The sequence below is a fragment of the Crinia signifera genome, chromosome 1 (genome assembly GCF_055691185.1).
Source record: "Crinia signifera chromosome 1, ASM5569118v1, whole genome shotgun sequence".
NCBI lineage: Eukaryota > Metazoa > Chordata > Amphibia > Anura > Myobatrachidae > Crinia > Crinia signifera.
In genome coordinates, this window is record NC_139217.1 from 299,234,862 (window position 1) to 299,356,757 (window position 121,896).

At 43.5% G+C, this 121,896-nt stretch overlaps 1 protein-coding gene and 1 long non-coding RNA gene across 7 annotated transcripts; both read left to right on the forward strand.

Annotated features, from left to right (window-relative positions):
• The first annotated feature begins 27,060 nt into the window (after positions 1 to 27,060).
• Positions 27,061 to 38,096, forward strand: LOC146028794 (uncharacterized). The gene is made up of 3 exons (XR_014455269.1): positions 27,061 to 27,525; positions 28,985 to 29,197; positions 38,005 to 38,096. It is a non-coding gene; the product is annotated as an uncharacterized LOC146028794 (long non-coding RNA).
• Positions 38,097 to 55,542: 17,446 nt separating this feature from the next.
• Positions 55,543 to 121,605, forward strand: LOC146077226 (histone-arginine methyltransferase CARM1-like). Of its 6 annotated transcripts, XR_014474482.1 has the most exons (14): positions 55,544 to 55,954; positions 86,045 to 86,170; positions 86,940 to 87,046; positions 93,478 to 93,582; positions 100,132 to 100,242; positions 102,410 to 102,587; positions 103,945 to 104,035; positions 106,248 to 106,329; positions 113,354 to 113,439; positions 115,486 to 115,575; positions 115,661 to 115,798; positions 116,587 to 116,612; positions 119,206 to 119,295; positions 120,282 to 121,605. XR_014474482.1 is itself a non-coding variant. In XM_083186019.1 (13 exons), exons 1-13 carry the CDS (start codon positions 55,765 to 55,767, stop codon positions 120,289 to 120,291), a joined length of 1,404 nt encoding a protein of 467 aa, XP_083042145.1. In that variant the 5' UTR covers positions 55,546 to 55,764; the 3' UTR covers positions 120,292 to 121,605. The 6 variants fall into 6 exon arrangements, 2 of the variants coding, with proteins under 2 accessions (XP_083042146.1, XP_083042145.1); XR_014474487.1 differs by lacking the exon at positions 120,282 to 121,605 and having other exon boundaries at positions 55,543 to 55,954; positions 115,520 to 115,575; positions 119,206 to 119,291; XM_083186019.1 differs by lacking the exon at positions 116,587 to 116,612 and having other exon boundaries at positions 55,546 to 55,954.
• Positions 121,606 to 121,896: the final 291 nt, after the last annotated feature.

Here is a 121,896-nt window from a genome sequence, read left to right on the forward strand (position 1 = left end):
TGAGAGCTGATCAGTGACGTACATCACTGATCAGCATTTTTGGCACAGGGTTGATCTAATTTTTTTTTTTTTTGGATCAAATTCCTGTTGCCTTTGACTCATCAGCAGTTTTTTTTTATTTATTTTTTTTGGAGGGTGCTGTGGGGTCTATTTTTTTAATTTTTTTTACACCCACGGTGATTTTGTGGGTGTCCTGTGGCCGCTGAGCGCTGATCAGTGACGTACATCACTGATCAGCATTTTTGGCACAGGGTTGATCTAATTTTTTTTTTTTGGATCAAATTCCTGTTGCCTTTGACTCATCAGCAGTTTTTTTGGTACTTGTTTCCTATCTGGGCGCCCGTCGTGGTGATCGCGGGTACATTTATGTCTGGCCGCGACGCGACCGACACGATGCCCCCGATTTCCCATTGAAACCCATGTTAAACATGGAAATCGCGTCGGTCGCGTCGCGGCCGGCCATAAATGTACCCGCGATGCCCACGACGCGATGCACCCGATTTCCCATAGGAATCAATGTTAAATGGCCCGACCGACGCGATTTTACTGTTAAATGCCTCAATGGACCCGATGTGGCCATAGGAATCAATGTTAAATGGGCTACAGAGCCCAAATAGGCACTATTAACCCTTAAATGTCCCCCCAAATTTTTAACGCCACCCCACGATCCACGCCAACCCGAAGCGTGGTGAGCGCAGCGAGCCCGCGAGGGGCGGCGGTACGCGTCCTCCGACCTTTTCATGCCCTACTATCCACTAGGGCGTGGAGTGAGAATAGAATAGTGTGGCGAGCGCAGCGAGCCACCGAGCCCGAAGCGTGGCGAGGGGACGCGGATACCTTCACAGGTAAACGCGTCCCTTCGCGGGCTTCCCAGGTGTTTGCGTCGCCATGGACACCTGGGAAGCCCGCGAGGGGACGCGTATAACTGTGAAGGTATCCGCGTCCCCTCGCGGGGCTCGCTGCGCTCGCCACGCTTCGGGCTCGGTGGCTCGCTGCGCTCGCCACACTATTCTATTCTCACTCCACGCCCTAGTGGATAGTAGGGCATGAAAAGGTCGGAGGACGCGTACCGCCGCCCCTCGCGGGCTCGCTGCGCTCGCCACGCTTCGGGTTCACGTTGATGGCGGGGTGGCGTCAACTACTTTTGGGGGGACATTTTTATGTTCAGGGGTGTTTTTGCCCCATTTCCCATTGTTCCCTATGATAATTTGGGGAAATTGATCCATTTAACATTGTTTCCTATGGTAAATCGCGGTCATCGCGGGTAAATTGAGGCATTTAACATTGTTCTCTATGGGAAAATCGCGGGCATCGCGTCTGGCACATCGCACCCGATTTTTTATCGCCCGCGATGGCCCCGATTTTACCCCCGATGCCCGCGATTAAAATCGTGGGCGCCCAGATAGGAAACAAGTACCGTTTTTTTTTTATTTTATTTTTTTTGGAGGGTGCTGTGGGGTCTATTTTTTTAATTTTTTTTACACCCACGGTGATTTTGTGGGTGTCCTGTGGCCGCTGAGCGCTGATCAGTGACGGACGTTACTGACCAACATCTGTGCTCAATTTTTGGCGCAGGAGCTTTTTTTTTTCTTTTAACTTACACGTGTTAAAGCACTACATACACACTATACACACATACACACATATGCCCTTTATTGCCTCTGACACTGACACAGCCAGTGAAGAAAGCGATGAATTTGCATTCGTCTTAAGCTCCTCTTCCTCCTCTAGTGATGAGGGACCCCCTCAAAGACGCCCCCTTAGAGCAGCTGAGACCCCCCCCCCCAATGATTGATCTCGTATGGACCCCACCACCAGACAATTTTGAGCCCCAGGTTCCTGAGTTTTTGGCCAACCCAGGAATCCAATTTGATACTACAGGCCTCAAAGAAATTGACTTTTTCAAAGTCTTTTTCTCTGATGATTTTATAAATTTAATGGTGGACCAAAGTAATTTATATGCCCAGCAGTTTATTGCCCAAAACCCCACGTCATCATTTGCTAGGTGGACCCCTGTAGATGCAGTAGAGATGATGACATTTTGGGGTCTGGTGTTACATATGGGCATAGTTAAAAAGCCAGAAATTAGACAATATTGGAGTACAGATGTTCTGTACAGCACCCCACTTCATCGTATGGCCATGACCCGGACTCGTTTTGAGACGATCCTTAAATTTTTGCATTACGATAATGCACAGTGCCCACCCAGAGATGATCCCACCTTTGACCGGCTATTCAAAGTCAGGCCGGTCATTGATCATTTCAGCGCCAAATTTGCTGAGATGTACATCCCCGAAAAATTCATTTGTGTAGACGAGTCACTTATACATTTTAAAGGAAGGGTTAAATTCCGCCAGTACCTTCCCAATAAGAGGGCAAGGTATGGCATAAAAATGTATAAGCTGTGCGAAAGTACCTCAGGGTACACCCACAGGTTTAGGGTATATGAAGGGAAGGACACAAGAATTGAACCGCCAGAATGCCCCCCCTCCCTCGTAGGTGTTAGTGGAAAGATTGTCTGGGATTTAGTGCACCCCTTCCTGGATAAGGGTTATCACCTCTATGTGGATAACTTTTACACCAGCATCCCCCTGTTTAGGGCCCTTGGTTCAAGAGGTACAGCAGCTTGCGGTACTGTGCGCAAGAACCAAAGAGGCCTCCCAAAAACGCACGTTGCCCAATTACTGAGAAAGGGTAAAAGCAGGGCACAATCCACCGAAAATATGTTGTTGGTCAAATATAAGGACAAGAGGGATGTCCTTATACTGACAACAATTCACGGAGACAGTACCACCTCCGTCCCTGTACGAGGTACCAGTACCCACACCTCAAAATCTATTTGTATCCTAGATTACAATAAGTACATGGGCGGAGTGGATCTTTCAGATCAGGTACTGAAGCCGTACAGTGCCCTGCGGAAAACAAAAATATGGTATAAGAAGCTGGCCGTGTATATCATCCAGATGGCACTGTATAACGCTTACGTACTATTCCGTTCTACCAGCCAGACGGGGACATTTATGCACTTTCAAGAGGAAGTCATAAAGGGCTTGATATTTGGGAACCAGCAGGCAGAGGGCCCCAGTACTTCTAGTACTGGCCCCAGTACTTCTAGTACTGTCCCCCATATTGTATCAGGGCAGCATTTTCCTAACGAAATCCCCTCCATTGGAAAAAAGGGCAGGACACAAAAAAGGTGCAAAGTTTGCTATAAAAAGGGAATAAGAAAGCAAACTATTTTCCACTGTGAAACTTGCCCCGACAAACCCGGCCTATGTATGAAGGAGTGTTTTAAAATATACCACACATCTATGGATTATTAGGTTCATCATTTCACCGTGCTTCGGGGGTCTTGCTAATGCGACATAGCACCCACCATTCATTCCACCAGAATGTGTGCTGCAAAATCCAAATATCACTCCTTCCCTTCTGAGTCCTGCCATGCACCCAAATGGTATTTTTTGGTCACATATGAGGCATTGCCATACTCTGGAGAAATTGCGGCACAGATTTTGGGGTGCTTTGTCTCCTTCATTCCTTGTGAAAATGAAAAATTTTGAGCCAGAACTGCATTTTTGTGTAAAAAAATGTAATTTTTCATTTTCACAGCCCAGTTGTACCAAAATTGGTGAAACCCCTGGGGGTTTGAAATGTACACTATACCCCTAGATGAATTCCCTGAGGGGTGTAGTTTGCAAAATGGGGTCACTTGTGGGGGGGTTCCACTGTATTGGTGCTTCGGGGGTCTTGCTAATGCGACATAGCACCCACAATTCATTCCACCAGAATCTGTGCTGCAAAATCCAAATATCACTCCTTCCCTTCTGAGTCCTGCCATTTTTTGGTCACGTATGAGGCATTGCCGTACTCGGGAGAAATTGCGGCACAGATTTTGGGGTGCTTTGTCTCCTTCATTCCTTGTGAAAATGAAAAATTTTGAGCCAGAACTGCATTTTTGTGTAAAAAAATGTAATTTTTCATTTTCACAGCCCAGTTGTACCAAAATTGGTGAAACCCCTGGGGGTTTGAAATGTACACTATACCCCTAGATGAATTCCCTGAGGGGTGTAGTTTGCAAAATGGGGTCACTTGTGGGGGGGTTCCACTGTATTGGTGCTTCGGGGGTCTTGCTAATGCGACATAGCACCCACCATTCATTCCACCAGAATCTGTGCTGCAAAATCCAAATATCACTCCTTCCCTTCTGAGTCCTGCCATGCACCCAAATGGTATTTTTTGGTCACATATGAGGCATTGCCGTACTCGGGAGAAATTGCGGCACAGATTTTGGGGTGCTTTGTCTCCATTCCTTGTGAAAATGAAAAATTTTGAGCCAGAACTGCATTTTTGTGTAAAAAAATTTAATTTTTCATTTTCACAGCCCAGTTGTACCAAAATTGGTGAAACCCCTGGGGGTTTGAAATGTATACTATACCCCTAGATGAATTCCCTGAGGGGTGTAGTTTGCAAAATGGGGTCACTTGTGGGAGGGGTTCCACTGTATTGGTGCTTCGGTGGTCTTGCTAATGCGACATAGCACCCACCATTCATTCCACCAGAATCTGTGCTGCAAAATCCAAATATCACTCCTTCCCTTCTGAGTCCTGCCATTTTTTGGTCACATATGAGGCATTGCCGTACTCGGGAGAAATTGCGGCACAGATTTTGGGGTGCTTTGTCTCCTTCATTCCTTGTGAAAATGAAAAATTTTGAGCCAGAACTGCATTTTTGTGTAAAAAAATGTAATTTTTCATTTTCACAGCCCAGTTGTACCAAAATTGGTGAAACCCCTGGGGGTTTGAAATGTACACTATACCCCTAGATGAATTCCCTGAGGGGTGTAGTTTGCAAAATGGGGTCACTTGTGGGGGGGTTCCACTGTATTGGTGCTTCGGGGATCTTGCTAATGCGACATAGCACCCACCATTCATTCCACCAGAATCTGTGCTGCAAAATCCAAATATCACTCCTTCCCTTCTGAGTCCTGCCATGCACCCAAATGGTATTTTTTGGTCACATATGAGGCATTGCCGTACTCGGGAGAAATTGCGGCACAGATTTTGGGGTGCTTTGTCTCCTTCATTCCTTGTGAAAATGAAAAATTTTGAGCCAGAACTGCATTTTTGTGTAAAAAAATGTAATTTTTCATTTTCACAGCCCAGTTGTACCAAAATTGGTGAAACCCCTGGGGGTTTGAAATGTACACTATACCCCTAGATGAATTCCCTGAGGGGTGTAGTTTGCAAAATGGGGTCACTTGTGGGGGGGGTTCCTAACTTTTAGCATCTTATGGTGCCTAGATACCTACATGGTGCCTAAAAAATAATCTCATAAAAAGGAGGCTCCAAAATCAAGTAGGTGCTCCTTCTATTATGAAGCCTGTGGTTTGGTCAACGTGCACACTAGGGCCACATATAGGATATTTATGAAAACAAAAGAATTGGGGGAATCAATTTTTAGTCACATTTCTCTAGTAAAATCTACTGTGTTCCTTAGAAAAATGTATTAAAATTGAAAATCTGCAAAAAAAATGAAATTTTGAAATTTCATCTACACTTTGTTTTAATTCCTGTGAAACACCTAAAGGGTTAACAAACTTCCAAAATGCTGTTTTGAATACTGTGAGGGGTGCAGTTTTTGAAATGGCATCATTTATGGGGGTGTCTCACATACAAGTCCCTCAAAGTCACATCAGAACTGAACTGGTCCCTAAAAAAATCAGTGTTTGAAATTTTCTTGAAAATTTGAGAATTTGCTATTCATATTTTAAGCCTCCTAGTGTCCAAAAAAATTAAAAGGAGGTTGAAATAATGATGGCAACATAAAGTAGACATATGGTCTTTGTTAGTTATTAACTATTTTGAGTGGTATGATTATTTGTCTCACAAGCAGAAAATTTAACATTTTGCAAATTGCTAAATTTTCAATTTTTTTTACGACATTTTGGTATTTTTCACAAAAAACACAGACTGTAACGACCAAAATTTACCACTAACTTGAAGTACAATGTGTCACGAGAAAACAATCTCAAAATCACTGGGATAAGTAAAAGCAAAAAAAAGTTATCCCCACATAAAGTGATACATGTCAGATTTGAAAAAAAGGGCTCTGTCAGGAAGGCAAAAACAGGCTGCGGCGGTAAGGGGTTAAACTGGATGATCCTGACAGAAGTCTGGTGAGTGCTGTTTTCCCATTTGGGAGTAAGTCTGTATATGTGTGTGTATATATATATATATATATATATATATATATATAAAATCATAGCTGCCTACCCTCCTGCATTCTGCAGGAGACTCCCTGAAATAGCAGCAAAATCCCTCTCTCCCTTATTAGCCTAACAATCTCCCTCAATTAACCTAGCCCACAATACACTGTTACATTTTTTGGGGAAAAATAAAGGAGAGTCTGCCAGCGCATGGGGATCTGGCTGTTACCGCCGGTGTGTGATAGGCACTCACTAGGCTTGCCAGGGATGCCGGGGACAGAGCTGCAGATCGTGGGGACAGTATGGTGACTATGCAGGGCTGCCGTGGGGACACTACCCTGACTACGCTTGGCAGCAGTTGCTACGCCTACACTGACAACATAGCTTAGGCTACGCTGAAAACAGCGTAGCCTGCCGCCGTGAAACTACACAAGTACTCTAAGTGGGACATTAAGGAGTGGATTACAGTTATTCAGATGAGTAAGGGTATAGATTAGGGGTTTTGAGGCTTCTGGGGTAATAAAAGATGAAACCAAAAAATAATAATAAGATAAACGGGAAATGGGGTAGCTTTTATATTGTGGATCTCAGGGATTGTTGAGTTTTCATAAGATACCCCAAAATGACATTTCTTGCTCGCATATGACTGTTGTCCTGTGTCCCGTATTTAAATCAGCCAATTTGGTTATTAGTGTCAAAAGCTGGTCCCTGCCTAGTGGCTAGTACAACAATTAGATGTCATCCTAGTAGCTTATGTAGAAAGCACATTGCAGCTGGCAATAGCAGTTTGCTTGCTGATATACTGGGAAAAATAAATCTGTCACAGATTTTTGATTAGTTTTACCATTAGCGGTGGAGATCTCATATTACCAGGTTTCATCTCTGGTAATCTTTACTGTCCCTTTGTGCACATTGCATACATCATGGATATTGACCTTTTACTATGTCAACAATTGTGTGTCCCACCATTAGTATGTCCAAATATGTGTGGAACCCTGTTTATTGAAGGCCCACAATTTTTTTTACTAGTGCTTGGTTGCAGCCATCAGTTACTAAGGTATATACTGTACTTTATAAAATATAATATCAATATTTTCACACAATAGACTTTGCAGTGAAATTGCACAAAAACCGGTGCAGCATATTGTCACAATAACATAAAAAATTATGAAAAAGTCTTTAGAATAAACTTTTGTCTTTATACTACCATAATAAAGACAAATGCTGGCTAAACCAACTTTCATCCAACCAGTTGGTTGGTTGGTTGGACTGAAAATCTGGTACTGGATTTGAGCAAATGAGAATTTACATTTGCTCACAAATCCAGAAAAATGGACAAATAGATTGAGTCAAATTGTTTAAATCAAACATTCAACAGATGTGGTCGCTATGTTAACACTTTGAAACTCAACATACATTAGGTTGACTATTAAAGGTCAACAGGGCTTAGTTCAACACGTGAAATAGGTCAACATGGCTAAGGTCGGAAGGTCGACACAAGCATTAAGTCAACAATGGGAAGGTCAACAGTCAAAAGGTTGCGTGAGTTTTTCATGGGATTTTTGGGCAACTTCAGAATCAGAATCTACTTTATTGGCCAGGTATACTCACCTATACTAGGATTTTTTTGCAGTACAGAGCATCGCCAAACAAGAACACGGAGGAGGAAATACATAACATACATTACATACTGTATATTACACATAAATTACATTTGTGTGTGTGTTTGACTCAACATATTAGACATGTTGCATATTAGTTATATTATACATTGTTCGTTGGTGAACAGCTATTGGAGAGAAACTTTTAGTGGTTCTAGTCAACTTTGTAGGTATGGACCTGTAGCATCTGCCTGATGGAAGAGTTTTGAATAGGTTGTGACCAGGGTGCAGCATATCTGTCATGATTTTTCCTGCATGCTTCTTGACCCTGGACAAGTAAAGTTCCTGGACAGGGGGTGGTCAGCCACAATGATCTTTTCTGCCATCCTCACCACCATTTGCAGCCTTCATCTGTCATTTTAATTGGCCCCTCCATACCAGATTGTGATCGAGGAGCATTGGATAGGTTATATGATGGCAGTGTAAAAGATGAGCAGCAGCTCCTGCCGAATGTTGAATTTCCTGAGTTGCCTTAGGATGAAAATCCGCTGCTGAGCCTTCTTTACAATGGTGCATATGTTGGGCTCCCATTTAAGGTCTAGGGAAATTTTTATTCCTAGGAATTTTAAAGAGTTGACCCATGACACCAAACTCAGTTATTGTAAGTGGATGTACAGCATTTGGTTTCCTTCTGTAGTCCACCAGGATCTCAACCATCTTGACGGGGATAAGGACAAGGTTGTTCCTTCCGTAGCACTCTTTTAGCGGGTCCACTTTGCATCTGTATGGAAACTCATCTTCGTCCTTGATTAGACCGATGACGGTAGTTCCGTCTGAGAATTTTATGATTGTTACTGATTGCTCAGCCAAAATGCAGACGTTCTTGTATAGGGCGAAGAGCAGGGGGGGCATCCTTTGAAGCACCCGTACTGATCATGCTCACGGTAGACAAGAATGCTCTGGCTTTCACCGCCTCTTTTCTTGCTGTCAGGAAATCAATGATCCAGGAGCATGTTGATTCTGGGACTCCTAAGGAGAGAAGTTTGGGCTGCAGGATACAGGGAACAATTGTGTTGAATGCTTAGCTGAAGTCTACGAATGACGGAGCTTTCTGAGCTGACTGCTGAACTACTGTAAGGCTTGTTGTTATTATAGGTAAGGACTGTTTTGGTTGGCACACACCTGTCCTCACAGAAGGTGATGTAGGATTTCAGTCAGTTCAACTATGTCAATGGCAGAAGCCTCAAAGACACTCCAGTCCATGCAGTCGAAACAGGCCTGGAGGTTCAGTTTTACCTAGCTTGTCCAGCTTTTGACAGACCTGACCACAGGCTTAGCTGTCCTCAGCTTCTGGATGTATGTTGGAAGATGGTTGACTATTCAATGGTCAGAAAGTCCCAGGACTGTGCTGTGGATAGACCGGTAAGTAGACTTGAGAGTGGTGCAGCACTGGTTTAAAGTTCACCCCTCCCTGGTGTGGCATTTGACTTGCTGCTTGTACTTCCGAAGCTCCTGGCTCAGGTTGGCACTGTTGAAGTCTCTCAGTACTAAAAGCAATGAGCAACTATTTACTGAAGTGCAGGTTTTTAGAAGTCGAGATGTCCATAGCAACCAATCAAATTCTTGCTGTTATTTTTTAGAAGGAGCTAGATAATATATAATTAAAATCTGATTGGTTGCTATGGGCATTATCTACACTTCTTAAAACTTGTAATTTAGTTAAAAAACCTTAGTAGTAAAGGTAAAAGCCTTGCAGGCAATTTTATAAAATGGAAATTAAAAAAAGAAAACCCTACCAGATTTAAAGTAACATTTAATATTTAAATGTGGTCTTTTAAATACAACATAGTGCAAAAAAAAAAAAACAGTTTAAAGCTTTTATAATATTAATGCAGTAAGTTTCATTTCTCTGGTCATTAGCTGGTGGCTATGATTAGTGTCTGTTTCCAAGGTAGCATCAAAGTATGCTTAAGACTTTGACTCATTTCAAACACCTCAGTCTTCAAGTCTTTATTGAAGTTGTGCAATGGTACAAAGAACAAAAACATAACAATAAGATGTTTGTTAAACGTGTATTTCAACTCAAATTGTATTATTTGTTTATTTTTGTTGTGAGATCCTCAGCAAATTAAGGATGCCACAGTGATCACGACATATGCCATGCAACAAAGTGAAGTCAATCATTATTTATGGAATCTTCAGCTATCTGAACATCTAAAGGCCCCCATACATTAATCCAAGGTATCATATGCAGACTTGCATGTGATACCTCGGCAATTGCCCACCGGCACCTGGATTGCATACAGTCCTTTAGCATACAATTTATCGTATGCAACCCCCAGCAAGTGCCGCTGGATCGGACAAATGTTAAGTGCAGCACTAGCAATCTCCGGAACCGACCTGATGCGCCCATGACTGCACATAGGATCGGAATCGGAGGTAAGGCACCTATGATTTGGACACTTTTCACCCGGTTTCTCGGGCCGATCCATCAGAATCCGGGGAAAAGAACCTTTGCTACAAGACACTTTGCCCATCAAGTGTAGATTTAATTCATATTTACCTATTGGATTTTTGTGTTCCTATTCAGAGACAGTACTCACAATTGTTTTAATTGATGGAAGGTGAATTATGCTCTGTGGTTGTTGTGCAATTTGTGAGCCTACCAAGCCTGCATCAGTGTGTAGAAACAGAGTACACAAAGGTTACTATACCATTTCAACCATAGTGCTTAAAGACCATCAGTAGGCAGCTACTTTAGTGTAACATGCATATAAGAGGTTTTCTTTATTTGAACATCAACAGTCATTTATTTTAACCCCTTCAGTGGCAATCCTGAGAATTTTCCGGGCTGTGCCTCAGTGCCCAGTCTGGCAAGCCCGGAAAATTCTCGGGATTGCCACTGTTTACAGCCGGGCAGCACTGCTGAGTTCAATCACTGCCTGGCTCCCTCCCCTCTGCGGCGCCGCCTCCTCCCTCCTCCTTCCCCCCTCCCCTCCGGGTTTCTTATTGAAGTCCCCATTCTAATCAAGTTGTGCCCCCAAAAACAGAGAGTACTTTTCTCTTCTCCCTTTTGCAAACGTGAGTTCTAAGGTAATTGTTATCCTGCTAAACCACACCCCTTATAAATAGACCATGCCCCTTATAGTAAGCCACACCCCTTTTGTGGCACTTACAATTTGTGTACAAATTGTCTAGAAACAGCCCTGTCAGCTTAACCATCTTGACAGATTATTGCACAAACAAGCATAACAATAATGCCCTTAACTTTATTAACACACGGGTGCAGGCATTGCCACATACAAATATACAGTAGGTTAACACTGCAGCTTTAAAAGTGTAATATTTAGCTCCAATCCAGAGACTACCAAGCAGTGGTGTCAGATAACTTTGTGTCCTGTCCAGACAAGTCCAGTCCTGTATAGTTACACATACACACACTTAAAAATGACCCCTTGAGAAAGGGGTCTTACCTGCAGAGAAATACACAGCCAGATATCAATAAGGCACAGTGATAATGTGTCTGCAGATGCACACTAATATTCTGCAAGCAGTGCAGGGTTAATGGGAACCATACTTCCCAACCGTGTAATGCCATTGGTCGGGACACTCAGAGCACCCAAAAATGGACTTAATCTCTTAATCTCTGCAGAAGGGGGTGTGGCCTTATGAGATTCCACAGCTGCAGGCCACACCCCAATTTCCCATCACTATAGGAGCATGGCCAGCACTGTGTAAGCAATAGGGAAGGGAGGAGCAGCCACACCCACCTTAATTAGCAATGTATACCCTTGGTATATCTCCTCAGAGATTAGAGATATATAAATATTATATAAACTCTCTCCCACCCCTCTAGCCAACACAGTAACTTTCAAGTCCTGTTGTACTGTAGCTGGGTCCAGGGTGTCAGCACTGCTAGAGACAGTGCTATCAGCAGAAGCAGCAACAGCAGCAGCAGCATTGTTTTATGTATATTGGCCACTGCATGTTATCTTTCTGTATACAGAGAGCACAGGGGCTGACTTAAGCAGGGGACCTTTTGGGCACTGCAGGATTTAAATCCATGATGACGTAGTGTGTTACTAATGGTAACCTTTGTGACTGTGGTCCCAGCTCTCTTGAGGTCATTGACCAGGTCCCCACGTGTAGTTCTGGGCTGATTCCTCACCGTTCTTAAGATCATTGATACCCCACGAGGTGAGATCTTGCATAGAGCCCCAGGTCGAGGGATATTGTCAGTGATCTTGTATTTCTTCAATGTTTTAATAATTGCGCCAACAGTTGATCGCTTCTCACCAAGATGCTTGCATATTGTTGAGTAGCTCATCCCAGCCTTGTGCAGCTCTGCAATTTTTTTCCTGGTGTCCTTAGATAGCTCTCTGGTCTTGGCCATGGTGGAGAGGTTACAGTCTGACTGACAAATAAATTGTTTAAAAATCATAAAATGCGATTTCCTGCTTTTCCCCTCACATTCTTATTCTCATAGTTGAAGTGTACCTATGATGGAAATTACAGACCTCTCATCTTTTTATGCATGTATGCATGGATGCACGCCATACAATATCCATGCATCACATATCGCCACCGCTGGGTGGCTAATGCTTCACTAATCTACTGAAGTGGCGGATTGATATACCGATGGAACCGCGCCATTCGCCAAGAGTGAGGGATGAGGCACACAAGCGTCTTATACTGTACGTGCTGTGTAGTAAATACAGTACGTACAGGTATATAGTTTAGAGCAGGGGTTCTCAAACTTTTTTCTCTGGGACCCCGTCAGACAATAACAATAATTACAGGACCCCAGCAAGTTACCACAGAATGGCCGCCACATGTGTGGTCAGTGAATTGAAATACCCGCTATTGTGACAGGGAGGCAGTGGGTAATGAGGGGATGGAAAAAGGGGATGGAAGGGGGAAGCAGAGGATGTTTACTTAATGAGTTATCCCCCGTTCCCCCTTCCACAGACACATTAATCTGATGGTCAGCAACATGAAGACGTGACCCCATTCTGAAGTGGTTGGGACCCACTTTGGGGTCAGGACCCACAGTTTGAGAACCGCTGGTTTAGAGAATAGTCAGATACTGTATAATAATACAAGATACTGTATAATAATGTTTATCATCAGTTCTTCACATAAAACTGCAAACTGTAGGCAATTAAGACAATATGTTTTTTTCAAAATTTTAGTAACAAAATTAAAGATTTTTCAGTTTATAAATGAAGATTGTTACCAGTAATTGGAAAATATGAGGATAACAAATGGATAAATGTAAAAGCTAATGTGCCAAAAGCCATTAAAAATATTTATCTTAATAAAATTATTTAAGTTTTTCCTTACAATTTATCCCCTGCAAAAATTAATTTATTCATATGTGATAAGTATTTTATTCCAGTTGTCACTGCACAGTTTATGATGGGTAGGCAGAAACCATAAATAACATGCACAATTATAGTATTCTCCAGCATTTTGCTAATAAAGTTACTGGAAAATTCATGCAAACTCTGAATGTTTGGAAGCACCTACAGTATGTGTCAGCATTACACCAGAAACAACTAAAGCATCCCTAAAAAATCCATTCAAAATACCAGTTGCCTCGGCTCTCATTAGATGAATGCACTCATCAGTCTGACAACACAGAATCCTACTGGATAATTTGGCATATTGAGGACACCAGCAATATAAGGTGCCAATTTGACAGACATGATAGTTAATTTTACTCTGTACAGCTATTTCAGCACTGTATCTGTGTGTGTGTGTTTTTTTATCCATACCTAAAACGGCTACAGACATTGATTAACCCGTAGTTTCTTTTTATTTTGTCTTTATTGTTTCTCTAAAATTGTGTTGATTTCTTATGTTATTCCCTGTTGTTAAATATCAATGTAAAGCTTTAGGGGGAGATGTACTAAGCCTTGAAAAGTGATAAAATGGAGAGTGATAAACCACTAACCAATCAGCTCCTACTGTATTTTTCATTTATCTAGTGGTAGTTTATCACTCTCCATTTTATCACATTTCAAGATTAGTACATTTGGTCCTTTGTTTGAATTTAACGTTAAAAGAACTCAATCTTCAAAGTTTAGAATAAGTCATTGAATATTGTTTGTAGAAAGAGCCTCATATTTCCCATGTTGCACTCTAGCTTTACAGAAAAACACATGAAAGAGCCTAATATTTTTAGCTGAAATTACATCTGCTTCAATTTGCTGTTGACCTCAAGTTTAACATAGAAAACTGAATTTGCAGATCAGACATAAAATCATCAAGAATAAATCAGACAAGCATTAGTCAGGTGAGAGTCTTTAAGCTCCAGGGAACTCTTTTTCAAAGATGACCTAAATTGAAACAGCCACTGGAGGCGCACTGTAATTTCCAGTATACAGATGAATTTCTACAGACATATAGTATAACAATCTCAAGGGTAGATGCAGTGGCATAAGTTCGTCCCAGTTGCCCGGAGGCAAGATAAATGTTGGTGCCCCCCCCCCCCCCACACACACACTGCTCCTTACATACAGTAAATATATGTATTTATATTATGTTTAAAAATAAAGAAACTGTGACTTCTATGGTCCTGCTGGGAGGGGGAGTCAGCCACAGAAGTGATATCAATGGCTTTCAATTAACTGATTCAAACTTGCAGGAGAGGAGAGGTGCCCCCTTGGGAGCAGGAGCCCGGCGGCAGATGACTCCATTGCCTCCCAGAGTTCTGCCTCTGGGTAGATGTATGAAACAGTGATAAGGGAGAAGTGAGCCAGAGGAGAAGTGGCCAATGGCAACCAATCAGCACTAAAGTAACATCTATAATTTGCATAGTATAAAATTATACAGAGCAGCTGATTGGTTGCCATGGGCCACTTCTCCTCTGTCTCACTTTTCCTCCCTTATCACTGCTTCATACATTTACCCTTCAGTTATTTACCACCCTGAAATGACTTAGTTATAGTTTATATAAAACAGCATTGCATAGATATACAGTAACTTACAGATATTATTTATACAAACAACTACTGGTGTGTTTCTGTAGAATGCAAGGTATTGTACTGACACAGAACACCCTCATACATTTGTATTATACTTTATTATACATATATTATATAAAACCACACAGTTGACAGGCAATATATTGTATAACTAGTAGTGCCTACCCGTGGAGTAGTACCCGCTGGGTGATTATTCATTTTACTCAATGATGCAATATGCTTATTACAGTAATTTTATTTAAAAACAAAAGATGGTACTTTCTCATCTTTGCGGCCACCGCTATGCTAATTAAGTTAGCTGCTACTTAACCGCTATGTAAGGATTTTCAGTGAGGGAACCATGCAACCACCCTGGGTCCAAGCGGTGACGTATATTCCTGACGAGCAGTATCCACTCCCCACCCACCATGGCGTGCCAGGCTGTGCGGCAAAGGACGACTGATGGAGGGCTATGTGTAACTGCTATACAACACTGCTGGCAAGCTTTTAATTTTATGCCTATATGTATGTAAGGTTTTTTTTAATTACATAAAGTTATTTGATCTATAGCTCATTGTGTGCTTCTTCTCTAACTTTCTTGCATGTACTTTGGTAAAGCCGTGGGAACGGCTTCAGAGAAAAAGCTGCACCATATCTGGATTTACTGTGAACTCTTTATATGGACTGAGCGCGGCTAGAATCTTTATATATATATATATATATATATATATATATATTCTTCGTATAGCTGGCACTCTCATATCATTGTAGTCAAAATAGCTGGGGTGCCATTCCATAGAGGGCCGAATGGTAGGTCCAATAGTCATATGCAGATTGTGTTGGAGACACTCACCAGTCTTATAGCAGAGTCACATATAGATTTAATCAGGCAGCATGGCAATCACAAAGGGTCCCTTTGTGATTGCCATGCTGCCTGATTAAATCTATATGTGACTCTGCTATAAGACTAGTGAGTGTCTCCAACACAATCTGCATATATATATATATATAAATTCACGTTAAACCGGCACTCCCTGCTTAAATCTGTTTCTTGCGTCCGGTGCCCTTCCTCCACTTTCTGGTGGATATATACCTCGGTAATTGCCGGCACTCTGGGATGACTTGTGGTCAAGAAAGACAGCTGAAATGCTAGAGTGTAAACTTTATTATTGGTATTAAAGACCAACGTTTCGGGGACTAGCACTTTGTCAAGGTACAAGTGAAAAACTGTTTCTGCTAGTCCCCGAAAGTTGGTCTTTAATACACGTTTTTGAAAAAACCCAGTGACTCCAATTCTCCTTTATAGTCTGCAAGATCTTGTATAACTATGGCTTAAAGACGTTGGTCTTTAATATACATTTTAGAAAAACCCAGTGAGTGCCGCTGTTTGTCTGCTAGCTAAGCAGTGTTCCTGTGTGTGTATGTATGTATATATATATATATATATATATATATATATATATACAGAGACAGTTAGGGCGGCACTCGCTGGATTTCAGAATGAAGAATTACTCCTGGACACAGGCAGTTCAGTTCAACGTTTCAATCTTTAAACAGATTTTTTTCAAGAACAACAATACAAACTTACTCACCAACTTTTAAAGACAAGTGATGCTGGAAAGATGCCATAGCGTGCGTTGTTCCTCCCCCAGCGTTCAATCAGGCTGTCACGCTATGCGGAATGACGTAATACCGCCGCTCAGAGTGGTCAAATTGATCTCACTCCGTTAGGCTGCGCGTGCTACTGCGCATGTGCAAGCCTCTGCAGTTGTGTCATCGGCAACCTACAACAGTCAGGAAATCTCCGGTACTGATGTGTGCGCAACTGTGCGCTCGGGGACATATAAAGTCTCCCTTCCATGCCTACCAATCGGAACTGACACCAATGCACCTAAATATAGCAAGCAGGCAGCCTGAGGTCCCTTGCTGGAGGATTACAAAAGCACTATATAAAAAAGTGATAAATAAAGTGAAAAAATAGTGACATGTAAACATGGTCGACACTGTGTCGACACCTGACACCATATACGAAAAAAATACAAAAAATGGTTTAAAAACACATGTGATCCTGTGGAAGGATCCAAAATGGGTGACAGAGCCCTGTCAACCAAACACGACTATGGCTAATGACATATATAATTAAATAGGACATGTATCTGGCACAAATGACTTATGAAGAAGCAGGCTAATAGGTATAAAGATGACAAATAACAAACAATGAAAAAACAACAAGGTAGCTAGCAACAGAAAGGGCAAAATATGCATGGGCTGTACAGGCTGTGTAGAAAAATTGCATGCTGTGCACTCACGTCACCATGATAAATAAAGCAACAAGGCAGCCTATGGTAAAGAGCCTATATGGCATAATAATCTCCCTGACTGTTGATGGCATCAAGTGCCTGGAAAAATGAGGGGGGAAAAGGGCATCACTGGAAACAGGCAAAGGAGATTGACTCATTGAGACCCAACGGGGCCACCGAGTTCAGTTTATGAATCCAGAAAGTCTCTAATTGTAATAAGATCTTCTCTCTGTCTCCCCCTCTTTTGGACTTCGGTACGTGGTCAATTAATCTGTATTTTAGGGTGGCCAGTGAATGTTTGGCCTCGACAAAATGTCGGGCCACTGGTTGGTCTATTTCTTTTCCACTCAACGCTAATCTAATGGCGGAGCGGTGCTGACCTGCTCTTTCCCTAAACATACAGATGGTCTTCCCCACGTAAATGAGGCTGCAGGGACAAGTGATCATGTAGATCACAAAACGGGAGGTGCACCCCAACACATGCTTTATGGGGAATTTTTTGCCAGATCTCGGATGTGTGAAGAAATGGCCAGTGTCTAGATGACTACACGTTGCACATCCAGTACAACGGTAGCATCCAGGCTTCCTACTCAAGAAATTGGTTGGGGCTGTAGACCGACCCGATACATCGTTGTGCACCAACCAATTTTTTAGATTTTTCCCTCTTTTGTGGCCTATCATGAGTTTTGATGACTTCAGTGATTTTATGCCTGAGTCCGTATTGATTAAGGGCCAATATTTTTTGGCTACTTTTTTGACAGTATTACTCATGGTACTGTATTCATTTACAAAAATCATGGTCTTGGACATGTCCTCAGTTTTCTTGCGGACTTGTTTAATTTCTTCTCTAGGTTTTTGAAACACTTTTTGCTTAGCTTTCTCAAGAGTCTTGGGACAATATCCTCTTGACAAAAATTTATCAGACATACTTTCCACCTCCTTTAGTGCCTCAGTGTCTACGTTGGTGATCCGTCTCGCCCTAAGAAACTGCGAGTACGGGAGACCTTGAATGAGGGAAACAGGGTGGTGGCTACTGGCATGCAGTGCCACATTACAGTCAGTGGGCTTATGAAAGATTTTGGTAAAGAATTTATTTTCGTGCCATCTGATGTTAACATCAAGATAGTCAATGCTTTCATGACTGCACTGGTAAGTGAATTTAATATCGGAATGCATCTGATTAATTTCTGCCATGACTGCGTGGAATTTTGCGGCATCACCATCCCATAGGACAATGATGTCGTCTATATATCTGTAAAAGAAGCGAGTATGTTGTGAAAAAGCATCATTATTCAAGAACAGATTTTTTTCAATATCGAACATAAAAATGTTCGCCACAGATGGAGCCACGTGAGATCCCATTGCGCACCCCCGCAGCTGTCTGTAGAATGAGTTGTCAAAAAGGAAATAATTCCTGGTAAGCGTTTTCTCCAACAATTCTACAAACAGCTGAACGGGGGGGCCCTGGTACTCACTTTGTGTGGAAATAAATCTTTGTACACTCTCAATTCCTGCTGTTTGGGGAATACTGGTGTACAAAGATACCACATCTATAGTACACAGTAATAATTTCTCAGGAAGTCCAGAGAGAGAGAACAGTTTTTCGAGAAGCATATTTGAATCTTTCAGAAAAGTTTCTTGCTTCTGTATCAGCGGTTGGACGTAGAAATCAAGATACTTTGAGATGGGACTATACAAGGAGTCCCTGGCCGAGATGATGGGTCGGCCAGGGGGAGCGACCAGGGACTTGTGTATCTTGGGAAGTGTGTATAACAAAGGGACTTTTGGAAAGTCACATAATAGGTTATTTTGGACAGATTCAGAGATCCAACCATGCTGCGTCGCCATACATAGAATTCGATCCAACTCAGTCTTGTATACATTAGTGGGGTCCTTGTCAAGCTTCTGGTAAACCGCTTTATCCGATAGCTGACGGTAGATCTCTTTTTTGTAGGTATCCGTGTCCTGGATAACCAGGGCACCCCCTTTATCTGCCGAGCGAAAGACCACCGAGTGGTCCTTGCTCAATGTTTGTAAGGCCGTGTATTCTTCCCGACTGAGGTTGTAATTGGTCGACTGACAATTTTTATGTGCTGTCGACACTTCATGGTCCAATATCCTCATAAAAGATTTAATAGATGGATTTAGAGAGTTTGGTTCAAAGTTCGATTTTTTCTTTACAGGTTGAGGGTCATAGTTAGAAACACTAGGAGAGTCAGAGAAATATTCTTTTAATTTGAGTCCTCTATTGAGACGCCACATTTCTTGTTTCCACCCAAAAGGGTTGAATTTGTTGGTTGGACAAAATGTAAGTCCTTTGTTTAATATTCTCTCTTCTGTAAGAGTCAAAGATCTGGAAGAAAGGTTGACGATTATGGTTTCTTCCCTTGCGTTCTTTTTGCGGACCCTCTGCCCTTGGCCCCCACGGCGGGTGCGCGCCCTCTGCCTGTGACCTTCTGGGCACGAGTTTCTACCCCTAAAGGGGGTTTACTTAGAGGGTTGTCCGATTGGCGATCTGACTCACTGTATGAAGAGTTTGATCCACTTGATTTTTCAAAGCGGTATCTCTGCCTGTACCTGCCCTCCCTTCTCTGTGTGGTATAATTGGATGGACCTCTGCCCGTTGCCCAAGTATAGACTCTTTGTTCCTGGTAGTCTAAGTCCACTTTTAATAATTTCTCTTTTTTGTATTTGATGAGTTTTTGTCTGTATTCTGTAATCTGGGTATTGAGCTTTCCAATCCAATCTGTGGATGTGTCTTGTAAGAAAGTGGGCTTATGTAAGGATTCAAACGTTTTGATTTTTTCAGCGATACAAGCTGATGATGGCAGTGGATTTCTGCATCTCAAATTCGATACAGGTGATTTGCTGAGCTTTAGTGACACAGACACGGAGAGCAGATATTTCAAAGATTCTCTCCGGGATCTAGAGGGTGTCACACCTACTACTGATTTATTTGGCAATTTATTGAAACTTAAAAAGAAAGAAGTGGACTATTATTTGCATGGGGTTACACTCACAGACTACCACAAGGAGCGTAAAATACCCCGGGGGTTCCGCATAAAAAACGTTCCCACTATCGGACGCAACAACATAGAGTTTTGCAAAAAGTGGGTGGCGATACTGAACAAGTGCTCCCTGGATCTGATCCTTTTAGTTATAGAGGAGTCAGCCAGGGAGGTAGCTTGTATCGCTGAAAAAATCAAAACGTTTGAATCCTTACATAAGCCCACTTTCTTACAAGACACATCCACAGATTGGATTGGAAAGCTCAATACCCAGATTACAGAATACAGACAAAAACTCATCAAATACAAAAAAGAGAAATTATTAAAAGTGGACTTAGACTACCAGGAACAAAGAGTCTATACTTGGGCAACGGGCAGAGGTCCATCCAATTATACCACACAGAGAAGGGAGGGCAGGTACAGGCAGAGATACCGCTTTGAAAAATCAAGTGGATCAAACTCTTCATACAGTGAGTCAGATCGCCAATCGGACAACCCTCTAAGTAAACCCCCTTTAGGGGTAGAAACTCGTGCCCAGAAGGTCACAGGCAGAGGGCGCGCACACGCCGTGGGGGCCAAGGGCAGAGGGTCCGCAAAAAGAACGCAAGGGAAGAAACCATAATCGTCAACCTTTCTTCCAGATCTTTGACTCTTACAGAAGAGAGAATATTAAACAAAGGACTTACATTTTGTCCAACCAACAAATTCAACCCTTTTGGGTGGAAACAAGAAATGTGGCGTCTCAATAGAGGACTCAAATTAAAAGAATATTTCTCTGACTCTCCTAGTGTTTCTAACTATGACCCTCAACCTGTAAAGAAAAAATCGAACTTTGAACCAAACTCTCTAAATCCATCTATTAAATCTTTTATGAGGATATTGGACCATGAAGTGTCGACAGCACATAAAAATTGTCAGTCGACCAATTACAACCTCAGTCGGGAAGAATACACGGCCTTACAAACATTGAGCAAGGACCACTCGGTGGTCTTTCGCTCGGCAGATAAAGGGGGTGCCCTGGTTATCCAGGACACGGATACCTACAAAAAAGAGATCTACCGTCAGCTATCGGATAAAGCGGTTTACCAGAAGCTTGACAAGGACCCCACTAATGTATACAAGACTGAGTTGGATCGAATTCTATGTATGGCGACGCAGCATGGTTGGATCTCTGAATCTGTCCAAAATAACCTATTATGTGACTTTCCAAAAGTCCCTTTGTTATACACACTTCCCAAGATACACAAGTCCCTGGTCGCTCCCCCTGGCCGACCCATCATCTCGGCCAGGGACTCCTTGTATAGTCCCATCTCAAAGTATCTTGATTTCTACGTCCAACCGCTGATACAGAAGCAAGAAACTTTTCTGAAAGATTCAAATATGCTTCTCGAAAAACTGTTCTCTCTCTCTGGACTTCCTGAGAAATTATTACTGTGTACTATAGATGTGGTATCTTTGTACACCAGTATTCCCCAAACAGCAGGAATTGAGAGTGTACAAAGATTTATTTCCACACAAAGTGAGTACCAGGGCCCCCCCGTTCAGCTGTTTGTAGAATTGTTGGAGAAAACGCTTACCAGGAATTATTTCCTTTTTGACAACTCATTCTACAGACAGCTGCGGGGGTGCGCAATGGGATCTCACGTGGCTCCATCTGTGGCGAACATTTTTATGTTCGATATTGAAAAAAATCTGTTCTTGAATAATGATGCTTTTTCACAACATACTCGCTTCTTTTACAGATATATAGACGACATCATTGTCCTATGGGATGGTGATGCCGCAAAATTCCACGCAGTCATGGCAGAAATTAATCAGATGCATTCCGATATTAAATTCACTTACCAGTGCAGTCATGAAAGCATTGACTATCTTGATGTTAACATCAGATGGCACGAAAATAAATTCTTTACCAAAATCTTTCATAAGCCCACTGACTGTAATGTGGCACTGCATGCCAGTAGCCACCACCCTGTTTCCCTCATTCAAGGTCTCCCGTACTCGCAGTTTCTTAGGGCGAGACGGATCACCAACGTAGACACTGAGGCACTAAAGGAGGTGGAAAGTATGTCTGATAAATTTTTGTCAAGAGGATATTGTCCCAAGACTCTTGAGAAAGCTAAGCAAAAAGTGTTTCAAAAACCTAGAGAAGAAATTAAACAAGTCCGCAAGAAAACTGAGGACATGTCCAAGACCATGATTTTTGTAAATGAATACAGTACCATGAGTAATACTGTCAAAAAAGTAGCCAAAAAATATTGGCCCTTAATCAATACGGACTCAGGCATAAAATCACTGAAGTCATCAAAACTCATGATAGGCCACAAAAGAGGGAAAAATCTCAAAAATTGGTTGGTGCACAACGATGTATCGGGTCGGTCTACAGCCCCAACCAATTTCTTGAGTAGGAAGCCTGGATGCTACCGTTGTACTGGATGTGCAACGTGTAGTCATCTAGACACTGGCCATTTCTTCACACATCCGAGATCTGGCAAAAAATTCCCCATAAAGCATGTGTTGGGGTGCACCTCCCGTTTTGTGATCTACATGATCACTTGTCCCTGCAGCCTCATTTACGTGGGGAAGACCATCTGTATGTTTAGGGAAAGAGCAGGTCAGCACCGCTCCGCCATTAGATTAGCGTTGAGTGGAAAAGAAATAGACCAACCAGTGGCCCGACATTTTGTCGAGGCCAAACATTCACTGGCCACCCTAAAATACAGATTAATTGACCACGTACCGAAGTCCAAAAGAGGGGGAGACAGAGAGAAGATCTTATTACAATTAGAGACTTTCTGGATTCATAAACTGAACTCGGTGGCCCCGTTGGGTCTCAATGAGTCAATCTCCTTTGCCTGTTTCCAGTGATGCCCTTTTCCCCCCTCATTTTTCCAGGCACTTGATGCCATCAACAGTCAGGGAGATTATTATGCCATATAGGCTCTTTACCATAGGCTGCCTTGTTGCTTTATTTATCATGGTGACGTGAGTGCACAGCATGCAATTTTTCTACACAGCCTGTACAGCCCATGCATATTTTGCCCTTTTTGTTGCTAGCTACCTTGTTGTTTTTTCATTGTTTGTTATTTGTCATCTTTATACCTATTAGCCTGCTTCTTCATAAGTCATTTGTGCCAGATACATGTCCTATTTAATTATATATGTCATTAGCCATAGTCGTGTTTGGTTGACAGGGCTCTGTCACCCATTTTGGATCCTTCCACAGGATCACATGTGTTTTTAAACCATTTTTTGTATTTTTTTCGTATATGGTGTCAGGTGTCGACACAGTGTCGACCATGTTTACATGTCACTATTTTTTCACTTTATTTATCACTTTTTTATATAGTGCTTTTGTAATCCTCCAGCAAGGGACCTCAGGCTGCCTGCTTGCTATATTTAGGTGCATTGGTGTCAGTTCCGATTGGTAGGCATGGAAGGGAGACTTTATATGTCCCCGAGCGCACAGTTGCGCACACATCAGTACCGGAGATTTCCTGACTGTTGTAGGTTGCCGATGACACAACTGCAGAGGCTTGCACATGCGCAGTAGCACGCGCAGCCTAACGGAGTGAGATCAATTTGACCACTCTGAGCGGCGGTATTACGTCATTCCGCATAGCGTGACAGCCTGATTGAACGCTGGGGGAGGAACAACGCACGCTATGGCATCTTTCCAGCATCACTTGTCTTTAAAAGTTGGTGAGTAAGTTTGTATTGTTGTTCTTGAAAAAAATCTGTTTAAAGATTGAAACGTTGAACTGAACTGCCTGTGTCCAGGAGTAATTCTTCATTCTGAAATCCAGCGAGTGCCGCCCTAACTGTCTCTGTATTTGTGGTGGTGAGAGTCTCCCTGCCAGGGAAGGCACCAGGGTCTGTTGGAATCGTTTATGGTGGAGCTGCCGACTGCACGACAATTATATATATATATATATATATATATATATAAAACAAAGGGGGGTTGTGTTCTTTTTTTTGCGCTAATGTGGGGGCAGCACTTCTATAGTGCCTCACTGTTAATAAAGGCACAACAGATACTGATAGAAACAAGAAAAGGAATAGGAGTGCGCCCAATATAATTTTTCACCACAGAAATTACACACTGTTAAAAATCTGTATTTATTACAGTTATTAGTACATAAAATTTAAATTCAATGATAAGACTTTACATAAAATTTGAACAGTAGATCCAACAAGATGATCCAACACCAGAATGAAGTTTGTACAGATACGACCCTACGCGTTTTGTCCGTTAGGACTTCCTCAGGGGTGATCTGGATCCAATTAGGTCTATAAATCAAAAGCCGAGATTTTTCAGCATACAATCAATTGGAAATGCCGTTGTAAATGGACTGAGAGTATAAAAACTCTGATCTTCGGTCGATGTATCAAATAGGCTCCATAACAACCAGGAATCACAATCAATGTTGGGCGGAGAAGCAGACACTCATTCGTGAGTGTGAACAATCGGTATAAGTTGGATAACTTCCAGACCAATTTTAAGTATTATAATTCAGTTCGCCAGGAGCTAGGTGTATCCCCAGTCAGACTACAGCTATTGCTATATAGACAGCAATAGAAACAAACAGCGGCACTCCATGGGCTTGGTGAAAAAAAACTTTAGTCAGTATAATGTTGTACTTAGTCTAAATAGTTTTTTTTTTCAGAACAAAAGTATATGCTCGACTAGTACTTTCTAAATCAAACGTATTTAACTCTAGATGTCAAGATGCCCCTAGATCAGGCATGTCCAAACTATGGCCCTCCAGCTGTTATGAAACTACACATTCCAACATGCTTTGCCAGAGTTTTAGCATTCCCTAATAGCAAAACTGTGGCAATGCATGATGGGACTTGTAGTTTCACAACACCTGGAGGGCCATAGTTTGGACATGCATGCCCTACAGTAGATTGACTTTTGCATAAATATATATAATAGATTAGATGCATCAGACTGAATATGGGCATGTACTGTATTTATACCTTTCTGTTGCACAACTATGGACTTCTGATTTTGTTTTGGGATGTGTTTTATGAACATACTGTATGAATCAAACTTTACATCAGGGCCATATTATTCAAAATGAAACAACATGGATTTAGCACCTTCATCAATAATATTGGACTCTCACACACCGGATATTTGTTTTTCTTTTAAAACATTTTTTAAAGATTGACAATCTACAATATGACAATATGACATTATGACAAAAAATTTGTTTATCCTATTATGTAGATGATTGTTTTATTATTTTATGAAACTAAAAGGGATCAATCTGTTGTTTTATAATATTAAAGATCTGAATTCTTTGAGCTGCATGCCACATAATAGTAAATTGTAAAAATAGTAAATTGTAATTTCAAAGAAAACAAAATTGCTGTTAAATATTCCAATCATGCAGTGTTCATTTGGAACTTAAGTCAAGCTATTAAAAGCAATTATCCAATACTTACGAAATGTTATTTTGTATGTACGTATTCAGTTTCAATTACCTAATTAAAGAAAGCTTTTCTTGGAATAATGCCTGTTCTGCAGAGAATTCAGATTAAATAAAATACAAAAACATAACCGCTGATGCAGAATGAGACCTACGCTAGTTTGTGTAGCATAAAATACTGTATGGACAGTAACACCATTCAGAACATGCCTAAAAAAATGTGTGCACATATACAGATATACAGTTATACTTTCACAAGTGACTTTTTTTTAAAGTATATAAAAAATATTTAAATAATGCAAACTGTGAAAAGACTTGTGGCCAGATGAACTAAGATTAAAAGTGATAAAAAGGAGAGTGATAAACAGCCAGCCAATCAGCTCCTGACTGATATTTTTCAAAAACAGTCTGAGACATGGCAGATAGGAGCTGATTGGCTGGCTGGTTATCACTCTCCATTTTATCACTTTTGAAGTTTAGTGCATCTGGCCCATAATCTGTAAACATGTGATTATCTTTATTTGGATAATTGTGTTTGACTGTTACATAAGACAGACTGTTGGGCACATTGGACAATCATAATTAAATTATCTTGTACAAGTTATATACAATATATACGTTAATCGAAAACAAAATAGTTTACCAAGTTAAACATTAACAAGATGGTGGGGGTTTATTCAATCCCGGGTCATGACTGTCGGGTCGGCTTGACAATCCATGGCCGTTCTCGGCAAAACGAGCCTGACTGCTTTTAAAGTTGGCCTTGTTTTGCGGAGATGCCTGTTCAATGCTGTCGGGAAAGACAGCATTTAATATGCGCCCGCTGCTATTTCCCCCATCTGAAATAGTGGCAGGGGATTGAATAACCCCCTTAGCAGTAAAATCTTAATAACCAATTATACAGTAGTTGAAGAATTAATGGTGCCAGGAGCCCCACACATGTACCTTTTATGTGCTGTATTTGTTGATGGCTCAGGAGACTATTACTTAACTTGAGTGAGTAAAACATGTGGAAACGGTAGTTGCGGAATGTTTTAAAAATTTTCAAGCAACAACCCCAGAGGTGTAACGAGGGTTTTGGTGCCCTGGGCAAGATTAAAATGACCCTACCCCTGCAAGAAAAAAAGGAAAATCTAGGGAAGCATGAAAGAAATCTAATATAAATACATAAACTGCTTTATTGTTGAAAACTGCTAAATGAACAAATATAAAAATGTTATTGTTACCTGGGGAGTTTTAATCTATAAGAAGTTCCGGAAGGCCTAGGGTTCTTTTTTATTGCTTACGCAAGACCTGGGTGTTTTTAACCTGGGGTTATTAACCCCTTATTCATATTACACCACACAGTAGTGTAACACACTAGGCAAATTGCCTAATAAGTACATTAATGCACTATGATTTGTAATGCTGGCCTCTGTCTGCACTGCTGTGTCCATAACACTTGGTGATTTGTTGGGAGAAGCTATTTTGCAGTGTAAAATTATATGTAACCCTCCAGGAAGTCATCTAGTCATTTTAAGTGCACTCACATTATCAGTGTGTAGGCTGTGTTTTCAATCATGGTTTGTTGTACAGCAAAGCTGCTCTACAATGTAATACTGTATATATCTGTATATCTTATATATACCGTATATCCTCCATGTAGTACAGATGTAGCCATGCTCATCCTTGCCATACATATGCATCGCGGCATGGAAATTGTGATGTCTACCCCTTTCACACTGCACCTCCCTGAACCCTTACAGGAATTATAGTTTTTTTAGTGACTCAATAAACAGCCATAAGACCAGCAATTTGGGAAGTCCTTTCTTCTCCATCCTGATATTGGACAGTCTGTAAAGATGGTGGCATTATTGCAACAGAATTCAAGTTTTGTATTTGTGCATGCAGTAAAATCATACATAAACCAATGCTCCTCTCACAATGAATCTCTTTTCACAGAGGAGAACTTCAATATAAACAGTTCTGATGTATCTGGTAATATGGATTTTGACAAGTCCAACAGGTACTCTTTCTTGTAAATATCAACGTCAGTTCATTAAAGTGTGTTTTTGTGTCAGTTTAGCACAATCAGTCTTGTTTCCCAGATTTCCTCAGCACTTTGTTCTTGCAGTTGCTATGTCTTAAATCATACAAAGGAAGCTGCTCAATAAAATTAGTAATGCCCCTGAGGTTCTGAAAGGGAGGAGGTTGTTTTAGACTATAAAGATACAAAAAACAGGTTTTCCTCAGCATACTTAGGGGCAACAGCATATTTGCCTCTAAGAGTGAACTAGAATAAGGCCCTATGTGATGTTTGTGCCCAGCGATATCGGCAGTGAAGGGCGCCCGCTAAGGTGCTTGCATTGGCCAGTGAATACACACTTGCCGATGCCAGCAGGGGGGGCAGCATTGAGCATGCTGCATTCTGCAGCATGGACCTCATTTACAATGTGCTCCATTTTCTGTACATGCAGGACGATGTAGGGCATCATTAACAACTCGCATGAGTGTGCATTGTAGCTGATATTTAGCATACACGTTAAGCGATTTTTTTTAATGCTATAATTCAGAAGGAGAAAAATTAGCAATTTCCTTTAAAATATCGGTTAGTGTACAAGGGGCATCAGTTACATATATTTGCAAAGATATGTTAAGCCTCCAGGCTTCTTCGTGGCTTCCCTGATACTGGAGGTCCATACTCTGCATGATAACAGTACCCACTCTGAGCCAAATAATTGTCTACAGTGAAGCTACATGATAATATCACATACAAATACAGTACATCTAAATTGAGAGCCAGCTTACCTGGAGTTCATCTATGTGGCACTACAGGGACCAGCATGCCCTGCAAATTCAGAGCCCATATATTTGTTTTCCAGTTGTTTCTAAACAATGCACTAAGATGACTTTTGGAAATTCACAGGAGTTGAATATAGCTTTTACATCAAAAATATTTACTGTATTTGTTGGCGTATAAGACTTATGTATTATCTGGGCTCCCATGTTAAATGCACCCCATTTTTTCATACCCCTACTATCCAACTACGCATGGAGTTGATTTTATATAGTAGGGCGAGCGCAGCGAGCCACCGTGCCCGAAGTGTGGTGAGCGCAGCGAGCCCCGCAAGGGGTCGTGGTCTCATAAGAAAAACGGGAGCCCAGATATTACATAAGTACCGACTACTTTTTTCCCCTGAAAAACATGCCTCCAAGTGGGAGGGTCATCTTATACGCCGGGTGCACTTATATAACAAACACTATATTTTGAGTGGAAATGTTGGGGGGTCGTCTTATACGCCGGCAAATACGGTATCTGTTTTGGGTTATCAAGACATCCTCCATTCAGTTTGCCTGTTGGTGTTATTCTCATGTGTAATATCATTGTGCAATCCATGACTACTACAATAAGCAATAAGAGTAATTGACATTAAAAACCATCTAATTAAAAACATTTTCCTTGTTTTTCATATTTATTTCAACAGTAATCATGGGGCCAGTGTTCAGACTCAGGCATGAAATATAACAGATGGCTTCTCGTGCCTCCCATGTTTGACTCTGTGAATGAAAATCAGCAATGAGACCAGCAGAAGACCTTACCACACCCGGAGGATCACCTGGTACCTCTTCCACAAACAAGTTCCCTTGAATTTTGTAATTTCTTCTCATTTACATCTACATTACAAGAAGTGAGGAAAGTGAGGAAAATAAATTTAACAGAATTCAAACCTTTTTTCATCAATTCTACCTGTGGTCTACGTATTTATGTTCACAACATTTGCCATTATAAGTTTTCGCATTTTGCATGCTTTAGTCTAAATCAAGTGATCCTCATCTCCAGATAACAGGTCAAAGAAAGGCCCTTATTCAGATCTGACCGCAGTACAAATTTGTTCTCAAAATGGGCAAAGCCATGTGCACTGCAGGTGGGGCAGATGTAACATGTATAGAGAGTTAGATTTGTGTGAGTTATATTGTTTCTGTGCAGGGTAAATACTGGCTGCATTATTTTTACACTGCAATTTAGATTTCAGTTTCAACACACCCCACCCAAATTTAACTCTCTCTGCACATGTTACATCTGCCCCACCTGTAGTGCACATGGTTTTGTCTATTTTGAGAACAAATGTGTACTGTGATCAGATCTGTATAAGGGCCAATGTCACATCATATCTAAAGTTTTGCCTAGCAACACATCTTTTGTATCAATCACTGCACACTTTTCATCTAACATCTTGTTTATTAGGGGCGGCTTTTAACATTGATTTAAAGTCAAACAGCTGGTCCTGTTCCTTTGCATTTTATTTTCCTTTACTCACCCATAGGAGTACACATCATTAACGATATTCTGCGTACACTCTAGACCAGGGGTGGCCAAACCTGTCCTCAAGATCTACCAACAGTTCATGTTTTTCAGGCAACCTGTGGATCTATAGTAGGAATGAATGCAGCATGTCTGACAATGTGACAGTTAGTAATGACTACAGCTGTGCACCAGCTAGGTGATTTGGAAAATGTGGACTGTTGGTAGATCTCGAGGACTGGTTTAGCCACCCCTGCTTTAGACGATATGCACAAAAATGTCATTATTGTGCATATTGTTTAAAAATCTTGTCTAAAATGCGTCCAGATATACAGGGTGTATTCTGCTCCCAATATGCATCTGTCCCCAGAAATACTACTCTAAATAGTAATAAGCAACTAAGTACCAATTGCAAAGAAACAACTCATGTACAGGGTAGGAAAAAATGAACAAGAAATAATTTAACCCTTTCTTATAATTATAATGATGATGATCTGTGATCAGTCATTTCAATAGGCATATTTCATATTTAACAATCACATAACCGATTATAGCTATTTTGTTATTATCACATATTTTTGTATTTAAATCACAATTTTACAAATTTTTCAGTATAAAAATACTACATAAACCTAAAATGAACCAAAAATGTATTATTACGTATACAATAATAACTATAGGTGTGTACACGCAGTGCAGTTTTGGCTTACAATTTTGACTATACAGATGGAGCGATACTTGTTTATCTTGCGGGCCATTTGCCGAGACGAGGGCGTGTGAGTGTCTCACACGCATGTGTATCGCATTCTTAGCAAACAGTGCATCAAGGTGGAAAGCTATGGTGCTTTCATGGGATAAACAAGCATGGCTCCAACTGTGTCATCAAAACTGTATAGAAAGTTAGCCAAAATGGGCACAGTGTTAACCCTGCTTGCAATACTGATGTGTGGCCTTGTGAGGTCAGCATTGCATGGATAAATAGACTGTGCAAGCAAGGCCAATTAGCACATAGACAAAAATATCTGGGGGAGAAGAAGAGGTCAGTTTATGTAAGATTAATTTATGAGCTAATTTAACTACCACTGACAACCAGGTAAGGACATCTGCTGTAAAGACAGGAGATACTCTAGGCAACCTGGAACTGAAGAATAACAATAGGGTCCGGGTGTACAGGAAGGCAAAGGGAACTGTTAATGAAAACTAATATTTTCTACCAGAATCTTGTTAACTTCCGACAGGTCCATACATTTTAGAAACACAAATTTCTGGTGAAGTCACACTGGCACTCTCCAAAAGACATTAGAACATTCCAAGGTTTCTTTAGGAGGCATTTTACAAGTGCTAATAGATACAGTCCAGTAAATGAATCTCCAAACAGGGGCGGATTAAGTATGGGCCCTGGACAACAAAATTGTGGGGCCCCCACAGACACATCCCCCTCCACCGGCACATCCCCCCACAGACACATCCTACCCCCCCCCCCCCGACACCCCCCCCCCTTCCCCGGGGGAGGTTGTCACCTGGGCAGCACAGGCGAGCAGGGGGTCCCTGCAGCGGTCTGAGCAGCCAGCGCTGTGGTCCTAGTAGCGGTATTGGCTACCAGTTCCCATCCACTGCAGGGACCCCGTTGCTGACTTCCCATCACTGGCACTGACTGCCCAGACCGCTGCTCGACCCCACTGCCCTAGTACAGGGTGACAGGAGCCCCACACTGGCAGAAGTGCTGGTGTGGGGGCCCCTTATGTGTGGGTGCCCCGTGCAACCGCCCCTGTCACCCCATGCTTAATCCGCCACTGTCTCCAAATCTCCTCAGTTCAATGGGTGGAGATATCCCATATGATTTTCCACATAGGTGGAAAATATAATTTTTTTTTTAGAGTGTAATAATGTTAAATAATAATCACACTCCTATTGCACGAGGATGATAGTGATCTGGTGTGCAAAAGAACAAACAACGTGTTACCTCATGTAAAAAAAAAAAATATATATATATATATATATATATATATATATATATATATCTGGCAGACACTGTAATCAACACGTTTCAGCCCACTGAGGTGCCTTTATCAAGATAAGCGTCAAAAAGGCCTTAAGAATCCGAATTGACACAGTGTAAGGATTTCTCCAGCTATGCATGATTATAGCTACCAATGTGTCACTTTTTGTCATAGAAGTGTTGATACTTCTATAAAAAATGAATGCCGCAATTCAGTACACATTACAGCTTAAATGTAAGTAGTGAGGGCTTGATCAACGTGCTACTAGGGGCTGGTGGTCAATGATGGAGATGACAATGTGGAAGAAGATGGTCGCTTTGAGTATGGGAGAGCTGTGAGTGAAATGTGAAAAGAAGAGGGATTTGACAACAGGAGGGAAGAGGACCCCGCTCTGAGGAGTTTACAATCTAGTAGGAAGGGGAGACAGGCAGATTACATGAGGTGCAATCGAGTGGGAGGTGGCTTGATAGCAGGATGTAAGCAGACAGAGATGGCCAAAGTATGCAGCAGGGGTCGGAGGACAAGCCTCAGAACTAAGTTATGCAGTGGAAGGGTACGCTTTAATGAATAGGTGAGTTTTCAGTGCCCATTTGAAGTTTGCAAAGTCGGGGAGAGTCTAATGGAGCGAGGGAGTGCGTTCCACTGAAGGGGTGCAGCACGTGCAAAGTCCTGTACTCTAGCGTGGGAAGCAGTGATCAGGGTGGAGGAGAGACGACAGTTGTTGGCCGACCATTGAGGGAGTATAAATGGAGATGGGGTAGGAGATATATGGAGCAATCGAATTAGAGATGGCCCTGTATGTGAGTGTGAGGTGTTTTAAGAGGATTCTAGGGGAATGGGAGCCAGTGCAGATTTTGTTGAAGGGGAGTGGCAGAAGTGGAGCAGCGGGAGAGGAAGATAAGCCTGGCTGCAGAGTTAAGGGCAGATTGCAGAGGAGCCAGATGGGAGCGAGCGAGGCCAGTGAGCAGAATATTGCAGTAGTCGAGCAGTGAGTGGATAATGAGATAGTGCCCTTTCTGTTTATTTATGCTGCTGGTAAGGAATCATTTCATTTATTCATTGTAAAAGCTGTGTGTGGACCCTGATTGAGCACATAGACACTCAGGGCCGGTGCAAGGTTTCTCAGCACCATAGGCAAATATTCTGCAAGCCGCCTCCCCCCCCCTCCTTCAAAAAACACACCTTCAACACATAGCTGCCCAGGACATCACCGTTGCCACCAGCAACCCTCCCATTCCTGAACACTGCCACTACAGACAGCACACACCACGTTCCTACTAATGCCTCCGCAGACATCCCTACCAGCACCCCCTTCCCCCAAACACTGCTCCTGCCAATAGCACCCTAGCCTGGACAAGTGCACATCACTGCAGACAGCACCGCCGACAGACTGTCTGTCGGTGGTGCTGTCTGCGGTGATGTGCATTGTCCAGGCAGGGGTGCTATTGGTAGGAGCGGTGTTTAGTACAGGGGGTAGCCTGTAGTAAGGGGGGTTGGAGCTGTGAAGGGGAGGCAGTAGAGGGTAGCCTGTGTGGGGAATGGTGGGGGTGATCGCTGGTGCCACAAATGGGGGGAGGGGTGGTTTGGAGTTTTGAGGGGAGAGAGAGCATGAGGGGGTAACCTGTGGGGGGGCTGTGTGGGAAAGGGGGGGCGTGGGTGCCATGAATGGGGGGGTTTGGAGCTGTAAGGGGAGAGAGAGAGAACATGAGGGGGGTAGACTGTGCGGGGGAGGGGGGGTCGTGGGTGCCGCGAATGGGGGAGGGGGGGTTGAGGTTGTGAGGAGAGAGCATGAGGGGGGTAGCCTGTGTGGGGGAGAGGGTAGCTTGTGTGGGGGAGGGGGGGTCGCGGGTGCCGCGAATGGGGGGAGGGGGGGTCACGGGTGCCACGAATGGGGGGAGGGGTGGGCGTCTACTGGAGATTGATGAGGATTGCTGCCAGGGCCTGGTGGCTGACGACTAGCCAGGGATGGGGGCAGCACGTTTAACATGGACAGGCTCGAGCGGGGTGAGGGAGGGCACGAATGACTCACCGAATAGCTGAGTAATTGCTTGAAGTTGGCAGATGCAGCTTCGCTTCCTTCCTCTGGCTCTCCTCTGCGTAGCTTTCCTACTGCTGGCCTGCTGCTCAGGGGCTGGCTGGCAACTTTCAGCCTGGGGGGCAACACAAGCAAGTGGCCCACCACCATCACCATCTTTTCACCACTCAACCCTCTCCCCTCTTCGTAGTATGCAGCAATTATTAAACAATCATTCCCCTACACATACACAACCCCGAAACAGGGACAGCGCGCGCCAGAGGCGCACTGCAAAATTTGACACTGTAATGCCTATTACACCTAATGCCACACACCGTAATGCCCATTCCACACAAAGCCAACACCGCAATGCCCATTAAACATAATGCCCATTACACATAATGCCAACACCGATATGCCCATTACACATATTGCCGCACACCGTAATGCCAATTAAACAATGCCCATTACACATAATTCCAACACCGCAATGCCCATTACACATATTGCCACACACCATAATGCCCATTACACATAATGCCAACAACGTAATGCCCATTACACATAATGACACACAACGTAATGCCCATTCCACATGACACACAACGTAATGCCAATTAAGCATAATGCCAAATAATCAATGCCCATTACACATAATGCCAACACCGCAATGCCCATTACACACATTGCCACACACCGTAATGCCCATTACACATAATGCCACACACCGTTATGCCCATTACACATATTTGCCTGCTTTAACCAGTGGAGTGGCACGGTTTGTTCATTACCGATAGATAGACAGACAGACAGACACACACACACACAAACACACACACACATATATACATATATACACACACACACACACACACACACACACATATATACACATACACACCATGTAAAAGTCTAGGCAGAACAATGTACTTACAGTGCAAGCAGTTTTTCCTAGCATGGTCAGCTTGAGCTCAACCTCCATGAGCTCCTCCAGGGCCTTCTCACTACATGCAGCATCCATGATCCGGTCCCAGGCAGGAACAGTTCATGGTACAGTTTTTTATTCAGACCTGGTGCAGGGCCACCTGTGCTCCTGCTGGCGGCCTCCGCAGGTAAACTGTACCCGCTCCCCCTCTTAGCAGCCCTGGATACTCGTCGTCATGGGGTTCCTTTTAAACAGCACGCCAGTGCTACCAGAAGCCTCACTTCCGGGTAGCGCTGGCCGCGCTGTCAGACAGACACTCTCTGACGGACACTAGAGGTATAGCAGTACCTCTAGTGTCTGTCTCCTCCAAGGCGGCGGCCATTTTTGGAGGGGCCGTCGCCATACAGGGAGGACTGTGTATGGCAGCAGGACCCGGAGACGGCTGCGGCAGCAGGGCTGTGCAACTTCAAGATGCACACAGCCGGCCCAGGCCCAGCCACTACATACCGGCCCGGGGGGCATGTGGCACCCTGCCCCCCGGCCCAGCCCGCCCCTGCTGCTGCTCCTCCTGCAGCTCACTACCGCCCTCCAGTGGCCGGCGCCCTAGGCAAATGCCTAAACCTGCCTAGTGGTGGCGCCGGCCCTGTAGACACTGCACCAATACATCCTACTACAGAGCTAATTACTCTAGATCAGCATAATAGATATTTGCCTTTGACACTTGTTAATGCTTTCATTGGAGAAGCTGAGAGTTTAATTTGCTAAGAAAACCTGCATTTTAAATCTAGTCATACCTAGGGTGCAGCCATTTTCCTCCAGTTTAACCAAACCAACATGCAGTGGTTGTAATATATTTTTTTGAATTTGTCCCTTTATCATTTTATACAAAGCACTTAAGTAATATATTTTTCCTTTTCATTAATGTTGTGTCATCATGCTCTGATTTCCCACAGTGTATAACATTTTTGGGCTGCTTTTAGCAACGTAGGTAATAGCACAATGTGTTATGTCATTGTAAGAGCACTGCTAGACTAGAGGCAACTAATTCAACTTAGAGTGCTATTGATTTCTTATGACATCTACCATTGTGGAGTCTTCTGACTTCCAGGTAATAATCATGTACTTCTATTGAAACACTTAATACATTTATAAACAGCGTGGCCTCAACATAGACCATTATTACTGCTGAAAAAAAGAATGTAAGACGTGTCAGAGATACTAATCAGTTATAACCTCCAACTACAGACATTATCAATCATTAATCAAACAAACATTAATAATTATTTTATTTTAATGATTTATGTTAGTCATGTAATATATGTTGAAAGATGCTTATAGTAATTGACTATAGTATTCTTGTGTTGATAATGACTCTTGCGAGACAACACACAGTATTCCCTGACACTAATTCACTCATTCCCATCATGCATTGTTCCTGGATTCTATTCTGTTGTGTTTTCTTATTGCTTGTTACTTTGGATGCATCATCTTTAATTCTGAATTGCTGCAGCTTAGAGACCAGTTATTTCAACTCTTCCTTAGCTACATGCAAAAGATTAGCAGCAACTTGGCTCATTCATTAAACATATCAATGTGACATGTGTGGAACTTATCTAATTTGCTAACTAGCAGGAAACAGGGAAATGTATGAGTAAAAAATACAGTATAACTTCGAGAAATAAATAAATAGGTGGGAATTCAAATGGGAGTTAGGTAAAAAACCTTGAGTAATTTGCGGACAATTTTAGATTACTGCAAGTATGTAAGAAAATAATATATATACTCCCCTGTCTGTGGTACCTAGTGGTCATCTGTACACTGGAGTACCAGGTACTGCTGGTAGGTGGAAAATTGTAAAAAAAAACACTGTTTATTTGTCACCCACTACTGTCACTCTTTCCATGTTACCCATTGCTGCGGTCTCCCTCTCCCTCTCCCTGGCATCACCCTCTTCAGGTCACCCACTGCTGTCAACCTCTCCTTAGCATCACCCCCACTCTGTCACCCTCTGTTTGTCACCCTTTCACTGTCATCCATTGCTGTCACCCTCTCCCTGTCACCCACTGCCGTCAACCTCATCCTGGCATCACCTTCCACAGCTGTCACTCTGTTCCTGGTGTCACCCTTTCCATGTCATTCATGGTTGTCTCCTCTCTCTGGTGTCACCCTTTAACTCTCACCCACTGCTTTCACTCTCTCTCTCTCTCTTTTTCATCCACTGCTGTCACCGTCTCCCTGTGACCCACTGCTGTCACCCTCTCCCTGTTGCCCACTGCTGTCAACCTCTCCCTAGCATAATTTTCTCCATTTAACCCTCTGCTGTCACCCTTTTCCTGTAACCCTCTCCTTGTCACCTCTCTCCCCCTGTTACTCACTGCCAGCATTCACCACTGCTTCTCACTGCCAGCATTCACTGCCTCTCCCAGTCACTCTCTGGCTTACTGTGTAACTCACTATTGTCACCCTCTCCCTGTCAAACACTGCTGTCACCACTAATTGGCATCAACCTTTCACTAGGTAACCCACTGCCTCTCCTTTGTATCACCTTCTTCCTGTCACCCACTGCCTCTCACTAGCAGCATTCATTGCCTCTCCCTGTCACCCACTACTGTCTCCCTTTCTCTTTAAGTCACTGCTGTCAACCTCTTCCTGGCAAAAGCCTCTACCTGTCATCCACACCTGTCACCATCTCTGAGTCACTCTCTCCATGTTAACTACTGCTTTCAACATTTCCCAGTCTCCCACCGCTATCCCCTTCTTCCTGTGATCCACTGCCTCTCCCTGGTGTCACCCATTGCCTTTCCCTGGTATCACCCTACTTGTCAACCTTTCCTAGTCACTCCCTCCCTAGTATCCACTGGCTATTACACACTCCATAGCACTCACTGTCTCTCCCTGGTGTCACCCTCTCCCTGTCACCCACCCAGAAGGATGCCATTGCATTTTATTTGTGAGCAGGGGCCATAACCCCGGGAGTCGCAGTCGCACAGCATTTTTAGGGGGATTTGGCTGTGAGACAGCACATGCAGCCCTTGCAAACTAAAAAATGGTGTTGCCATAAGGGTCCATGCTATTTCTCTTGTTTTCATGCATTGTGATATGTCATTGGAAAGCTTATGACTTTATGAATATAACCATGTCCGTGGTCTGACCGATGCTGTCAAGCTGCTTATTTTAAATCCTTGATGTATGTGAGCATTTGTTACAAGTAAACTACCTTTTTACATTTGGCTCATGTTGCGCTCTTTTCACTTCTTTCCAAGCTACTTCCAATCGGGACCCTGGTACGGCCCCTGCTAAGAGCTGCATGCTACAAGAAACCGTATGATGACTACTTGAGAAGTTTTGCGCCTGGGAATTTTTCTGTATATATATATATATATATATATATATATATATATATATATATATATATATATATATATATATATTGTGTACATAGTGTTATGCTGGCAAGCTATAGATTTCAAACCCCCATGTGTGTGAGCAGAGCATATGTTCATGTTGTTTTATATAAATACTTCTATTTGTATTCACTGGTGCGCCCTCCGTGTGCTCTTCTTTCTAATAGTACTAGTAGTGTGTGTATGTATGTATGTATGTATGTATGTGTATATATATATATATTTTTTTTTTATTAGTGTTCGTCTTCATTTAATATTTCAAGATGTAATCAGATATTTTACCTTTTTTTTATATCTGGGGCCTGGGGATATTCTTCACCTAGGAAAGCTTAATTTGGTTAACCCTCTGTGTGTTAGTAATTATTTCTCAAGAGGCCAATTAAATGAATATGTACATCTGTGACATGGTGTTTTACAAATTCAGCAGGGTCCCTTCCCATAGCAAAGTTTTGCTTTGAAGACAGCAGATGAGTGCTACCTTGTGGAAGACTTGTAAACTTCCAAAGAACAGGTCTGACTAAGATTTTCCTTCTCACTATTATAGGATTAGATTGCACAGGTAATTAGAAATGCATATGTTAAGGTGCCCATACACGTTACAATTATTGTATACAATATCACATCTCATAGCATATCGGTTTTGCGATGAAATCAGATGAGATGAGATCTAGTACAAAAAGTATGTGCTGCACATACTTTTTGTACTAGATCTCATCTCATCTGATCTCATCGCAAAACCAATATGCTATGAAATGTGATATTGTATACAATATTGTATACAATAATTGTAACGTGTATGGGCACCTTTAGGACTTCCAAGCTCGACCTCTGGTTCTCCTACCATGCTCAGATTCCAAAATGAGGTAAAAAAAAATATCCTCTTTCAACCAGTGTTTTGGATTCAATATTATAGTCCTTCATTTGTGGTTCTGGTGCCAATTTTATACAAGACGCAGGAATATTAGGGTGGTTTATGAGCTGCAGCACTAGGGGCCTGATTCAGGTGGGCTGAGAGCCTGAGACCCGTCTGAACTGCTTGCCACTGCGGATTCCCCTCGGTAACAGGCGATGGAATGTATAACAAAAACACATCCCCTTGCATGCCTCCGCTGCAGGACAAAGCATTTGATGGTCACTGGCCATCTAATGATTTCTCCTGCCTTCACAAATAGAAGTTAGTGAAAACTTTACGTGTGGCTAGACGAAAATGGGGAGTGTAAGGAGGTGGTGTGGTTCCTGCTGCCGTGCAGGGTTATCCTGACCACTAACCTGGTGCCGCAAACCCTCCCACCTTTAGCCTGTGATGAACCATGGTCCTGGCAATTTCTGGCACCTAGGAGGATGGAGAGGAAGGAGAAGAAGTGAGTTTGGTCCTTCCTTAGCACAGACCGATGCGCTCTCCATCCCGTGACATCTCAACTTCTGGCTCCAGGGAGCGGCATTCTTAGCACATGGCCTCAAATCCTGAAGTGTCACCTATTGGCACTCCTGCACCTAGGTGAAAACTTGACTTTGCATACAAGGTCCATGTTTCTCCCAGAAGGAAGGGAGATAGGCAGAGACAATGTGGCACAACTTCAACACAAAGCTCTAGAACTGACTAAGTGTGTGTGGTGCAACAGTACTGTAATAAACAGGTTAAACAACTTTTGCTCTGCACAAACATAACACACATGCAATATAGTACAAGATTTACAACCGGAATTGTCTCTTTAAATCTCTGTCTATTTTCTGGTGTTATACCTCCCTACCTAGCTAGAGCTGGCCAGCTTACACTCACCCCTGGCTATTTCCGCTGCTCCTACTTTGGGACCAGAGAGGTGACAGCCGCACAGCATATCCACCTCTTAACCCCAACCACCCACAGGAAGCTACACACTCTCTCTCTCTGCTGGGTATACCTGGAAAGGTGGTAGCCAGACAGCCTTTGCACCTTTCAATAAATGCACCAGGGGGACGCTTTACTACTGGGCCTAGTGCCCCCTAATCACCCGCACGCCTAATGGCTGGTATGAAGCCTCAGGCCAGGTGCCTGCCTATAGTTACCCGAGTGACTATGGCCTAGTGCCAAAGTCACTAAAAATCCTCCTAACTGCGGGTCAGGTCTAGCGCCTGTCAATGTCCACAGGCCTCGTGCCTGAAAGTATAGCTCACGGGCCTAGAGCCAGGCCTACTGGGGCCTCGGGCCTAGCACCCAGCTAATGAGCCTTGGGCTTAGTGCCTGGTTCAGGGCCTAGTGCCCAGCAAATAGAGACCACAGGCGAGAAGGGCCCAACAATTATCCCAGGGCAAGGAGGGCATGATAATTAAATGTCACAGGCTGAGAGGGACCGACTAAAGTGCCTACAAGCAGAGAAGGCCTGATAGTGCCCACAGGCCTAATGCCTGATCACCCGGTGGTCCAGGGTAGGGGATAGGTGGGTACCTAACGTTGGGAGAGGCCACGTGGGGGAGCTTCATCAGCTCTAGTGCTTTACACCCCCACTAGCCTCTCTGGGACCAACCGCAATGTTTGGTCTTCTGCCGGTGGCCCGTGCCACTTCTTCTCCACTTCCAGGCAGCACCAGGGATCTTCTTTGTTGATCCCGGAATCTTCTGGTCTCTTACGTGTCTACTGGATCTCTTCTGTCCATCGCCGTGGTCATTGGGGTCTTGAGGAGTGCTCTGCTTTTGCAGATGGACTTGCTTTTTCCACCTGCCAGCGGTGTCTGATGTCAGTGCAGTGAGCACTGATTGGCTTGCCATGGCTGCTTCTTATTGGCTGACAATTTGGGAGCTGTTATTGGCTCCTGACAAGCAGGCCATTCAAATTCTGCAAGCAGTGTTTTTAAATGGCAGCCAATTGATTTGATTTATGGTTCTTTGCTTTGCGGTCCATCGTTGTCTGTAGCTGTGTCCCGCTGAGGACACAACTCCCTCTCAGCCTGCTGCTGCTGCTTCAGTGCTGGGAGCGAGGGCGCTGTCTCAGCACCAGGGCACACTCCTACAGGGCGGGCAGCTGACATCCTGTAATGTCAGCTGCCTGCCCCCAGCAGTCATTGGCCGTCCATGTACCCATAGAAATGCCCAGCATTTTCATGGGTACACAAATAAAACTCTGGGCGTTCTCATGGGCAATCCCCCCCCCGCCGTCCACCCCTGCCCCGATGCTTATGAACAGCTCGGCATCTATACTAGTTCTCGAAGCCATTCGCAAAGAGCAGCTGCACATGCCCAGTCCCCAAAACATCGGGATGCTATGAAACAAGTAAATCAGAATCACCCCCTAAGTGTCCGTGAAGGGCTGTGGGGTGCCACTAAGCACTGCTGTTGCATACTGTGAAGGGCTGTGGGCTGCCTACAGCACTAAGAAGGCTGTGTCAGTTAAGGGCACCCACAGAATATGATGAGCACCCACAACCGGAGAGGTGCATTGTGGGTCCGGTGCACGTAATGCAGCGTCATGACTATACGCAGTGCTGCGGACCAGCAGCACACAAGCAAGCATCGCAGGGAGGGAGTCTGTCCACCATCCATGCATTGTAACCCATCCACTGTGTGACACTCTGCTGACCCAGCAACACAGACACCTGGACATCCCCTCTCACATGCCGGGGCCTGACTGCTAGTACGCTGCCTCCCTCTGTGCTGCACACTGCCCCTGGGACTGCTGCAGGAGCTGATACCCAGCTATTATTTTTTTAAACTGCACATTATCTGCTCCTCCTCATGAGGGCCAATCATTGATTGTTTACTGCCCACAAATTTTAATTGGCAACATGCAGTGGCAAGGAAAGGCTCAGGCCTTTGTTTTCAAGTGGTGGTCCTGCTCGTACTACTGCTTGATGAATTCTTAATGAGGGAACCAGGGCCGAATGCAGTAAGTTATCTTCTTCTGTAAACTCATACTGTAAGTTAATGATGTAACACAGCGGTTCTCAAACTGTGGGTCCTGACCCTAAAGTGGGTCCCGACCTTCTCAGCATGGGGTCGCGACTCCATGTTACTGACCATCAGGCTGATGACTTTTCTAATCTCAGTCAGTGATTCAAGGAGTCTGAAACATCTGTTGAATTGTCTGTTATGTTAGACTCCTCCCATTATTTTGTGCCTCCACAATGCTGCCATGTATGTGCTGTCTGCTGCCTACACATGTGATATGATGACCTTCTGCAGTAACTTGCTGGGGTTCTGTCATTATTTTTATTTTCTGATGGGGTCCCAGAGCAAAATAGTTTGAGGACCCCTGATGTAACCCATTCTCCCTCTAAGTCTACAGAAGTGTTACCTTTGAAACAAATGAGTGCCTCCAAAAAATGAGAACACTATAATTGAAGAACAAACTGAGGAGATTCTAGGGGTCGCCAATGTGTGAGTCTAACATTTCTGACACTGCTCATAGAGAAGCCAAGTAAAGATGATGACATAGAAATAGAGAATGCTAGTGTGGAAGTACAACAGGATGAGGGGGTATTTGTGTATCAGACACTACTAAGGAAGCTGATGCTGAGGATGTTGTTTGTGTCAAAGATGTAAATGCCCCCATACATTAGTCCGATTTGTCCTAGGGACAAGTCGGACTTGATATCCCCTGCAGCTCCCCGGGAGGGGACACATGATTAGGCACTTGATGTGCCAAATTTTGCATATGATAGATCACATGGGTTTATCATATGCAGTCCCTGGGGAGCTGCAGTGGGAGAGCCGGGTGGGGGACGCTGGGGAGATGCAGGGAACAGCCGGGCAGGGTGAGCTGACAACAGTGGCATAACTATAGAGGGTGCAGGGGGTGCAACTGCTATGGGGCCTGCCGGCCCGCCATCTTGGGGGGGGGGGATGCCGGGTCCAGCAGGTCATCCCCTGCACCCTTCTCAATTTTTTTAAAACCATTTTTACATTGCTGCAGCGTGCGGGTCTGGAGCCGGGCTCCTGTGCGGCTGTGCTGCAGACACGTAGTAGAGAGAGATCCGGTCACAAGCAGCCGCAACGCTGGAAGTGAGGTGGGGGCGGGGCATACTGATGCTTCCTGCCTGCGCCGCTCCCCACTTCTACACACACACCAGCAGCACTGTCTGGGACCCGCACAATAATATTCACCCCTCCCCCCGACTGCTTTGCCTCTGCTGATGACAGCCATTGCAGGCTGCACACAAAGAGGAGTGGAACCGCACTTAGAGTTCCCGGTCGCCCAGCAGTTGACTTCAGCAAGAGACTCCAGATACAACGCTGGGACCCGCAGTGAGCGCATTGTGTGTGTGTGACAGTAAAAGTAACTTCTATGTAGGGATGGACATCGATGGTCGATGTTTTGGAAACATCAATGTTTTTCTTTCGATGTTAGTGTTTTTGCCATTTAATGGTGACCTTTCGATGTTTGTCACAATCGAATGCTAATCATTCGATGGTGTACCGATGGTGGCTTATTTTTTGTAATTCCCAAAAGATATGCCTCCCCTGGCTGCTGTGTCTGTGTCAGGGAAACTTCCTAGGTTCGTTGGAGGCTGTCTGGCTTTCTCTCTGCTTCCCTCCCTCTCCCTCTCTATGGTTGCTGTAGCTGCTAGGCAACAGGGCCCACTGCAAGTTCTGATTGGCTCTCACTGACTCAGAGAGCCAATCAGAGCACAAACCTCACCCTGCAGCACCAGTTACTCAAACAGCAGCAAATTTCACACACACTGAGCTCTGGAGGATTCAGAGAGGAGGAGACGTCACTGAATGTTATACCAGCTCAGGCAAGCTACAATAATAATAATAAGTACACAATACAACTAGCTACAGATATTTGTGAATGTCAGTCACATACAACACTCATTAATAAACTGCATTAGTATTACCAGGCAGCAACCACTATATGATCATCAGTGAAGTGTTGGTCAGAGATTGTCTGTTTCTGTGACTATAGTGAGGAACAATATACACAGTCATGGGGTACCAGTGGAATGAACCAAGCTAAAGGTGCCCATGCACTGCTGCGAGGCCTCAGTCTGCAAGCTGCAGGGACCTTCTCGGCAGCATGGACGCATGCGATCCGTTGTGATGGATGCATGCGTCCCTGCTTCCAGCCCGCATCACCGCCAGGAATAACGGGTGGACGGCCTGCTGGTCCGACCACCTGGTCGGGTCCGATGCGCGCGGGACCCAACGGCATGTCAGGGAGAGGCGATTTGGTCTGATTTAACGGGTCGATTGGTCGCAATTGGCCAAAATCAGACCAAATCGCCTCAGTGTAGGGGCATCTTAACTGTTTTTATATATAGTGAACTATTTTTTATATTACGTGACCTGGTCGCTAGCGATTGGTTGCTCAGTGACCAAATTGCTGGTTATCAGTATTTTACTGGGGACCAGCGATTCTAGCAAGTTCCTGCGACCGCTGGGCTGCGGTGGGAGCGCACACACGGCGAAGGTCGCTAGGTATCACTGGCAATATGGTCACTGAGTGACCATACAGCTGACGATGGAAGCTAGAATCGCCTAGTGTGTAGCATTATTAGTGGTGCCCCCACAGATCCTGGCACTCTAGGCAGCTGCCTAATGGTAGAGCTGGCCCTGCTCTTTGCAATAGTTATCTCACCATAAAAATGATGTGACCACTGTACCATCATCTCCCTTATTTGTGTGTGTGTAGTTACACTTGCCTTAATAAATAGACATTTTCCTATCTGTAAAAATAGTGAAACCTAAAGCGAGTTAGTTTACAGTTTATCTAATTTTATTACATGTTGATTACTTGATGTTAAAGTGTTAATAATGTGTACAAAATTATTATACTAATTCATCATTGGGCATTGTGTGAATATTATATATGTATATTATATACACAATGTCCAGTGATAAAGTAATATGTTGCTCAGAGCCTGGGCCCTGTCACCAAACCCAATTACCACCTTACAAACGGCAATACAGGCTTTTGCGCATGCGCTAGTCATATAACTAGTTTTCACCATCGAATACTTTTGATGCGATGGTTAGTTACCATCGCATCGAAAGTTTCAATGGTGGAAGCACTGCCATCATTTGATGGTTGGCTTCCGATGTCCATCCCTACTTCTATGTGTAACAGTGTGCGTGTGTGTGTGTGTGTGTGACTGACAGTGTATGCATGCCATGTGTGACAGTGGGTGTACATTGTGTAACGCAGTGTGTGTCTGTCCTGGCACTGCACCCCAATTTAAGGAGGAGCTGCAGTGGGTGAAAACAAGTACTGAGGATAAGACTAGGGGTTAGAGAGGAAGATGTAAGTAGGGGGTGAAGGGGGAGGGGGGTTAGCAGTGAGAAGCAGAGGTGTTGAGAGGGAAGAAGGGACTGAAAGGGTGGCAGGGAGCAAGGGTAATTAAAAGAGAGAGACACAAAGGAGAGCATGTTGGGAGTAAAAGTGACACCTAGGATGATAGGGGGCTGTTGGAATCCTATTTCCACGTCCCCACTTCTAAATTCCCATTTTGTGCACTGATCGTAAGCAAATCTGCAATAACAAGGGGGGCCCCATTCTAGATTTTGCTATGGGGCCCAGAAAGGTCTAGTTACGCCCCTGGCTGACAAATAGTCAGCAGGCGGGGGACGCTGGTGAGCCGGGGATGGGGGGAGGCTGGCAGGGGCAGCGGACACATAGGCAGCGGGCGGGAGGACGCCGGTGAACCGGCAAGGGGAACAACTCACGTGCTGGGCAGGAGGACCAGGCAGCCACAGCTGCAAGGTAGAAAAACCCAATACAAAGAATGGGGAGCCAGTGATTGGCTGAGAGCTCACTGCCTTACCATTCGTTTGTATTGGGTTTTTCTTCCTTGCAGTTGCGGCTGTCTGGTCCTCCTGCCCAGCACGTGAGCTGTTCCCCTCGCCGGTTCACCGGCGTCCCACTGCCCCTGCCAGCCTCTCCCCATGCACGGCTCACCGGTGTCCCCCATCTGCTGACTATTTGTCAGCTCAACTTGCCCGGCTGTTCCCTGCAGTTCCCTGCCGTCCCCCGCCTGCACGGAGACTGCACATAAGATTTAGGAAATGTTATGTGCAGCCGGTGAGACTGTCCGACTCCGATCCGATGCGCATGGGACCGCGCATTGGGTCGGACAGGGTGTCAAAACATGCGTCAGCCACCAGTGGCAGTAGTTCTTTAACATGATAAAAAGAAGGCCATTTTCATACCTGGGCATATCAAAAATATAATAATAAGTAAAAAAAAAAGTGAATCCAATATCAAAATTTATAGAGAGACGATAGTTCAATTGCTACAGCAATTCTATTATTTATTTATTTATTTATTAACAGTTTCTTATATAGCGCATACATATTCCGCAGCGCTTTACAGAGTATAGTTGTACATTCACATCAGTCCCTGCCCCAGCTTACAATCTATGTTCCCTACCACACGTACATGTACACACAGACATCCACAAAACCCTGCTTGCAAGTAACAGCCATTTGGTTTGTTACTTACTGCAGTAGCTATATCAAATAAATATTACTGGATTAGCTCAGCCTCTCTGAATTTTTTTTATCCCTTCAGGGGGGCTTCTGAGTAGTCAAAAAAAACCCTGCATGCGCCACTGTCCTGTGTAGTTCATATCGCAAGCCAAAAAATTATGTGCAGGCAGTACTAGATCGCATCGCATCTAGTTAAAAATACACACTGTTGTAGCATATCACATGCAATTTGAACTAGATGTGATGCAAGCTAGTACAAAACGCACAAAGCATGTTTTTTTTTAATTAATAAATAGTGTTTATTTGAATATTTTCTATACATATGCCCTAGCATTGAGACATTGTTATTTTAGAATTTTATAGAACTGAAGATTAAGACATCTCTTAATGTTGCATAATTCACTAATTTGCAAACCTATCCCTTTTAAGAATAATATTACATACATACATACATATATACATATATACATACATACACACACCCAGATTATTATTTCGAGTTTTTTATATTTCACTCTAATTGCAAGCAGGAAGAGTGGAAATATCACATGCTTTATATTTCTAAGCATTTGTGCTCTTTCTAAAAAAGGACAGAAGATGGCACTGTATACATTTATTTAATAAAATAGAATTAAAGAAAATCAGTTGGGAAATAAGAGATTAGAAGAATGCAACAAAATTTTGTGTTTACTAAGTTTTATGGCAAAACTTCCTTTTTTGTTTCACCATCAAAAATACTATCCTGTGCTATATTTGTAAAATGACATTCTGCTCATTAGGCAGTGAACATCTAAGATCCAATTCTGTATGAAATTTCACAGCGATATAAGAAATTATTTTAATATTCTCTGCATAGGTAAAGTATGGCCGTTTTCAACTATTTTTTTCCTCGTGTTTCTCGCATAGGGACATGCAGCGGAGGAACATGTCCAAAAACATTCATAGCAAATGAATAGGAAAGCTATCAGAAAATAGACTTAATTGAATACCTCCCCAAGTCTTCCTTTTTTGTGTCTGTTTATCTGAGTGTTGGCCTAGATATGTATAAAGGGCCTTATTCAGATCTGAGCTCAGTACAAATTTGTTTGTAAAATGGGCAAAACCATGTGCACTGCAGGTGGGGCAGATGTAACACGTGCAGAGAGAGTTAGATTTGTGTGAGTTATTTTGTTTCGGTGCAGGGTAAATACTGGCTGCATTATTTTTTACACTGCAATTTAGATTTCAGTTTCAACACACCACACCCAAATTTAACTTTCTCTATACATGTTACATCTGCCCCACCTGCAGTGCACATGGTTTTGCCCATTTTCCAAACAAATTTGTACTGAGCTCAGATCTGAATAAGGCCCAAAGTACTATATTACACTGCACTTTGGTATTGGCACACTATAGCTTGTTACTAGAGATGAGCGTAGCGGTGCACACGGGGGGGGGGGGGGGGTTCTGGTTGCCCAGAAACCTTCTGAAGTGCCAAGTTTTTATTTTATTGGGCTGCTGAACTCCTGCCGCTGCTGCCTGCCTGGCGGCTCCTCAGCATTGAAGGGGCAGAGCAGGAGATGAGCAGCCGCCGGATACAGCAGCGGCTAGATGTCAGCTATGGCGGGAGCGGCAGAAGCACTGTAGCAGAGGGAGAGGTGAACACTGTGAGAGGGAGCCAGCGCCACTGGGCTAGGGGGTGCAGGGTCTCAATGCAGTTGCCTGTTGAGCTGGGGACAGCGGGAGTCATAGGCAGGATGAGTGGCAGTGGTTGCTCCCTGTCCATTTACACTGTGCAGCCTGCTGAGCCGGGGAGATGGGAGCCGGAGGCAGGTTGAGTAGCAATGGCTACTCCCTGGCCATTTACACTGTGCAGCCTGCTGAGCCGGATAAAAGGGGAGCCCAGGATGTAAGTACTTACGTGCATGCAGGGGGTGTATTGTGCTGTGTACTGTATGTATGTATTGTATGTGTGTGTCAGGAATGCCATTTATGTCTCGTTTGGTCTGCAGTGCCTCTGGTTACACAGAGGTGCTGCTGTTGTTATGTCCACCTTGCAGTGCCTCTGTTTGGCCAGAGGTGCTGCTGTCATTGTCTGGTCTGCGGTGCCTCTGGTTACACAGAGGTGCTGTTGTGGTTATGTTCACCTTGCAGTACCTCTGTGTGGCCAGAGGTGCTTCTATCATTTCTTAGTCTGCAGTACCTGTGGGTGGCCAGAGGTGCTGCTGTTCGGTTCTGCGTGCAGAACTGTGGCTTCTGAGAGCAGTTCCAGCTGGTGTAATCAGCTGGTCTGGGCTGTTCTCAGAATGCCATTCCCAGCAGCACATATTGATCATTAAGGGGCCTGTCTCTCTGTGCTGCAGCGATTGGTCTCTGCTGGTTTAAAAACTCCATTTGCCCTGAGCTCAGGGCCAGTGATAGCTTTTTCAGGCTTGTCTGTATTGCTATAGCTTGCCTAATACCTGTTCCTGTTCTGATACCTGTACCTGTTCCTGATTTATGATCCTGATAAAGCATTGAGTTTCATCAATCCTGCCTCCATTTGTCTGTTCTTCCAGCAAGTATATTTCAATCAGTCGTGCAGTCCACTGGGACTCCTAACAGTGTGTGAATATGTACGTTATGTGTGTGTGTGTGTGTGTGTGTGCGTGTATGTATGTATGTATGCTATGTTTGTGTATGTATGTATCAAAGGCATTTAACATTGGGGCCAATGTAAAATCGGGTCTCCGGGACCATTTAACAATTGGTTCCAATGTAAAAAATCGGGTCGGTCTGGTCAATCGCATCGCATGCAATTTGGTTGCATGCGATGGGCCCGATTTTTGCAACCCGATTGCATACAATTAAAATCGGTGGCGCCGTGCTAGGAAACAAGTACCTATTTTTCTATTGACGTAAATTGAGCTGAACTATACATTTGTATATAAAATGCCTTTTCCAAAACAATGTTGTTAACTTAGATAACTGTGTGGAATCCAGAAGCAAATGATAATGGGGCAGATGTATTAAGCCTGGCGAAGAGATAAACTGGAGATAAAGTGGAAGGAGATAACGCACCAGCCAATCAACTTTCAACTGTCATATTTCAAACACTGCTGATTGGGTGGTGCATTATCTCCATCCACTTTTTCTCCAGTTTATCTCTTCGCCAGGCTTGATACATCTGCCCCAATGTACCATCTGGAACAACTCATGTTTAAGGGTCTTTGCACTAGTTTCAAATTATTTGCACGGTATTAAATCTATAATTAAGAATAATAGTTTTGTAGTAATACAGTATTTGTGAACTATAAATTATAGATTTTTATATATCACAAGTGTTCATACATAAAAGTATAGTTTACACTAGTTTTTCAATAGCAGATCTTTAACTAACAAATGTTTCTCTTTATTATTCAACATCTTGATTTATATTAAGTTAAATATTAGGTCATCATTTTTTTTTTTACATTTGGTACTCAAAATGAAGCAAGTGAAGTGAAGTTTAGTGGGTGAGAAATTCTCAGTTCAAATAAAATGCTGTCACTACTGTATAAGATGAAGATCTAGTCAGAGCCAGATTAAGGTCAAAATGGACCTGGAGCTGAAAATTATCAAGGGCCTATTATGCGCAATAATAGGGGTTGTGGCCAGCAACTAATAATGTGGGTGGCGTGACCAGTGTTCTGGTTGGGTGGTCTGCTCATGGGTGTGTCTCTATTTGTGTAAATACTTTCAAATAATTATATATGCCTGGAAAAGGCAGGGGGCTGGCATAAGAAAAATGCAGGGAGATATATTGGTGGGTGCCCTCCATAGGTGCTCCCGCAGGACGCCGGTGTCCTAAGATACTCGCGGGGTGAAGCGGCACTCCAGTCATAAAAAAAATACTGAAAGCTGAAATTTGGTAGACAATATGTCAGCACCTTTTATGTGGTAACCTAAGTTTACCACACCATATACCCATTATACAAATCATGCAACACAATAGTAACCCCTTATACTGTACTCTCTTCTTACACATTATGCCACATGGAATGAGACAACATTCACACCGATTGAGCAAACATTAACACTATGGCACACAGATTGAGTCAAAATTCACGTTATGCCACACAGATTAAGGCAAAAATTCACATTTTGCCACATGGATTGAGCCAAAATACACACTATACCAGGCAGTTTTAGCACTCCCTAATTGCAAAACTATGGCAATGCATGATGGGACTTGTAGTTTCACAGCTGGAGGGCCATAGTTTGGACATGCCTGCACTATACCAAACAGATTGAGCAATAATGCACAATATGCTTCATAAATAGGGGCATTGCGCGCCAAAGGCGCACATTAAAAATTTACACCATAATGCCCATTACATATTAAGCCTCACAACAAAATCTCCATTACATATTATGCCAAACACCATAATGCCTATTAAAAATTAGGTACTTATGTATTATCTGGGCTCCCATGTTAAATGCAGCCCATTTTTTCATACCCCCTACTATCCAACTACGCATGGAGTTGATTTTATATAGTGGCCGAAGCGTGGCGAGCGCAGCTCGCCCCACGAGGGGACGCGGTCTCATAAGAAAAACGGGAGCCCAGATATTACATAAGTACCAAAAATTATGCTACATAAGTGTTGCTTACCTACATGCTCATTGCCAGGGGTTCCATGCTCATTGCCAGGGGTTCCATGCTCATTGCCATGGGGGAATACATGCTCGCGGTAACTGGGGTCAGTCGCCGCCGGGCAGAAATGACAGCCATTAACAGCCGGGCAGAGAGTCGGAGGCTGCCCGGCTGTATTCAGAGCACTGCATGTCCTGGCTATTTGAAATATTACCCCTTTCATACCAGAAAATGCAGGGAATATGGTCCTAGGATCATGCAGGGACATTCTCGGACTGGCTTTTTTTACACCAGGCTAGTCCCTGCATTTTCTGGTGTGAGGGGGAGAGAAAACCACCCCCGCCCCCCTTTAGACAACCAGCTATATCTTCGGAACTAACTGACCCATTTACATGTAGGCTTCAAATGATTTTGGTCCCGTGAAACTGGGCCGTTTGGTTCCAGTGAAATCTGTCCTCAAACAACATGAACAGCCATGAAATTACATTTCAGAAATGAAAAAAAAATAGTTTTACCTGCAATATCTCTAGAAGCAATGAACCCATATGGACCAGGTATCAGATTGAAGGCCCAGCGATTTGGGTTCGACTGAGATCAACTTCGAGCTTCTGTGATGCCGGAGGGGGAACTGGCAGCTGTTGGAACCGGGTGGAGGTTGGAATAAGCGGGTCCCATGTTATCCTATGGGGAAAACGTTCCAGGTTTGCCTGGCGGTATCTCCGGTTCCCGGGGGGCTAGAGTGGGCCTGGAGATATAGCTCCATCAGGCCCATTGTTAATCCGGCACTGGATCTAGTGAACACTGGGGGCCTGATTAATAGTCTCAACCAATGGCGTTTTTAACCAATGCTATCAGCATGCTGATTGGTGAATTGATGGTGCTATCAGCCAATCAGAATTCTGCTAGCCATTGAATGTGAAAAGACAGGGTACAGGGCAAATTATGTTTTGCAGTACAATGTTGCTGAGATGGCTCAGTATCCATCCATCTCGGCTGCCCTGTCCATCCACTTGATAAAGTAGCTACCAGCACAATCAGAGTAGGCTTGCTCCAGCCCCATACTTGATGACTTGATGTATGATATTCCTCTGAAATCAGTTTGATCTCTGCAATTGATCACCTATGAATAGCTCATAATTCTGTTTACGATCCAAATACAGGTCCACAAAATGCTTGCCTTTTGCATACATTAATATAATGAACCAGCAGCGTAGCAATAGGCCCCACAGACCCTGCAGCGCAGGGCTGGATTAAGAGCCAAATGGGCCTGGAGCTTGAAAAAGTTCAATGGACTGGAATGAGAAGTGGAGGAGGTGAGGACAATGCCATGTGGGCATGTAGAACCCATACAATATAAGACCCAATAGCTTCCTAAATATATTATACAAAATTTGCATCGATGTGTAAAATAGAAATGCAATTGTAATACTTATGATTTATGGCCAAACATGGTCAGGTGGTGTCTGGTGATCATCATGCTGCCATTAGGATGGGTCTATTTTTATTTGGAGGCCTGAAGATGCAGCTCCATCCGCTCCATGCTAATTTGGTCTTACAGCTGTGACTTGTGGGTGCTGGAGGACTGTAAAGGCTACTGCTTCCACTGGCTGGATCGCACACCACAGACAATATTTAATGGGGCAGGGGGTGTTGACTGGTGAGCGCATGGGGGGGGGGGGGGGGGGGGGGGGTGAACTGTACATATTGTAAAAGCAAATGCTCCAGGTGTTTGGCAGGTGCAAAAATAGCAAATTTACATTCATATGCTGAGCATAAAGGTGTGCCCAGCTCAGTATGTGAAGCATATGCTCCATGAGGGTGTGGGTTGTTAGGTCTACACCAACTAGATCAACACGCATTGGGTCGACACCACTGAGTTGACAGGCAGCAAGGTCAACATGGGTCAAGGTCGACATGTGTCTAGGTCGACAGGTCATTAGGTCGACACAAGCATTAGGTCGACATGGGCAAGGTCGACAGTCAAAAGGTCGACATGGTGGTTTTTCACAGTTTTTTTTACCCGAATATCGACATGGGCACAGTTTGAAGTGCACCGCAACCCCATCGCATCGCTCGCTACAGTCGGTACACTATTTTATTCTCCCACCATACCCTAGTGGATGGTAGGGCATGAAATACCGCCTGTTGGCACATGTCGGCTCATAAAACAGTGAAAAACCCCATGTCGACCTTTTCACTGTCGACCTAGCCCATGTTGACTTAATGCTTGTGTCAACCTAATGACCTGTCGACCTAGACCTATGTCGACCTAGACACATATCGACCTTGACCCATGTCGACCTTGCTCGTTTATTTATTCGGGAGATATTTTATAGTTTTAATCTTTGCATAATCAAAGCAGTTGCATCCATCACCAAAATTGGCGAAGCGATTATAAATAGGCTTAAAGGTCAACCGCGTTTTTTCCATATGACATTATGGGTGACATTTAATAGAATGAGAGTTTTTCGCACTTTTTAAAATCCTACCATATCGCCGCAAATCGCACTTTTTTCGCAGTTTTCATGTGTAAATCGCATATTTAATGGAATGCGCATAAGCGGATAAAAAGTGCGATATGGTGTGATTTGTGGCGATTTTAAGTCATGGAAATGTGCGCATTTTCAGTCATGGAAATGTGCGCATTTCAAAACTTGCGATTTCTGGTAAAAAAAAAAAAAACGAAAAAAAAACGGCGTGAGGTCCCCCCTCCTGAGCATAACCAGCCTCAGGCTCAAAGAGCCGGTCCTGGTTTTATAAAATCACGGGGCAGAACAAATAGGGTTCCCCTTGATTTTATAAAACCAGCACCAGGCTCAAGGGTCAAGGTCGACATGTGTTCCCAAAATACGGGGGACAAAATGACTAGGGGTCCCCCGTATTTCAAGAACCAGCACTGGGCCCAACCAGCCAGCAGGGTAATGCCACAGCCGGGGGGAGACTTTTTATACAAGTCCCCCCGGCCAAAGCATTCATCCCCCTGACAGGTCAGCATGGGCAGGGGTCCTGGGGGAGTGGGGACCCCCCCAAAGAAGGGGTCCCCCCCTCCAGAACTTACCTGCCCATGCTGGGGCTGTCCTCGATGCCCTTGGGCGGTGGGCATCGAGCTGATAAATGGTGTAAAAAAAAATGAAAAACTATTATCTTATACCGTGGAACTGTGAGTCCCAGCAAGCCTCCCCCAGATGCTGGGACTTGGAGAACCACAAGTCCCAGCATGCGGGGCATTAAAGGGCCCACTGGCACTTGTAGTTCCACAGTAAAAGAAATAGATAAATAAACACACTGACACCCATTTAAAATAAAACTTTAATACATACAAAGCCCACACATACTGACACTTACCTATCTTGAGCCCGTCGGTAGGTCCCTGGTCCGGTGGCTTGGTTCCGGGGCTGGTCCGGGTCCGGGGCTCCAGGGCTGAAGAGTCCGGGTCCTGGATCCGAAGAAATCCATGGGGGACCTGTGGAAGGAAATCCTACTCACCCAGGTCCTCTGGCGAACATCCCGACATCTTCTCCATCTTCTCCGTCTCCGCCGCTGGTACACGATTGGAATGAGAGGCGCAGAGATGTTTCATCTCATCCAAATGATTCTATTGGCTGCCTAGCGGACAATCAGGAGGCGACTTTCGCGGCTCCTGATTGGCCGCTAGGCGGCCAATAGAATCATTTGGATGAGAGCCCCTTCTTTGGCATGTTATGCTCAGGAGGGGGGACCTCACGCCATTTTTTTTTTGTTTTACTCTATTTTTACACCAGAAACATGCACAGATCACAGTGATCTGTGCATGTCTCTGACCAATTCGCACATCAGACCCTGGTTTGAAAAATGCTGCGAATTATATTGACAAAAAAAGTGCGATTTCCGTTTGCGCATGCTATTAAATAAGCGATTTGTATACTTTTCTGTGCGAAAACATCTGGATGCGAATTAAGTGCGATTTTTAACGCACTTTTAGAAAGTGCGATTTATCGACAAAAAATGCAAAAAACGGGCCGTTGCGCACCCTATTAAATGTGCGATTTTGCCAAGATATTCAAAATCGCCGTTTTTAAGCGAAAATATCGCAAAAAAAACAGAAATCGACTCCTACTAAATGTCACCCTACTGTATGTACACTAACAGTCATGATTTATTAACTTGCTAATTGCATGATTATCACACTTGTATATTTATCTAAATATCTCTGCAATTCTGAATTGGTATTCTTGTAATGCTCAATCTTTCAATAAAAATATTTTGGGGAAAAATAGACTTAAAGGAGCTTATAAACTTTGGTTAGCTTTTAAAATAAGTCTGTAGAGGGACCAGCAGAGGGCGCTAAAGATCTACTGTTCTCTACAGTATGTAACGTTGTGTGAGATGGATTACTTTGTGCTTACTTTGAGCTACTGGGAACTGTGAAACCACATACTTTCAGCTGCTGATTCTCCACAGCACCAGAAGGTGTCTCTGAAATAAAATAAGTGATGCGTTTATTCCCAATGGTAATATACCTGGTGAAAAGCTCTCTCTCTCATTCCGTGAACTCGGTTCTGCTGGGTTATTGCCCAGGGCTCTGAAAGGGAGGCTCAGCAGTGGCTGCTTTGCAGTCTTCCGTTTCTCCTCCCGTGCTCTTGGTTATGGCTGCTCCTTCACCCCTCCAACTGCAGTGCAGTGTTAAGCTGGTCTTCCTCAGTGAGGAACAGAAGAAAGGAAGTGAGGATGGAAGTGGGAATGGATCATTACAGCTGTCCAGCAGCCTGAGCACAAATACACTTGTGCTACATTTCCACAATGGGAAAGAGGAAGCGGTCATGACCCTAACTGATGGTAATGTACCCCTTCTGCTAGTGTTCTGTGTCTGAAAGAGCTTGGCAGTGTCTCATTGGAAAGGAAAACACATTCGTTTCTTAAAGAATAACTATAGTCTTTCTAGTAAACTCACTTCACATATATTAATCATACATTGTAGTACTATTATTAACATGACTACAAGTTGTCACCTACTTTATAAGTTTACCAAGGAGTGATGGCAATTGTCCAATATCTCTTCTTTTGCATATTTATACTGTATGTGTAAGAAGTGCAGCTGAAGAGTAAAGTCTGCACTGCAGTATATGCAGTGCTAGTATCACTGGCAGGGGGAAATTTACTAAGATGGGAGTTCTAGTTCAGATGGGATGTTGCTAGAGGCAACCAATCAGATACTATTATCTTCTAGAAGGTGCTAAATAAATAAGTTGATTCTGATTGGTTACCCATAGGTTACCCATCTTAGTAAATGTCCCCATCACTCAGGTGCCATAGCACATGGGTAATTAATCCAGGTTTGCAAAGAACAGGTAAAAGCTGTTTATAATACTGGTAAGCAGTGTTGTGAATAACAATTTTCTAGATGTACATTGTAGCTTTTTTTTAAAGTCATGATAACACACATAAGTATATATATATATAGGATTGGTACTAAATCTCGGCGGTCGGAATCCCGGCGTTCAAAATCCCGACCACCGAATCCTGACAAGGGGGGATGTGGATCGCCCCCCTTGCGGGCTCGCTGCGCTCGCCACGCAAGCAGGCCCGGTGCCTCACTATGCTCGGCACACTAATTTATTCTCCCTCTATGGGTGTCGTGGACACCCATAGAGGGAATAAGTGTTGGGATTTCAGCGGTCCTGATTCCGGCATCGGGATTTTGACCCCCGGGATTGTAACTGCATCCCATATATATATTCTATTCAATTCAAGTGCACAGTGGACACAGAGGAGCACACTACTACTAGATAGCCAGAAATTACTTTGCTTGATATTGGGAATTGAATTTGAATTGAATTTAACCTCTGAGGACCAAGCAATTGTACATCTGTTGGAGGACTAAATTGAGATCCCATCTCTCCTTTGGAGCTCCCCATATGTGTGGAATACTATCGGCCACATTAAATACCAGAGTTTAAAGGGGAGAAGTACCCATTGTTAAAGAATTTAAGGATTGTGTACCACAGTGAGATCACAATCAGTGGAGAATTGATATGTTAAACAAAAATATGCAATAGAATATCATTTTTGGTCCCATAAAGACTGACAGAGATTTATGTAACGCACCCCTGACGAAGTCTCATAGGAAGACGAAACGCACCGAGCATATGTGTTCATCTACTATCTAAGAAAATCCTCTGACAAGGAATAGTTGTGAAAAAAATTGTGTTTTAATGCATATATATTTTTAATAAATGTTTTATATTTGAAAATCTTGTCTATGGATGTCTAAGATAAGGAAAGACAAAAGTAAATATTTTTACTATTTTAATATTTTAACTATTGGGCGCTATATAACACTATTGTGGTGGTATTGTGTTGAAAAAGCCTAACTAGTAGAAGTGTTATAAGCGACCGCTGGTAAAATCAGAAATTAGCGCAATTCTAGGAATTTTGTGTTTTATATATATATACATATATACATATACATACAGTATATATTATGCTCTTTGTAATGCACAAAGTTACTTGGCTTTTATTTATTTATTTTTCTCCCTTTCTCCACCCCCTTCCAATTATATACCTAGCCCCACCTCTCCCCTCTCTTTTCCTTTGTCTCTCTATTAGCGCCCGTTATTTTTCTACTGCGCATCTCTGACATATATGGGTTCAGGGTTCATAGGTCAGACTAACTGATAGGTAGATAGAAATGTGTCTAATAACCTTTTTTGCACTCATACATGCATACCCTCCTGGAACGGACACGTTCCCCCCTATAAGGAGCTAATTAAATTCACATCATTATGTGGCTGGTATCAAGCTAGATGTATTTATTTATTTATTATTTATTTATTAACAGTTTATTATATAGCGCACACATATTCCACAGCGCTTTACAGAGTATAGTTGAGCATTCACATCCGTCCCTGCCCCAGTGGAGCTTACAATCTATATTCCCTACCACATGTACACGCGCACACAGACATTCCAGGATTCATTTTTTTTTGTTAGGAGCCAATTAGCCTACCAGTATATTTTTGGATTGTGGGAGGAAACCGGAGTACCCAGAGGAAACCCACGCAAGTATAGGGAGAATGTACAAACTCTGCACAGTTAGGGCCATGGTGGGTATTGAACCCATGACCTCAGTACTGTGAGGCAGTAATGCTAACCTTTACACCATCCATACTATGTATAGCCACGTAATAAACACTGCAACCTTTCTGTATTCGCTGTATTCTCTATGTGACCTTTGTCATGAAATGACGCTTTCTATTATGTTTTATGGACACTAATTAATTAATGATATAGGTTTATTCACAGCAAATTTCTCTTTCTAATAACTTTTCTATCTTTGGCCCTTAGTCACTACTGATTGCTTAAGTGACCAGTAGTGCAATTATTGGGACAGTGCGCCTGCCCAGGACTCCATCCTGTGCATGAGCATAATGGGTCCTGCGATTGCACGCAGCATTACGAACATAGGCGTGCACTGCACATTTTATTAGGGGGTGCACATTTCATTAGGGGGTGTCTTACATGCCCATTTGGTGTGTCTAACACCACCAATCAGACATGTCTACCATCAGCTATTCGCACTCGTTACATTATAAAAGATCTCTCAGCCACACCATAATCTTCTGCCTAGTTCAGTTTTAATCTTCTAATTACTCTGTGTAACAGTACACGCAAATAAAGTCATAAACATATATGGATGATGCAGGTATGTAGTGATACGATAATGGTCTATTACAATTAACAATGCAAAACACACATAATTAATTGATGGGCGCTTGTTTTAATGGAATACCAGTTCTAAAAAGCAAAAGTATATAAGGGTGGGCACAGCATTAGGGGGTGCCTGTGCACCCCTAACACTCTATGTGCGCACGCCTATGATTACGAACACTTCTGTCTGATTTATAGGCAGAAACGTTCTGGAGGAGATGGGGACAGAGTTGGCTGGGAGCTGCCTTGTAGCGGCTTTTTGCCGGGCTTCAGTGCGGGATGCGGCTGCTGAATATTTTGAATTGACTGGCCGGACGTTGATTGGCTGAGAGAATTCTCTCAGCCAATCAGTGACCTTCCATCTGGGGGTAATGGACGGTTGCGCTACTGAGACACAGCCAGGCGTGCATATGACTCTATATGCATGCCCATTTGGGGTAATTTTCCCCTGTTCCCTGACCACTGTTCTAGAAAGTGCTAGATAAATGATAAGTAGATTTGGATTGGTTGCTTAAGGCAACAATGAACAAATTATAATTTTTGTTCTGTATTCTTTCAGCTACTGTGGCACAAGGGGACAAAGTTATGGTACTGCTAGATGCTGGAAAGACAGATGGGTCCCACTACATTGTTGCTACGTATAGCCACTTAATTAGTGTTCCCGCTAGGCTGTTTTAGCGGGGCGCTGCGCCCTGCCTGATTTTTAAAGGGCAAAATGCGCCCTGCCCCTCTCGCAGCTCCCCGCTAAAACAGCCTCACAGGGAAGCCCAGCGTTGCCGTAGACAGCGATGCCTGGCGCTTCCCCGGCAGCACAGTGCCTTCGGAGGGGCCGGGCCCGCCCCCTTTGATGACGGTGGCGGCCGGGCCCACCCCCTTTGATGACAATGGCGTCCCAAGCACGCCTCTTTCGTGACAGCGGCGGCCCAGGCACGCCCCCTTCATGACGTCGGTGGCCCGGGCACGCCCCTTTCATGACGTCGGCGGCCCGGGCACGCCCCCAGCTGTGACGTCGGCGTGTCCGGTCCGCCCCCCAGCGCCCTGCCCGCTGTCACTCCTAGAGTGAACACTACTTAATGTAAAGGGACCATGTTGCTAATGAAGCGTAACATACTGCGCTCTTTTGCTTCACTCCTGGGTTCCATTAAAGTGAATGCAAGACTGGCGCATGCTCTCACCAACTCCCATTCGCTTCAGTGGAATAGCAGGAGCGTGAAAGGGAGGCAGGTTACTATATATGTAAACACCAGCTGGCATTCTCTTCAGTGACATAGTTGGAGCATGCAAATGATGCATTGCAGCAAGAACACATCTGTATACTTAATGGCGTAGGTGTGCTGGTGTCAAGGGAGTCACCAGCTCAGGCATCACTGACTAATGCATCACCAGACAAAGAGTTGGCAATACTAGCTGTGACAGAGGCATCCCTGGCTGTGCAGAGGGCATGACAGCATAAAAGAGGGCACAAAAGCCAGAGTTGGGGACATCAATAGCTGAGGTTTCTGTGTGACAGCCGAGAGTTGTGTGTGTCACAAATTGAGTTGCGGTTACTAAAGCTTGATCTTCTCATGCCACTGCTGGGGTGTAGGCGTTACAACCCAAGCCAAGGTTTGGGTGCTACAGCCTGAGTAAGGGTGCTACAGCCTCGGGTGGGCATGCCACTGATTGTGTGTGGTGCACCAGAGGTTGGGGCAGGACTGCCACTGGTTGAGAAAGGGTCACCATAGGCCTAAGGTTTTGGTTCTATATGGTGACTGCATTTGGCGAGGTGGGGATGACATAGTATGAGGTGGGGTTGGCCAAGGGTGAGGCCGGGTCTGATAGTCAATTATGATGTGCCTTTTTCTTATTCTTATTAATATTTCTTATTATTATTCCTTCTCTGTCAGGAGGAAGTCATTATATTTGTTATAGCAACCAATTATTATAACACTGGAGGGATTGACAGATAATGCCTAAACTCATATTAATGTGTGCAGAGAAGGAGCCGGAGTATGTGTAGTATACGGGTTTCTATGTAACTGCTCATCATTTCATTATTAACATTCAGCTGTACATCTGCTAACCATGAATTGAAGGTTTGAGAATTTCCTAGTGTTATGTCAGTGTTAGAATTGCAATTGTTAAATATAGTTAAGTAATTATTTAAGTATTTTAACATAATATCAAGTAATATTTTCATTAGTACATTGGTTGCTAAGCAACTGCTTTCTGTTGGTTATAGAAGTTATGCATCAACAACAACTACCAAGGTTATAAGCCGCTCCTGCATCGGCACTGCATACCCACCTATACAATCAATGACTGTTCAATAGATATCAGGTCAATATATAATAATAATTTGATGTCAAGATATAATAATAATTCCACTCACCATTGGAATCTAAGTCTCCATGTAACGTATAGCAATAATTACTATAAAGGTTAATTGTCCGGTAAAGGCCATATAATGTTATAAAAGTTTGTATTATATAATATTGTAGTTTGTAAATTGGGTTATATTTAATCTTTCTCTGTTTAACCACTAGTTACAGGGGTTACACAGCAATAACATCTATAAAAATATGTAGATATACTATATACCTGGTTACCTAGCAACTGACTTACTGTTTTGGAATAATATACCCTGACATTACCAAGAAATACTATGCTATGAGGGTTGATCTGCTAGATAAAGGCTTACTACAGATGGTAGGTAAACAGTTATATAATTATGACGTTAGGAAATAATATCTACAGTAGCTAATAATGATAATAATACTACGGTACTTGTGTATTAGCTGGGCACCCGATATTTTCACTGTACAACCAAAAATTGGCCACATCGCATCGCATGCGATGCGACGCGATTGGACCCGATTTTTAATTGTACAGGCACCCAGATGCCTGATTCCTATGTTAATTGCCCCCCCCCAGACCTGATTTTTGATTGTACACCCACCCTGATGGGTAATGACTATGTCAAATCCCCCCCCCCCCCATTGTTAACGCCACCCCACGATCAAAGCCAACCCGAAGTGTGGCGATTGCAGCGAGCCCGCGAGGGGCAGCGGTACGCGTCCTCTAGGGTGACCAACTCATCCCTGTAATCCGGGACACATATTAATTACACAGGTTCTGTGGCAGTTTAAAACCAGGTGAAATGGAGTCTTGAGGTGTGGCAGTTCAAAAAAGCCAGCCACAGAACCTGTGTAATTAAAATGTGTGCCGGATTAAAGGGATGAGTTGGTCACCCTAGCGTCCTCCGACCTTTTCATACCCCCACTATCCACGTCGGTGTGGAGTTGATTTCATATAGTGTGGCGAGCGCAGTGCGCCACGGAGCCCGAAGCGTGGCGAGCCCCGCGAGGGGACGCGCATTACTTCACATGTATTCCGCGACCCCTCGCGGGGCCCGCTGCGCTCGCCACGCTTCGGGTTCGGTGGCTCGCTGCGCTCGCCACACTATATAAGTTCAACTCCACGCCAACGTGGATAGTGGGGTTATGAAAAGGTTGGAGGATGCGATCCATTGTACAAGGAACGTCTAAAAAGCCCGAAAATCGGGTCCAATCGCGTGTCATCGCATGCCTTAACTAGTGGCATGCGATGAAAAAATCGGGTGCCCAGATATTACACAAGTACCAATAATACAAATAAGTTTACTAATATCATGCTACATAGAATATTTGGTTGTGTCATGGACTGTGAATGCATACATATTACTGTATTTATACCTTTATAGTTGTTGTTGCTGTATTTATAACCACCGGTTAAAAAAAGCAGTTGCCTGGCAACCAATGTACTAATGGAAATATTACAACTTGACATCATGTTCAAATGATGTTATAAGGAATTGCATAACCATAAACAGCGATTGAAATTCTACCACTGAAATTATAACACTAATAAAATGTCAAACCTTCAATTCATGGCAATAATGAACAGCTGAATGTAAGCAGCAAAATGGTGAATGGTTGCCAAGCAACCAGTATACTACACTATCACATGCTCCAGCTCATTATCCACACTTTAGTAAGGTAAGGAACTATATTTATGTCAATCCTTCCAGCATTGTAATGATTGGCTAGGTTAACAAATATGAGGACTTCTTTCGGTGGGATGTACTAAGGTAAAAATGCGGTAAAACCCCCATTTTCTGAGGTTTTACTGCATTTTCAAGACCCGGACGCCGCGTCTTCGCCAGGCAGGGTATCACCACCTTTGAGTGGTGATACCCTATAGAAGCCTATGGGCTTCTTATTGCTGCCCGACACAACATGCGGCCGCAGATGCCGACCCCCCCTCCCCCTGGCTTACCTTCCTCCAGGAAGCCTGGACTCCTCCCCCTAGCAACACAACCGGAAGTCCTTCCGGCTGCAGATGGGAGAAGGAGGAGGCGCCCAGGCAGTTGACAGAGACCCCCGCGCGCATAGGTGCCGATTTATGTTTTTGCTGGTGGGTGCTCAAGCCAAAAATATAGAGGAGTGGCCTCATGGGGAAGGGGTGTGGCCACAAAATAAAACCAATTTATATTACGGAGCACAGTTGTCTCCAATATTAAAATTACGGCAACAGAGTTCCACATACATAAATGCCCACACAGTGCAGGTACATAAATGCCCCCACAGTGCAGGTACATAAATGCCCCCACAGTGCAGGTACATAAATGCCCCCACAGTGCAGGTACATAAATTCCCCCCACAGTGCAGGTACTCCGCGGACAGAATACACTCTTCCCGGCATACTGTTTCCCAGGTGGCGGGTCCGACAATGTGGGTGCTGCAGCCGCAAATTAGCAAGTTAATATGGCGGCCCAGCAGCGTGACTCGGGCCCGTGGGTGCTCATCAATTTCCATGGGTGCTTGGGCCCTTGAGCACCCACAGAATCGGCACCTATGCCCGTGCAAACCACATCACATGTATCACGGAGCATATGCAATGCTGATCGCATATGTCAGTACATATGCGATAGCATCGCTGCGGTGGTGCAGCGAGGGGCAGCCATGTATTTGAATACATCCCACCCAGAGAGTCTGTGTTGTGAACAAGAGCAGAGTGAGTGAAATGTGCATCCTAGTAGACTCCACCCCACAGGTATGAGTCCACAGCTAGCATCTGGATTACACAAAACAAGCATGTTACCGTCTCCATTTTTACCTCACCAAAGCATCCGAGCCTTGCAATACTTGTATAGTAACAGGTCACACATAAGAGCTGTCTGTGTAGCAGAGGCATAACTAGAACTTTGGCAATGCCCATTACACATTATGCGACACACTGTAATGCCCCTTTCAGAATATGCTACACACCATAATACCCTTACACATTATGCGACACACCGCAATACCCTTACACAATATGCAACACACCACAATACCCTTACACAATATGTGACACACCGCAATGACTCTTACACAATATGTGACACACCATAATACCCTTACACATTGTGCGACACATCGCAAGGCCTCATACACATTATGCAACCCACCGTAATGCCCATTACCAGCTATGCCAATATTCACAGCCTGATAAACACATAAAAAAAAGGAAACACATAAACACAGATAAACACATAAAAAAAAGTAAGTAAAACATTTTAAACTTATTATTTCAATATAATCGTAATGCATCTGGTGCTGCTGCAACATGTTTATGTGCAGTAGCCCATCTCACCAGCAGCAGCAGCCAGCAGGACTTATCCAGTACTTTATGTCCCGGGCACACTGAGCTGGCAGCGTGGGTGGATGGCCAGTCTGTGAAGTAGGATGGAGAGCAGGCACCAGCAGGCCCCGTGCACTGCGCATCACTTCTTCTCTCCCTGTTCAGCTTCTACACGCGCCCCCCCCCCCCCCTTCTTGCAGCAGTGCAGAGCGCCAATTCTGCCCGGCATGGCTCTTTTGGAACGCTGCCTCCCCTTACCTGGCTCCTACTGCATGGCACGCTACTACCCCCCTGCCCGGCTCCTGCCCCACGGAGCAACCCCCCACCGGCGGCTCTATAATAAAATAATGAAACTACCGAGGGTGCAGGGGACTGCTTGCTGTCCACGGGGCCCCCCCAGCCACCGGGCCCCATAGCAGCTGCACCCCCTGCACCCACGGTAGTTCCGCCACTGCTGTGTAGTCTTTACTGGGAACATTAGCAGTGGATGCCTCCGTAAAAAAAACTGACAGCAGAAGCACTTACTGAATCTTTCTGATGCTAACAATACTTTTTATTGTTGCAGCATGATATACACAATTCATAAACAAGAGAACTCTTGCTCTATATGATGTAATTAATTTGCTTAAATGTATAAAAAAATAAATTAGGGGGGGGGCATGACATTCATTCTGCCGATGATAACCTATTAATGTACCTTTGACATGTTTAACAATTGATATATACAGTATCTGACAAAAAACTATACAGAAGAATGCATATATTATTATTTTCTTAAAACACTGCTAATATACTGTCTTATGGACAGCTGACATGTGGCTTGAATGTTTCTAACTTTTTTGCATTATTTACAATTATCCAATTGAAAATTTAGGCAAATGTATTAAATACTATCGGCATCTGAAATAGGATGCATTGGGATAAATATGCTCCTCTTTGTGTAAAAATACGGCTGTGCAATTCCATATATTTAAAATTGGAATGCAGCAGGTGTCTGTAGGAAAGGCATCCGGTTATAATTTGGGAGATTCAAGTGCTGCATCTGAAGACACAGCCTGGGATCACCATCATGACCATCTTGACCAGTGGTCATGATCCACAATGGTTTAAGGCAGCAGTCAGACTATAAGCTGCAGCTTATTGCTTATTCAGGCTGGCCGTTGGATGCAGACTCCAGAATCCAGGAAGCCAGCATCTGACAATGCAGACTCTGGACCCTTCAAACTTTCAAATTGGTGCAGCATCTACATTATACTGCTGCTGATCCGGAGCTGTGAGTGATATTGCAAGACCCATTCTGCACGTGTAGAACAGATCTTGAGTTTGCACAGACCGACAACCATCATATTTGTACATAAATAACAGGGTTTGCATCAAAATATGAATTAGGCTCATATTAATCACACTGGGCCATCTTTATTATACCCAGGGCTTTTTTAAAATCACATTCATGATTTTTTAATGAAGGATTTGATATGTACACCACTGCTGAGAGCGGTCTCTTACATCAGTATATATTTATCATTATTTATTGTCCACACTATTTACATTTCGTAGACAACTTTATATTTATAGAACATGTATCTTTAAATATTGTTTTAAATATTGGTTTTGTATACACCATCATGTATTGGTGTATACAGTATAAATAAGGAGATCAGAGAAATACCACACTTTCCTATGCTACATACTGTATGTAATTAGGGTGGCCAATCCCGGGATCGGGATCGGCGGGATCCCAGGATTTGGCCCCCAAAACGCCAGCATTTCAATCCCGGGATTGGAGTTTCCAATTTTTGGATCCCGGGATTTCGGGATTAGACTGCGCATGCGTGCAGTCTAATGCCGGGCAGCATCTGAGCATCGCTCAGACGCTGCCCGACTGCTCCCGGCAGTGTGATGCAGCGCCGCTCGCCCACCCGCCCAGCCAGCAAGCCCAGCCAGCCCGCCCGCCCACCCAGCCAGCACACGCCAGCCCGGACCCAGCCAGCAGCATGTGGACTACCCGTCCCCCCACCCAGCAACCGGGCTCCTGGCAACGCTGCTGCACCCTCAAATGTAAGTAAATGTGGGGCAGCAGTCTTTTTAGTAGGAAAGCCAAATACCGGGATTGGCTTCCCTATATGTAATGGTTAATAATGGAGAACAAATGGATACTCTGGAACCTCTGGATACTCAGTATCCCACTTTGATCAAGCTAGTAAACTCTGGTGTAATCAGCAGCAGCTGCAGCATGACCATAAAGTGCAGGGGGCAATCGCTAAGCACTTATATACATACATGCTGTCATATATGTATTAAATGTGCTGGATCGATCCCCCAGGGAGTGCCTTGCAGCGCATGGGAATCAGCATTACACACTATTAAGTCCGCCACCTGGACTCTATTTCTCTATTGCATCTTCGAAAATGCTATGGGCATCATCATCTCTTCATTTTTAGAAAATTTCGAAAATTTACCATTAATAATGCATAGAAATAGCCATTTTACATATTCCACATTGAAACATAACTGCAAAATGAGTAACATATGTCTTTCTAGGATTACCTGCTGTGCACAAATATTATTGCGGGCTGCTTTTCTGTATTAGAACTACATCATATGTAGAGGACAGTTTAATGGAAAATGAGGGATATGATTTCTATTGGTTTTGCTTATGCTATGTTTATATTAATGAAAACTTTTAAAGCCTTTACATTCAACATGTGAGTAATAGAACAAATATATAATAAAAATATATAAAAAATGGTAATCCACACTGTATTATAAATCCAGTTCAGGTTTGGCACCTGTGAATATTCCTCAGATTTGTGCCCGATATAGTATGTCACTTTGCGTATGGTTGGAAAATATAACAATGATGCATATGTGCCGCAATTGGCCGCTGTGGTACCTTACTCATGACACTCACAGCAGGGGTCCCAGTGTAGATATTGATGGGAAGGTGAGCGGTACCTCCGTATCCTTGCCGTCTGCCGAGTGAGGCTGGGCCGGCTCTCTGACCAGCGTGACACAGCGTCTCACACCCGCCTGTGTCAAGCGTGTGTTGATGATATCAGTGAGCCGTGGATGTTGTAGCTGCCCCCATTGGGGGTGCACGGAGGTATGAACTGAAATGCCTCTCTCACCTGCACTTCTAGTCTCCCTTTCAGTCTCTAGATGGTATAAGGACTTCGTTCCCAGAAGATGTTCTAGCGGGACTTCACTTTTTGAGCGGCGCAATAGTCCATAAATAGATTGTCCATACAGTATGTTGACACCAGATGGACAACAGTCAATGGGTAGACATGGTCAAAAGGTCGACAGAGCCAAAGAGTTGTTAAATGGCCGACATGGGGTCAAGTGTTCAACAGGTCCAAAAGGTTTATATGCAAATGATCAACATAGAAAGGTATGTATTTCACATGTTATACTGACCTTTTAATGTGTCAACCATACCCATGTCGACCTTTGGTCCATGTCAACTATATGTATGTCGACAATGTGGTCAACCTAGTTGTTGCCCATACCTCTCAACTTTGAAGTCATGGAAGGTTGACAGGGGGCATGGTCTAGGATCGTGGCACTTCCCATGAGGCAACACACCCTTTTTCACCACTGTGGCCAGAGCTCTATAATAGTAAATATATTATAATCTAATCCTGGCATGCCCCCTGTCCCTTTCTTCCAGTGAATAGATGGAGCAGCAAGTGACGGAGGGGGACTCCCAACTGCCCCCTCCAACTGTGGGACACTGCTGCCTGCAGGTGGGATGCAGAGCAGTCATAACAAATTGTGACTGGCCTGCGAAAATATTGACAGTTGGGAGTGTGAATTGCCTTTCAGTCATCTGGATAACTTTATTTTTATCTTAAATAAATGATAGGGTGTGTAATTTAATGAAAAAGTAGATTTTTTGGTTTATTGAGGCTACTTCTTTTTTTTTACTACAAAATTATGTAACTATTGCAGTAATTAAGCTAATTGAAAACTCGCCTAATTAGTTATGGGGGTTGGTGTGCCCAAAGGGTTCTGCACAGTGTTCTGACAATTTAACATAATTATAAATATTTTCCCTATTCACGCTTCGTGAGCTGAACAGAACAATTTACGTTTTCTCTGACTGCTTTAGTGCGAGTTTAAAATGTGGATTTGTGAAGAAGATGGAAACTCCCCTTTGACCCCAATAAGTCCAAAACAGCTGATTTGTCATTTTAAATGTGATTCTTAAAATCACAGAAAGGAATTGCTAATCTACAGAAGAATACTTTGTGCAACATTACATTAAAGCCACTGCAGTGTACAGTAATTCAAGGTTCTGGTGGGTTTTTTTTAAAGAAAAACAGGCAATATGGTTCTAGAGCAGTGACGTGCGGTGAGGTCAGTCACTGGTGAGGCTCTGCATTTTTCAAATGGGAACGAGTTCCACTACCACTGCCGCCCGCTACCCCTACCATGAATGCCCGCTACAGCCAGTGCTGGGGGCTGATGCGTAGCTGGCAGTGTGCATGTAATGTGCAGGAGGCTGCGGGACCACTGGGCATCCCAGGGGGACAAGCTGCAAACCCACTATATCTGCCAGGTGCACCTTCCAAGGTATGAATCAGTAAATGACCAGTGCAAGGGATAGGGTAATACTGTCTAACACTGGCAGTGCAATTGTCCTGTCAATGCAGTATATAGCAGTGCAATGGTTAATGCACCCTGGCAGTGTTGAGTGCAAGGGTTAATGCACTAATGTCCCTCCCTGGCAGTTCAAAGGCTAGGACCCCCCTTACCATGTGTGTGCTCCGGGTCACTGATGTGCTGCAGATTGTTCTCTGTATCCTCCCTGATGATTTATGTCCTACTCCGGCGGGTCAGTAGGACTCCAGCCTTTGCTGAGCGTTCTCTGCAGTTTGGGACTGGAGGACACGCAGTACGATGTGGTCTTCTCTTTGTTGATCCCCCAGGTACCCCTCCTCACTCCCCTGTGTCTCATCTGTCCCAATGCAGGGAGATTGTTACAGTGGGGCCAAGAATCGCGGGTGCTAGCGGCTGTTAGGATCTGCAGTTGTCACTATTTCTAAGAAAGCAGCAGCACCCTCAAGGGGCGGGCAGCCAGCAGGTGAGCTGGAGAATGCCCCCGTGCAATAGCAAAAGCAGAATAGCCGTGCGGCGGGGGGTGGGGGCAGGGTGTCTGACATTTTCTGACAGCGGAGCGGATCAGTCTGTGAGTGTGTGACAGACTGATCCGCTGTCCAACCACAACTGTCACAGTGACAGGGGCGTGCTTTGATGTTGGTTGAAGGCACAGTCCCTGTCACCGAGGCAGAGGAGTTGGTGCCGCTTCCACATTGTTTTCTAATGGGCTTTTCAGCCTCTTTTTTTTGCCTGTCCTAAGCCCCGCCCCCCGCAGCTGACAGATTTCAGTTATCAGCGGGAGGCATGGCTGCCATTGCCTCCCAGCCTCCTACACGGCGTCTCATCACATAAATTATTAAAAAAAATACCAATAAGATATTTATTGCACTGTATATGTGTTTTAAATATCTTTGTATTTTGTTTTAATCATTTATGACAGGGGAGGCACTGCCTCCCCTGCCTCCCCTGACTGCACGTCCCTGTTCTAGAGCTATAGCATCAATATTGCTCATACATAAATGTGCACAATTGCTTAAGTGAGAGACGGAATATCTATTCTGCTGGCTTCAGTTCAAGAGAATTAGATTAATAACTGGCTGAAGTAATGGAGCTATTTTTATAACCGGGAAATCTTCCATCCACCTCCTACAATTTATGATCGTAACAGACTGCCCTCTTTCACTTGGTCACTTGGAAATCTGTCTCTGGCACCAGTAATGTAAATGTCTACATAAGAACTGTCATTTTCCAAATATATACGGTATATTCATTGTTCTGCTCAGTGGGGAATAACTTACTACTGATACTGAATACATCTATTTAGATCTAAAGTTATGCATGATAAAATAAGATCTATTCTAAACCCAGAAAATGTGTTAGCTAACTCCAATGAAGGGAATCATGATGAAAGGACTTGTGTTATAGAAAAGTATACCTATTGCATGTACTCACTTTTTAAGAAAATATTTAACTGAAAAAGGAATATTAAATATTTTTACAATGCAGACATTTGCTGCGTGAGCAGTTTCATTGTATAGCACAATACTTTTTAATGTCTGCTTACCAGAACAAAAAGCCAACAGAGTAGAAAGCTAACTTAAGTTACATAAATATTGTGAAACAGATTTGTACCTTAACCCTATGAGGGCCAACATCTCTGTGACAGATGTTCAAAATATCAACTAAAAATACCAGCATCGCTCAAATTTGTTAAATAGATTCAAATAAAAAATGCTGTGTCAGAAAAGATTATATTTCCCATATAAGGTAAACATTACAGGTCATTATGATGAATACAAATGTTTGCTTGGCAATTTTCACACCTATTTTGACAAATGCACTTGGCACGCAAAGGGTTAATAACAGTTATCTATTGAAATTCTTATTCCAGTCACACAAAGGCTGTCTGAGTGCTAAGAAAAGGGATTCCTTGATCTATTTATTAGACCAGCACCATTACAGGGTTGCAGAACATGATGTCACACCTAGTAGGTGGGTCTGCTGGCTCTGGGAATTGAAACACTGTCTGGGTGTCCCAAGGATACTCCAGGTAGCTCTGCAGGCTGTATGATGCGAGTCCATACTGTAGTGTTCCTTGGATACTCAGTGCAGCTCTGCTGTCATACAATTTCAATTTTTGTATTCTTTATTTCATGCAGAGGTGAGGAGACACTGGAGTGGAGGAGAACATGATTTCCTTTTTTAGACATGCTGAGTTTGACAAAGTGTTAGGGAAACCAGAACGAGATGTTCAAAAGTCAACTAGAAACACAAAAAAGGTATGGGGAGGTCAAGAGAGGGAAAATAAACATGGCTTTACCCCCATAGAAGCCTATGGGCTTCTCCCTGCATCTCTGGGTTAGGGATCCGACACAAATCCCTCCCAACATGCCCCGCGGCCACCGGCGTCACTCTGTGCATGTACAGATGGATTACTTGATCACAGACTTGAAGCTTCAGGTCACAATAGGCATTTTAATAGTTAGGCAGGTGTCATCATAGCAGAGGTGTATTACACATAAGTGCCCCCAAGCCTCTGTGGATTTTTGGTTTGTGTCTGCTGTGAAAGGGTTAGTCACCACAAGTAAAATTAAATTGCAATCAAATTCCTACCATTTTTCTATTATTATTATAAATATGGTACTTCTGTAGTTTCACGGCGCCAGCATGGCGCCGTGCTACTTCCGGGTTCTATGCTCGCCACAAAATATGTCAAAAAAAGTAACTTAACTCCATGCTAACATGGATAGTTCATACCCCCACTATCCATGTTGGCATGGAGTTGATTTTAAATAGCGTGGCGAGCGTAGCGAGCCACCGAGCCCGCAGCGTGGGCGAGCGAAGCGAGTGAAACTACAGAAGTACCATAAATATTATTATTATTAAATACAAATATTATTTAGATGATAATAATGATATTATTACATATAAAAAACTTAGAGGAGATCCGTCAGAATCAAAAGATCTCCTGGAATTCTATGAGAAGAAAAATGTAATTTCTGAACAAACAAAAAATACATCTATTTCCAGAAGCCCTCTGTGCCTGTGCTCTATGCTCTCCCCAAAATACACAAGAACACTGAAAAACCGCTGGGAAGGCCAATCGTAGCAGGTACCGAGTCGATTACCTCGAATCTATCCCACTTTGTGGACCACCAATTACAACCGTTGGTTAGAAAAACTACATCATATTCCAGGGATTCTACACATGTGATTCACCATCTAGAGAAAATTAAATGGGAGGATAACTTTTTATTGGTAACCACTGATGTTACTTCCCTATACACAATAATCAACCATCAACAAGGCCTTATAGCAACACAACATTTTCTCAATATAGAGAACGTTGAAGAAAATCTAAAATCCTTCATATGGAATTAATTTTAACCAATAACTTTTTTTAGTTTAAAGATTCCTATTATTTGCAGATCAATGGAACAGCGATGGGCACCAGGTTTTCCCTCAGTTATGCTAACTTATTCATGTCCTACTGGGAAGAAACATTGATATACAGTAGGCCTAAATATGGGGCAAACCTGGTGTTCTAGATACGCTATATTGATGATATCTTTTTTTATATGGAGAGGAATGAGAGAAGACATGGATAGTTTCTGTGAAAGTTTGAACAATAACAAACAAAATATCAAACCCACATTTCAGATAGAGGAAAAAACATACATTTCCTCGATCTTACAATATTTGTTGAAAATAATGAGATCTACACAAAAAATGATAAGAAACCAACGGACTGTAATGGATATATACAATCTACCAATTTCGCAGACTCCATCGGAATTGTACTAAAATGACCGACTATCAAGAATCAGGTACCATTATGAAGAAACAATGTGAAAGTAAAGGATATAAAGCTGAAGAGGTTGACAGTGTATAAAGATTATGAACAACACAATAGAAATTTGATGTTAAGACCTATCCTGGAAGAAACAAAGGTAGATAAGAGAATCGGAATACCATTCATTTCTAAGTATAGCAATCAACACAAAGAAATCGAAAAAATTATTAAAAAACACTGGAATATCCCATTAAAAGACCCGATAATTAAATAATATCTACCAGAACATCCTAAATTTGTCTTCCGAAAGGCCAATAACATCAAAAATCACGTGGTTAAAAGTTACATTAAAAATAAACTAACTACCACACAAGTGAAGTCTAAAGGCTCCTACTGATGTGGTTCATGCGCTAGGTGTAAGGACTGCAAAAGTAAAGATGCTGTGATAAAGAAGATGTTTCTAATACAAAAAAGAAGGAATTTGTCATTCAAGATTTTATCACTTGCCACAGTAAAAATGTTGTATATTTATTAGAAAGTTCATGCCAACAACAGTATGTGGGACGAACAAGTCGCAAATTAATAGAACGAATGGCCGTACACGTACAAAATGTAAAAAAGGGCCTACTATCCCACAGTGTTTCTGCCCATTTCAAAGACATTTCTGAATTTAAATCTTTTTGTGGCATTAAAATTGTAAAACATAATTGGAGTATTATTATTGTAAAATAATATAGAAGAAATGTTAGCAATAAGTGAAATTAAATCCATTTTTAATTTAGGCACCTTATTTCCAGCAGGTCTGAATTTAGATTTTGAAACTAAGTAAATATCTACTTAGTCCCTTCTTCAATATATACTTATAGAGATGATGTGTGAGCAGCGTTATTTAAAAATAGAAATAACTTTGTAAGTCCAGCAAATACACCCTTTTTCAAGGGATAAATTCACCAAAGTCCAATGTATAGAGACTGCAGATCCCTCTGCAATAGCACGACATCCAGGGTCAGGATGAGACAAATCTAGGAAATACAAGAAGCAGAGGGGCGCTCCATGGTGCATGTAAAAGATATTTAATGAATGGAATAAACACTCTTAAAAACCAGATAAAAGCAAATGCTCGTACCGATATGATAAACTCTGTGGGCTGTTTACCACAAGATTTTGACGTAAATACCGAGGCAAACTGCTCCGATGCACAAGCCAGCGCTCATGGTTACCTTCTCCCTAGAGTGTGTGGACAGTGCATCAGAGCAGTTTGTCTAGGTATTTATGTCAAAATCTTGTGGTAACCTGTTGATTCTCTACAGATAGATATAATTGGTGTACAGGGGTTTTAAGTCCGGACTAGGGAAGCCAATCCCGGGGCATTTTTTTCAATCCCGGTATTCGGGATTGAAAAATGCTCAATCCCGGGATTCCCGGGATCCCGGGATTGGCTTTCCTAATAAAAAAAACGCCCTGGCCGCCCCGCATTTACTTACATTTGCAGGGGCGGCCGGCGGCCGGGTTGATGGGTGGGAGCCGGGATGCCGGGTGGGCAGCTTCATCCGGCCGGCGGCAGGGTGGGAGCCGGGATACCGGGTGGGCAGCTTCCTTCTTCGGGAGCCGGGTTGCTGGGTCGGCTGGCTGGCTAGGTGGGCGGGCGACTTCATAATGCGGAGTTGCTTGCTTGCTGGGTGGGCTGGCTAGGTGGACGGGCGGCTTCATCTCTGCCTGCCTACCTGCGCAGCGTGACCTCTCCTCACGCTGAGAGGTCACGCTGCGCAGGGTTGCTCTGCCGGGTATCCGGGCAGCAGCTGAGCGAGTGCTCAGACGCTGCCCGGCATTAGACTGCGCATGCGCAGTCTAATCCCAAAAATCCCGGGATTGGAAACTCCAATCCCGGGATTGAAATCCCAGCATTTTGGGGGCCAAATCCCGGGATCCCACCGATCCCGATCCCGGGATTGGCCACCCTAGTCCGGACCTTTTCTCTTCCTACACACCGACGTGCTCCTAAGATCAGCCTGTTTGTCTTGAGAAAACCCACACAATAGAAAAAAGCTTTTATTGTTAATATTTTCTCATGTTATTTAAAAAAAAAAATTTTTAAGATAAGCTCTGATACGGACCTCCGTTTCCTCTTTTTTCTACATCCGAGTACACGTATTGGTGGAAGGTTACAGCCCAGTGTGATTGGTCTAACACATAAAGATAGCTTTATTAATGTAAAACACTCCCGAATGGTGTGAGTACGGTACAAGGAGAACAGACATGGAGATATACATATAGATGATAAAGACTGTATAAAAACTCTCTACACTATATTCCTGTTTGTTTATCCCACATGTACATACTGGACGAGAATCATCACACCGTTTGAAGACATCTTACGCCAATTGTGATACGAAAGAACTTTCTTAAAGACTTTCTGTGAGCGTTGTTTTTCACTTTGTATAACTTCATTGTTTGTATTTAGTGTTCTAGGACAGTTACAGTATGCCCAAAACGAAATAAGAGGGTGGATATCACTGTTATACTACAGCAATATTTAAGACTCTCTATTCTATTTGGAATAGAAAGTTTATATTATCTATAATAAGAGTTCCCCAACAAAAACAGAGTACTTGCCTTCTCAAAACAGTACATACCTCTACTTACTATCATAGAAGCACCTCCACAGGAGTTATCTCATATTGAGTATTCCTCATCTTACTTTACATAATTGTAGATTTGAACAATTTCAGATTTATCAGATTCTATACTTGAGACTTGTGCACTGGTCCTTTCCACTCCCATCGCCCCTCTCCCTACCTTATGCATTTCTCATATTTATATTATAATTTGAATTGTTTGTTATACTATGTACAACTAATTTCAATAATCTCAAAAAAAATCTCACATGAGGAGGTCATATGTAATAGGGTACAAGGCAATACCAACCTGTGTATGCAATCTGTGAGTGCATCCACTGGGCATGACACCATTAATATTTGAAGCAGAAATTATTGTAGGCCTATATAAAATCTCAACTTGGCCATGTATTATGGGTGTGCTGCTCATATTACGTGTGTTGTTTCGTGCAGACCATTTTTGTGAATTGCATGTCCAGATTAAGAAATATATCACATGTATCTTGATGATATCTATGAACACTTTTAATATTCTTTAAATGATCCTCATAATATTTTCTGGTAAGGATGATACAATTAAGATAATACTGAGTAGTCAGGGCCGGTGCAAGGGTCTTTGGCACCCTAGGCAAAACCTCTGCCAGCCGCCCCCCCCCCCCCCCCCCCCCCAATTATTTATTTATTCCATGAGGGCACCCATAGACAATGGAGGGGTGAAGGGGTAATGGAACAAACATACAGGAAGCATTACATATCGTGTGTGTGCATGTACATACACGCACGCGCATATATATATATATATATATATATATATATATATATACACATACATACAGCCATTCAGGGACTCATTATAGACACGTAGATTTTAACCCACTCCCCCAGGCAGCCACGAGCCACATCTCTACATCTAAAGTTAGCTTACTGTTGGTAGTGGGGGCAGTGTCTTACTGCTCAGCTGGATGGGATGCTACTGCTGCTGGCAGGGACGCTGCTCCCTGTTTGTTCTGCGTGGGTCCGCAGCGCCGATGTTGTGCTCTGATTCTGAGAGGGCTGGGCGGGCGGCGTTGTGAGGGAGTGATGGGCGGGCGGCTGGTGTCTGATTGAGGCGCCAGTACAGCACCGCGGGTCCCCCCCTCCTGCGAATGGAATGCCACTGCTGCTGGCAGGGACGCTGCTCCCTGTTTGTTCTGCGGGCTCCACAGCGCCGATGTTGTGCGCTGACTCTGAGAGGGCTGGGCGGGCGGCGTTGTGAGGGAGTGATGGGCGGGCGGCTGGTGTCTGATTGAGGTGCCAGTACAGCACCGCGGGTCCCCCCTCCTGCGGATGGAATGCTGCTGGCAGGGACGCTGCTCCCTGTTTGTTCTACGTGCTCGACAGCGCCGATGTTGTGCGCTGACTCTGAAAATGCTGGGCGGGCGGGCGGCTGGTGTCATTGAGGCACCAGTTCTATTACAGCGCCGCAGCCGCAGGTGCCCCTCCTGCCTTCAGGAAATCAAGTAATCGCAGAAGTTTTTTTAATGATAACTGCTTTATTTAAATGATAAATAAGGGGCGCCCTCCAGCGGCCAGCGCCCTAGGCAGCTGCCTAATGCTGCCTAGTGGTAGCTCCGGCCCTGTGAGTAGTAGGTATTCCCTGTAGAAGCCGATACATTGTTTTATGTGATTTAGCTGTAGCTGACATTTTTCCAAGACAGGACAGTTGTACTGAAATAAACTTTTGTGTTTGTTAATTGCCAATTTATTTCTTTGAAGTACCTTCAGTCACAATTCATAAATAAACTTGTGTTAAATCTATTTTGGTAGAGCGTTCTCCTTCCCAACAGACCTATTAGGGTATCTTTTATCTGTGGTAGTGTGTATTGTTAAACATGCATTGCTGGTAAATAATGATTTGATGATTTAAGTAGGTTGTTTAGGCTAGTACAATCCTGGCTTTCATTCATTTAAGTCTTCCTACTTTCAAATTTGGGGTCTAGCAGTGAATAGTTAATTAGGAGAAATGTATAAAGTCTCCTAAAGTAGAGAATTGGACGTTGAGAAGATGCCCATTGCGACCTATAAACTTTTACCTAGATTTATCAAACATTTATAAAATAAAAGGTAGAAGAAGTTGATTGGTTGCTATGGGCAATTTTTGCACTTTTAGTAGGCCTGACACATCTCCCCCTTTATAATAGTAACATCATTCTTACATCTTCCCCTCTCTTAATATTATCATCATTATTTGATACTATTGAATTAATGGGTACTTGTTTCCTAGCATGGCACCCACGATTTTGATCTTACAGCATCTTATACATCTCATCGCATTGCATACAATATAGTGGCATGCAATGCGATGCAATTTTTAATTGTACAAGCACCCAGATGGGTGCTTACAATGTTAAATGCTCCCCCATTGTGAACGCCACCCCCACTATCAACGCCAACCCGAAGCGTGGTGAGCCCGCAAGGGGCGGCGGTACGCGTTCTCCGACCTTTCATAACCCCACTGCCCACGTCGGCATGAAGTTAATTTTACGGTACTTGTTTCCTAGCACGGCCACAATCGCGGGCATCGCGTGCCTTAACTTTAAGGCACATGATGCCCGCGATGCCCGCGATTTCCTTTGAAAAAAGCAGTACTCGGGTACATCGCGTCGGTCGTGTGCCTTAAGAAGGCACACGACGCGACCGACGCGATGCCCACGATTTCCCCATAGGCTTAATGTTAAAATATTTTAACATTGAAGCCTATGCGCGCCCGACGCGATGCCCCCGATTTCTCCATAGGCTTCAATGTTAAAATATTTTAACATTGAAACTGAGTCCATTTAACATAGGAAAAAATGGGAAAAGGCCGAATATGGGCCATTTCTCATTGGGTATGGCCACCTTCATGTGTGTAAAAAATAATGGCCCCCCATTGTGGCCGCCACCCCCACGATTGACGCGAACCCGAAGCGTGGTGAGCGCAGCGAGCCCGCGAGGGGCGGCGGTGCACGTCCTCCGACCTTTTCATTCCCCTACTATCCACGTCGGCGTGGAGTTGAGAATAGATTAGTGTGGTGAGCGCAGCGAGCCACCGAGCCGGAAGCGTGGCGAGCGGACGCGGATACCTGTCAAGCCGGCGAGGGGTGTCCCTCGCGGCCTTGACAGGTATTCGCGTCCCCTTGCGGGGCTCGCTGCGCTCGCCACACTAATCTATTCTCAACTCCACGCCGACGTGGATAGTAGGGGAATGAAAAGGTCGTAGGACGCGCACCGCCGCCCCTCGCGGGCTCGCTACGCTCGCCACGCTTCGGGTTCGCGTCAATCGTGGGGGTGGCGGCCACAATGGGGGTCCATTATTTTTTACACACATGACGGGGCCATACCCAATGAGAAATGGCCCATATTGGCCCTTTTCCCATTTTTTACTATGTTAAATGGACTCAGTTTCAATGTTAAAATAATTTAACATTGAAGCCTATGGACACGATGGACCCGATTTCTCCATAGGCTTCAATGTTAAATTATTTTAACATTGAAGCCTATGGAGAAATCAGGTACATTGCGTAGGTCGTGTGCGTTTTGGTATGCACCCGACGCGACCGACACGATTTTTTCCGACACGACCACCACGATAGAAATCGTGGTGGCCGTGCTAGGAAACAAGTACCAATTATTTTAACATTGAAACTGAGTCCATTTAACATAGGAAAAAATGGGAAAAGGCCGAATATGGGCCATTTCTCATTGGGTGTGGCCCTGTCATGTGTGTAAAAAATAATGGCCCCCCATTGTGGCCGCCACCCCCACGATTGACACTAACCCGAAGCGTGGCGAGCGCAGCGAGCCCGCGAGGGGCGGCGGTGCGCGTCCTCCGACCTTTTCATTCCCCTACTATCCACGTCGGCGTGGAGTTGAGAATAGATTAGTGTGGCGAGCGGACGCGGATACCTGTCAAGCGGGCGAGGGGCGTCACTCGCGGCCTTGACAGGTATCCGTGTCCCCTCGCGGGGCATGCTGCGCTCGCCACGCTTCGGGCTCGGTGGCATGCTGCGCTCGCCACACTAATCTATTCTCAACTCCACGCCGACGTGGATAGTAGGGGAATGAAAAGGTCGGAGGACGCGCACCGCGATGTACCCGATTTCTCCATAGGCTTCAATGTTAAAATAATTTAACATTGAAGCCTATGGACACGATGGACCCGATTTCTCCATAGGCTTCAATGTTAAATTATTTTAACATTGAAGCCTATGGAGAAATCCGGTACATCGCGTCGGTCGCGTCGTGTGCGTTTTGGTATGCACCCGACGCGACCGACACGATTTTTTCCGACACGACCACCACGATAGAAATCGTGGTGGCCGTGCTAGGAAACAAGTACCAATTCATGTAAACACCTGCATTGTTTTAACAGACTGACTGTCAATTAGAATTTATTTAAGCCAATCATCGCACCCAATACAAGTATCCTATTCTGTAACAGGTAGTAATAAAATTTCTGTGGGTTTGCTTTGTATTTCATTTAATTATGACTAGAAGAGATACTTTTTTGCCAGTATAAATCATCTATAATAATGTTTGTGTTTTATAGTAGGATTTCCACAAATACCTTGTAATATTCATTTTTTTTTCATTATTATTGTTTTTATTATTATTTTATTATCTCCTATATATTTTGCCAGATCTGTCAATCACTGTGTGTATAATGCTGGGAGGGGTTACAGTTACACGCTTTGTCCCCCACCCAGCGTTATACACACAGTCCAACAGATCTGGCCAGCCCTTCCACCCACTACCCCATAAACACCACCCCCAAGCACCCTCCCCCACCCACAAACACCACCCTCACCCACCCACGTCACCCCTACGCACATCCGCAGCACACCTACATGCACTTGCATAAACACTGTTGCTCCTCCCCCACCCACTCTACACTCACACCCAACACTCCCCCACCCACGCTACACCAAACTCACCCCCATCCACAGCACGCCTACACCCCATCCCTCACCCACGACAACCCCCGAGCGTGCCCCTTAAACCCCACCCATCCCAACCATACCACAATAAAAAGTTTCACAGATTAACAGGGCGGAGCCCCTCACAACGGTGTGAAGAGTGCCCGTAGGGCGCGATGAATCACCTAGTTATTATTAAAAGGTTTGCTGCCATTTTCATTTCTAGTTCAAATTAACTCCAACCACTTCAGGGTAGATCCACATTACTTGGCAGTCTGATGTCATCATGTGCATTTTAAGTCCTAAAGAAGGTTAATTTTGAGGCAGTATAATTTTATGTAAACATGTGTACCCATTGTGCCCATGTGCAATATAAGGGCCTAATTCAGACCTGATCGCATGGCTGCTAATTTTCAGAGACCAGTGATCAGGTATACGCCGTCCCACCACAGTGAGATCCCGCCATTTGCAAGCCAGCGAATGGCTTAGAATGGCTTGGGAAAAGTAGCTGGATAAGGTATTTGCCTGCAAATCCATTTGCAAGCTGCATCGAATGACTTTCCCAGTGTGTGCAGTCTGCGTAGCCCAGGATTTATTCTGTGGCTGCGATTAGGGTAATAGTGCTGACGTCAAATTCCTTACCCTAAAACGTCTGGAAAAGCCTGCATTTTCCCTGTACTATTATTAGTTTTCACCAGTCATTAATATAATGCTCACATATTCCGCAGCGCATTACAGAGAATATTAGAACATTCACATCAGTCCCTGCCCCAGTGGAGCTACAATCTATATTCCCTACCACATGTACACGCACTCATACACATTCTAGGGTTAATTTTGTTGGGAGCCAATTAGTCAAGTCAAGTTTATTGTCATCAGCAGAAGGAGAAACTCACTCTGCAGACGAAATTGTATCATACATAAAATACCAATACAATAAAAGCAATATTACATACAAAAAAATACATAAAACCAAACAACATTCAAGCATTCAATATACATACTGCTGATGGTAGGAAACTATTGTGCAAACGGCTTGTACGTGCCCTCAGGGTTCTGAACCTTTTTAGCAAGGGTAATTTCTCGAATGTACTAAAACAGGGGTGGCTAGAATCGGGTAAAATATTTTTTGTACGCTTTAAAATTCTGGAATTAGAGCTCCAGTATGGTTGGCAGTTGCACTCCAATAATTTTGCCTGCGGCCTTTACAATACGTTATAACTTCGAGCGTTCTCTAGCCGTGCAGTTGCCAAACCAAACAATGATACTGAAGGTCAAGATACTTTCGATCGAACATCTATAAAAATTTGTCATGGTGGGCCTGCTCACGCCAACCGCTTTTAGTCGCCTCAACAAAAAAAAAGACGCTGTTGGGATTTTTTTATTTGAGTCAGAACATTGCCAGACCATGACAGATTAGCTGATACCTGAAGACCCAGGAACTTGACTGACTCCATATTTTCTACATCTACCTCATTTACGCACACTGGTCTCTTCGGCACAACTAGCTTTCTTCTGAAGTCAATCACTAATTCTTTGGTTTTTCCTTCGTTTAACACTAAATTATTTCCCTCACTCCAGGCTACCAGTCTCGCTATTTCTTTTCTATAGGGGGTTTCATCATCCTCACTGATCAACCCCACAACTGCTATATCGTCTGCAAATTTCACAATCTTGACAGAATCAGAGGACGATATGCAGTCATGGGTAAACAGCGAGTATAGTAGGAGAATGAGGACAGATCCCTGCGGCACTCCGGTTTGAATTGTAACCTCCTCAGATACAGCATTCCCCATTTTAACCACCTGAGGTCTATCAGTTAGGAAATTTAAAATCCAATTACAGGTAGATCCTCTCAAACCCAAGTCAAATAATTTCGACACTAGTGACATTCGGATAACTGTATTGAATGCAGAACTATAGTCTACTAACAGAATCCTGACGTAGGCTGATTTATGCGTTAAGGTGGAGTGCATAACAGAAGCTACCGCATTATCAGAACAACGGTTTTTCCTGTATGCAAATTGGAAGGAATCAAATTCTACCCGCAAAAATGACTCAATCTGTTTTATAAGCAGTTTCTCAATGCATTTGGTTACCAATTAGCCTACCAGTATATATTTGTAGGAGGAAACCGGAGTACCTGGAGGAAATACACTGTACACTTGTACATTCTCCCCACGCAAGCATGGGGAGAATGTACAAACTCCACACAGTTAGCGCCATGGTGGGAATTTATCCCATGACCTCAGTGCTGTGAGGCAGTAATGTTAACCATTACACCATCCATGCTGCCCCATCCCAAAAGACCAGTTTCCTGTCAAACACATTGCGAGCAGCCAGCAATTAAAAAAAAGTAGCAGGCTTTCATCGTAGGATGGCCTTGTGCATGCAAACGACTGGCCGCACACAAGCGCAGTCTATTGATAATTGTCTGACCAGCTAATTCACAAACATGTGATCAGGTCTGAATCAGGCCCTAAGTCCTGTGATCACACTTACAGTGCTTGATAGCTGCAGCATGATTGACATGACCTCAAATGATTCTGTACTCTGAGCCTGTTTCTTATGCTGGATCATCTTTACATGTTTCACTGTTGGTCTCCTGAGAGTTGTCTGCAGTGGCGTATATATATATATATATTGTGTGGTATGCCGGCACTCAACTCCGCCAATGGAGGATCCTGCCTGGTGCCTTCGGTAGGGTCGCAGCAGCAGCTGGGCCCCAATCGGCATGTAGTCTGTGGACCACGGCACTCAGGACTTAGCAATGAACAATAAACACGTAGCCACTCTGGTGACGTTTCAGCCTCTTTATTAGTTTTTTCTCCAAAAAACAGCTTGCATAGATACATGACACTATGTAGGCTGTTTTTTGAGAAAAGCCTAATAAAGAGACTGAAACGTCACCAGAGTGGCTACGTGTTTATTGTTCATTACCAAGTCCTGAGTGCCACGGTCCACAGACTATATATATATATATATATATATATATATATATATAGCAGCAGATGTAAATCGCACAACACTCCACAAAGTTGATTTTTGACTGTGCACGGTAAATCAATCAGATATTCTCAGTGTCCCTTGTAGCAGAGAAACCAGCACCAGTCCAGATAAATTCAATAATCCATTTAATCTTTTTAAAAGACTTCACATCCTCATAGCAAAGAGGTATTAGTAGACACCCAATATATATAGTGTGTGATGCATATATATCCACACTGCACATTTGCACTTATGTTCCTCAATACTTACCTCCCAGAGTCCTGCATCAGAATTGCAGGGATCCACAATCCACTGTGAAAATGGAGTAGCATAATGTTTCACAGAAATGTGTGTATTCACAGTAGTCTCTGGCATAGCACCAGAATCTACTCAGTTGCTAGCTAGATTGGAGGGGGCCTGATGGAGAGTGCTCTTCTCTCATAATATTAGCAAATCTGTGCACCATTTATCTAGGTACATAGATCTCTGCAGACACACATTTTGCTAGGTAGGTGGACAGAGAGATGGTGGATCTGTGCCATTGCAGCCCAGTCTCCTGTGAACTAATGTATTCACAAGTCTGAGAGGTAATGACATTGTTATCCCTGCCAGGAGTTGGGCTGGCTTGTCACAGCTGTGTTAATAACCTGAGCCCTTCATAAGGCATTCTAGACAGCACTAGCCTGCCAGTTATAGTTCTGAGTGCAAGTCAGTTTGTCTTGGTTTCTGCTCCAGAGAGTTCCTAGTTCCAGTGAGTTCTGCTTGAGTTCTGTCTTAGCCTTGTCTGTATCCTGCCATAGTCCCCACTACATAGTCCACACCTGCTGAGCTTTGCTTTGCCTGTGCTACAGTGTCCGAGTCCTTGGTGCCCTGGTGGAGTCTAGAGTCTTGATGGTTCCAGCCAAGCCTGTCTGCGGCATCCAGAGTTTAAGTCCGGCCCTGTGCCTCTGCTTGTATTTGCTCTCAGTGTTACAGCTGTCCTGCCTATCCGCTTGGAGGAACTCTTGTGCTGGTCTCTGTTACCATCTTAAGAGATAAGTCAGGAGTTGCTATCCTTGTTATTCTTTGCTCTTTTTGGTATCCTCTTGTGTTTTGTTACACCTGGTCGTTTGTATTAGTGTGTCACCTTTTGAGCATTGTTGCTCCCCTGGAGTCTCTGGGGGTACCCCATCCTGTGTGTCTCCCTGGTCAGCTTCCCTCTTGCACTCTCCTTGCTTTGGCGGACACGTTGTTTCACGTAAGGCCTGGCAACATCGGGGTTGGAGCTGGCATAACCAGCTCCTTCGAACGCGGTTGTTAAAGGTGAAGACTAGCACCGCATGTGTCCGTCAACTGCGAGGAGAGGCAACAGAGTCAGGGGTCAGGTTTGGTGGTACCTCCCAGAGTCCTAACAAATAGTTTTCTTTGCAGCGTGAATGAAAATGAGCTTTACAATATAAAACATACTGTATCCGACATGAAATTGTTAAATGTACAGATTTCTACTTTACAGAATTTGTCAAAAGTTTTCACCTTGTTTCCTTTGGAAAACTTGAACCTCAATTAAAGGGCACGGTAACAATCAGCAAACCCACTAAGCCAAGACGGCTACTGAGGTAATGCTCACCTGCAGTCATATAAGGTAGTGGCGCTTAGTGGATTCATTGGCTGCAGGGGTCCTATACTGTATGGTATTTTTACATTTCTAATTATTGTGCGTGATCTGTATTCAGGGCCCGATTCAGACCCGATCGCAGGGCTGTGAATTTGCAGCAGCTAGGAATCAGTTTAGCCGCCGCTCTACTCCAGTGAAATCCCGCCTTGCAAATGATTGTGCTTGCTGTGTGAATGGATGTATGAATATGTCCAAAATCTTTCATAACAGGCTCACCATCAAATTTATTTTTACATAGGGCACAAGTCATCACAGGCGCATAGTCTGTGTCCACCCCCACACGCCCACTCCTTTGCAAACGGCCAGCGAACAGAAGGACAGCCTCACGTATGTGTACTGTGAACCGTACTCATGCGCAGTGTATCCATAATTGCCCACTTTGTGAATTCGCAGCTGTGGAATCTGGTCTGAATCGGGCCCTCAGCGAACGTGTAACACAGTGCTCATCTGTAAAGCATTTTATTACTGCATGTCTGTCACCACAGCTATATACTGCATTTAACATGCATTAAAGTAGTTCTTGCATTTTATTACTACACTGTATTTTATTGAAAACGTCACATATGCGCAATGGTAATTTTTCAGAAGTGACATCTGGTGGACAAACATAAGTATTAAGCTGCCCATACACCTACAGATTTATCTTCAGATCTGGGTGGTTGGAACAAAAAAATGGTTATGGATGAGAGCAAATGACAGTTGACCATTTGCTTGGAAATGCTGGAAAACTGCAAAACTGTCATTCAGATATTACCAGGTGTTTGTTCTAACCAGCCAGATCTGAAGATAAATCTGTAGATGTATGGTCACCTCGTAGTGCACCTACTATACCGATCTTTGCACCACTTGGAGGATAGATGAGGGCGGCAACACCGGTACCATTTCTATTTATATTCAATAATGTAATTATCTAATTACTTGTACTGCAGGTGCATATACTCACAAATAATAAAACATCTGTATGAATCACTACATATTTTATTTTTACAGGTAACGGAGACTGTGTGTTTAAATACTTGATTAACAAGGATACTGAGTACTGCCGAGTTGGAAAGCAATCAGTCTTAATTACTGTAGGTTTCAACAGTGCATTGCTTGAGTTCAAGTCGCACAGCGGTAAGTGCAAAATGTTCTGTTATTTTTCTTTATAGCATGCTGTGCTTCTTTACACCGTACACTAGCTCATTGTGGGTTCTGTTATCTCATATTACCAGTCATTTAGGTGAATGGCTTTTAATGAGCAGTAAAAATCACAGTAATGGGTAATTCAATATTAACTAATTATGGAAAAAGAATGTTATTAGCTTTACCAGCACTAGACTGCCTTTACCCCACAAATAATTACTAGCTTGCATCCTTAAAAGATCAAAGGCAGATATTTCCAGTTGTTTGTGCGGGAATTACAGTTATTGACATTGATTTCTATACCTAAATTCTGATGATTCTACAATGATCCTATAATTGGCATACAGTACAATACAAATGCCTCGCTCTGTTGTAGTAAAACTCTAAGGTGTGTGAAGCAATCACTGGTTCATTTGGAAAGTTTCAAAAAATGTGTCTCTGACTATCATGAGGAGGAAGAGAATATTTGCAATGGCGTAATTGTCAGGATGACCTCGAGAGAAGTAGATGGAACAGGCTGTTATTTCTAGTATCCCTCTAACTACTGAATAAATACCTGCTGGGAGAGAACATGAAGGTCATTTCTTCTGTCAAGGACAATTTTCTTTTTTCCTCTATTGGACATTGATGAATGAGAATGAGAGGACAATCTGTCATGCATAATCTGTGCTCTAAGGAGAGGCGTTTTCATTATTCTTAATGTTAATGTATATTCATTATGTAGCGCACAATTCCATGTATGCCACCCCTTTTATTTCAGAGTACACTACATTTCACAAAGCCTTGAAAAGATATAGCAATCACAATACGGAACACAACACACTGTCTCCATACACAAAGGAACCACCAGATTCGCAGTATACACAGGTAAAAAGCTGCATTATTTTACTTTTGAAGTGCAACATACCCAGTTAATAGCTTTTTTTAATTTATTTTTTTACCAAAGCTACAATATCATTATATTATACCCAGGGGCGAATTTAGGGGACAGGCCGCCCCTAGGCACAACATTTTTGTCCCCCCCCCCTTGTAGTTTTACGCAAAATGGATTCAGTATGACCATAATCTGATTTTTTTTTTTGTATCTGTGCCAATGCTGTGAATGTAGATGAAGTTGAGGGCATCTGTTAAATCTTAGGTGGGCATCTCGATAGAAATCTTATTGGCTGTTAAATTAGCATATTTTTACCCATACTCAAAAAAACGTATCTGAGGCAGTATTAGCATACAACTCTACATACAATACATACAAATCTGGCCTGTGGAGTACAGTACGTGAGACATTTATTTATGATGATTTGTGTAAGTACAGTAGTCAGGAGCATGAGATTCCTGGCTGCAGTGCTGTTGTAGTAACCCCCCCCCCTGGATGTATATGTGCACGATTGCGGCGGCACTCCAAATAGGCAACAGATTATGAAAATGGTAATAAGTGCTGTGCCCTCCAAGCTGGGCCTCCAATCCGGGGGTCGAGCAAACAATAACTTGTGGGGGGATGGTGGCACTAGCAAAGAATACACAGCAGGCAAAGGGTTTACTAACGTTTCGTGGCAAATGATGTCACTTTATCAAGGTGCCAATGAACAATGCCAGGTTCATTGGCACCTTCATAAATTGGCATCCTTTGCCACGAAACGTTGCCTCCCTACAAGATTAGATTATATATAGTACACTGATGTTGGAGACATAATAATTAGCTCTGGTAAACAGAGACACACTTTTAACATTAAAATTTAGTAGCACTTACTGTTCATAGAAATGATGCAAACAGTTAAAGTGTCTGCTCCAGACACATTCCTCTCCGTGCAGCAGCAATATGAGGGGAGGGCTCGGTATTGTGCACGGAGAATAGTTCCTTGTGCTGCACGGAGAATAGTTCCTTGCCTCTTGCAAGGAACGGAAAGTAACACACTAGTAGATAACAGTTTTTCACAGCCTGTGTGGGCAGACTCCTCCGGAGTTTCAGGCTGTCCGTGTGTGGAGGCAAGCAGGCATACTGTCTGCATGAACTGCTCTGAAGGAGGGAGGGAGGGACAGAACTGTATCTTCAGGCTGCCGGCGCTGCTGCCCAGAGTAGGACAGGTACAGCGGCAGCCAGCAGCCGTCAGCAGCAGCAGCGCTGAGCGCACACAGGCAGTACATAAGTGCAGGCACAGCTGTGGGAATGCAGAGAGATCCTCCCTGCACTGAGGAGCCGCGGCAAGCGGGCGCTCTGTAAAAGTGTCCGACTGACATACTGTACTGGGTGACAGCAGGTGCCTGCCCGGCGGCTGCCGCCCATGATAGGTGCCGCCCCTAGGCCCGTGCCTCACGGGCCTAGTGACAAATCCGGCCCTGATTATACCTAGTTTGGATTCGTTCAGAGTTCAATGTAAATCCATTTGTACAATGATCAATGCACTTTTCAGCACAGTTTTCCAAAACCCTGCATTACAGAAACACTACTGTAATGTGCCTCACCATCTCATCATTGCACCTGCACAATTAGGGGCAGTCACATTTGAAAGAATGATGCAGCCCAGCCCCTTAACAGCTAATTTATACTGCTATGTGGAAAGCATTTCCCATAGATGTGGGAGGGAACTACACGTCTTATTATTTTGGTAAATCTTTTATAGCCATTTTTGGTACATTTTATTTGCCATGTTAGAAGTAGCGAAAAGGTGATGGTATTTATGGAAAATTCTGAAAAGAAGGTATGGTTACTGCTTAAAACAATTGTGATATTGATTTGGGAATGTAACAAATACAAATATTGAAAAATGGGCTCATCAAAAAAATGTATAAAGAAAAACTCAAAGATTTATCAAGCCTAGAAGGGTGATAAAGTTGAGAAAGATATAAAGTACCCAGCAATACTTTCTTTTTTCAAATTCAGTGGTAAATGTATGAAGCAGTGATAAGGGTGGAGAAGTGTGCCACTGGAGAAGTTTTCCATGACAACCAATCAGCATTGAAGTAACATTTCTAATTTCCATACTATAAAATTGTACAGAGCAGCTAATTAGTTGCCAGTGGCAACTTCTTCATACCTACCAACTTTGTCAGGGCCGGATCGGGCAAGCCTCGCCTGAAAAAGGGGTGGTGCCACAACAAAGTGGCGGAGCCTCATGGAAATGGGGGCATGGCTGAGTGAAGTGACCCACCCTACATTTGTATAGTTTTGGGGGCATGTTCAGCGCTCCCCGAGCAACTGGGTAGTCCCTGGCTCCATCTCTACACTTTTATCACTGCCTCATACATTTACCCCACAGTTGAAACTGATTGTTTTGTTACTTTATCTATTTCCACTTTATCTCTCTCTATGCTTTGCTAAATCCAGCCCTCTGAACCCCTTTCAGTGCAGGCAGTGATAAAAGTGTAGATTAAGCATTCGATGTTTCCTTTTAGAGATAAATGTTAATTTGGACATATATTTCCACCTGCAGACGGAAGCTGTAAATTTGGCAGTTTATAATAACGACTGATATAAATGTAATAGTTTATTTTGAATAAACAAATAATAATAAAAAAAGAAACCCCTTTCCCAAATAACATGCTTAACTAGCACCAGCACTACAGTCAGGGCTGGTAGTAGGATCCAAAAGATACATTAGACAACACTATATAATAGGGAAACAAGCAGCTTAAGGTTCCATAGTGTGGACTACACCCAGCCTGCTAAAGGAAACATTAGAGCATCTATGGGAGAGAATAGTGTAAAGTTGGCCAGGCTGCTGCAGAAAAACACTGGGGATTTTCGTGACACACAATTTTGGGACACACCAGTGACCCAAGTATAATGGTGATAATCCCAAATTCTTTCACCCATTACACAAATGTAAAATATAAATAATTTATTAGCACGCTGACATATGTTTTTAACCAGGCCCGGGTTCTTTGAACCAGTGCTGGGTTCCTAAATAAAGGGGGGAAAAGTGATGTGGTCCCCCGCATTCAAGAAACCAGCACCAGGCTCTTGAACCAGTCCTGGTTCCAAAAATACATGGGACAAAAAGACTATGGGTCCCCCATCTCACAAGTGGGGGAGAGCCACCTGTGAGTATACACATAGTGGCTTCTCCAGTTCCAGGTTTGCATTTTTTTAACCCCCTGGATCCCTACTGGAGAAAAGTATAGACCAGTGTTGGAGCTGGGGGAGGTGAGTATGTATGTTTGCGTGCATAAATTAGGTTTCAGTATGAAATCCCGGCGGTCGACAAGGGGGGGACGTGGATCGCCCCCCCCCCCCCTTGCGGGCTCGCTGCGCTCGCCACGCAGCGGGCCCGGTGCCTCGCTACGCTCGGCACGCTAATTTATTCTCCCTCCAGGGGTGTCGTGCAATGAGATGAGATGCGATGCGATGGGACCCGATCTTATACAATTTAAAATTGTATGCCATTGTATGCCATATACAATGGTATACAATTTTAAATTATATAAGATGCCATAAGATGGAAATCGTGGGCGCCGTGCTAGGAAACAAGTACCGTATGTTCCAATATTTTAAAGACAAATTATGTTACTTATACGTACCCGTGGATGTTTTTAACCAATAAATGTTTATCAAACTTTATTTTAAACGTATTTATTGTGTCTGCCGACACCACTTCTTCAGGAAGAGAGTTCCAAAGTTTGACTGTTCTGACTGTAAAGATATTTTTTCTTCTAGATGAACAAAATCTTTTTTTCTTCTAATCTGAACTCGTACCCTCGCATCCTAGATTCTTGTCTAGCAGAAAAAAGGGTGTTTGACAGTTCCTTATATTGGCCCCTAATGTATTTATACATATTGAGCATGTCCCCCCTTAAACGTCTCTTCTCTAGTGTGAATAGTCCCAGATTGCTTAATATTTCCTCGTAGCTTAATTCTCCATTCCCTTTTTAAGCTTTGTTGCTCTTCTTTGGATTTTTTCTAATTCTATGATGTCCTTTTTATAGTGTGGGGCCCAGAATTGTACTCCGTATTTGAGGTGCGGGCTAACCAATGATTTGTACAGAGGCATAATTACTTTTGAGTCCCTACTTTCCATGCCCCTTTTGATACATGCTAGAGTTTTGTTGGCCTTTTTTGTTGCTATATTACATTGAGCACTACACCCTAGTTTGTTGTCTATTTGGACTCCTAGATCCTTTTCGAGTACTAAATTACCCAATTCATCCACGCTTAGGTTATAACTAGCACACTGGTTATGTCTCCCAAGGTGCATGACCTTGCATTTGTCCACATTGAACCTCATCTTCCACTTCTTTGCCCACTTATCTAGATTGTCAAGATCATTTTGAAGCGTGGTGACATCGGTACTTGTGAGTTATCCAGGCTGCCGATTTTTTCATCGCGCCCGAAAAATCGCGGGCATCGCGTCGGTCGCAGTCATTATAAGGTGCCGCGACGCGACCGACGCGATGCCCGCGATTTCCCATAGACAGTAATGTTAAAAGACGCGATGGACCCGATTTCCCATAGACAGCAATGTTAAAATTATTACAGTAATGTTAAATGATGTGCAAAATAAAATGACAATGTGAAATGGGCCAATATGGCCATTTCACATTGGATATGTTTTAAAAAAAAAAGTTTCATGGCCCCGTTAACGCCACCCCGCTATTGACGCCAACCCGAAGCGTGGCGAGCGCAGCGAGCCCGCGAGGGGCGGCAGTACGCGTCCTCCGACCTTTTCATACCCCTACTATCCAAGTCAGCGTGGAGTTGAGAATAAGGCGAGCGCAGCGAGCCACCGAGCCCGAAGCGTGGCGAGGGGACGCGGACACGGACGCGGACACTTGTGTGCGCTCGCCACGCTTCGGGCTTTCTATTCTCAACTCCACGCCGACGTGGATAGTAGGGGTATGAAAAGGTCGGAGGATGCGTACCGCCGCCCCGCGCGGGCTCGGTGCGCTCGCCAGGCTTTGGGTTGGCGTCAATAGCGGGGTGGCTTTAACGGTGGTGGGGGGCCATGAAACATTTTTTTTAAAAACATATCCAATGTGAAATGGCCATATTTTATTTTGCACATCATTTACTGTAATAATTTTAACATTGCTGTCTATGGGAAATCGGGTCCATCGCGTCTTTTAACATTACTGTCTATGGGAAATCGCGGGCATCGCGTCGCTCGCGTCGTGGCCCCTTATAACGGCCGCGACCGACGCGATGCCCGCGATTTGGTTGTAAATCGCGGGCATCGCGTCGGTCGGGTGTCCTTAAGTTAACTAAACTTAAGGACAAAATCGGCAGCCCGGATAATTCACATGTACCGTGACATCTTCTGATGATTTAATAACTCTGCTCAGTTTTGTATCATCCGCAAAGATGGATACATTGCTGAGTAACCCCATCCCAATATCGTTAATAAAAATGTTAAATAAAATGGGCCCTAGAACCGAACCCTGTGGCACTCCACTTAGTACTGGTATCATATTTGAAACGGCACTGTTCACGACCACATTGGTGTATGCATGTATGTTAATAAAGCTCTACTTCCAAAATATGGGGGACCCCTAGTCTTTTTGTCTCCTTGAAACCAGGACCGCTCCAAGAGCCTGGTGCTGATTTCCTAAATATGGAGGGATCACATCACAGTTTCACCCCGTATTTGCGAAACCAGGCCTGGCTTAATTAGCCTGGGGCTGGTTTTTATTATTTTTTTTTTACAATTTTGTTGACAGAACCCTCACTGATCTGTGCATAGTTCTGTGAAACTCACCAGCCTGGACCTGGTCTATTTTTCCACCTTAATACATTTGCAATTTTTATGTTTTCTATGAGATAACGTGCGATTTTTACGGCAAATCACACTATACTACATGTGTGAAATGCACGATTTTGGCCATTTTTTACCCCCAAAAAATCGCACCCTATTACTTCCGGCTCACTGTCTCTATAAATGTTATTTTAAATCTCTCCCAGTCCTAAAATGGATGGCATATTTAACTCGACAAAGCTATATTGATGTGTCCAATAGAGTATGTAGCCTGCATAAGATATGTTTGTCTAGGCCACTGATCATTGGTTTGAATAGAAATAAATGGTAAACATGCCTGAAATAAATCCTAAACATTTAGCGTTTACTTCTATCACCCTTATAAATCCATCAGATAAAGCCACTGATAGCTACACTTGTTTTGTTGAAAACTTAATTCAAACTACTGTGGAACTGACATTGCTCCGTACTGTAGAGTGCCAGGTATTGCATTGGATTCTAAAATTCTTAAAATAAATACCGCCACCATTCAGTTATACTCCTGTACTATTATTTTACAGCAGAGAAAGTGAGTTTATATTCATTAATATTTATTTCTTATTGTATATACTTTAGTTTTATGGCTGCCTTTCCCAACAACAGAATATGTTACAGGACTATGTAAGAACAACTACTTATCACAGAGCAATACTGCAGAATCACATAGACTTCAATGACAAGGTAAAAATTGTCTTTTATATAATTTTTGTTTTTCATACCCCTTCAGATAATTTGTATGCTGTGACATATGTCATTGTATAAGCCTTATGAAGAGTTAGGCACAAAGCATAGAACCAAAAATAAGTGGTTTTGGTACTTGTTTCCTAGCACGGCCACAATCTTAAGTAATCGTGTCCCTTAATTAAGGGACACGATTACCCCCGATGGACCCGATTTCTTTTGAAATCAGGTCCATTTTGCCGGCTAGGAGACAATATCGGGGGCATCGCGTCGGTCGGGACCATTAACATTGGTCCCGACGCGACCGACGCGATGCCCCCGATATTTCCATAGGCTTCAATGTTAAAAAATATTTTAACATTGAAATCTTGTCTGGAAAGGTAAAATATCGGGGGCATCGCGTCGGTCGGGACCATTAACATTGGTCCCGACGCGATGCGACGCGATGCACCCGATTTTTGCATAGGCTTCAATGTTAAAATATTTTTTAACATTGAAATGCTGTAAAAATGTGAAAAAATGTGAAATGGGCCAATATGACCCATTTCACATTATAGATGTCCCCGTCGTCACCCCACGATAGACGCCAACCCGAAGCGTGGCGAGCGCAGCGAGCCCGCGAGGGGCGGCGGTACGCGTCCTCCGACCTTTTCATGCCCTACTATCCACGTCGGCGTGGAGTGAGAATAGAATAGTGTGGCGAGCGCAGCGAGCCACCGAGCCCGAAGCGTGGCGAGCGCAGCGAGCCCCGCGAGGGGACGCGGATACCTTCACAGTTATACGCGTCCCCTTGCGGGCTTCACAGGTGTCCGTGGCGACGCGGACACCTGTGAAGCCCGCGAAGGGACGCGTTTACCTGTGAAGGTATCCGCGTCCCCTCGCGGGGCTCGCTGCGCTCGTCACGCTTCGGGCTCGGTGGCTCGCTGCGCTCGCCACACTATTCTATTCTCACTCCACGCCGACGTGGATAGTAGGGCATGAAAAGGTCGGAGGACGCGTACCGCCGCCCCTCGCGGGCTCGCTGCGCTCGCCACGCTTCGGGTTGGCGTCTATCGTGGGCTGGGGTTAACGCGCTTAAATTTGGGGGGGTTGGGAATTTTTTTCATTGAATCCAATGTAAAATTGGGTCCCAGGGACCCAATTTACATTGGATTCAATGAAAAAAATCGGGTCAAAAATCGGTCGGTCGCGTCGATCGCATCGCATGCGACCAAATCGCATGCGATGCGATCGACCCGATTTTTCCGACACGACCACCCCGATCTGAATCGGTGTGGCCGTGCTAGGAAACAAGTACCGTGGTTTTACATATTGGTAAAACCATGCTATGCAAATAAGGGAAACACGCCAACAGATATAGAGTTTTGCAAAAAAAGGAAAGAGCTAACCGTGGTTAGTGTAGAGCACTTACCAGCAGAGCAGGCCCTAGCCCAAATTACGCCCTCGGCAAGATTTTGGCTGGTGCCCCCTAGCACCGACACTAGTTCCGCCTCTGACTCTGCTCCCCTTTCCCAGCACCATCAACCCTCATCATAGCAGTCATCATTTTGGTGCTCCTACCCGCAATATTTTAAATAGAAACAGTGCACACAGGGGTGTGATCTTGCTGGGAAGGGGCATGGCCACACAAATATGCCACACAGTAGTGCAACTTTATTCACATTATATTATGCAATGGTGTCCCTTATTCACATTACATCACACAGTAGTACCACTTTACCTTATATACATTACTCCTCACATTATTCACATTATACCCTTAGAAAAAAATCTTGAGAAAATATTGTATTTTAAGCACCTCCATGGCCACACTGCAACCCAGCACAAAGCAGTGTGAGCTGGGCAGAGGAGAAGAGCTGCAGCTGCTGCTGTCACTTAAGGGGAGGGGGCCCGGGGTCCTTACTGGGCCCTTCCATCAGACTTTGGCCTGGGTAATTTGTACCCCTTACCCCTTTCTCTCGGCACCCCTGATAATACCACACAGCAATGCCCCTTACACATGACACACATTATTGATGTCCTTATAACCATAATGCCCCTTACACATTATGCCAACCTTTATTAATGCCCTTCATACACATAATGACACACATAATTCCCCTTACACATATGTTGAACATTAGTAATGCCCTTATACACATGACACACATAATGCCCATTACACATATGTTGCACATTATTAATGCCCTTATACACATGACACACATAATGTCGCACATTTTTTATGCATTTATACATGACATGGCATTTATACATGACACACATAATGCCCCTTACACATTTGCCGAACACTATTGCACAACCAACCCACCCGCAGACAGCACTCGCACAGCTGCTAACACTGTGACCTCTGCCTCTGCTTGGATACAGATGTTTCCTCATACATCTTGACTCAATAGGCCATGCAGCTCCTGGCCAGTTCTGCTAATGTTTGGTGCCTTTTTTGCCGAAAATTCATCTTATTTGCATTGTTATGTGACCAGGACACTCAAGGAGCTTCCAATGATTAAAATGATATGCAGCATGACTATGGCCCTTATTCTGGTTGGTGCGGTCGAGCCGCATATGCGTCTCCGACCGCACCAGACGAATCCCCGCCCACCCTACGGATCGCCACGGCCGTCCGTACACGGACGGCTGGCGATCCGCATAAAAATGGTGGAGGCTACGCCTCCACCATGGTGGGAGCTGCCCCCTGCATTCGATGGTCGTCGACCATCGAAGGCAGGTCCGCACGCCGCGGCAGCTCCCGCAAGCTGAGACCACACGGACAATCGTCCGTGTGGTAGCTTGTATGGGGGCTGAAAGCTGACATCCGGCGACGTCAGCTTTCCGCCCCCATGAGTTGCGTCATGCCCTCATTAGCATGCGTACGCCCCGCGTTTGCATGGGAACGCCCATGAAACGCGGGGCGTACACATAGGGAAATGAGGGCATGATGCCTCTCACGCCCCTATACGCCCCCTTTGCGGCGGACGAAATACGTCTGCGGCGAAGGGGGCTGCACATGCGCAGATTCACCTCTGCGCATGTGCAGAGTAAAAACATCGGCGGTACGGCCGCACGCGGGCCGTACCGCCCGAACCAGAATAAGGGCCTATATTCTGTGTGCGACTGTGGCTGTACCTGCATACGGAATGCTATGTTACAGTGATTTCCATGAATACACTATTTCATATGCAGATACAGCCTCACTCACACACAGAATATAGGCATGCAGAAGCTGCTGATGCCCATAGGCATTCCAAATGCCCTAGGCAATTGCCTAGTTTGCCTATGCCTAAGGCCGGCTCTGCTTACCAGGAGCCGTTTAATCAAAAGCAGCTGCTTGAGGGAGTAGTCAGCTCCCAAATAAAATGAAATACAAATAAACAAGAGTAAGCAGCGCTTTCAGTTACAAAATTTGATGATTAATTTAATAACAAGTAAACATGTTAAAATACAGTACACTAAAAAAAAAATTAAAAAATAAGAATGAATGATGGTTTGGACCCAATAGATAGTCACAGATTCAAGGATGTTAAACCTGCTCTGATCCTGGGAAAAGCTTTTTGAGGAAGTCCTTATTGGCCACTTTATGGTGTCCTGAAGATGTTGAAATGGACTACAACCGATGGCACAGTTGGAATTAGTCCTCACTACTGTGAGTGGTCAGGTATCCATAGTTTCACTGGCAAGAGACTTCCAAAGGTGAAGGGGAATCCGATCAGATGAGTAGGCAGGTGGGACAAGTCCTTGGGCATGGAAAGGATGTGTCCTTGAAGTAGATTAGGGTCCAAACAGTAAGCACCAACGCCCTCTGCTGGCTGTTATGTGTAAAAAAAAAATATATGTATATATATTCATGTGCTGTAAGCACATGAATAAAAATAGCATGTCCCTTCACATAATAAAATTCCTGATTTGACACCAAATTTAAAAAAAAAATTCCAGTTCACCATAAAAAGATGGCGATTGCTACACGGTGACACACAGCGAAAATTACTTAGAAAGCAATTTGCCATCTGATCTTTGTATACACTCACGGCGAATTACATTGAAAAACCCCATTGAAAAACCACAGCGAATTGCGGTGACTATCAGACTGCGAATTGTCCGTCATTCACTGTTCTCCGTCGGCGAATAGTGAACGATGAATAGGGTGAATCACTTTTTCAGTAAAAAGATTCACCTTAGAGCATTAAAATAGCACACATTCGCCATAGAACATGGTGAATCAGCCTCATTGAATACTGCCCAAAGTCTCCCAGTATTTGTGGGCTACATGCAAAATCAGTAAAGATTTTCCCCGCATGTAAAATAAATATATCTATTTGCACCCTGCGCATTGCAACATGGTTTGTCCAGATTAAAATTTGCCTTGTTGCTACATAAGACCCTAGGTGTAAAGAAGCTAAGCTACAAGCTGAGGAGAAATGGCTCAGTCAGTAGGTAAAAGGGGCAAAAAAATTTCCAGGTACAGTATATAAATGAAAGGAGAAAAGCAGATGGAGAGATAATAAGACTTAAAAAAGAAACAAGGCAATGACACATAGAAATGTTTTTTTACTCAGAATTCACTTCAGAGAGAGAGAGGAAGGGCCTATATTCCAGTTGTAAGAACATTCATAAAAATTACAAGTATTTACAAGTACATTCACAGAGGAGAAGGTCCTAACAGAACTCTCAAAATTGAAAGTGGAAATTAACGGGGCCAGATTTAATACATCCAAGGATACTAAAAGAGCTATAAGGGTTACTGGTAACATAATTAACTGAAATATTTAACCAGTCACTAGCTACAGGAGTGATTCCAGATTACGGGAAAATAGCGCGGGTCATCCCACTGCACAAAAATGGAAGCAAGGAAGAGGCAAGCAACTACTGGGCAGTGAGCCTTACATTAGTAGTAGGGAAATAAATGGAAACACTATCACAAGTGAGAATGGTGGAATATCTCAAATCCATCAATTTAAAGGATCCTAAATATCATGGCTATACTGCGGGAGGTCAATCAAATCTTACTGCTAAGTAAACTCAAAAACCTGGATTGCATTCTAAGATGGTTGACTGGATAAGAAACTGGTTGTAGAATAGTAAACAGAGGGTCCTGGTCAATGGAGTTCTGCTGCAGAAATTAAAAGTTACAAGTGGTGCAGGTAAGCAATGTAACAAATCAATAACGTAGGCAAATCAGATGCTTCGTTGCATAGGAAGAGGAATCAGTAGCAGGAAAAAAGAAGTAATAATGCCCCAGTATAGGTCATTGGTACAGAACATATATATGGATGACTGGTGGTGGGGATGGATTTCTGAAAAAGCACTACACATCTATATTAGTAATACACCTTTCAGACATAAACCCAACAAATAACTGGGTTTTAAAACATAGGTGTAACCCAGGTCCCACCTCAGAGAACCCCTTTCATACTACAGTGCAATGCAGACTACAGGGGTAGATGTAAGAAGCAGTGATAAGGGAGGAGAAGTGATAAAGTGCCTGGTAGTTTATCACCGGCCAATCAGCTCCTGACTGTCCCTTTTTAAACCCAGCCTGTCACTTAACATTCAGGAGCTGATTGGCTGGTGATAAAGTACCAGGCATTTTGGGCCTTATTCTGGTTCACTCCTTCTGGCAAATTCCTTCTTAGATGGACAAAACCATGTGCACTGCAGGTAGGGTAGATGTTACTTGTGCAGAGAGAGTTAGATTTGGGTGGGGTTTAACTTCAAAGTGAGATCTATATTGCAGTGTAAAAATAAAACAGCCAGTAATTTCCCTGCAAAGAAACAAAATAACTTACCCAAATCTAATTCTCTCTGCACATTGTACATCTGCCCCCCTGCAGTGCACATGGTTTTGTCCATCTTTTTCTTTTCTTTTTCTTTCTCTGAATATGAGGCGACTGATGCAAGCCTCCGCCGTAATCCTAGTAATTTATTGGCATCAATTATATCCAAGCAAAGCATAACAAAGTAATTTGTTACAAATTGGCATTTGTAATACAATCAAACCTACATTGTATTTATAATCCTTACTAAAGTAGTGACTGACTAATTCCCTCTGATTTCTTTTGAAGAGGGAGAGTATGTACAATCACTCACATTTTTAGCCGCATAAATCTGTACAATAAGGTATCCTCATATTTTCGCATGTTGACACAAGAACTAATTTTGGTGTGACAGATTATTGAATCAGTCACCAAGAATTATTCATTTATTGGTACTTACACCTTTCCCTTTTACCTTTGTATAACAGTCTTTCAGACTTAAGCAAGACCTAGGTCAAATCAGCATGTTCCAACATATTCCTAGGTTTTTGGCTATGTTTGAAAGGGGTTTTAATTTGTTTTTACCATTTTTGTTATGTTACTAACCCTTTTAGACTTCAGTGATGAGATATGAACTGTTATTTAATAAGTCTGAGACAAATTATTGGCTTCATGACATTTTCTTGTCATTCAATAATTCATATTTTGTCAGATCTGTTTACATTTTTTAACCAAAACATATGATAAATAGTAACTTTTTATATGCACATATCCAATTTCAAATAAACTCCCTGTTTAGGTTATTCTGGATGTTGGCTGTGGATCGGGAATACTTTCGTTTTTTGCAGTACAAGCTGGTGCAAGGAAGGTGTATGCAGTGGAATCCAGCCCTATTGCAAACTACACGGAGGTATTGTGGGTGTGTTATTTGAAGCCAACAAAAACAATATAGGCAAGCTGCTTATATTTATTATATTATATTAAATAGCTAAATAGGTACAATTATCCTGGAAATATATGGTTATAGATTGCAGAGCCGTGACAAAGCTGTGGTTGCTGTTGGTTTTAGCAGTAAGGTGAATATATTCCTTTATATGACAAGTTGGTTTTTAATTGAATTTTACCTTCTCCATCAGTCTATAGGAGAGAGGAATCAAGCCTCGCAGTGTGAAAAAGTGGAGAAGTTGGCCAAAGCAACCAATCAGCTTCTAGCTATCATTTCAAAGACTATACTAGTCAGTGGTGTAACAATAGACCCCGTGGTGGCAGGGAGGCGCTGAGTAAATGTGGGCGCCGGGGGTCTGTGGGGCTTTCGCTGCACCACTGCTGCCTGCTGGGACCTGCAGATCTACTTGCCCGCAGTCCAGACTCCCGGCGCTCCTCCTGCATCTGCTAATGAAAAATGGCCCTAACAAAATGTCTGTCTGAAGCCTGCACGAATCTGAATGATCCGTGCAGGCTAAAGCCAAATACACCAGGAAATAGAAGTGTCTTTTCCTGGCTTATTTGGCTGGCAATTATCGTCAGTTTGCCGATAAATAGCGGCCGTATATTTTAATTCTTTTGAATGGTGATTCCTATTCGTATTGTCCGATGGCGTATACATTCGTATTTGTAAATACAAATACGAATGTGCCATAAATACGAATATGTGTGTTTTTGGCATAGTAACTGCCAAAAATACCAATACGCCTATTTTCCTTTGCAAATACGATTTTTTTAGCCATGTTTGCCTTAGTACATTTCCCTTAAAGTACCATCCAATCAGATCCTAACTGACAGAAGCAGGTTGGTTGGTTGGTACTTTCTCTCCATCCACTTTATCTCTCTCCAAAGCTTAGTACATAATATGACATGGATAAATGCAAATAGGCCAACCAATGCATTGGGCAACATGCACTGGGCTATTCAATTTATCACAAAAGAGCATGCTCTATGTGAAAACTGAATCATAGGTCACTACAGGATTAGCAAAAGGGTTTTAGATTTGGAGTGTATGGGGTGAACAAAAGCAGTAACAGTACAGTAAGGGCATAGTCACGTTGTTACTGTTACAGATCTGTACAGAGACACGCATGTACTTGTCAGCAGTGATTTTGTTCAAACACAGGAAATCACTGAGATTTTTCGGGCATCTGGAATTCAACGTTGTCCTCTATTTCCCAATAGTAGATTTGGACATTGATCATGGACTTATGAGGACTCTATCCCAAATGTCAGGGTCCTAGATGCCAGGGGGAAAATTGGATAAGATGATAGATTCAGAAAGTGAGAGATTTCGTAAGACATCTACAGTTTTTTTTTTAAAGCGGCAATCATTTACACTGCAACACCAGTTTGATTTTGCAGTGTAAATGATTGCCACTTTAAAATACCTGGATATTTCTTACCAAATCTCTCAAATCTTCTGAATCTCTCATCCTATTACATTTCACCCCAGGCCAGTGTTCCCTCTAAGCTGTGCGCATGTGCGCGCGCACACAACTCGACGAGCGTGCGCACAGACATTACAACAGAGTGCACAAAGCAGCAGTGGTCCCTTTTTGAAGTGGACTCAATGTGTGTTTCACCCATTAACTACATTGTGTGCTGTGTTTTGAATGTTTAAATGATTAAAATCATTTTGAAGTAAAGTTAACACAAATGCTGAATGTCGTTTTCCAGATACATATAAGTGACGCACAAAATTTTTAATTTCCTTCCAAAGTTGCACAGCCAAAATCTTTTGCCGCACACAGCCTTCGTAAAATTAGAGGGAACATTGCCCCAGGCCTCTGCTAGATAGGAGCAGTGGTGCCGAGATCAAGGTGGGGCTCTTTCCAGGGCATGGGTTTGTCTGAAGAGCCCATTGGGGGCCCAGAACAACCATGGAGGAGGAGGAATGTACCTCCCTCCTTCAAAGCAGCATGCATGGCATTTTTACTACATAATATTCTTTAACAAGTTGGCATGTCCATGTCCACAGGTTTGGCCACACACCATTTAGCACAGAGATCCACAGTGTTGGTGGCCCTGGTTGGCTGAGGTTGCAATTACAAAATATTGTAGAAAATCAATATGGCTGCTTTTTTCCACAGAAACTTGTTATTAGCAACAACCTTTCTGATAAAATCTCAGTGTTATGTGGGAAAATTGAAGAAGTCTCTCTCCCAGAATATGTGGATGTGATTATTTCTGAACCAATGGGATACATGCTGTTCAATGAGCGAATGGTGGAAAGTTACCTCTATTCTAAAAAGTGGCTAAAACCAAATGGTAAGAAAAGTTAAATAATGTAGTACATAAAAAAGAAAAAAAATCAAACATTTATCTTATAGATAATTTATCTTATAGAAATGTAATTTAAATGTAATAAAACTATTGAATCAAATTGTTAATTAATAAAGGTTACAGCATCATTTTTTTTACAATAGTTGTCTTAATACATATCCTTAATTATGTGTTATAAATGTGTTACTTTAGATATGCATTTGGAATGGAACTGAAACCAAGGTTTAGGGGGGTATTCAATGTCAGGGGCACGGCTGTCGAGCAAGCTCGACAGCCGTGCCCCTGTCCCGTTCTCGCTTGGCTCGACTGGAGCTCGGCGGTCGGGATTCAATGTCCCGGCCGCCGAGCGGCGAGAAGGGGGCGTGGCCGCGAGTTGATGACGGAAATAGACGAGCTCCGGCCAGGAGCTCGCCTATTTCCGGCTTTTCTCGGCAGAACGAGCCCGACAGCTTATGCTGTCGGGCTCGTTCTGCGGTGAAACCCTGTTCAATGCTGTCGGGGAAGACAGCATTGAATAGGGCCCCGCAGCCATCTCCCCCGTCGGGAGATGGCTGCGGGAGCACGACTGTGTTTGAATACCCCCCTTAGGCTTCATTTTATTTCTTGCAAAAAATCTATATTTAAAAACTTTAATTCATTCAAATTCTTTATTCTAAGAATTTAAGTTAAAACCATTGAATTTAATATATGATTGTGATGTTTTATTTAATAGTACCGTATGTTGGATTTTAATATGAATTTTTACTGTTCCATTGTGAACCAGAGAATCTGCCAAACGGCAAAAGTCAACGCAAACTGATTTATGGGAATGTACTTTAAGGGGGGGTATACAATCCCGGGTCACGACTGTCGGGATTTCCCGATAGTCGTGACCCTTTCCCATTCTTGGCCCACTCGACGATATTCGGCAGGCAGGATTCAATGTCTCTGCAGCGCTCCCGGGGCTTCTGCTATGATGACAGGCGCCGGGACTGGCGCATGCGCTGTACAAACCTCTGTACTGTGCATGCGGCCAGCTTCTATCAGCCCATAGAAGGGAAATCATGGTCCGATGTAGGTACTGCGCATGCGCAATCTTGGCTTTTTCTCGGCATCCCGCAGAAAGGAGTCCCGGAGGGAGGGAACACCTACCAATGGGACTGCCTTGGTGACTGTTAGTTGTGGACAGTTCCTCTGCTGCTGTAGAAGCATAAAAAATGAATGTTTATTGTTTGTACCAATTTTCACACCCTACACCAACACCTGGCCTATTGTCACCTAATGCTATGATTTGGCGACAGGACTCATCCATGCATCTTACCAGCTAACTACCGTATGTGTTAACAGGCTGTTTGTGTTTTAGGTATGATGTTTCCTGCCTTCAGCGATATTCACCTGGCACCATTTTCTGATGAACAACTGTATATGGAACATTATTCCAGGGCTAATTTTTGGTGATGTCTGAAATATATACAACATAGTAGTGTAATAATTGTTAATAAACATGCAATAATTGTTTTTTTTTTGTCAGCTGGTTGGATAGTTGCATATTCAGTGTAAATAACACCTTTTAGTCCTGCGTATATACTGTAGGGGGTTACATTTAATAAGATGAGAATAAATCAAACTGGTTTTGCAGTGTAATGATTTCTTACTAAATCTCTCACTTTCTGAATCTCTCATCTTATTACATTTCCCCCAGGGTCTCATACAGGGTTTTTATTTAGCAAGCAGTGATAACTCCATTTTTTATATGTTTTTGCATCTGCCTAGTATAGGGACTGTGATGCATTGTTAGTTTAGGATAATTTGATAAAAAAAATAACACCATATTAAAATACCATATATGGTGCCTACCTGTCCACGATCCACAATCATCAACAAAAAGTGGTACTGTGCATGTGTGATTTTCATCTTATTCCATCTACAATGCCTAGATTACCAACAATGTAAAGCAGGGGCAGAGCTACAAATATGGCATTCAGTACCAATTGCATCAATCCCCCCCCCAGTAGCGCACGCAGGGGGGGGTTCTGAGTACCCAGAAACCCCCCCAGGAGTCTAATGGCCCTAGGCTGAAAGCTGAGGCTCTCCTCTTTCCATGGGTACAAGAATTTTAAAAATCGGCCCTTGGGAACCGGAGATATCTGACTTCAAATCAGTGGTCCCCATCCAAGCCTGTTAATTGCACTTCCCAGTCAGATATTTAAGGTTCTTTCTGACTTAGAGTTTTTCTGAGGATATATTCCAAAAGCTGAGACTCTCCCCCTTTGATGGACACTAGTAGCTTGTCTCTACTGTTCCCAGAACCAGAGATATCTGCTTTAAAGCAGCTGGTTACTGCTCCAGCTCCACACACCTGGTATGTAGTTTTATATACTCGTTGGCAGATTGCTCTGCCTCCTGAACTCTGATCCCCTAGTCCCCAGCACCATTTGGTAGGTGGGATTCTCTAGTTTTTAATTCCATTAAAATCTAAGAAATCTATTTCTGGGAACTGGAGATATCTGCAGTCAAGCAAGCTGTCCTCCCACCAGAAAATTATGAATAATGAGCCCACTCCACTATACACCCCTCCTCTGCATATTAAACATCCTCCACCACCCTGGAAGTTATGTATCAGGCCCCCTTTATTCAGCCCAATGCCCCCTTCTCCCACCCCATCTCCCATTATCTGTGCAGTAAAGGGGTAATTAGTGGAAATTACTGATCCAGGCCCTACATGCTGAGCGGTTGATATAATATACCCTACCACCCGCAGGACATCAAAGCTTCCGCTCATAGCACCCCCCACCCCTACCGCTGGAGGATCGGTAGGGGCCCCAATACATTGCTATGCCCGGGGGTCTACACTGCTGTTATGTATGTATGTATCTATATATATATGTGTGTGTGTGTGTATAATATTATTATTATTATTATTATTATTATACATTTGGTCTATCTATAATACTTTAACTGACCCGGCATATACTGGGTCACCTAAGTGTCCATCTCCGTGCTTTGCTCCGCCCCTCTGGAAACCCCCTTCTGAAAATCCTGCGTTTGCCACTGCCCCCCCCAAACCACTCACTGTCATGAGTGCTGGGGATAATTGGGGAAAGTAGCTGCATGCAGTTGGAACAAGTCTACTTTATCTTCAGGGACCAAGAGGATCTCTCAATTTTTATAGAGCCTCACAGCCATTTAGAGAGAGTAGGAAGCATGCTATTACCTAAGTCCCTTATACCCTCTGCCTATATTTTAACTATGGGATTGGGTATGTGTAGTGATAGAATGTTGCAGGAAGGGGTCCTTTAGATACCCACTTAGGTTCTCTTTGCTAGTCAAGTGTGCAGTACATTGCAAAACAGGACATAAAGTCAATTATTTTATGTAAAAATATAAATGGCGTAAAGAATCAATAAAAGCTACGCCATTTAAAATATATAATTTTGTACAATTATTTGCAGAGATTTATCAAAGCTTGGAAAGAGATAACGATGAGAGATATAAAGTACCAGCCAATTAGCTCATGTCATTTTTGAAACACGGCCTGAAACTGTCAGAAGCTGAGTGGTTAGTACTTTATGTATCTCTCTGCAAGCTTTGATATATTCCCCCCTTTACCATGTGTGATCGGATTGTGTAATGTTTCTATTATAGCAATTTTTTTGTAACTAATAGGTACCAGCAGTGTTTCTATGGAGTTAACCTTACTAGTTTGCGGAGTGCTGCAGTTGATGAATACTTCAGACAACCCATTGTTGTAAGTGTTAGGTTTCACGAAATTCAGTTGGGACAGATGTGGCAAAACAAATTACTTTTTAATTTTGGGTGAGAAATGAGATGTCCATGCTAATGCGATGTTGAACCATACCATCCAACTTTATGTTGCGCTGGAGCGGTATGACCTATCGGCATGGGGGAGTGGCCTAAGAACCTCATCATTACACAAGGCCGCGCCCCCGTTTTGCCGCTGTTTCGGCATGGCAAGTCTCTGTGGGCTTCTAGCCATGCCCCCATCTCCTCTGCCTGCATGCACAGCATCTAATCACCTCCGCTTAGCTGAGTGACAGTGTTGACGGAGGGGGGGGAGGGGGGACACACCGCTGGCCCCGGGCAGGGCACAGGAACGTCCCCAAAAAAACGTAACGTTCCAGTTGGGGGGTATGGTTGAACCATTAAATCCACCCTCAAGGATTATAATAGTCAGGATGTGAAAATATACCCAGAAATTTGTGAGTTACTGTCCATTATCAGTCAGGGCAAATTCACATGAAAGAAATGTTATATTTTGACAAATATGGGTTATAGTGCTGCCATTATCTTAGAAACAATTGCTGATTTATCTGATTATATTCCTTCATTCAGTAATTTTGTGGCTTTTTTAGAAAATCAGAGCCTATTCACATATTCATCATGCTCATGTATGAACACATACTGCATTACTGTCAATGTGGACAGAGCATGAGCCATCATAGAGCTGAATGAGCGCAGTATAATGGCACAGTTACTTATTAGTTTCAGCTTTCTTTTCCTGTTCATTTATTTATTTCCAAAAAACATAGCTTCTATATAACTACCAACTTATTAAAAACAATATTTAAAAAGGTTATGTCATCATTACATCACATATGTGACCATTATAATACAAGTTGAGTATCCCTGATCCAAATATCCAAATCATTCCGAACGAAAACCAAAATGTACTTTTTTTTTTGCTAAAAGCCTACTGGGGACATATGTAACTGGCACTACTGGGGACATATGTAACTGGCACTACTGTTGACATATGTAACTGGCACTACTGGGGACATATGTAACTGGCACTACTGGGGACATATGTAACTGGCACTACTGGGGACATATGTAACTGGCACTACTGGGGACATATGTACCTGGCACTACTGGGGACATATGTACCTGGCACTACTGGGGACATATGTACCTGGCACTACTGGGGACATATGTAACTTGCACTACTAAGGACATGATGTGTAACTGGCGCTACTGGGGACATATGTAACTGGCACTACTGGGGACATATGTAACTGGCACTACTGGGGACATATGTAACTGGCATTACTGGGGACATATGTAACTGGCACTACTGGGGACATATGTACCTGGCACTACTGGGGACATATGTACCTGGCACTACTGGGGACATGATGAGTAACTGGCACTACTGGGGATATGATGTGTAACTGGCACTACTGGGGACATATGTAACTGGCACTGCTGGGGACATATGTAACTGGAACTAACTTTGATCCATATTTTGAAACCTTGGGTGAGATTTAATAGGATGAGAGATTCAGAAAGTGAGAGATTTTGTGAGAAATCTCCAGGTTTTTTAAAGCGGCAATCATTTACATTTCAAAATCAAACTGGTTTTGCAGTGTAAATGATTGCCGCTTTAAAAAACCTGGAGATTTCTCACCAAATCTCTCACTTTCTGATTCTCTCATCCTATTAAATCTCACTCCTTGTTTAATGCACAAATAAACAACATAAATGCAAGTTACCTCAAGATACCACATTGAAATATAAAAATATTCAGAAATATGTAATAATCCGTTATACAAAATACTTCTGGTCCCGAGCATTTTGTATAAGGGATACTCACCTGTAATAAGTATTGACAGAAATGGAAAGATATGTGTTGGGTGATAGGGATTTTAAAGCTCCGCTAAAGGCCCCCATACATTAGTACAGTTATGGTATAAATCATAGACTGACTCATCATAGACAGTCATATGGTGGACCACTAATGGTCGACAGTCACAAGGTCGACAGGGTCTAAAAGGTCGACATGGTTATATGGTCACCGTGAAAAATGTCGACATGGGTTTTGAATGTTTTCAGGGTGTCTATGTTGACATAGGTCGATATGGACACTATCTAAGTGTACCGTGTCCTCTTACATGGCTAGCTTCGCTCGCCATGCTGCGCTCGGGACACTATTTTTATTCTCCCTTTTTGTGTGCCCCCACTGCCTAGCTTCCCCTGCCCGGCTCCCTGGTTCCCTCGATGGCTTCCACCACCCCCCCCCCCCCCCCCCACACCCCCCCTGCTCCCTCCACACGGCTCTCTGGTCGCCGGCATCCCCCACCCGCTGCCGGCATAGTGTATTAAATGAATAATTAAAAATATTTAACATTAAAGTCCTGCTTTACATGTTGACAAAAAAAAAAGTTAATAAAAATAATGACTGATAACTAAATATACACTAATTAACCTGCAATGTAATGTCTATCACATTAAATTTAGTTTGGAAAACAGCAAAAGAAACTAAGTTCCTGATTCAGACCTGCTCACTAGACTGTATATTCGGAGCCCAGTTAGCAGGTTAACGCTGCCTTGCCGAAAACACGCCCACCCCGTCACCCAAATACCCTCGCTGCGCTGCGAGCATATGTGTATGCATTTTGTGTATTACACATGTGTATTACACATCGACTTGCATGCGCCCACTCACCATCAAATGATTTTCCCCCTGGCCACTGCCGAAAGTAAGCCAGGACTTACTTTCCAGTTGGCCGGTCTTTTGTGAATTGGGTGCCTGCGCTGACGTCATGTGACATCATCTGCCTGCCCCGAGCCAACAGGGGCCTGACCAATGTTTCTATGGGTGCGCCTACCATTTTTGGGCACACCCATGAAACGCCGGGTGTCCACTCCGGAACCTGTCAATCAGGCAGGGAGCGCCTGGCGAATTAAAGTTTCGGCAAAGGCACCTATGTGCATGCGCACTCCCCCACCATCGGAGACGGGGCCAAATTCGGACCTTTGTGAACAGGTTTGAATCTGCCCCGAATACCACCTTCACATTGCAAAGCTGGGTCCGATCCTTTCACACTAAACCTGGATTGCACAATATGCAGAGGGCGACCTGGGTTTAACCCTTTTTACAACCCAGCTCGAATTGCTGGTTTGGCTGACCAGGGTTATTAGGTTAGGTTGACCCGGCAATAACCAAATTTATTTGTGTGATGTTAAAGGGGTATGAGTGTCTTTACAACCTCTAAAACATTTGTGTAGACCAGGGGCATATAAAGAGAGTAGGGGGCCCGTGTGCAGTTGCTGTCTGGGCCCCTATTCTCTAACTGGCGGTGCATTAGAAAGGAGATATTGCTAGATAAAATGGTTCTGTGGCTATTTTCCTGGTGATTTTTTTACAATGCATGTTCAAAACTCATTGCACCTTGTTCCTGTCTGTGAATCCAGATAAATAAGTGTTGTAGAAATGGGTGTATAGTGTGCTTCATGGGCCTCTCTGGACCCAGGGACCATGTGCATTGTACACCCTGCACCCATTACAGAAATGCCACACACAGAGGGTGAGATTTAATAGGATGAGAGATTCAGAAAGTGAGAGATTTGTTGAGAAATCTCCAGTTTTTTTTAAAGCGGCAATTATATGCACTTCAAATTCAAACTGGTTAAGCAGTGTAAATGATTGCCGCTTTAAAAAAACTGGAGATTTCTTCCCAAATCTCTCACTTTCTGAATCTCTCATCCTATTAAATCTCACCCATCGAGATAAAATATTATACTTTGTTAAAGGACTAATATAGTAGTTATCCAGTTTTGTCACCAAAGCATTGCTATAACACTTCAGTGTAATTAAATAACCTTCCTCCTGTTGATCCATGGCAAATAGAAAATATCTCATTTACAGTATGTTTACTTTTCATCAGTGACTTGTTCTTGTGTGTGAATACATCAATCTACAGTGTATTTGTGTACAGCACTCCTGCGTGGCTGCTAGATGTTTGCTGACATGAATGAGATACAACAATTAGCAATCTGGACAAGTTCATTTTATTCTTAGTACAGTTGATAAAATCTGGTGGAACATTCATGATAACAGTTACATGCAATGCATCTATATTCATACCTCCCAACTTTGCCAGTTCAGCAGGCGGGACAACATTTTCGGGGGTGTGGCCTAATTGGGGGCGTGGCCTATACGTGCGGCTCTCCCACGAGGCCACACCCCCATTTTGCCGCTATGGGAGCATGACCCAGAGGCTCTCTGAGCCTCTAGCCATGCCCCCAGGCCCCTGGCTGCAGGAATAGACGCTGTGCGCGTGTGCACAGCGTTTATTCCCCGCTGCTTAGCAGCTGACAGGGGGGACTCCCAACAGACCCCCCACACCGCGGGACACTGCCGCCCGCGGGTGGGACAGCGGGACAGGCCCTGATAATCGGGACTGTCCCGCTAAAATCGGGACTGTTGGGAGGTATGATATTTGTAGACACTTTTCTTATTATTATTCACGCAGAAATGAGGGTACTTATGTAATATCTGGGCTCCCGTTTTTCTTATGAGACCGCGTCCCCTTGCGGGGCTCGCTGTGCTCGCCACGCTTCGGGCACGGTGGCTCGCTGCGCTCGCCACACTATATAAAATCAACTCCATGCGTAGTTGGATTGTAGGGGTATGAAAAAATGGGGTGCATTTAACATGGGAGCCCAGATAATACATAAGTACCGAAATGAGATATTCACACGCATAAAATACTCCATAATACTATCAATTTCAGGATGTTCTTTATTGCAGTTGCTGCAATGTTTCAATGTATTCTTAATGTGTGTGTATATATATGGGCCATGACCACATCCCATTGGTAGCTGTCTACAATATATCACTTTGTGGGAGCTGAAGAGCACTAGGCTCACACTCACAGACTGCCCCCTCTCCCCCTCTAGCTTCCAATGACTGTCACACTTTCCAGGGGCGGAACTCCCAGAACCAATGCGGTCTCCTGCCTTCGTGCTCCAAGTGCCGAAGGGGCAATTGCATTTGCCGCCATCAATGGCAAAAGTGCAACTGGCCATAGATAGTATATAACTACTCAATGGATGACCATCAATGTTTTTGTATATCGATGGTCATCCATTTACTGTGATTGAGTGGCCTGTGGGCCAATGAAATGCGGGGGGCTTCACGGGTGTCGTGGGCGGAGCTACGCTCCGGGTCTCGGCACTTTAGGGATAAAGCAAAAACAAAACTATTTGTTTAAGCTTTACCTCGATGGTGGGAAACCATCTGGTTCTCCCCCATCGATTGCAAAACTATTCGACATCGGCCATAAACCATCAATGATTTCTAATCATCGATGGTCGATGGCCATCCCTACTCAGTAGTTCACAGCAAGATCCAAATATGGCCTCTGATTTTCCAATGCAGCTCTGTGACGCACCCTCTGCTTTTGCAGAGTTAATTGACTCAATCCAGCAGCCCTGCTAAGCTAACACATGCAATAGAGGACAGGGCAACTCCCACCTGGTGCTGTTCAGCCTGCTCTGCAGTAAGCAACAGTGCGCCCGCCACTGCTGCTGGACTGTGAGATGACACCCACTGGTGAACACTGATTCTAAATGCTCGTGAGTCTGACCCTGATCCACCAGCCATTCTCACACAGCATAGCTGGAGCCCTACTATTTCACTGTGGGCTCTGGTGCACACATGCAATATCAGTTTTCCTTTTAAGGTACCTATTGAATTATAATGATTGACATTTAACCTTAACTTTATATTACCCCTAAAAATAAATCACACAGACACTTCTTATCATATTGTAAAGGGATGGCCAGGAAAGTGCTTGGAGACCAGCTTCGGTCAAAAGGTGTTAATAATGAACCCCCCCATCTATTTAAGGCACAGCCTGCATTGTGACAATCTATGGCATGGCGAGGACACTTCCAGGAAGTGGCCAACATCCCACTGTGGAGGCAGGACTCACCAGCCATCCTGTCAAAGGGGGGCATTACCGCACATCGATCACCTGTACCTCAAAATGACCACTGGTCGAGAGCGCCTTCTCAACAATTTTAATTAAAGATTTTGAAAGCCAAATTAGGTGATAGCCGACAGGACAGGTAGCAATTGAGAGAGCAAGGGAGGGGGTGGGATTCCAGACTCAAAGAGGAAGCAGCATCATCTGACTCCTCCTAATATACCCCTGTACAAGCTAAGACCCCTTGACTACCTAGTTGGCTGACCCATCTATCAATCACCCTAAGCTTCCATAAATAATCTATCCAGTCACAAAACTTTATTGAGACAATCACTAAATTCACAGGCTCTTAAATGCCCTCATGCCTATGCAGCCCTCCCTTAATCTTTTTTTTAAGGGGGGGGGGGGTAGTTATATTTTGCAGGGGAGCCGAACAACCATACACCAGTCTTGACCAAAAGAATATGGCGGAAATTTAATAAGGCAAATACGCCTAAAAAATCATATTGTCATATTGACTGCTTTGTAAATTATCCCCAGGAACATGAATTTGCATATGGCTAAAACAGCCGTATTCATTCGTATTAAAATAAGTAAATTTTCCCCCTATGTGTGCTAGACAAAAATCCAGGGTCCACTTGCTAGTATTGGCCCCCCAGGCTGAAAGAGGCCAGCCATCCCCTGTATATGACACATATAACTGCACACTCCCGGCACCTGTGTTACGTAATGGAAACTGGGGAACTGTAATGTGACATCATTTGTGACATAAAGTGAATGTCATAAAGGAAATTATGGGCACTGTACTGCATAAGCCCTATAATGTGACGTAACATGTACTAAGGCACTACTATGGTGCAGTGAATAAACTAGGGCACCAGTATGGGGCATACAATCAACAACTGCTGCAAAGAGGTGTCTCTCTAGAAGCATTGGAACAGGGGTCCCATCAAAATGTTGCTATGGGGCCTACAAAGTTCTAGCTAACCCATGTCTCTATATATAACACTAATGACAAATGTCTTACATCTGTCTTCCTAGGACACGTTTGATATAAGAATATTGATGGCTCGTACAGTCAAATACACTGTGAATTTTATTGATGGCAAAGAAGAAGATTTGCGCAGGTCAGTGTGATTGATATCTCACAATCTGTTTGTCTTACACAGCTAACCACACACACAATAAAAGGGATTTACTAATCATATGAAATACCACAAACAAGGACACTATTGGGGTTCTGTCTTATGCTTTTGTGCTTACCATCATTTAACGTTATGTTATTTGCAATAGGTATGCATCTCCATTGTGCTTACTGGGACTGAAAGTTGTGCCTAAAGTACAGTATACCTCTAAAGACACTGACAGTGGTAATCTCTGTCCTTGCACATTGAGAAGCACGGCTGTACACCAGGAAAGGATTTGTAGCAGCATTGGCATTGAGTTGGAGTCACAACCTCGGCAAAATATGCACACATGATAGCCCAAGCATCCATCTAGAATTAGCTTAGGTGCAATTTTGTACCTTGACAAAATCATGTTGCATAAAAAAATATACATACTGTATGCACATCTTAACATTGTATTTAGTTGCACCACCCCTATAAGTTTTCTTATGAAAGTAGTCCTCGCCAGTACATACTTACCTATCGTTTTTTGGAGAGGAGACCAGCTACTGCGTGTCAGGGGAGCGGGATGAGGGTGACCTCACCAAACATCGCCTACACTTTAGTCAAATGCAGTAATTCATGGGTCCGCTGATTGGGGAGGAGTTAAAATGATACAAAATTACACTATTTGAGTAATTATAGGCCCGCCCTACCTCGCCACAGACCTGCAAAATTCTGTATTTCTTGCAGCGGGGAAGGGGTCTGCGTGGACGATGCAGGAGACTTGCCCTCCTTACCAGGAGGCCGGGAGGGGGACCCAATTTTCAGGACCCTCCCAGCCATTGCAAAGGGTAGGCAAGTCTGCACCAGTAACATATTTACATATGGGCTGCAGCCCCACCCCCATTTCAATATTTTAACTTGCAGGGAATGCCTAGCAGTGGTAGTGACTTCCCATTGGAAGTGCTCCTTGCTATTCACAGCCAGAGAGGCAGTCTCAGGGGGAAGTGTTGTTTTCTCCAGACTGAGAACACCCCTGCTATAACACCAGCTGTTTCTGGCTACTATAAGCTGGAGAAGACAGGCTGTTCTTTACCATCATATACAGTGGGGCAAAAAAGTATTTAGACAGACATCAATTGTGCAAGTTGACCCACTAAAAAAGATGAGAGTGGTCTGTAATTTCCATCATAGGTACACAATTTAACTGTGAGAGACAGAATGTGAGGAAAAAAAATGGAAATCACATTGTATCATTTTTAAACAATTAATTTGTATATTCTGGCGAAAAAATAAATAACTACCAACCAGCAAGATTTCTGGCTCTCACAGACGTTACTTCTTCTTTAAGAAGCGCTTCTATCCTCCACTCGTAACCTGTAGTAATGGCAGGTAACACCTGTCCACACACTCAAACAGTCAGACTGCAACCCCACTGTATATAGTGGTAGATGCTCAATTAGTTTAGTAATACCATTCAGGTGCATGAAAGGGCGGGGTTAATATTGGGTAAGTAAAAAATGCATTGTTCCCTCAGCTCACTGAATGGTATTAGTAACCAGTCTTGAACACTACATGATAATAGAATTCAGAGATATTGGTTCTCTACAATCAATGGACTTAAACCCCATCTCCCACTGCCACAACTGTGTGGGGCATAATATGGTGTCAGGGGAATTACTGTGGGGTATAAGGAATAGGATAGTCCTTTCCTGTGGAGCCACACCCATTGTGGCAAGGCCATGTTCCCTTATATCTTTGGTCAGTGCAGATGTATCCTTTTTAAATATTTTTTTTTATTTGGGGGATGCATTTTTTAATGTTCACACTAGGAGCCAAATTGTCTAGAAATGGCCCCAATATTTAATGATGATTGTGCTGTGAGTCCTTTGTTGTGTGTCTGTGTGAGTTTTAGCCTAATTTAATGTTAAAACTGCACGTAACACAATTACAATTATTATGTCACATTTCTTTTACTCTCAAATGTGTAACATTTTTATTATCATCAAACTGTTGAATTCAGACAATTAAATCTTACTTTAACCTGTATGTTTTCATTTTAAGTATGGAAATCCCATTTGTTTTTCACATGGTGCAGTCTGGACTGGTTCATGGTCTTGCAATTTGGTTTGATGTGGCATTTGTTGGCTCCCTGTAAGTACATTTCCAAAATTCTTCAACTCATAGGCTGCTCACTATTCGTTAAAAGAAATGTAATATTCATGCATATGTCTCCTAGTGTCACAGTCTGGCTTTCCACTGCTCCTACAGAGCCCCTAACACATTGGTACCAGGTCCGTTGCCTCCTACAGACTCCTCTTTTTGCCAAAGAAGGTGAAACTCTCTCTGGAAAAGTTCTGCTTCAGGCCAATAACCGGTAAGTGGGGATTTTTACACATGCAATAATCACACACATTTTATTAAACCATTTTTGTTTGTTATATTATCAAACTATGTATATATATAGACTGGTTTGGTCAGTGGCGTAGCTACGTTTTGGGCGCCCCCCCGTCGCCTCCCCGCCGAGCACCCCTACCCCGCCGCCCCGCCGAGCACCCCTACCCCGCCGCCCATGCAAACCCCCCCTCAATCCCCCACAGCCTTACCTATCGCGCTGGTCCCGGCGGCTCCGTTCTTCTGCTGAGGACCACCAGAAAATGGCCGCCCCCATACAGCAGACAGTTTCAGAGAACTGTGTGCTATATGGGGGTGGCCATTTTGTGGTGGTCCTCAGCAGAAGAACGTAGCCGCCGGGACCAGCGCGATAGGTAAGTCTGCGGGGGATTGAGGGGGGTTTAACTATAGCACCGCAGCCCCCGGCGCCCCCACATGCACAGCGCCCCCCCGCGGTTGCGGGGGGGTTCGGTGCTATAGTTACGCCCCTGGGTTTGGTCCCAGCGCTCACTGTTAGCTGTAGATACAAATCCCGGTGCCTTCTGTGTACTTGCAAGATAACACCGGCATGTCAATCATAGCGGGTATTCGGCGGCACTCGGTCACAAAAGAAACACACAGAACGCCAAAGTGACGCCAACGTTTCAATGTTTACCACATTTTCGTCAGGGCAATTATGTATTTAATTTAATATAGTCTACTAGAACCCAACTCAGCTACTAACAAGCTAAATACATCTATCTGACTTGATTTTTGTTCAGTCATTCCTAGATTGCATTCCTGGCATGCAGCCAAAGGTGAGAACAGTCATTAGATGGTCACTAACTGTTGAATGATTTCTCTCCTCTTCGATAATAAAAGTCAGTCAGAACTGACTTTTATTTCCGTCTGGGATCGCCAAAAAAGGGGGCGGACGCTGATGTCATGTGACGTCAGATGCCCGCCCTGCCTGTAAAACGCTGGAGTTTCCCTGATGCCACTCTCTGGGGTGTCAAGTCATATCATCAGCAGGTCCCCGATAAGCCACTTCTGAGTAGATTTATCTCTGAAGATTGGGTGCTGTTTTCATTGCTCCTGTATATTGTTATTATGCACATTTTAGATTTTTTTTTTCTGCATGTATTGTACCTGTTGTTTGGGATGGTTTTCTTTGAAGTTGTATTGAAAAACAATAACAAATATGTATTTTGCAATTTACATAAATTAGCCAAAATGATGGCGGTAAGTTTATGTAACATTTGCCTGACATCCAGGGTGCGGGGGGAAGTAGATGTAACATGTGCAGAGAGAGCCAGACTTGGGTGGGGTTTGTACTTCAAACTGATCTCTATATTGCAGTGTAAAAATAAAGCAGCCAGTATTTACCCTGCAAAATAACTCAAACAAATGTAACTCTCTCTGCACGATACATCTGCCCCACCTGCAGTTCACATGGTTTGTCCATTGGAGAAAGAATTTGCTTTTGCGAGTGAACCAGAATCGGGCCCTTTGTGTCTAGAGAACACTTTGGTTAACAAGCTAACGTGATTTTACAGATAGTGTCGCTCTCATCGGAGCGGCTATTGGTGCAGTAAGCGCCACCCCTCACCAGGGAATGTGTCTCCAACACATGCGCCCCCCCTTTCCCAACTAAGGACGCACATTCTTGCGCGTCCACAATTGCTGGTTTGCCAGCTGCCAGATCCCGGCGGCTGGTAATGCTCCAGCAATAATGAGGCTTGCTCCAGCTGTATGTCATACCACTTTATATTGCTTTTATTTACGAATACCTCTAATGTAGGATACAAAGGTGATCTCACTGTCTATTAAATGAAAGAATCAACAACATCCCATCTTCAATAGAACTCCAATCTTAGTAACACCCTCATGTTTGGACCTATGCCATGTTGACCATTTTACTCTGTCGTCCAATTGACCTTTGGACTGTGTCGCCCATATGTACAGTATGTCTACAATATGCTGTAGACCTTTTGACTGTTGACTGAGACACTATCAATCGGATCTCCCAACTTAAGCTGGCCATACATCTACAGATTTATTGTCAGATCTGGCTGGTTGGAACAAAATCCTGGTAATACCTGAATGACAGTTTCTCAGTTTTCCAGCATTTCCAAGCAAATGGTCAACTGTCATTTGCTCTCATCCAGTACCAGGTTTTGTTTCAACAAGCCAGATCTGACAATAAATCTGTAGATGTATGGCCAACTTTACTCTATAAACACTGCTGGCAGGGACTCAATGGCAGTTGGTGTGGCTTCCCTATGCAGTATGCTGTTTATCAAAGAGGAGGATACATTGAACAAATGAAGCAAAAGGTCACAACATTGCCACCTGGTAACAAAATGTATATTGTTCTTGTAGCTCATTTGCATTGCTTACACATGCCTCCCAACTGTCCTGATTTCTGTGGGACAGTCCTGTTTTTTTTGGGTGGGCAGCTTACACAGCGCTTGCCTCCATAGTGACAGAAAATGGGGGGGTGCAGTGGCTTGCAAATGTGGCTTCTCCGAAAACCCATTCCCCCTTTGGTAAAGGTCATTCCCCGTATTCAGGCGCGGACAAGTGTCCCGATCCCCGGGAATATAAACTTGAGAGGTATGCTTACATCAGTTTCTCTGGCCAAACTCAAATTAGTATAACATAAAAGTAATGTTGCCAAGTTAAGTACCAATTACACAGGCCCACGCTTATTTTTAGGGCCTATTGGGGACCCAGGTCTGCTTCCCTCTTACTTCATACCTTTCAGGAGTAGCATCTCTGCCCAGCCCAGAACACCACACACTCTCCATGATATTTGAGGGTGAGGGGTGAAGGAGCAATGACACGCAGCCCCCCCCCCCCCCCCACACACACACACACACACACGCAGCTTATACTGTTCATTCATATGTTTCTTTAGGGGGGGGTGGCCTTGTGTCCATGATTACATCACACCCCTCCTACAGTACTGTGGCCTAGGTCTGCTCTCTGCCACCCTCCATAATAGAGGGTTTATTGGGTTCTAAGGAGGAGTACTTGTATCCTCCAGTGTGCACAAAAGAGAGTGTGTGCACAACAGTCTTCAGTTTGATGGATACCACGGGTGAAATGTAATAGGATGAGAGAATCAGAAAGTGAGAGATTTGGTAAGAAGTCTGCAGTTTTTTCAAAGCGGCAATCATTTACACTGCAATATTAAACTGGTGTTGCAGTGTAAATGTACATTTCACCCCACGTCTGTGTGACATCAGACAAATAAATTCATATAATATTCAAATACCTCAGTATGTGTATTTGATTCCAAACTTTTTTCATCCGTACCAACAGATGACGCACTTGCATTGTGGTAACTAGCATGTAATGATGCATACATTTTTAATGATTGGTTGTTTTTTTTTCTGCTTCATCCAGACAAAGTTATGACATACAGATTATGGCATCAGTAGATCAAAGCGGCTTTAAGTCTGGCAACATTTTGGATTTAAGGAATTCATTTTTTAGGTAAGATCATTAATACTTTAATTAAGTTTGTTACAGTCATGCTGTAGGGGCTAATTCAGCTAGTGACGTTTGTTAGCAAGAATCGCTATTAGGTGATTATTGGTAATCTGCACATGCATGCCCTGAAAGGCACTGCGATGCAGCATTTTGGGGGCATTGACATAGCGCTGAAGCAGTGTGGTCTGGACAATGCAGGGATGTCTGGCCTGTTTGCAGGGAGGGCCGCATTGGCTGCGTGACATCTAATGCAGCCGTTGTAGCCCACAGCATGGCAGCCCGCCGACTTCCTTTAGCTAGGCTGTGCAGGCAGGGGGCTACCTTAGAGATGTGAGCATACCTCCCAACTGTCACGATTACAGCGGGACAGTCCCGATTTTCGGGTCCTGTCCCGCTGTCCCACCCGCGGCAGGCATTGTCCCGCTGCGGGGGGTGGCAGTTGGGAGACCCCCCAATCTAATAGAATAGACGCTGTGTGAAAAAATTTGCATACGCCCCACCCCCTTTTCGGGCCCACGCGAGTGTCCCTATTTCACCAACACAGAAGTTGGGAGGTATGTGTGAGTGCTTCTTTACACAGTGAAGCATTTGCTTATCTGTGATGCAATTGCAAGATTTTGCAATCACATTGAGGGACCTGCATTGCTCTGTGCTGGGCGGCCCTACCCTACTCCTATGTAAGGAGTTGTAGTTTTGCAATAACTCGCAAAATGACAACTCATATTGAATTAGGCCCGTTGTTCGGTGTTTAAACACTTATTTATATAATTAATAGCTGTTTTTTTATATAATCAATAGCTGTCTCATCAATGCCTAAACCAAAGATTTTCTTATGTGTATTGTAATAAAAAATTACAAGTTGTTTCTTAAATATGTACTTAGCATAATAAGAAGAGATCTTCTGTCTATGGAATATGTTTCTTGCCTAAAGCTAATATTACAGCTGTGTGGATAATATTACCCACCTGCATTCTTCTATTTGGTTACAGATATGCATGAACTGGGTGGAGCGAGTTTACCATTAATGGAATGGAGGATGCGTTTGGACAGAAAAAAGTGCTGTAGCTGACAGATCATGCAACTCCATGTGCAAATAAAATGTGTATAAAGTGATCTTAACATGAAATACTATGGGGGACATTTACCAAAATGGATTCCCTAAAAATTCGTATTCGTATTCGTATTCGTAGGAAATACGAATGTGTACGAATGATAGTGATCTTGAAAAAGTCGTATTCCGGAGTGTAAGTTACTACAAAGTCGTATTTTTAAAATTCGTATTTTCCGATGGTGTAGGCATTCGTATGTTTGTTTACGCATGTTTTCGTAGTGTCGTAGATTCGTAGGTGAAATACGAATGTCGTAGAGATTTTTGTCTGAAAAGCCCGTTATTTCACGAATTTGTTGTGAAATAAAATAAGAAATTTTCGTATATTCAACCACATGGTTCACTACGAAAATGAAACTACAAGCGTGATTGGTGTATCTCTTATACACTGGGGAGGGCTCTCACACCCATATATAAGTCGTGGAGGCGCCAAAACTTGTTGTGGGTGTAGTTTGGAGTGTGTAGGAGAGAGGTGCAGTGGAGAGTTGTTTGGTGATTTTTGGTGAGATTGTGAAAAGTGATTTCTGAGTGGACCTGCTGGTCATGCTCAGTTTCATGACGCCGGCGTCTTCTTCCTTGGCACAGCCAAGACATCAGCTGTCTCAAAGCCCACACTGAAGCACCCTGATATAGCATATAGTCTGCCATGCTAGAAGTCAGGAAGTGTTTGTAGGTGGATGTTTGACTTTTATAAGGCACACATGTGTGATTTCTAAGGTCTGTGATGTGTTTTTAAAATGATAACACATGTGTTCCATTGAAGCCGGTGAAATACACTTTAAAATAGACCTTGTCAAGGAGGGTGTATTTTATTTCACGAATTTTTTTACGATTCTGAGTTGTTTACGAATCCTATTTTACAACTTCACGAATACGAATTTTTAGTACATGATGAAAATACGCCTAGCCCATGCAAAAATCATTCGTATTCTATCGATGGTGTAGACTTTTCGTACACATGCGTAGTCGTATTTTGATATACGAATACGACCTCAATATGACAAGTTCACGCCAAGATAATTTCCACTATAGTACGATTTTTTTACTTGTTAAATTACGATTTCACGAATACGCCAGAAATTCACGCCAATACGACTACGAATACGACTTTTTTCACTTTTAAAATACAAATCCATTTTGGTAAATGTCCCCCTATATTTCCATCTGCATTTTTAAAATGGTGATAAATATTTTATGCAACAAAATATGCTTCTGATGTGTTTTTTTTTTTGTATTGCACATACAAATAAATTACAAACAAAATAAGACACATGACTATCCAAACACAGAACACTTTGGCATATTAATCTTGGAATGTATGCAGTGGGCACCACTGTCCATTGAAGTATAGCTGGATATTTTTATAAAATGATTGGCAACCAGTATATATTGGCAGCAGTATTAAAGTTCCTTTGTGGGGCATTTAGTCAAATGCACAATCATTTTCATGACATTTGAATAAATAGATTCACAGGCTTGTCCCTGACATTTTCCCC

Coding starts and splice junctions, on each gene's coding strand:
- LOC146077226 (XM_083186019.1), top strand. CDS start 55,765: ATGGCTGCTCCTTCACCCCTCCAACTGCAGTGCAGTGTTAAGCTGGTC. Junction 113,440..115,485: donor AAAGAAGAAGATTTGCGCAG/GTCAGTGTGATT, acceptor TTTCATTTTAAG/TATGGAAATCCCATTTGTTT. Junction 115,576..115,660: donor GTGGCATTTGTTGGCTCCCT/GTAAGTACATTT, acceptor TATGTCTCCTAG/TGTCACAGTCTGGCTTTCCA.